The sequence below is a fragment of the Strix uralensis genome, chromosome 4 (genome assembly GCF_047716275.1).
Source record: "Strix uralensis isolate ZFMK-TIS-50842 chromosome 4, bStrUra1, whole genome shotgun sequence".
In the NCBI taxonomy this organism is placed as follows: Eukaryota; Metazoa; Chordata; class Aves; order Strigiformes; family Strigidae; genus Strix; species Strix uralensis.
The window spans coordinates 84,144,441-84,261,310 of NC_133975.1; the positions used below are offsets into that span (position 1 = coordinate 84,144,441).

The window sequence follows — 116,870 nt, forward strand, 5'->3', positions numbered from 1 at the left end:
ATTCTTTCCTGGCTCTGTCAGCAAGGTTGGTGTTGCTGCCACTTCACAGCATTTTAATGCAATTCCTTGGATTCCAAACAGTTTCATTTTAAAGCTGTTCCAGCACACACACACACACACACAAAAAAAATCAACAGGCAGCTACGTAATTCCTGCCATCTGATTTATCTGGTCTGCTGGGGTTGTCGTGTTCCATCCCTTCAAGCAAAAAGCCCATGCAAACACATACCTGCCATAAGTTTGCCACCAAAACGGTGACTCGATGTTTCAAGGAGCGCACACAACCTACGGTCGGCGCGTCCTGGCAGAGAGAAGACGACACATGTGAGCTGGGCTGTGACGAAGAACACGCACCCGTGGCTACGGCTGCCTGCCCGGCTTCTGAAGCGCCCCTGCTACCTGGCAGCGCCCCACAGGAGGATTTCTCTGATGCTTATTAAATTAGTGGTCCTGGAAATTAATACTCTAAGCAGGCAACTATGCAGCTATAGCTGTTCCTGCCTGGGAGTGGCAGCGAGGCTTGGCTCTGGTTACGTAGCCGACAAGAAACATTTTTGTGTCTTCATTTGCTTGGCGGGTAAGACTTAACTCAGGCCAAGAATCACAAGCCACTTATCTTCCCCTACATACATTTTCCGAGAAAGAAGAATAATAGGACAGTACAAGTCAGCCCACGGGCTGCTGGGAGAAAGTAACTACAAATCCACACGCTGTCCTGTCACAGTCCAAGCGAGATCTGGGCTGAACAGCCGCCCGCTGACACAAACAGCACGTTGCAGCTACCCGTGCTGTTGCGTTTCGATGTCACGTTGTCACCGCACACGACGCCACACGGCAACTTTCTCCTCCCGCTTCTCACTTTAGTTTTGTACAAGCGGCTGCCAGCTCCGCAGCCAAAAATCTTGGTCAATGCAGGACGGAAAGGACAGGAACAGAAGAGTGGAGCCAAACAGCCCTTTTTGCTTTCCGTCCTCAGTGGACACCTGAGCTGCTCTCGCCACTGCCGTCCAGTTCCCAAGGTCTTCCTTTTATCGCCAGGAGACCGCCATGCCTCCCTCTCTCTTCTTTCCTTCCCCAGCCCCTCTGCTTCCCCCCAGCTGGTTTCCTTGCTTTTGATGATTCCCTACCTGACACGGGCTGCTGGAGCACCCCTAGGTTAGCTCACCATAACCCATCTTACTTAACTGCCACCAAAGATCATCAAGTCCACGCTGCCCCGAGGGCTGGCTCCTCCACTCCACGCGCTCTTTTCCCACTCGCAACACCTGCACGCACAGCGGCTTTCACAGCATCACAGAATCATCCAGGTTGGAAAAGACCTTGAAGATCATCTAGTCCAACCATTAAAGGTTGGATCATTTCAGATGAAACCTGTTTCACCTTGGCACCGACACTGCTCGAATGCGTGTCAACAGAGCCTGGCAGAGGGAAAAAAAGGAAAGCCCAGCTCTGTAAAGACCACGGCCCCAGAAACACACAGCACAGCCCTGCCGAGGTCATTAGCCAGGCGCTGCCATCTCCAACCTCTTGGGTCAGGCCGAGATTCATCCCTCTGCATGTGCATGAGGCCGATTCACACCCGCTGATCGCTGGTTTTTAGCAGAAGGTTAGTTACTGCCCTAAATTAAAGTTTTCTTTGCTGAAAGAAGGTCAAAGCTGTCAGATGAAACAAATCAGTAAAACAGAAGACTAACTCTGTTGTCGTCTTCATGTTATCAACCAAAAAACAGAGGCAGCATTGTAATCATTAGGAGAGAGGAAAAAAGGAAATAAATACGTACCAGGTATTCAGAGCTCCTGAGGACACTTGGCCCAGTAAAACACGCCCCAGTCTCAGGCAAAATAAATGGGATTTGGAAACATGCTGGAATATTTTGCCGAGGTGGTACTTACCAATGAATCCCAGCGTCGCAGTCTCATTGGGATGGACACCTGAATTTCAAACTTGAAGGTTGAAAAACTTGAGACGCACCACTTTGATATCTTCCCTCAAAAGGTGGCAACAAGGTGAAGACAGAGGCAAGGTCGTGCTGTTGAATATTTCAAGAAATTCAACCACGTGCCAAGGAAGATGCGTGGCACAATCGCGCGTGGCGCAGCCACATCAATCCTCAGCTCCCAGCAAAGCTGCACCCAGGGGCTGTGCTTGTGCAACTGTGCGGGAGTGGAGCACAGGGGAGGGCGAGGCAACTCGGCTTCAGAGCAGCAAAATGAGAAATTCCCACTCCCAGGCATCTCGTTTTTCATTTCATCTTTACAATTTTGACCAATGTCTCTTTCATCTGAAGAACTTGAAGACAAGCGAGTCAAAATTCATATTTTAATTTTATATATATATATACACACACACACACGCGCGCAGCAATTCATCCTCAATACAGAAGACAAAGATCTGTGGCACAATTTCCTCGGAGCTTTTTTTTTTTTACTTTTTTATTTTTTTAAGCTGTATCACAGATCTGATTTTTGTCTTTTTCAAGGACTATAAAAGGCAGCTAGTTCCAATTCACAGAAGCCCCAGAGCGCGGCTTCAGTGCTGAAGTCAAACACATCAGTCTCCTCCCCTCACTTATTTGCACATCTTTTCCCACTGAAGACTCCATTTTGCAAGAGGTTTGGCATCCTCGTTTCTCCATGGGGCTCTAAGACATCGCGCCTCTCCCACGCCCAGGCCACTGCTGTGTCCCGGCATGCGAAGAGCTACTGTGAGGAGGACTGGTGCCTCACACTCCACGAGATGAGGACCGTTTCACAGACTTAAGACCAACGTTCCATGTTCAGGAAACCTGACAATTACTTTTTAAGGACGTTTTCACTGAGAATTGTGGATGTTATTTACTCTCTAAGATGATGAGTAAAGCAGCGTGAAAAAAAGAAAAAAAAACCCCAACCTGTATGATAAAAGTTGAAATAGAAATCTCAGAAATGACCCAGAAATGTGAGGACAGGGTGGTTGGCAGCTGAAAAGACGGGCAGTGGTTTGACCAGGGTGCCACAATTCACGTGCTGCCTGGAGACCTGACAGCACAGAGCCCTGCCGGCACCCACAGCACTACTGTACGCGTTCACGTGGCAACGCAAACGCCACCCACCAAAACTTCAGCTGCTGCCCTGCTTTGCAGATTGCATCTTGCTCAACTCCATTCCCCAGGGCCCTCTGGAAAAACGAGAGAAAGCAAAAGTCTGAGCCCAAATCCTAACTAGCTCTTCTCTGAACAGGGAGGAGAGCTCCCAAGCAAGTTCAGAGCCTGCCGCACCTCGTGTGGAACAAGCACAAAGTTGCACAGGTTGAAGCGACTTTCAGAAATACCTTTCAGCTGCCACAGACCACATCCGGGCCGATACATGCCTTCAAATATGGAAAGAGAACAGAAAAAAGTTATCACTTGGGATGCCGTTTCGCTGGCTCAATAGAAGTGGACAACATTACTGTATTGCTGCAATATGAAATGCTGGACCCAAAGAAAACCTTAACCTTGGCAATACTGAGTAGGAGAGGGGAAAAGCCCGGTGGAAATTCCAGGAACCCTGTACCTTGACAAAACACATCGCAAGCCAGCAGTGATCGCATGCTGCTGTTGTAACACGCACAAGTCCTCGTTTCAGGAGCACGAAGTTTACAGAAACACATTCAGAAATTCTGATAACAGCCCAGGAACACCATTGGTTTCAGGTAGTGACAGGAGTTACTAAAAGTGCAATTAATATAAAGAAAGCACAGGCTGCCAACAGGCTGTTTTAGTGTTTGGAGAGCAGCACAGAGCTGAGAAACTGCAATCAACTTCAACGCAGCTGTTTTGCCAAAAATAACATTTGTCTTTGAAAAGGGTAAGCCAAGCTGAAGAGAGAAAAGCAAGCTCATCTATAATGTATAACAAATCTCAAAATAAACACGGTTGCAAAATTAGGTTTGGTCAATAAAGGCTCAATAAATAAACAAAAAACAACAACAAAATATTATTGAAAAACCACCCCAAAATATTTTTGGCTGGTTTAGCCCAGGGGGGGTGCTGCCCTGGGCAGAAAGCCAAGCAGGGCGGTTGACTGCTGCATCCCCAGGGTCTCCTGCTCCCCATCCTCCCTCCCTGGCTTTTGGATGACCTCCCTGCTGGCACATCGCACCTCCTTCCCCTGCATCCCTCCCTCCGCTCCCTATCCCCATCCCACCTCCAAAACTAACCCTAATTCCAAGCAAGGAATGGGGGAAACACACCTTTTGGGGTGCAAGGGGGAAGGAAATGGTGGGAGAGAGGACCCGAGTGGCCCAGGAAAAGCAGCTCCACCCCAGCCAGCAGACAGGACAGGTCGTGTCCAACCATCCCTTGCACCCCGCCAACACCAGAACAAAATCCAGAGATGTTTAATCCACACGTGCATGGCCACAACCACAAGCTCTTCCCATGCTCTTCCCTTACCCTCCACATGTCTTGCAACCCACCCGGGGCCCACCTGCTTTCACACCATTTGAAACACTAACTGATGGCAGTGAACCGAGCCCCAGTCCTACCTCGCATGACCAAACGCACCACCAAGCTCCTCCTGCCTAGTCTGTAGCCCACCAGATGCTCATCTGGGGAAATTTCACATTTCATTTTTTTTTCACTAACTAGATATTTTTTCCTTTCATTCCTATGTCAATACCAATTTTGCCATTGGGATTTGAAGTGTGCAGTGAAAAAGTGCATTGACCCAAAAAGAAGCGTACATTTCTATATGCATCTGCAACAGAAATGTTACAGTATGTAGTGGGTATTAAAACAGATTTCAGTAACTTCTACAATTTACACAGTACATTAGAAAACCACATCTCTTATTAGCAAACATCTTAGGTGCAATGCCTGTTGCAGAAAGGACCTGAATTACACACACGAATTATATCACAATAGTGCATAAAAGCAAAAGTCATTCTTCCAAGGAACAGTTACATTGCCCGACATAAAACAAAAAGTGGGAAAAGCCCCAAACAAGAAGTGTAAGGCCACTGCAAAGAGATCACCTTGCACAACCGATGAGAAGCAGAGCTACCATGGGAAAGGAAATCCTGCGGGATTCCCTGAGGGAAATCCTCTTCGCAGCACTTCAGAAATGCAGCCATGAACTAGACCTGAGCAGACTCTCGTCCCAGAACCGAGCCCCGCGACACCTTTGTGGCAAATGCAGAGCAGGACGCGCCAACCGCCATCTCTGCGCCTTGCCTCCTTGTCATTTAACTTGTTCAGATGCAGGAAACCAACTCATGGGGGATTTTGCTGTCAGCAAGCACGCGAAGCCAGGCGCTGCTGGCCGGCAGCGCCTGACCCCAGCACAGCCTTCCCGGAATCCATTTCGGGAGGATAGGAGAGAAATGTCATGAGTTGTGACCCTCCTGTCACTCTGAGCATCTAGATTTGCACCCATTGTTGTTCCTAAAGGAAAGGATAAGTGGTTATAAACAGGGGAGCAACTGAAACAGACTTCTTGTACAGAAATTCATACTTAAACCTCATTCAGAAGGGAAACACTAAGACTATTCAGAGAGAAAAATTCCAATTTCTCTACATGAAGCTGAGTACACGAGGAGCCTCCCATCAACTCATAACAAATAGGCTACTTCATTTATTGTTTATTTCCCCCATATGAATGAACCAGCTATCTCAGAAACTCCATCACACACAAGGCAGAAAAAGTTATTTACAAGAGGGACATACGTCCCCAAAATAAGTTTAAGCTGTACAGATTTATAATGGGAACTAAAGAAAGAGGGGAGAGGACAAAACCAAAGGACATTGCAGTCAGACTTTGACTTCCAGTTACAGAAGAGATCTCTACCTCCATGTAAGTCGGGTTTTCAACTATTAAATAAACGGCATCGTAAAAATAGATCATTTGACAATTTCAACACTTTATTTCTTCTAAATAAATATTGCATGGAAATGATGCTGCTTTGCCACCAGAGATGCCTCCTCTCCTGAGACTCAACCATCACCTCTGTTTTTCCTTGGATTTGTGGTTTTGTTTCCTAATGGCAAATGCTATTTCCTCCACTATCATGTTTTGGTTTGAGGTTTTTTTGTTTTGGTTTGGTTTTTTTGTTTTGCTTTTTTGTTTTTTAAAGGCCTGAACAGGCCCAACTGAAAACAATGAGCATCTTTCCTAACTCTTTGCAGGTCTTTGAAGGTTGAAATACAATGGCTTTTTAAAAATTACCTATTATTAAACAGTCTTCTCCATGACCTGAAACAGAACACAGCTTCCTGCTATGTAGCTCGGTACCGACACTTCCACAGATCGCTTTCGAAATGAGAGCCCCCAAACAGACCCCCATATGCCCGTGCCACGAACTGCCCGTGATCTTGTTTTGAAGTCCGTGGGAGTTTACCCTGGGAGCGGGAGCAGCCCAACTGTAAAGCAGCAAACGCCAGTGGCTCATCTGCCTGCACTGGGTGTCTTCTTACCGACTTTGCTTGCCCAACACCCTTGCGTGAACTTTCCTAGGAAGAGGGCAACAGATGACCACAATCTGGGCAGCAAAGTGTCCAAAGGGCACCCGTGGGTGGCAGGGAGCTGGGCGCAGGCCAGGGGCAGCCGTGTGCCCTGTGCCTCGTGGGTTGTGGCAGGCGAAGGTCCCCCCGGAGTGGGCAAGCTGTGAGCAAGCAGCTCTCCAACAGGAACCCGGCCTGGCAGCAGGGAGGGAGATAGGTGTTCACAAAATTAAAGTACGGGGGGGACCCGTGTCCCTGATTCACCTTACGCTTACTCCTAACACTCTGCTGTGGTTCTTGCAGACTCCCGGCAAGAGTCTGCGGGTTTTGGGTTCACTAAAGCTTTCTTCCTTCCTGTTCCTCAGCCGGTGATCCTAAAAATAACTTTGTTTGAAGACAAAAGTCAGAAGGCAGCATCAACTCAGTAGTCTGGAACTGAGCTCCAAAGAACATGCCAAGCTTTCAGGCTGGCTGGCCATCCCCACACTTCCTGAGAACAAAACAGTTAATGCTGAGCCTTTCTCTGTCCCTGGCTTACTCAGAGCAGTCGCTCCTCCAGGGAGAAGAAGCACAAGTGAAGTCTAACAGGTAAAGAGGGGAGCAGGGGACACGGACCTTCCTTCCACTACTTAGGACAGCTTATCCCTGAAATGCACTAAGGCTTTTAATAAAGCGAGCGTAAAAGGACCATCCGTTGAAGATGCAGGATCCTGGCAGTCCTGCGCCGCCAGAGGAGGTGGGAGAAGAGCTCCTTTGTGCTCAGGACGAGGGCAGAGCCCGCAGCATGCTCCTGTCAGCTCCTCCCAGAGGCAAGAGGACTCTGGGCTTCTCTGCGGCTGGGGCCATTTCTACAGAAACAACTTTTGGAAATGCAGACCTTTTGCTGATATTTATTTACTGCCCATTTTTGTAAGCCTCAAAAACCACGAGTAGGTATTTTACAGAGGGGGTAGTGCTGCACGTGCGCAGACCTGTTCCTCCATCCTGAAATTATGTGGAAGAGCGAGCTAATTCTTTCCTGCAAGCACAATTATTTTGGGGTATGACCCTTCTCTTTGCCACTCCCATGGGTCTGTCAGAGATAGGGTGAGGGATTTGAGAGGAGACCAGAGGGCTAAGGCACACTATTAGATACGAGGACGGCAGGACGCCGCTGTCACACAACAGGAAATCTTTGGGTGGAGAAGGGTGTCATCTTACTGAACACATGAACGCCACAGATGCTGCCTTCACTGCTACTGTCACCTGCAAAATCACAGTTTCAAAAACGCAGCTTCTGACAAGGAAAAAAACGCTTGCAAACAGCTAATTATTCCCTTTCGAGATCCCTTGACAGATTTCTAAGTCGCTGGGCCCATCTTGTAGTTTGGTTGAGAAAGAGCACATGAATGACCTCCCACATGAAGAATGCCCTACTTTGGTACCAAATCCTGCTCTTAGATATTCACTGAGACCAGCAACGGGTGCAGGCAAATATCCAAACGCAAAATTTGGCTTATGTTCCACATTCAGCCACTTAGTCCCTCCTTAAACAGAAGCAATTCCTCCACAGGTATGCTCTCAGACTCAACAATGTCAATCACAGTGACACAGTACAGCCGCCCACCCCCACCCACCGAAACAACAAAAAGCAACCGGACAAGGAGTCCTCAGGGTGAGCGACATCCCTCCACCACGGAAGAGAGGCAGAGCTGTTCCCAACCACACCTGGTCATTTTGCCACTCCAACTGTGTTTGACTTACAAAGCTTAAGCCAACCAAGACCCTAATAACATAGTTCGAGCGCTAAGGGCACGTGTGTGCGTGAGTGTGTGGCAAGGAGGACTACCAAAGCAGCGATGACTTAAAAAGTGAACTTGCAGCACCAAAGGCAGTGGCTTCCCCCGATTCTCAGGACAGCAGCTGGCTGACAAATGCAAGACGGTGAGGTTGGAAAGCAGGCAAGGCAGACCACTTTGCTGTTTTTATTGTAACATAACGTTGTTCAGTGCTGATGAGGTTGCTACTTGCCATCTGAGAAACAAAGACACCAAAGATTGCATCTGTGCTGGCAAAAACACTTCTTTGACATGTCTTCTCGGCACACAACTGTTGCAGACGGGGGGGATGTTGCATAAGAACCTCTGGAGGCATATTTCCTTCTTGTCGGCACTTCTTCATGTGTGATTATTGTCCTGCTGGTTATTCATAATAGAAATGTTTATAGACCATCAATACATTGAGCCATTCAGACAATTCATTGCACTTTGTCGTTTTAAAGGAAGGTGCCATCAACACTGAGGCTTTCCTCCACCTCTTCTTTTTCAAGGCAGCAAAGCGCTACCTTAAAAACACAGTTCAAAGTTTTTTCCAGTGTAACCAGATTCCTTCCACCTCGATTTGTTTTCCCTTGCAGGTGTTTTTTATCCAATAATTCAACAAGTCAGACTGTTTCTGAGGCTTCAAAAGTGCAAATAAGTTCAAGGTACTTAACCACCTTGAGCACCAGTTAAGGCGTATTTATTTCCAGTCTCAGCCACTGCAAACCCTGTCTAGCGTAGTGTACCACTTCGGTCATGCTACTGTTCAGTGCCAGAGCGCACGTCGCTGTGCTGAGTTCAGCAAAAAACTCTGGAAAAAGGGGAGGCAGAGAGAAAACATTTGGTTGGTTTCATACAACAGGCACATCTGACAGGCGAGGGGCAGCGAGCAGCGGCAGCAGCAGCACCCTGTCAGTCGGCAGGTCCCGCTAAACACATCGTTAATGCAGAGAGCTCAGCAACAGTCAAAGGCCGGGCAGCGTCACAAGCACAGAGGGCAGGGCATGTGGGAGGAAAACGCACTCACACAGGCACACACACGCTGAACCGCCTCCCCGGGCTCTGGCTTTGAAAGGACACCGAGACGCCGCGGTAGGTGGGCAGGAGCTTGGGTGTTCACACCCCAGTCCCTACCGCGTGCCTCCCCCAGGCTTTAAACCAGCCAAATTTGGTGTCTTTCTGAGCGGTGCCTGGAAGCACACACCGCTGTCACCGGGCTGGTCCCTTTGCTTCACCCATCCTCAGACCTTGGAGACATCAGGATTTCTCAGCTGAACGGGTTTCAAAATCTGTCCAGCTGGCCAGGCGATACAGCTCTGACTGGGGTTGCTCACAGCTGGGCACGTCAGGCAGATTGGAGAGAGCCCTCCTCTCCTGCCACCAACGTCCTCCTGCCGGGCAGGAGATGGCTTTTGCAGTACATCTGGACCTGCCGGAAGGTGCCCACAGGCTGCACACCCTGCTCTGTGCTGGCATCCCCTCTGCAGGCGGCAGCCAGCTGTGGGAAATGCTCACACCTATTCCCTTCCGACTTTTCAAGACACTCCTGCCTGACCTGCCTTCCTGCGACACGGGCTCATCCCAGTCCCTCAGGGCCTCCAGCCTCCACGGTGTTGCCAGGTCCCTTGTCAGGAACTGGCCATCCTCAGCTCTCCTTTCTGACACACAAAGATTGAACCTGGAGGCTGGAAATTTCTGCTTGGCTGTGCAAGGAACTCTTCAGAAGCAGAGAGCACAACGCTTTCATTCTAATACTTTCCAGTTCAGAAACAGAGAACACATTTCCCCTCATTTTCCTGCTTTGGTTTGCAAAATGGGTATCGATTCCCTCCATGGGGAACAGAAGAGCTGTAAGCAGAGACAAGGAGTCCAGGAGTTGCCTGAGCAAACAGAAAATAATCTGATCTGTGACCACAGCACCATGTGAAAGGAGAGGGACTTCACACGCATGCATGCCAGCCACCTCAGCTTGTCCTCAATGTGGGAGCTGAGGCTGGAAAACAACCTGTCACAGCCTCGTGATCCATGGCACTGCTCTGAATGATGGCAAGGATGCTGTGCTGGAAGCACCCACCAGAAAGTGCTCCAGCTCTGCACAGGTGGCTCCAACATCAGTTACAACTAACTGCTTTCCACTAATTTTCATCTTCCCTGTTTAAGGGATATCTGAAGGCCACTGCTCTTTCCTCCTCCTCTTATTCCCTACGAATTGCAGAAAAGAATCAAGGATGTGGCCTTTTTTTATTTTTAGTTTGATGTACTTGCTCTCTGTACCTCTGAGCATCTGTACCTTACACTGAGTATCAACAAGCTCCAGGTCTGAAACTCCTTCACCATCCTGAACAGCAGCAACAACTGCCAAGCCCACAGGAGTATTTACTGTTGTCCTGCACAGATCCACTCCCCTGGGAGTACTTACTACCCCAGTCATCATTCCCCTCCATTAAAACAGCAACACAGAGCAGGTTTTGTCCTTCTCAGTGACAGTCTTTTACCAGCCTTTGGAGGATATAACCCAAAATACTACACACACATTGCTGCTGCGAGCAGAGATTTGCTCAGGGGGCACCCAGCAACTGAAGTTACTCCCTTCAAAAGGGACTTGCAAAGCCTTTTCAATATCAGCAGCTGCCTTGGTGTGAGGTGAAATTCAGCCAGGCTCATCGTGATTATTTTCTTGTGCCAGTTTGCCAGCAGACAGTAGCAATACACCCTGTCACCCACAGCAGCTCACAACACTTTGGGTTTTATGAGAAATGACACTGCAAACGCCACGTGGGATGGCAGGTTACAGACTGAACTGCACCCACTCTAGGGCTTTTGCTTATTCACCGCTGCTTGTACCACAGGAGAACACAACACTTTTAACAACAAAACTGTAAAATCAAAAAAGAAGCAGCAATTTTAGGAAATGCTACTGGCAATTACTGCTCATGTGCCCAGCAGGGACTCCAATGCAAGAGCTACTCAGCTTCCCTGTTAAGGAGAGAAGCCAGCTTCACCGTTTTCAAGGCCAAAATACCTGCAGGTTTGACAAACCAACTAAAACACAAGGCTACAGGCCAAACCCCTGTTTTTAAAGAAGGGGAACCAACTCAGAAAAGCTAAGCGCCCCCAGGGGAAAAACAAACCACAAAAACCCCCTTATGCTTCTCGTGTTACCATGCAGCAAGTTGGCTGGTTCCCTGCACTTGATACCCTCACCCCTTAGCTCTTAAGACCTCTGAGGATGCCAAGACAACCTGTTAATTGGAACACTCATCAATTTATCACCATCAGGTATCTCTGCCAATAACCTGCCAATGTGCCACAGCTGTCTGCTTCAACATACGTGATGCATTGATCATCCGGTATGGCGTTTGCTACACTGAGCGTTAGGATTGAAGCAAGTACATACACACAACCACCACACATGTGACCGAAAAGCCAGAGGGCAAAAACTTACCCGTGTTCTTCCTGGCCAGTGCATCGGCCTTTTCCCAAATATCATAGGCGTAGAGGATATAGGAAGTGATGTTGACGTAGGAAGAGGTGACATTTGGGATATTACAGGGGACGGTGACTGCAGAGACAATGCTGTTCCCACTGCAGTTGCTGGCATTCGATCCTGGCTGAGAACTTACAGAACCAGCAGGAGAGGGCATTGGAGAAAGAGGAGAAGGCATGCCTGTGCTTCTGCAGGAGAAAGAAACACCATCATGAACATTTAACTTCAGAGCTAAAAGTCTTGCCTCAAGACTATCTTATGCCAGGAGGTAATTGGTATCATCCAGGCCTGCAGGATGGAGTGTTGAAAACTGAGATGTGTTCAGCTATGTGATAAGTATTGTCCTTTGAGTGCAAGGCCAAGGTTTTTGAAGCAATGTGTGACTCAAAGGGCTTCTCTTGACAAAAGAAAATGGGGGACCAGACATCAGAAAGGGCCACCCATCCACCTCCCAACATCTACACCTACTTGTGGAAGCCTTCACCAGGTTATCTGAATGCTTTTTCCAAACAACTTCCATTTCAGACATGCTGAAGCTCCCCACCGATGGAGGCTGGAGCTTTCTGACAGCTGGTCAAAGCAGCCAGGTCAGCCTACACACACTTCTTTATAGCCCTAGGGCCAGTGAATGTGGCCAGCTGCCCGACACAGGCTGGCTTCATCACATCACTCCTTCACCCAACCCAGTTTTAGTCACTGATAGGACAGGGCTTCCACCGCTGCTCTGGGGAGACCCCTGACTTCCCAATAAACTGTACTGTGCGAGGTGGCAGAAAAATAACTGGAATTTCAGCATCACTCTTAAAAACCAACCAAGCCTCTCTCAACCACAGAGTTTAAAAGGGACGGGTGTGGAGCTGGGTAGCTCTCTGCCAAATGCAATCGCCACCGTGCACAGAAAAACTCTTTCTTACTCACTGTCACTCAAACACGGGCCCAGTCTGCTGGGCACCGGGTCAAACGCTGTTAGGTGACAGCTTCCCTTTGACTTTTGCTGCCGCATACACAGCACCACTGCTGCGGGTACACAGAAAGGACAAAATACTCAACAACTCAGAAATTAGAAAATTAGTTTCTTAACTGGTGACTGAGCCAAAGAGAAAACTATGAAAGTTATGCTACCACAGGGTGAAAGCATAATCCTACTGGGTAGTTGCTAGGGAGGTGGGGATGGGATCCCATTAAGTCTCAAGGGATCTCTAACAGATGATAACAACAACAGGGGCTCTGACACAGCAGTGACAATACCTTCCTTGGTCCCCTGACCTGCTTCTCTGGTGGAGAACTGCTCTGCTTAATATAACTCTGGACCTCGTAACAAAAAACCCCCTTTCCAAGGAGAAAACACAGGAAAGAGCAAGCAGAAATACTCCTGCCCCTAACGGTATGATTTCAGGGGGCAAGAAGGAGTGAGTGGTGAGGCACTCCCAAATGCAGGCAGCAACTCAAACACTCCAGCTCCTGTTTTCACTCACACCCTCATAGAAACATGACAACGTACGTATTTTTAAATCTTACCTTGCAACACATGGAGAAGGTGCTTGTGTAGATCTGGAGGAACTCTGCAGCAAGGAACAGAACTCTTGTTAGGTTTGGGCTATTCAGCCAACATCAGTAAGTCCCGCAGCCACCCAGCTGGCAGCTCAGTAACATGCGTGCCCTACCTTGAAGTGCTCATTCAGGATCCTGGAATACTTCAGGGCAGTGTCTTTTTTGTAATGGAACATTGCCATGTGCAGAAGGGACTGGCAGCGCATGCTGTGAACAGAAACACACCCAAGCATCAGTGCAGACGCTGGCTGCTGCCTGCTCAGCAGTCACCAGCCTTGTGGGACAGAGGCAGGCACACATCAGCTGCACTGCAGCGGCAAGAAAGCTCCGAATGTCTCCTCCTCCAGCTCAGCTTAAAAGAAGACTCTGTAAAAAAAATCCCAAGGGGAAAAAAGCAACTGAGGAAGGCCCATGCTTGGTCTTTTATATAAACAGGTGCCCAACCTCCCATAAGTGTCACAGGCTGAGTAAGCCCCTGTCCAGAAGAGCCTTCGCTATGTTCAGCTACAGTTTCAGTTACACAGCTCAAACATGGGCAGCCAAATCACATTCTTTCACCTTTGGAGAAAGCCCTTATGTGCTCTCAAGTTACCAGCAGACTGAATTTTAGAGTCTCTGCCTTCCACGTGTGGTCCCTTGTGATATCCCGACTCGCTTTAGAGACATTCCAGTTCATTCTGGCTTTTATATTGTGTTTTCTTTTTCCTTGCAGAACTCCAATTCCCATTTAACTCATTCCTTTGCCCCTGAAAGTAATGGGTCTTTCACTCTATCGAGTCTAAAAACAGAATATGAAGGCACAGAAAAACAGTTACATACCATAACACAGCAAAGATTTTGTCCTGTGAAGATGCTGTGGAGTCTGTAAAGGACTTCAGTGTCATGATGAATCTAAGGAAACAAAATGAACAGAATCTTGTCAGTCGTCAGTGCTCTGAAGTCCCACTGTTTATGAACAATCAGTGCATGCCGTTATCTCAAACACCAGTCCAAAAGTCAGGAAACCTGCCCCCAGTTCTTAGTGCTGGCACCGAGTGGTTTGTACGATCCTGAACAGAGGACTGTCTCTCCAAATGCCTTGTTTCCCAGGCAGCAGGAACAGACGTGGCCCCTTACGTGACTCACTCTGCTCTTACACTGATTAACAGGCAACATCCCTACAAGCAGAAGCCCTCCATGGGCCAGCTCTAGGCCTGGGGCCCAGAAGAGGTGCCTCCGCTACTGAAGGTGAAATATGAATTCAGGTGTTTCTGGACAAGACAGACATCTTAGTGGGAATGTTTCTTCTGGCAAAAAACAAGCAAGCCAATCTCCTTTTTGGAAAAAAAAGCAACAAGAGCATCTTGGAAATACAGTCCATTGAGACCAGAAAGTAAACAATGTAATTGAAAAAGTTTGAAATCTAATACCAAAAAAACCAAATCCTGAGAGACGTTTCAGCTCTAAGGCGAGAAGTCAAACCAGCTCTCAAAACCACTCACACAACCTGTATTTTCGAAAGGAATATACCAATACCCGTCTCTCTTTTATCCAATGCATAGTTCCTTGGGTTGCACTGCCTGGATGTGTCATACTACCTACATAGGTCTGCTATGGCTGTGAAATTAACTGGGGAAGGTGGCTAAAAGAAACCCCAATGAAGTGTACTGGTAGAAAGACACATGGGAGAAAGCAGTAAAATCTGCCTTCAATCACGCTGCAAGACTTCTGGGGCACAAACTGTTCCTCCACACATACAATACAGTTGCTTTGCTTTTCTTAAGTGAAATACTACTGAGCCGACATGCAAAAGCAACACCAGATCTGGATGAACTAAAAACTCCTTCATGCCCTTGACTCTTGTAACCAGTGTCCTCTGGTGTACCTCGGCTGCGTGGCTCAGGTGCCGAGTAGGACACGGTGCCTCCTTCTGATCAGCAGTGCTGAAACATGTCAAAGGATTTGTCTCTGGTGCCTCGCCAAGGGCTGTCTTGTGCTTGTGCAGCAACCCGGGCTCTGCTCCGTGGGGGGAATCCAGAGCTGCCAGTTGCAAACAACAACACAACTCCCCCTCCCGCTCCAAACACGCTGCCTGACCACCACGCTGTGAAAACCACTTACTTGAGGAGATCTATGGTGTCGCTGAATATGCTGTAAGCCGACTTTGGTGCTGAGGCATCCGATTCCAAGGCAATCCCGTATTCAAGGAAGGAAAGGGCAGCATCTAGGTACTGGAAGGCCTTTCCAGTCTTGTCGGTCTATTGGAAGAAAATTCTCATTTTTAGACTAAGACAAAAGCTACCTCTCTCAAGTGTAGCTGAATTCCTTTCTTCTGCCTAGTTAGGCAGGATGTGAAGAAAGTAAAATTGCAAGTCAGGTCTCTGGGTGATAGTTAAGGGGTTCTCAGCAGAACCCCTAATGTGGTCCCAGTCATCAGTTTTGTGTGCTCTGGCTATTTGTATCTCTCCCTCGATGGTTTCCTTGAGTAATTTATTACCTTCAGATGTTTTGGATATTACTGTCTGGTCTTGGAGGCCTGCCTCATGAGAGGCTGATGGTGCTTTCTCACTGCAGTATTCCCTCACTTCATTTTCACAGGTAAATGGCAAGTGGCAAATGCACATTATCTGAGTGAACCATCATTAGCAACAAAAGCTGTTTCTTCACGCACGCTGTTAAACTGCCCATAGCGCAGAAAGCCAGTGACATCTGCAACGGGCACTTCCAAGTCTTGTAACTAACTGCTGCACCTCTCTTCCAAGGACTTTGTGGTAGCTCTGCAAAGCCAACAGGCCTGCTGACCTCAGACAGTGCCAGCTCTGAATCCTGCTCTCTAGGTGTGTTCTCTAGATGCGTTTATAGCCAAGGGAAATGTCTGAACACTTAGCAGATAAAGACAGCCTCCCCACGGGCGACTCGAACATACTCCAAGGGTGGAAGTCATGTTAGCCAGTGAATCTTATCCCATGCAGGCAGGGATCGGCTCTGAATGCAAGAGCTGGTAAGCATTTCTAGCACAGGGCCAAGACTTACCATTGCATCAGCTTTGTGCTTCAGCCTCTTGGCCTCTTCGATGTAGTATTCCACCGGGCGCTGTCTGAATTGGGGACAGAGAGAGGAAAAACAGAGAAAAAGGGTAGGAGAATGATCAATTTTACCTTCATATCTAGAGGAGGCCGTGAGTCCAAACATCCTGTTTTGGTAAGACTTATCAAACACACCTTACAATGATGATAGTCACTAAATGAGTGTTGTCTGCAATGTTCAGAAATACACAGCAGCTGAATGCATAGATAAAATGAATTGTTTTCTTTAAAAATGTGTGTTAGAATAACATTTCAAAATAAAAAGCCACCAGAGGTTAGGCTACTGTGAGGCCAGGTTTACTTCTTTGGCCCCATGGAAAGATCGTAGTGATGTGATCTCCTATCATTCCTCAAGTACAATCCCACAGACACATTTTGATTGAAATATACAGTAAACTTTGCAGTGCCAGACACTCATCTCGGAACAAAAGAGCCTGCATTCAAGTTATCTGCTTACAAGAGAGATGGTCACCAAGGCTTCTCTTGTTGATTGGTCTCAATCAACACCTAGACAATGATAAAGTTCGACCACACACAGTTCTGTGCACTGGGATAATCTATTCACCGTGCAAATAGCACACAGCCGCCCGTGCACCAACAAAACGAGCAAGTAAAGACTCACGCCCTCCCTGAAAAAGCCAGTTGCCTGCCCAGCACCTTGTGACAGAGGAGTTTGCCACTTGTGAAGAATCAGACAAATCAAAACCCATCACTTGTAGACAGGCACCAGAGACATCTCCTCTCTGATTTAAAAAGGACCTAATTTCCAGAGTAGCTTCCCTCAAACCAAGAACTGTTGTCATGAGACCTTTGCTTGGAAGCAGAGGGGGTGGGGGTAAGTCCCAGACACGATACGGCAGTACAGGGCAGGTCTCAGACATCTCTCCCTCTCTCTTTCCTCCCAGAAGAAGTGCTTATTAAGAAGCAGGATCCAGGGTGGCTGTAGGACCAGCCTCACCTGGCGTCTTCAGAAAGTACAGATGAGGGTTGTAAAACAAAAACCTACTTTTCAAACTGGAGTTGAGGTCTCCTTGGCTTGGAAGTACCATTTGGCAAAGAAGGCACTGGGAAAGGATTTGTGACATCCCCTGCAGATCCCTGAAAACCACAGTGGAGATAAAGCTGGTTAGAGAGATACGCCTAAACCAATTCCAAAGCCTGGCTTTCCTAAATTTCAAGAGAAAAATGTTTATTTGTCCCAGGCGTAGTCTATTCTCCAGGCTCTCCCCTCTTCTTACCTTCCTCCCCAGCACTCCCTCCAATACTGGAAATGGAAACTTGGCTTTTTACCTGACTGCTAATAAGGTTTAATACCATCCAAACTTTTCCCAAGCATGGAGAAATTAACTAGCAGCTTTCCTTGCACAATGGCTAAGATAGCAGTAAGGCTGCAAGCAGCACATTTTTCATGGCCACCAGCCAAGGCAGGAACAGGTAATATCCATTCACACTTATTTCCAGCTTAACCACACAGAAATTGCTGATTCTCCATTACTAATTACATTATCAGGAAAAAGCAAGCAGTTTGAAGCCAGCTAATACAGCGTGCACAGTCTGGTTTAACACACACACATGACAACATCCTAGACCACAAACACCCTGCCGCCCATAAACAGCATTATAATTGAATTTTATAATCCAAAAATACAAAGATCCAGCTGCAAGGATCATTAACAATTTTCTAAGCAAGCTATAAACACTCAGACCCAGGTTGCAGTCAAAAACACAGGTTGCTTGTTTCTTATTTGTAAGCAACTGACTCCTCCTTTTTGTAAACATATTTATTTTTGCACCAAAACTGTACTTGTAGTTGCCTAGTCAGAAACTGTTACTACCAGAAACATGATTCTCTTGCCTTTGGTTTTGACGTGGTCACCCCTTTTCACTATGTTTCACTGGTGAAATGAAAACAGATCATAGAATCACAGAATTATTCAGGTTGGAAAAGACCCTTGGGATCATCGAGTCCAACCATCATCAGCCCTACTCTACAAAGTTCTCTCCTACACCATATCCCCCAATATCTCATCCAAACGACCCTTAAACACATCCAGGGATGGTGACTCCACCCCCTCCCTGGGCAGCCTATTCCACTGTCTGACCACTCTTTCTGGGAAACATTTTTTCCCTAATGTCCAGTCTGAACCTCCCCTGTTGCAGTTTAAAGCCATTCCCTCCTGTTCTGTCACTAATCACCTGTGAGAAGAGACCAGCACCAACCTCTCTACAATGTCCTTGCAGGTAGCTGTAGAGAGTGATGAGGTCTCCCCTCAGCCTTCTCCTCCTCACACTAAACAGTCCCAGCTCCCTCAATCTCTCCTCACAGGATTTGTTCTCCACGCCCTTCCCCACCTTCATTTCCCTCCTCTGCACTCGCTCCAGCACCTCGAGATCTCTCTTGTATTGAGGTGCCCAAAACTGGACACAATACTCCAGGTGTGGCCTCACCGGTGCAGAGCACAGGGGGACTATCACCTCCCTACTTCTGCTGGTCACGCTATTTCTGATACAAGCCAGGATGCCGTTGGCTTTCTTGGCCACCTTGGCACACTGCCGGCTCATGTTCAGCAGATGATGGAAAGTCAGCAGAGAAGTTACAATGCAGGCTTTCGGGCTAGCAACAGATGGTCACAGATAGCCATGAAAGGGGAAAAAATGCTTCAGAGAGCTTCCTCTGGTGGCTGGGTTTATCTTCCATCCTTGTTAATGTCCTCAGAACATGTTCCTAAAGAGAATCACACAGCACCCACACACCGCAGGAAACATCTCACCAGTTATAACAGATACCTACTTTGACGCCCTTCGACGGTTCAGCGTGATTTCTCTCCTCTTTCTTGTGCTTGGACAACAAAGGATCCTTGTGGCTGCTCTTGTTCCTGGCAGTGTTATCCATGGCCGGCAGCTCATCGCTCTCACTTCTGGGTCTCTTTTTGGCCGTCTTGGTTGACTTTGGTGCAGGACGTGCAGGAGACATGGGTGGCAGTGGCGGGGGTAGCAGGACATATTTCTTCTGGGTTTCAACTGAAGCTTTTGATGCTCTGGAGATGGGAGGCAAATTCATCAATTAGGATGAATATAGTGTACATATAACGTAGGGAATTTTTAACAACTTAGTTACATCAAGTACCAATTCTGTTTCAATTTCTCTGGAAGTGTGAGATGACTTATTAACATAAAGAATCTAACAAAAGCAAAATGAAACTTCAGGGACTTTGTTGTGCGTTAGACACCACATCTTCAGCTGCCAACAACATACAAGCCAGCTGCTTTTCTGGTAGGAATAAGCCTCAGGACTTGTCCTTGGAGTAAAGACTCGCAACCAGAATATCAGGATGTTGTAAAAAAGGCATCCCTCCAACCCAGCCCCTTTTCACTGAAAGAGGGAGAAAGGTGATTACAGTGACTAAAACCCCTGGGACAAATCACCCAACAAGCTAAATGAACTGCAGCACTGCCTCTCTCTCTCTCCATTATGGTAGAAAAGATCTTCTGCGGTCAGAGATACTCACCCTGACACTCGATCCTGCACATGCTTTGACAGAATTAAACTGAGTTGTTCCTTTAACACTTGCCAGCTCAACTAGACAACACTTACAAAAGTCGAGAGGATTCAGGTGAGAGAGACTTAAAATGCTGTGCTTTTAAATGGCAGAGACTATCCCAGGTAATAATACAGGGGCATACCAGATTTCTGATCATCTGAAGTTAGGATCACTGGGGAACTCCAGCAGCTCTAAGCAGCACTACATAGCTCTAAACCTTGTTTCACTACTGCTCAGTTACATCATTTTTATCCAGCTTGTCAGAGTTTCCAAGAAAACACTGAGCAGTGAATCCCAACTCACGGTCTGCAACATCAGAAGAGGAGGAAGTTAAGTTACACCCCGTGAGAAGACTGAAGTGAGACATTGCACATCTTGCTTAGTTCTGCTGTGCACGGGACAGTCCTCTCCCCTCCTCCACAACCTGCTTTTCCCCTGGTACAGTCCCTACTCACTGCACACATGCTCCCCAGCTTCACTACCCTGGTACAGCTGATGCTCCAGAGCTCCCCCTGACCTGAGCCAGAGCCCCCTCTCCCCAGAAATGCATCTTATCCTTCCCACTCTGAAAGCCAGAACGTGGCTGAAAGGGGTGCTCATTTTCACGAGAAAAAGGGAGGAATGAACTGCAGAATTAAAGCCCTTCCGTATTGCCACAGCTGAAATAGCCCTCCACCCAACAAAATGTTAGCCCCACCGTCTCAGTGCTTTAAGAGTACGTCAATGTTTTCTCTGCAGAGGAGCAGTTTACTCATATTGCCAGGGCACAAACCTCAATGTTACATATCAGTCCAAGTCAGTACCTCCAATCCAAGCCACAGGCAAGCAGGAATTGAATGCAGTAGCCCATGACTGAGGCATGAGCCTCCCCTCTTGAGAACACTGTCCATTTGGAGACATGCTCTTGGAAGCATTCACTCTAGCAAAGACCTAGCCAAAATGCTAGCAGTACACTGGTCTGCAGATGATGCGGTAAGTTCCAGCAGATCTATCAGAAGGACTGCAAATGCTGTGCTGGAATAAATGAGAAATTCCTGGCCATATAGGGCACCTGAAATTCCAGACAGTCACAGTTCAAAAGGCACGCTGGCTGTGTGTCCACTAGGTCACACACAAAAGAGACAAAGACAAGATGATGATTTTAGTGGAGAAGGGAAATGCTCCCTACCCACCCATACACACAAATCTCTTTTCTAGACTGGTCTTTGCACCTTTCACCCCTCTACAAATTTGGGCCAGTCACAGGGAAAAGCCTATTGGCCCTGAGGCATCTTGGTTTGGTTAGAGAAAGGGGGAGCTGCATATCCACATGCTTTGGGAGCCCCCCAGTTCAGCAGTCTCGCAGGGCAGCAAGGTGAGAAAACAGAGCTCTGCCATATCCATCACATCCCTCTCTGTGTTCTCAGCTGGGAGAAGACTGGTCCCACCCAGCACCGACCCCGTGGGCACCAGCAGCCAGTCAGCGAGTGCTATTCAAAGCCCATAACCAGTGACAGCAAAAGCAGTTGAGGGAGCAGGCAGGACGAGCATTAACACCTGACTTGCTGCTTTCATCACCACCTGTCCAGTTAAGAAACTGGCAGTGATCACCCAGTCAAAATTGATGGGCATACAGTTACACTTAGGACAATGGCCTTTCCCAAGAGGCTGCCAGAACTCTCTCTGCTGTGGACATGGTTGCTCAGTCACGGGAACAAGAGTCACGACTTCTGGGCCACACTTTCAGCTCTTTAACCTCTTTGCAGCGGGAGTCTGAGCAAGCAACTCAATTTGTCTGCAGTTTCTCCATGTGCAGAGAGTCTTCACATCATCTTCTCACTTTACAAAGACTAAGAGCTTTAAACGCATGTGAAGTGTCATGAACTGGATAAAGCTTTCTGCTGCTTCCCACACAGAGAGAGTACAAACTTCCCCCAAATAAAGATGACAGCAGAATCCAGAATGTGGAAGACATGGGCCTTAAAGAAACTCATTGACTCCTAGAATGGTTTAGGTTGGAAGGGACCTTTAATGATCGAGTCCAACTCCTTTTTTAAAAGCATTGCAAGACTAGTTCTATTTCTCATGAGAGCAGAAATAATTGATACTTGAACTTGTCTTACTCACCAAGCATCATAGAACAGTTGGGGTTGGAAGGGACCTTTAAAAGGTCCTGCAATGAGCAGGGACATCTTCAGCCAGAGGGCAATTTCTCTTGCCATCCCCTGATGCCCCTGAACTACCGTGCAGAACAAGCCCTTGCTACTCCCCACAGAGCTGCTGCCACCTCCCAGATCACTGCGGGCAATCATCTGCTGCAAGATCACCACCACTGCAGTCTGGAGAAGGGGAAACGACTCCTGCATCCCCGCAGGCAGGCAGTCTACCACACTGTTTGCAACGCAAACAACGTATCATTGTTTTGCACAAATTTGTTCCCTATACCTGGTCCGAAAGAGCAGTGCAAATCCTTGCCTATCGGCTTAGAAGGAAAAGCAGCACGGGCACAACTGGCAATTAAATTTCTTGCAGCATGAACAGATTTTTTGAGCTACGTGTAATACATGGAGCAGAGCATGCAGCAAGGTAAGCTGCAGGATGGACAAGTTGGTGTTTCAAACAGTGAAGTCTTCATCCCCATCTCAGCTGTTGGAAATCAGGACAAATGCCACAACATTCAAGGCTTTTGCAGCAGTGTAAAGCAAGTATGGGGGGATGACCAGCCACAGAAACATCAGTTTATGCTTGAATAAGAACCATAATCCTCAACATTAAGGACAGAGAGGAAAACAGGTGACACCCAAGTATCACTTCACATCTGCAACAAATACAAAGGCAAATCAATTACATTCCCACAGCCACATGGTTGGTTCCAGGATGTAAAGAGAAATCTGCAGCAGATGAAGTTTCAGAAGGCACATTAGGTTAGAAGCAAACTCACGAGTATGAGGACAGGCGATACAGTTCTTTGCCTCAACCTCTTAAAGAAAGACTCAGTTTTATGCACCTTTCTGCCATCCCACCACTGTATACTCACTTTGGTTTATTGGAGTCTTTGTTAGCTGAAGACTGCAATGACTTTGTTTCTTTTTCTGATTTAATTTTCTTCCTATCAATCTCCTTCTCCGCTTTCCTCTAACAGGAAGGAAAAAAAAAAGAAAATAGAAGTTCATGTAAAGTAGAGACCAACACAGCTAAGCTTGATCAATTCTGGTTAAAGAAAGAAAAGACATGATATTGGAATCAACAAAGGGGGAACCCAGAGCACAGTGGATCTAGATTTCAGGCTCACTGACAAGTATCCTCAAATGACATTTTATCTACTTTTGCTTAGATGGATTAATTATTTTGTAGTGAAGGGGATGCAACTGCTAAACCTCTTGTGGCTAATAGTAATCAAAATTAAGGCACTTCCATTGCTGAAAATAAGCATTTCATCTGTTCTGGATAAACTTTTCTCTCCTCCCTCAGTCTGAATCACATAGACATGTATTCAGATTCCTCCTGGGAAAGTCATGAACTGCAAGCAATTGTGTTTTGTGACACACCTTATCAAAGGGAAGGAAAAAACTGCGTTCACAGGGAAGTTAGATCTCTCAGATTGCCCCAGACATGCAGGGGGTTTTGGTTTTATTAACAAGAATCTGATATAGATGAAATTTTAAACAGTCAGTTAAAATCATTGCCAGTGTCCTCCTGAAGAACAAGAACCATTAAGGCACAGAGGTGATACATAATACATTTTAATTGCACTCCACAGATCTTAAAATACAAAGTGTGCAAATCATCAGCCCACCTGCATGAAAAACCTCAGAATAATTTCCTGCACACCAGGCAAATGTAAAAGAAACTGCACTGATCAGTCAGCGTCACCTGCTGTGTGCCTGGTGGTGGGCAGAAGCATTCCAGGCCTTGCTGTCTCCCTCCCGAGAGCACAGCCAGGTTTATGTCACCATGATGGAGCTCAGTGGGTTGTGCTGGGCACAGAGTCTCCCTCTGGCAGTGTCACAGAATCATCGAGGTTGGAAAGGACCTTGAAGATCATCTAGTCCAACCGTTGTGCTCAGGGCAAGGCTCCAGCACCTCGATCATGGCCTGGAACTGTTTGCCAGGTTGAGCTCCACACTGCCGCAAGAGATGTCTGACAGCTGGACCTGGCCTCGCTGGCCACCATGAAGCCTGAGCCTCCAAGGACACTGATGCACCATGACATAAGAGAGGCAGCAAGGCTCTGAGGTGAGTTTTCCTGCAATTAGACACTCAGACTGCAAGAGGAGACATGTCTAACATCAAACAGCTCCTCTCTGGGGTCTCTGACACAACAGGAGAAGTGACAGATTTACTGCCTTCTCTACCTTTCTCTGCAAGAGGGGGGCTGCCAGGGTCTCTCAAGATTCTTCACCATTTCCCTGCTCTTCTCAATTCTCCCCACAACTATGAGAAGCTCAGAAAATTACAAGACTAAGTGAAACCCATGCGGGAACCAAGGGTATTCACCCCTCCCTGCTAAGCCACCTGCTCTGTGAGGAGAACCAAAAAGGTGTGCAGGCCCTGGCATACCCCCAGGGAACACCCACTCACCATAGGCCTGCAGCCAACTCTTTGTGCACCTGAACCACCGGCTGGAGGGACATTCACAGTCCCCTTTGGGAGGGAGCTTCCCAAAAACCACTAGTGAGCAGCGGTCACCTCAGCTAAAGGACTGTCTTGTCATTCAGGGGAAAGCAACTCTTACAGCTGAAGGACTCTGCAGAGGGGTCTCTGGGAAGCCCCTCGCTGGACACATTAACATTGCGGCTGGCACCACAGTAGCTCCAGGGACAACCATTTGCTGCGTAGTTATCCAAGCGCTGAGATCCAAAGCAGGGTTCAGTGATGGGTGTTACTATCAATGACCCTGGCTCAGTTCACAGTCTGCATTGATGGACAAGCAAAAGGCAGGGGGCTGCTGCTCTCACCCCTAGGAGTAACACAGGTGACACCTACAGAATTCACAGAGTCATCCAGGTTGGAAAAGCCCTTGAAGCTCCTCCAGTCCAACCATGAACCTCACACTGACTGTTCTCAACTTCACCAGATCCCTCAGCGCTGGGTCACCCTGAGAATTCATGTAAGCAAGCAATCACGACTGCTTCGTGGAAAGAAATGACTTCACCCAGGAAAAGACTACACTGCTCAGGCTGAGGTTGCATGGTGAAAGGCAGCAGAAGGTGCCCACGTGGACAAAACCGAAAAGCACAGACGGGGGTGGCCTGGGTGGGTTCTCCCTCTGGACAACCCCACAAACTGCAGGCAAGGTGCTCTCCCACAACAGACATTAAATGAGTAGCACGGATGGCTGCAGGGTCTGGGAGGTGCTGCAGATACCGTGCTGCTTTGAAAGGGGTTGCAGGGGGAAGGGGCACCGCAGCCCTCCAAAGCTCTGCTTGGGTTGAAAGCCAGAGAAACCCACAAATGCTACCAGGGGGCTGGTCAGCCACACGCTGACACAGCCTGCTGCCAGAAGCTCCTCCAGCATAGGCGGGCTGGGGCTTTGGTATCTCAGAAAGCTAGTATTCCAACAAAAAACATCCAAAAATGTGTTAAAACACCAAAGCATTTGTTAGCTTACAGTGCTTTTCACTTGCTCAGCAGGGGATTTGTGACCAACAGGAAACACCTGTGGACAGTTTTGATGCACATTCCCTTTAGAAGTTGGGTAACATCTTGAGAGAAGGAGCGTAATAGATCCACTCCCAAGCTATGAAGCGGAAACGAACTCTACACGTGTGTTTTTCAACCACCACCTTAGTCCTTGTACAAACCCACCTCCAACTCCACCTCTCACCTTCCTCTTTTGAAGGGACTTGTCAGGAGTGTCTGTGGTTTTCCTTTCCAGGTCCTGCTTCCTTGCACCAGGGAGTTCCTTGGTCTCTGCTCTCTTATGGTGGCTGCCTTTCCCAGGGGGCTGGGGGACTCTTGACAGAAGAGGAAGATCTATTTTCACCATGAGGGACTGAGGGGTGGGGGAGTCCCTCATTGGCGAGAGCAACTTCTTCCCCCTGACAGACAAGGGAAGTTTGTCCTGGTGGAAGTCCTCTCTGGCCACCACGGCAGGCCTGTGGCCACTAGTCCTGGTGGGGGTTGTGCCCTGGCCTTGAGGAAGGGGACTGAGAGCAAGATGCTCTTGGGCACTGCCAGGCAAAACATCTCTCGTGAGCTTGGGGTCCAAGAAGGGTTTGGTGTTGGCCTGGTGGGAGCTCTTGTGCTTTCTGTTCTCAGTGGGCTCTTGCAGTGCCGGCTTTGAGTCTCTTCTGTCACTGGATTTTGGCTTCCCTTTCGTTTTGACTTTTGGCTTGTCTCTGGAAGACTGGTCTCTGCCCTCAAAGGGTCCAGGGTCACTCTCCACCTTCAGGCCTCCCTTGGGCCCCTCATGCACCGGGGCCTTGCTGGGCCTTTTGATACCCACAGTCTGCCTGGGTGAGGGCTCCTCGGCACGCACAGGAGACTTCTGGCAGTTGTCTTTGGTCGGAAGACAAGTGTCCTGAGGAGCCATGGCTGCTCGGCCAGAGCTCTTGTGCTGAGGCTCCTTTGGCTCAGTGCACCGGTGGGAGGAGTTGCTGCTGACGCCCTGCCCCTGCTCCTTGCTCTCCTCACATCCATCCCCAGGGGCAATTTCACCGAGACCCTCTGTTGGCACTACTGGTGGGTTCACCTTGGTTAGCCAGTTGTCAAGCTGCCATTTATTAGAAGTTGGTGGGTCGGGCTGCAGACAAAAAGAGAAAGGAAGGATGCAAGACTGAAGCCTTTATGGGCTATTTCCATCCTAGCACAGCTTACCAGAACCCAGTGAAATTTCCCCTTATTGTTAAAAGAGCTTGAAAGTGAAAGACCATGAGACAGTGGGGATACTCTAGTGTGTGTACATCAACGCTTACTTCAGAAACACAGGATCAATCAAATGTGTTGCACAGCACTCCTGGATCCCTGCGAGCCCTACCTGTCACTCAGTAAGAGACCAGTCTATGTGAAAGCTTCATCTTGGTTTGCCACTAACGAACCTCATTCCACAATCAAACATATAAAAAAAGCAGAAATTGTAAAAACGGATTAGGTGCTTCTTTGCAGTGCTTTTGAAGCGTTATTTGCACACAGCGCTGCTTTCAAAATGAACGAGGATGCCAGCTATCACATCTCATTGAAGTGTGACAGGTAGGCTGTCAGGCTCCTGTGTTTTAACCAAAAGATATTGTATGGCTGGCACATCAAGTCCAGCCTCTTCCGAGTCCTCTGCCTACAGAACTCAACACTCACTCCCCTCTGTCTCAAGCAAGGCATGAGCAACGGCTGAGGTCTGAAGGCCTCTGGAGTCACAGTCAGGTAACATAATGTGGTTGCTACAAGCCCTGCCTAATCTAACAGTAGTCTGGCAAGTTACAAGAGAAGCAAACCCAATTAATCCTAAACGAGACAACAGAAGCTGCAAATCAGGGGCATGACTCTCTGGGGTCCATTCTGAAAAGATCACATATATGTCAGCATCACTCCAACGTGTAGCTCACTACTTGGGCACCATCCGAGCACAGCTACACTCCCACCCTCACTGATTCTCCCCAGTCACAACTCTCACTTCTGAGAACCACCATAACTCTTCCCCCAAAAGAGAAAGCCTAGTATGTGAAAGTTTTCCCAAGACTAACGAATCCCTTCTGCCGTGATTTCTTCTCTATCGAGACTCAACTCACTGTAGAATACGTGGATAAACAAGACATGTCTTCAACTGTGTTTGAGTGAGTCAATCTAGAAACTCGGTTTAAGAAACAGAGTTTGGTTTTACCATGGGTTTGTAAGTAAAATTAAACCACAAATTCCATTATACTTTTCAGATAACATAGATCTGCGTTATTTTCATTAGAATTTTAACTTAGTAGCCATTGAAGCACTGAAGGGCATTTTTTTTTTTTTTGTCAAACACTATAAAAACATGGCCAAAAGACTTAGTAAACTTTGGTTTATAATGTAGGTAGCTATCAGATCCTCTGATATACTCTGATCCTTTTCTACTCCTTCTACCATCAGTTATCTTGTTTGTGATCTACAACAGGTTTTCCGAACACAAAGGATAGTAAGAGACTTTTTTTGTTTTTAAAAAAAAGGAACTATTGCCTATAGGTCTTAAAGTCTGTGCCTCTGCATGTTACAAAGTGACTATAAACAAATAGGCCATGTGCGCTAACCTACTCCTTGAGCACCATGGATGAACAGTTTGTTGAATGAAAAAGAATAAAATAATCAACGGCAAATAGCCAGGACTTCACTAGAGTGAGAACAAACTTACAGTCTAGTATTTTCAGGACAAACTAGGCAGGATTTGGTAAAAGAGGAGAAGCGTAACATCTGTTTCCTTCCAAAGACACCCACATTGCAGAGGGCAAAGTCTGTAACTGAACTGCTAGAGGGTGAAGTGTATTAGATGTGAGATGAAAAGATATGCCTTCTCAAAGCTTGTTTTCTGCACATGAAATTCTCCCCGTTGATGTGCTTCTAAGGTAAAAGGAAAGCTGGGTCTAGGGGAGGCAGGCAGAAATAAAGTACAAAGCTTCTGGGCTTTGTGAGAGAGTACGTCAAAACTGTCAGCAGACTGGTTTACGTCAGCTGTGGTCCACAGGATATAACCATGAGCTTCCCACTGGCCTGAGAATGTTTTGCAAGCTGGAGGAACTGTTTGAAACCACGGGCCATGAGCACTTCTGTAGCAGATTCTGTATGGTCTCAATTATGCAAGTTTAAGGCACCAAGTTCTGTTTGTCTGGTTTTTTTTCCCAATAAAAGCCTCAGAAATGCCAGTGCAGCACTATTCAAGCCAAATTCAGCAGAAGTAAGTCTAAGCACATTCCAGCCCTTCCTGCAGGTCTGATCACTTCAGCTGCAATCTGGGAAAAGCTGAATCTGCCACTTACACACAGGAGCTGCAGGGAGGCAGCAGCTCCTCTTCATCTATCAGGAAACTGATCTCACCCTGAAGTAGCCCATAGCCTCGGCTCCCAGAAAAGCTGCATGGGTGGAGGTGGGTCCCAAACACCCCAGACAAGCCGTGCATCTCATCTGCGCCTCGCTTGTGTCTCACCAGGAGTGCTAGACAATGATGCCCAAGGAGAAGGGGCAACACTTCCAGGTTAGTCATGTAAAAGTCTAACTATGCTGTTACTAAGGGTTATTTAAGTGACAAACTCTAGAAAGGAAGCAAAGGGTACCAAAAGTCTGATGATGCAGCAAAGATGTCAAGGGGACCCCTGAACAATGACAGTATTTCAGGTCTCCTGTCCTGATCACATTCAGACAGCAGAGAGGCTGAGGCAAGAGGCTGTATTAAGCAGCTTCTGCATTTGATTTGCATTCACCTCAGGTGCTGACGCTCTCGGAGGGTCTTTTGCTTCACTGTCACTGGAGTTGCTCTCCGTCTCCGAGTCTGAAGAGCTGTCTGAGTCACTGGTGCTCCCTGACTCTGGGCTGCTGGAATGTGCTGATGCCACACTCTTGGGCTGGGACTGTAGGGCACTGCAAGGCCACCATGAGCTAAAATTAGAAAGCAGCATGGGTGAAGGTTACTTACTTATTCTATTGACATGGCAGGATTCAAAAATAAAACTGAAACCCCATGTTTTGGCACTGAGAGGAGAGGGGAGAAGGGCAAAGGAATACATTGCCATACTCAAAAGATAAAACACCGGAATAAGAAAAACCTCTGGAAATAATAAAACCTTCAACTCCAATCCAGCCAGCCAAATACCTCAGCAGGGCATCACTGCTGCAATATGAAGCTGCATTTAGCCAACCAAAGTTTAAAAAAATAACTGAAACTGTCAAGTCCTTTTCTGAAAGCCCCAACTCTCAAAAGAAAAATTTCCAATAAAGGCTAACAAGACAGAAACATATATTCCAGGATGGTTTGTCTCTTTGTGTTCTCCCCCTTTTCGCTTCTTTGTCTGTGTTACTTGGTCAAGGTGCTGTAACTGTTTCGTTAATGGCCATGTCAAGCAGCAGCACTTTTTGCCACACCCTCCCCAACTCAAAAGTGTTTTCCTCCAGCACTGACAATGACTCCCATGGAACTGAGGGAGAGCCATGACTTTTATGCACAACTTCTTTTCACTTTGAAATGGGCTTACGAAATCAAAATGTTCATTTTTTTTACTTCGAAAACTGTTTCTGACGTCAGTATCAATACATTTGCATGATTTGGAGGCAGGCTCCTTGCTGATCCAGACTGATATCACAAGAACACTGTTTCAAAAGCTTGCAGGGATGCAGTTCTATGCCAAGAACTGTCGTGCCCTTCTGCAAGCCTGACTTTGTAGACCCTGTGCTTGAAGAATATAGGTATCAAAGCAAAAATGTAGGTCAGTGCTCTCCTATAGGAAATATTACAGGCTTCTTCACCTTTCTTCCTCTAATGCTGGCATGTGGCTGTTCAGTCTACCTTGAATACTGCTTCTGACTAGCAATACATGACAGGAACTGCTTACAATCAGCTGCCTTATCAGAAGGAGCTGAAATAGCCTCAGGGAGTCTACCTAACCTTTTGCTGTTCTTCACCCACTTGGCTGTTTTGCACTTTCTTCTGAACTAAAACTGGACTCACACTCACCCGTCACTACAACAACTGAAAATCCTATCAGCTCCAGTGTGATCTACACATACATTCGCGGAGGGGAAGAGCAGAAAAGAAGGGAACAGGTGGGGAAATACCATTCTGGTTCCTAGGCCAAACCCAGCATGCCTGGATTATTCATTTCTGACTGAAGCTTTCAGTAAAACCCCACACAACTAAAGCCAGTTTTCAACAGCAGCTTCAGGTATCTAACAAGAAAAACCAAGAACCCTTACCCATCTACCCCCTATACAAAAAGTAGTTTTGGTTTTCTTCCTTATTTGGTCTAGCTAGTAGTTTGGGAACAAACCTGTACCTTGGAGGAGCAAGTGAAGAAGGTGGCTTTTCAGCAACCTGTTTTGTTCACAAAAACAAAGAGGAGAGGGGGAGGAAAGGTTAGCTTAAGGAACTCAGAACAACGCCACAAGTCGTGATGATTTAAAGGGATGTCTGTGTGCCTAGTGTATAGAACATCTAAAACTGACTTGGTCGTCACCACTCTCTTCGCTATCACTGAGCTGCAGGTCGTCCTGGAGCATTCTGAAAGACAACCAGAAGATAAATATCAGCCAAGGCAGACACAGTTTCAAGCAGCAGACACTGAAAAAGACTTGGTTTGCGCTTGCCAAAATGAATCAACCTCCCACATCCTTTTTGAACATTCGGCATGCTCAGTCTCCTCAACCCTGTCCTTCCCTAAATGAGTGATAAAATGAGAACACCCAACCTGGACATTTCACTGCGCTTCCCAACTGATCTCAGGACGGTTTGCAATGGAGGTCAGTATTGCTGGCTGCCATCTACAGACAACAAAGTCCTGTGAGGGGACTGCTCCTCAGCACAGATTACCTAGCACACTCACAACACAGACAACAAAGGTTACCTAGCACACTAACACAGCAGGGTGGGCTGGAAGAAGTGTGACCCTTGTAGAGCAAGGGGCTAGGATGCTGTTTGCCCCCATAGGCTCCCCAAGGGGCAGACAGCATTGTCTCCGCACCAGAAGCTGGGCATGCTCATGCTCTCTGCTCTCAGGGGCGGCGAATATTTCTTTTGTCACAGGGGTTCTCTTTTTGCTGCCGAAGTCTCCTGTCACACATACATAAGTAAATGCCAAGGTCAAGCCTGTCTCCTATCTCTTCTCTACACAATGAACTTCATGCTCCTGCACATCTCAGCGGTAACCGTAACACTGAGCAGTTCTCAAAGCAGTTTATAAGCGCGGAGGCACAAACCCTCTTTTACTATTGCTAGAGAAGAGAGTAGGCTGCCTGCACAAGCTTCCCAAAGCATATTTTACTCCTCTGCCTGCAAGTGGTAACTACTGCTTGCAATTTCAATGCATTACCGAGGTCCTCAAAAGGCTGGAAGGGAAGGATTTGTGGGGAGGGACCCAAAGTTCTCCCAAATTGTCATCACCCCTCTTTGGCAATCAAGCCGGTATCCCAAAAGGAGCTGGAAAACAGACAAGCAAAACTCTTGCTGTTCAAAAGTATTGTGATTCAGATCTTGAAACTGGCTGGAGACAGACTCCTCAACCCAGAGAATTACACAAGTGTCATTCCAAAAACGGGATAGAAAGTTTGGGAACAGAGACAGGGATTTCAATCAATCAGGTTAAAACTCTTGCTTATTTCAACCTCCTTTCAAACTAAGGGCTCTCTGTGAGAAAAATTTCTCATGCCCAAATAAGCAAAATAAGCCTCCAAGCCCTCATGACAACACATCTTACAGCAAGAAAACAAATAGGAAAGATCCCCAGTGAACCACATCACCTGGGAAAAATAGGGAGTTCGTGTTCCTGATGCTTGTTAGGAAAAGAAAAACTACACAAACCTTCACACTCTTTCAAGCCGTCATGTCAAATCAGGAATAAAATGAAAAAAGATTTAGAGCTCTGCGGGTCACCTCTAATGAGCCTGAGCAGTTTGAGGAGTAAAAACCTTGAATAAAAAAAAAATTCCCTTATTTAAACACTATCCCCACTAAGTAGACAAGTTATTTTACACTCATACCAAAGCAGTAGACACGCATGGACATACTTGCGTTGAAATAGGACCATGCTTTCTGCCGAATCTGGCCACGGTTTCCCAGTGAACAACAATGCCACAAGCCAGAAATGACTAATCTGCTCTTGCCCACAGAGCAGGACAACATGAAGAAACCCTAAAGGTCTCCTGTGCCTACCAGTACAGAGCCAGCCCCTCCCACACGGGTGACACCTCCTGCAGAGGTACTGACCCCACAGTCCCTGAGTACCTCTCGATGATGGAGAAGAGGCTCTCAGTGCACAAGGCCTCTGTCTGATTACGCTCACAAAGACCTACGTGCTTGCTTTGTTTGGCCATTTTGACTTTGCCATTCCCCTGTGAATATTCTCCATCTCCCAGCCTCCATTCCCAAATTTCCTTCCACACCTTCTTGGTGGAAATCACCTCTTGCCTCTTCTTTTAGAGTAAACACTGAAGGGAAGTGGTATGAGAAACCACCTTGCAAAACTGGGCCCCTGAATTTCCTACAGAAGGCAAACGGCACGCAGTGTGCAGCCATCCTGCATGCCCCAACTCTACAGGTGGGCTAGAGCTGAAGGTCACGGCCAGTCCGCTGAGACACAGAAAGGAAAAAAGAAGAATAGCAACAATACAGCCACTCACCACACTTCTGGGCAGTTTGGCCAAATGTCTACTGGCATCTCAACAAATTAGGGTTTTTTCCAACCCGTTAGGGGAAGCAGTCCACCAAAGGTGATAATGAACACACTACCAGGGATGCTAAAAAGTTCTGAAAGTGTTTGGGTTTTTTGTTTTGTTTTGCTCTAAGAATTATGGCCTACAGATGTATTTGCTTTAGAGGTAAGAGGATACTGCAAGGAAACACTACCTAGATCTTCTTTTAAATCTGATTTAACTGTTTGTAATAACAAGGACTGCCTTTTTTGCCTGAGCTTGCTGGTAAATAAAATGCAGCACCACAAAAGAACATTGCAACTACTGAAGTTCTATTTAGGATCAAGGAAGAGCAGTAAAACTTTAAATGAGGCATATTTCTGTCAGGAGAGACAAAGCCAGTTTCCCCAAAACAGGGTTTCAACAAATTGTTAAATAGCCTAGTTAAAAGACAATAAATCTCCTTTAATAATTTTAATGCTTTAATTAGCTCAGGAGTTAATAGATGCCAAGTTTTCATTTACAGGTTATATACACATCCTCAATCTCCCTGTAAAGCTATTTAAAAAGAGCTCTTTTAGCAAGAGAAGGAGCACTAAAATTAATATCGCTTGCCAAACCACCCCAGTGAAGGAACAGGCTGGCCCCTCTGCCAGCCGGGTTAAGGATGCATCACCAAGAATGAGCTTGGCATGTCCCCTTTTAAAAGAAGGGCTACTTCCATTCCAGCACAGCCAGGTGCTAACTTTGGTGCTGTATTCAAGAATGAAAGCCATCTGGGAAACCCTTGCACGCTTTGTAAAGCTGAATGCTTAATTCGGGCACACAGATGCACTGGGATTTCAACTTCTAATTAACCAGCACAAACGCTGTTTGTTTTCAGCCAGCTACATTTTGTAATGCAAGCTTCTCTAGGCAGCTGAATTTTCAGTCAGTCACATGCACTTTCAACTGCAGAGAAAGCAAGCCCTGTTGTGAAAATAAAAGCAAAAACAAAAGAAAAAAAAAAAAAAGCAGCGATGCATCAGTTCAAGGGAAGGATGTAGAGGAAGTCCTTGGGCAAATCTTGCTTGATTCCATTTTAGACATAAACCTAAGCCACCCTGTTCCTCCTGCTTCAGCTGCCTTCGCCGACTATGGGTACACATGTCTCTTGGTAGATTGGACACAGCCCTCTGAAGTGCCCACAAGGACGTCGAGCAGAGAGGGGATGTTGGCTAAGGACAGAGCTACATACTGTGCCAAATTTACAATTCCGGACCTTCGGGCTAAGAAAGGAGTACTTTCAGATTCTTGTCAACAGTAAGAGTCTCTGCCACCTGGAAAACCGACTAAAGCGCTAGAGGGATTTTGACAAGCAGCTGAGAAGAGTTGAAATAAAGATGATGGCTGTAGGGGAGCTGAGGAAGAAGGTGGAGGCTGGAGCAGTTGAAACTAGCATTTTTAATAGCGCAATAAAGTTCTCCAGAAATCGTTCAGGAGGAGCAAGCGGGTGTGGAAGAAGGAGAGGTAAAATAAAGAATGGATTAAGGGAGTAGCTGACTGTTCAGCAAGACACTATCCCACACGCCCTGCCAGCGAGAGCTCCTCTGCATGATGCTGGAACAGCATGAAAAGGGTTGTTTTATAGGTCTTACAGACCTTGAACTCAAAATTCTACAGTCTCAACCAAGATGGAGAGATAGTCTTCCTCTTACTTGTAACTAGACCAGTTTTGGGTTTGTTTGGTTTTTTTTTTTTAAATTAAATTGTTGATGATAAGGAAAAGGAAAACAAGTGGAGTACACTTTGTAGTCTGTAGTTTGCAGCCTTCCATGAAACAACGTATCATGGGGTAAGATGAGATCTTTGTATTTCACATGAACAGACAGGCATTTAATGGTTCGGCAACTGCCTTGCACACGGCCTTCCAGACATGGAAAGATTTCTATTTGTTACTTGGGGCTCAGAACATATCAATGCTGCCATCTGGCCAGGTTAATCCTGAAAGACTCATGTCAGTCCCCACAAAACTACTTTCAAGCAATTTCTGTCATTAACCTCATTAATAGATAATCACTGTCACCTACAAGGACAGTATCAAGTTATTTTATCCACCAACTTAAAATTTTCTGTTGAAGCGATTCATTTATTAGTTGGCACTCCTTCCTAGCCTTGTAAAACTTTTGCAGTGATTGTACATCAACATCTTACACTGAGAGTCAAATTCTAAGAGGCTTTCTTCTGAGAGAAACCATAACATGACAGGAAAAGAAGAAATATATAAAGTAGAAATATATATACACACACTATTAAAAGAAGCTATAGAAATTTCATCTTCACCCCACTTTGCAACTAGATAATGTTATTAGAGTATAAATAGGGGTTTTTAGAAAGTCCACATGAAAAGTTCCCTTTTGTTTTTTAAAATAAAGAACAACACTTTTAAGAAAACTTTTCCTTGGGCAACTGCAGAAAGTTATACCATATGACTGCTTTAAAATCTCACCCCTAGTTTTCAGAGTTTTCGTAGCTGTAGCTTTACTAGTCCTCACAGGCTTCAAAACGATATGCAGAATAAATCAGATTCAGTTTGTATTCCTTAGAATTTACATCAGTTGAATGCATTATTAGTAGTTTGAATAGCACTATGTGTGACAAGATGTTAAGTAGCCACAGATTAAAAGAGAAAAAAGCCCCTTCAATCTGGTACATTAATAGTTGGGGGGTTTTTTCTACAGTTTTGTTTTGTTTTTAACACAGTTGCCATAATCACGAAATGTTTCTGGTGGTGCAAATTCCCTGCATCGAAACTTTCTGAGAAAAATCAGACCGATAAAACCTTAATCTTCAGAATCATCAAGTAAACCGAATTTTAATTCATTCCTGCTTCTTTTAAGTAACTGCACAGTAGAGATGGGAACTGAGTCTGGTTACTTACGATGTTCTTGGTTGAGAACTAGGCAATCTTTTTGAAGGTGCGTCATACTGTTCTGTAAATCAAAAATGAATCGGTTGGTTTTATTTCCCTTACTTATATCGTATTTTACCCTAGGTCTTTGAACATCAGATTAGAAAGTCACTTTCTTCCATTATGTAATTATTTGCCATTGAGATTATTCATCACTCCAAATGGGGTTTCCTAACGAAATACTGTTTGATCTCTGTTGAACTGCTGCCTTAATTTCTAGGTAACGACTGTATACAATCTCTTAAGCATTTTCTAAATCCATCACTGCTCAACAAAGCACAGGAAATTGTGCTCCTTAATCAATGTAAACACTTGATGTTCTCCTCAACATACAACACACAACACACAAAACTGTCTGTCCATACACACGTAAGAGTGTGTTTTCTTTGGATTTCTACTTACTCTGATTCTGTGCTACAGATCCAACAGGCTGTGATTCCTAAAAAGGAAGGACAAAGTACAAATTGAGAATAAAATAAATCAGCTCTCTCTTCAGAGCAGCATAGCAATGATTTGTTTTCCATGTGTTACTGTAATAAATACTTCGACTAACTTGTCAAAGCATGACTTTGAAGTGTCCAATAATCTAAGCTGTCCTGATGTAGCTTAGCATGGACAGAAATGGTGCATGCTACTGCCACCAAAAAGGTGTGGCCAGCACATTAGTGGTATGTGCATTTTTGAAGAACTATTTAAAAAAATTTTGTAAGAGCTGCCAAATTCTTGTTTAACACAGCAAATACTTTTGTTGACAAGCGTTGTTTGTGCTGCAACAGAGATGAGATGCTTAAAATGTTTCTGAAAAGCAGCCACATTTGAAGCCCACGATTATAACAAATATGTAAGTCACTGAAACGTTACACACACCCCCCCTCAGCTCAAGCATCTTACAACTGTAAAAATACAAAGCTTGCTTAAAAAATAAAAAAAAGAGAAAAGATAATTAGGCTACCATATAGCCCACTCAAAAATGATTACTCAGAAGCACAATCTGATCCAATTCTCAGTAAAACAATGCGTTGCAAACAGCCATTAATACAACTCGAGATCCACTGTGCTTTAATTTATCTGACTTTGTCCAAAGATAATCTTTCCTAACAGCCTTTATCTATGAAAGGGGGACAAAATTAGATGAAACCACATGCAAGAGCCGGAAAGCTCTCTTCTAGTTTATCAAAAGGCCTGGCAAAATGAGCGTGTTTTACCTCTGTTGGGAAAGGAAATTTGGAAGGCTCTGCTGTACTAGGCGTATGAATACCTGTCAGGGGAGGTGGCCATGAGCGGGTCATTTCCTGGAAAGAGATTGAGAGAAGCGGCTTACAGTATTTTTGCCGATACACGCAGGTGAAGTTTCACGCTTAAGAGATTCATATGGATCTACCAAAAAAGTCCTTGTCGACCCAGTTGTAAACCCAAGAGAGAGTACTGCAGCAAGAAGCCCTCCTTTGAGCACAGCAGCCAGACCATGGTGAGGACTTGCTCCTTCTCTGCAAGCATACTTCCACGGCCCCAGTAACAGCAATCTTAGTGAAGCTTGTAAAGAGTTAAGTACTTACTGTGTTTGCAGGATTAGGCCTCAGCCTTACAGCTATCACAGTTAAAGGGAAAAGTAAATAAAACCTGTATATGAGTAGTTCTGGGGTTTTGCAAAGCACAGGACTTTCCTGTTACAGAAGTTCTTATATCCCCTTACAGCAACAGGACTCCAAAAGGCTTTTTGTAACTCAAGGAGGCCAGCCAGAGAGCTCTGACTGCCAGCCACTCCCTGTGCCATTCTGCCCGGAACACCAGCTTTTGCTCTGACCGACCAAGACACCTTTGACGTAGAGCTCTGGGACGTAGTTTCAAACCAAAGAAACAGACCGCCCTATGAGTTATGGCTTTAGGAATCGTTCTGCCCTGTTCCTCTGCCCTTACTCTCACCCATCATCACTACCAGGTACCAGCTTCTTGGGCTCAGCCATGGTCCAGGTGAAAGCAGAGCATAAACCCCACGGCCACAGGACAGGGCTCAGCAGGCGAGATCAACCTCCAGCCTGCCTCCTCTGGCACTACAGCTGGGCCTAGACGAGTGTGCTAAAGCCTTGGCTTGCACAGAAAGCTGAGCATAGGCAAGGATCTTTGTCCTGAACATACGCTAAAATACTTTAAGGGGGGGTTAATCTACACGAGGCCTTTGGGGAAGTTTGGGCTCAGAAATTCAGAACCACCTTTCTGGAATTGCACAAGACAGACTTTTCTTGGCTCCTGATCCCCAAGTTTTAAAACCTGAAGAGCATAATATAGTTGCTCCAAGAAGTGAATTTGTACGGCCTGCCACACTCACCCAGGAACAATTATCTCAGGACTTCCCCCCCAGCCCAAGACCACCTCTGTACTCAAGGTGTGCACCCACCATCCCCATCCGGAGGGGCTGACATCACAACCGTTCCCTGCCAACTTCCCAAAGAAAGCAGCAGGCAGAGTAACACAATATCGGCACTTGGCACAGCTCAGAAAGTCGGGAATTATGTTCATGCTGAATGTATCTCATGACGAGCATGCACCACGCAGTTTGCTCGCGGGGCTTAAAAGAAATCAGTGAGGAACGTGTCTGTGCAAAGTACATTTTTGTACTTTTGGCACCAAATAGATTGAAGTGTGAAAATCTCTACTGTATCATAATTGACAAGTGCCATTTTTTCATCAAGGCACAAATATGAAAGTTCAGAAGTGTCCCTGGTTTCTGTATCTATTAGGAATAACATGAAACGCAAAGATTTACAGGGAACGGAACCACATGGTTACCTTTGGCTCTAGAAGCAGGGATGTGAGCAATCCACGGGGGTTTCTGTGCAAGAACTAGAAGCAGCCTACAACTAACCTGGGTAACTATCGGATCACATTGTTACCACCCTTGCCTTCTCCTTTCTCCCCTCCCACTGCTCAGTTCATTGCTCACTTCACTCACTAGCTGTGCAATCTTTCAGTAGATGATAAACTCCTCCATACACTGCACTCCACCTCTTCGTGTATTTGTACATGCTTCCCCGTGGCTACTACGAAAATAGTATTATGCATTACTGACAGGCAAGGAAACAGGGTATCTCGTGAAACACAGAAGGATGCAGTACTGCAACATAACCAGCACACGAGAGCTACTGAGCACCTGTGTACAACTACCTGTCAGCTAAAACGCTGCCCCAACAACAGCTTCTTGAGAGCAACAAAGGCATCAGGATTTTTCAACCTGAAGCAACTGTGAGGGAAGTGAATCACAGAAACCACACACACCTCCGTCAGGACTTCATCGTCTCAGAATAGTATTTGACATTAAGGAACTATCTTCTCAGTATCAGCATGACCGGCTTGGAGATCACAGTGCGTTCTCACACCATGCACAGTGAATGGGTGACACGCACGCAGACCCAGCTACTGGGAGCCTGTGCGCTGCTCACAGAGCCAGCTCTAACACAAGGTTACAGAGACAGTTTTGCATCAGAGCTGGCTCAGCTCTGCACGAATGGATTAGAATGACAGCGAAGGAGGAGCAGTCCAGCAGCAGCACTGTGCGTAGGCGGGTGGGAAGGGTGCAGGTGCCTGCTCCTGTTCAGGGCCACACTGCTGGGGCTGGCAGCATAGACACGAGGCAGCACGTCCACCGCCTTTGGGAGAAGCGTACTCAGTAATGGCAACTCCCTAACTTGATGAAGGAGCAGCTCTGGCTGTTTTGGATGACATATGAATCTTGCTCTCGGACCACACCAGACTATATTACACTTACATACTAATAGAAAGACTGGTCTTACAACTCCAGCTGTACCCGAGGCTAACTTTTAACTTTACTTCTCCATAGCATATCCCAATAAACCCTTTCAGTGACTGGAACGTCTGCTGACAGACCAGAAGCAGAGTGATATTTTTTCCCCACACACTACTTTAATGCATGCAAAATATAAGCAAACACAGAGCTCTATTGCTTAAGAGCACCTACCTTCAAAATTTCTTCAATGGAGTGGACGTCACTGGGGAAGGTTTGCTGCAACAAAAAAAGGGGAAGCACCATCAGTTTGTTTTGTTTTTACCAACCGACATGAGACAAACAGATGCACTCATCAAATATTTGCTGACCAACAGTTCTATAAATTTCATGAAGTCCCTTAATAAGAAAATGCTAGTAAGAATTAAAAGCCCCATCAGAAGGGCAGTTAATAATGCACATCTACAAAGCCTGTTGTTTTCAAGTCTTTAGTAGAAGATATATTCTAAGAAAGATGAGAAAGAAGGAAAGTGAAACAGAGGTCATTAAACAACGGTGCTCATTGAGTGGCAGGATTCCCCTTGTTTCATGACCAGTGTTATTCTATGCAGCCATATGCACTCAGCAGAAAAAGAAGCTTGGAGAAGACAAAGCAAAGGTGGTTTTAAGTGGAGGGATCATGCACCAGGCCCTTGAATGCCAGCTCTCAGACTCAGGGGAACATCAACTGCCATTAAAAAAATAGAAAAGCAATACAATTGTAACTTGTGCAGTTCAGAATAAAACCTTGAACATACCCCCGGGTAGCAGCTACACGGCGACTTCTGGAAAAGCCTGCAGATGATCTGGATCAAGAGACTACCCCTGTACCTCCCCAACCTGCTTCACCAGAGCCCAGGCAGCGACCACCCCATGCCCACCGGGCCTGGGCCAGGGCTGCCCCCAAGGCAAGGGCGGTGAGGACTCTGAAGGGAGGCCAGCTCCCCGGCAGCACCCTGGCACTCCACCAATGGCACCCAAAGAGGCCCAGGAAATAGCCGCAGCAGCGCCTGCAGCTGCCTTAGCCAGCCTCACGAGCCCAGGCCCAACCAAGCTCTGGGGAAGAGTACAAAGCAAAAGCAATACTAATATTTGCCAGTTATATAACAAACAGCAGACTTTGCAGCTTGGGCGAACACATAAATCTGCTTTTAATGTAGCAGCAAAACCCCACTTTAGCGACTCCTGGCAGGACACCCCCCTGCACACAACACCAAGCATCAGCAGCATAGGTACTGCTGGGCAAGGAAATAGCACAGCAAATGCCTCCTGTTCCCCAGGCACGTGGGGGTGAGGGTAACCACACAGCCAGGGCAAGTGGCAATGCCCCCGACAGAGCCGCCCCGCCCAGGCTGTGGGTGGCGGGAGAGGATGCGGCAGCAGTTCCCTCCTTCCAGCACCACCGGCAGCAGGAGTGCCAGGGATGCTGCGCAGCAGGACCTGAGCTGCTTCTGGCCACAGGCAACACCACTCCACTTCGGCACGTCTGCTTCTCATCTACTAGCAAGGTATGTGTTTTGAAAGTACCTGTCATTTACACATCCGTTCCTAACTGGTATCATTAAAGGAAACTGAAATTAAAAACAGCCAAAGAGCTGAGTAGTTACAATGAGCAAAGTGCATCCAAGAGCAGCTTCTTGCCTATAAACAAGAGATTCAATGGAACCGTCCGGCTATCGGTGTAATTGCTGAAAGGGAAAGGCCAGGAAGACGTTCCTTGTATGAAAGGAAGAGGGCAGTGAGCTACAGTGCCGGATCAGAAGGATCTTCCCTAGAACAAAGTAAACGGCAAAGCAAGCAAACACCTTAATAAAGTCAAAAAGCATTGTCCTTCGCACTCTCACAGAAAGGTCACTCATCTGTTTCCCATATGCTGCACTATTTACAATGGAGGGAGTACAGGACATGAAGAATCTCTTCCCTGCAACCCCGTTTGTCTGTGTCTACATAAAGTTCTCATTGAGGCAGTACTCATCTGACAAAGATACTACTTTTCTTCAGAAAATCATGCATGGATAGCTGCTCCTGATCTTACTCACCCCAAGACAAAGGGAAACTGAGGCATGACCAGATGAATCACATGAATGAAAGCAAGGGGCTGGGATCTAGCCAGACTTGCAGAAGCACCCCACAGCAGGCAGGAGGAGGGAGAGGGAGAGCAAACAGCAGTGAAATTCTACCACGTGGCAAGAGATCAGGAGGCTTCATAACTCAGGGTGCCAAAAAGGGATCCCTCTTTTCCTCTTTTTCCTCCCAGCAGGCTTAACCTGCTAGCTCAACCACCTAATTTACTTAATTTAGTAAGTGGTGAACAGCAGACACAGAAACTTGCATCTTGCTGTACAGAAATGGAGTGTTTAACTAGAAGATTGCTTCAGAAAGCTGCTGAGAAATCCCATGAGAACACCACAGTAAAAACCCTTCCCACAAACCAGATAAGGAATCAAGATCCCACCTGGACAGAGTACTCAAAATCTCCCTCTACAATGGATCAATTGCAACAAATCAAAATCAGTTTGTTTCTCCCATTCCAGACACTTAAGTTTTATGAGGAGATAAATGATAACAAAAGTGGAATTCAATTAACCTGAGAATCAGAGAGTATCTGCAACAGCTAGTTTGGACCTCACTTACCCTTGTCAAACTCATACCCCCTTCCTGAAGGTCTTTCAGATAAGCCTGAAGAGGCTTTGAAATTGATGCAGGTTTCCATACAATGAGTATTTATAGTGCAATAGTCAGGAGGATTTATTGTAACCCTGTTAGGGTACTAACATAATAACAGGGCACTGTTCAGTGACTGTGCTGTTCTTCACAGGTCTGGTGGCTTAGTAAAAACCACTTTCATCTTCGTGGTACAAAATTTAAAGGAAAGCAAACACATGACACTGAACAAGTACTGCAGAAGTCTGCATCAGCAGCACAAGGACCTCCATTTGTCTGTCTTTTTGAGACACAACGTTTAAGTGCATGGTCCCAAGACATGTGAAGCTCTGGAGATACAGAACATAAGGTATTGGGGATGCTCAGGATTGCTTTCATCTTTGGCTAGCAGTTTACTCCCAGGGCCACTAAGTTAGGACATGCTAGGAAGCCCATGCCCCTGCTGGAGACCCTCCCTGAAGAGCATGGGTTTTGAGGCATCTTTAATCTCTGCTCTGCTATCCTGCTGTGCCCTAAGACTGAAAAACCGAATGACACTTTCACCAGCAGTAAAACGTGCAATGAGGAAACAAAACCGCTGCCCACAAATGGATTTGCAACACCCTTATCAAATACATGGTGAAACATTTGCTCTAGAGATTAAAATCACAGACTCCTCAGGACACGAACAGAAAAATTGCTTTCAGTGCCAGAACCACAACAAAACCAGTCAGAGCCATTTGACTGCACTGGGGAACCCAGCAGGACTTGGGTAGGATTGCGACTCATTTCTTCCGCAAGTCTGCAGCCAGTTGCAGTCCCTGTGCCCCAAATCCACTGGCCCCAGCGAGGGCAGGCACACACCCTTTCACTCCATCCCAGCTGCATCGTCCAGGGACTCCTCGTTTTTACAGAACTATGCACCCAGCGCCTGAATGAGCTGGGCTTTTCTGCACGCTGAGTAGTTTTTTTGCCCCCTTTTTTTTTTCCTTCAAGTCACATCTCAGCCTGTAAACTACTATTAAACCACAATTATCGCCCAGCAGCTAGGGCTGTCCTTGCCAGTTTTAAGAGAAGAGTTCAGGGAAAAGGAGAAACACAATGTTGCTTGAAGAAGAATTAAAAAGCCAAAGAAATCACTGAAATGAGATCAGCTTCACTGAGGACTGTGGGTGTGAAAGATCAAATATTACATGTTGCTGTCTATCCCACTTAGCAGTTTTACACCCTTTACAGGGAACACTAACGTCCTCCCCACAGCAAACTTGATTTAAGTCCTGTGTATATTTGCTGGCTGACACTGACATCTGCACAATCTCCAGCTAGGATCTCCTCACACCACATTCATACTCACTGTCAGTTTGGGAATGATGCAGATGCCTCCGAGTGCCACTCACAAAACGTTTTGATGGCTGAGGTCAAGTGCAATCATGGGACATCCAGAACCATAGGGTCACTGGGTTTCTGTTTTGGTTTTGCTTTTTAAAGCCAACATTCCCATCCAAACTGATGCTGCACAACAAAAACAGCTACCCCCCTCTGCAATAATACTAATCTATGTTTCAAAAAGTCTGGTTTTGCTCAAGCGAAGGCTCAACTCCCAGTGATCTTGCAGACTCCAAAAAAGTCTGAGGGGCAGCATGCTTCTCCATTTACCAGCTCCCCCAGCAGAAGACACCAGCAGAGACAGAGGTGCACATCCAGCCCCAACAGGTACCCACATCTGACCCACAACTCCATCCCAGTTCCACAGACTCTAGAGAGGTTAAATAAATGGATGTAACTTGGAAAGACATCTTGTTCAGAAAGACAGAAAACTACTTTAAGAGAGCAGACAGAAGAAATTGCCCCCTTTGTAATCTGTCATGCTTACCCACAAAAATCCCAGGGAACAGCTAGACACAGACTGTGCGACATGGTTCATGCCAGTTATATGTGACCAATAATTTCAGGAACAAATTTAAAATTATACTCATCATTTGTGATGGGAACAGAATCTGGACTGATACACTTCCGTAAGTGCAAGGCTAATTTAATAGATGACTTCTTTACTTGCAAGCTTAAAAAGCAAAGAGGAAGGTTTAAAAAGGTTATCAAGACAAAATCAAGTATCTCTTTGATGAGTATTAACACACTTAATAGGCAAAACAGACATTTCACAATGTCAATGATAAGTTTGATTTTAAGGTTTTTGGAACAAAAAGATGGATAAACATAAAGCCATTAAGTAAATTTTGACTACAGAAAAATGCAGACTACCATTAATACGACTTTTAAGCCTCAGTTACTGAAGAACAAGCAACATGCTATTAAAATGGTGAGACACTGCCACACTCTCTCCTTTTTATAATTTTTGCAGTATATACATTTTTCCAATTCACCAACCTGCACAACTGGCTGATGAAGGCCAAGTAATATCTTGCAAAGACATATCATCTCAAGGTTAACAAAAGACAGTGCTACAAGGTGATATGCCTGAAGTATTATTAAGTACAGCTGAAGTTGTCTGAAAAGGACTTCACTCAAACCTCTGCATTCAACATAATAGCTCAGACCAGCACAACCACATCCACTCTCTCCTCTTGGTAGCTGCACAAAATCACCCACTTCCTTTTTCCTCACTACTAGTGACCTCACTCAAGAAGAAATATCTATGCAGATACCTGTGAAAGTTTAAATAAAATAAGAAGTACCATATATTTTCAGGATGTTTTGGAGCGTTTAGGTTTTTTGAGAAAGAAGTTGTGCACTTCCCATTTAGCATCTGCCATAGGTAAAACACTTTGGAAACCTCCAACACATGCAAGTGTACTGCCCAGACAACAATGTGGGGAAGGACATGCTATTCAGAGCCATTTCAGACAGTACTGCTATACTTGTTTTCCTTCCGGGAAAATGCAGTTGAGGAAGTTACTTCAGAGAGATTAATTGATGAATTCCTACAGATACCAGCAACTCCCTTTCTGCTCACTTACATGCACACAGCACAACATAATAATGTATTCAGAAAGCCAATGTATGGTTCCAGAACACAAAAATCTATATAAATACTTGGGTGATAAATTTTAATGCAGATTCTTTACCAGAGCAATAAATACATTAATGCTTTCACTTTATCAGAGCATAAACTACTCAAAGGCTAGAGACCTGCAGGAATCACTGTCTACATGATAACCTATTGCAGCTGACCAGATACAGAGTATTTTGCTTTGCTCTATAGCATCATGCTTCCCCCAAAGAAGTTAAATGTTTGTCTCCTGTACCATAATGCATGCAATTACATGAGAAGTAGCTTTCCTTATGCTAAAGGTGGTGAACAGAATTGGAAGCATCTATTAGAAATTTGACTATGAAAGATTGTGTGATCCCCTCCCCATTTGTACTAGGGTAGCACACAATCTGCTGATTTGACTATAGGGTGGGATTGTCCATTAAAAGTAAAAAAAAAAAAAACCAACCCACAAACAGTCACTGAAGGATTCAGTACTATGATCCTGAGCTGAAAAGGACTTAAGGATTAGGGCCAACATAATTTCAAGCACTTGCACAAACATAAGAAACCCTAGAAGTTATATGAGGAACTAGGCTGCCTTTATGCTACAACGGGCTTGCAAAAATGCACAGGTGCACATACCCTCAAAAGAAGAGAACGAGCTCTTAATTTAGAAAACAATTCGAAATCTGCACAGGCACTCAATTCAAGCTGCATAGCAACTGTGTGACAAAACTCTCAAATACCTCCAAGTCCTCTCTTCAAGTGCAATTCCAAAAAAACCACGCACTTTCACGAGCACAAAGCCCTGCTCGTGCCCCGAGCCTTGCACAGCTCTGTTAGACGCTCTAAAGAGAGATGAACAAGGAAATGCGGATAATGACAGTCACCTAAAACCAGACTAAACTGCTTGAGGAACCACCTGGTACACAAATGCCCCACTGGCCATGATAATATGTGGGCCAGACACCCAACCAGAGGTGGTGCAGTGCCCCAACCAGGGAGCAACACAAGAAAGGGCCAGCATCAACCCTCCTGGCCCTGCACTCTTTTCCTGCTGACAGAGTTGCACCCACCAGACCGTTGCAGCAGGAGGGACCAGCAGCCTGCTCCTCTCTCAGCACGACGGCTAGAAGGGGAAGGGGAAAGTGAGGGAGACTTTGAAAGGATCCTTGGCAAAAGCCTGGCTTTCTCCTCTCTAGCACAATGCAGTCAACACTGGCTAAACTGAGAAGCCAGAAGACTGGGCATCTTTTTAAAAATAAAGCTTTGTCACAGATACTACAAAGAATAAGCAGCGCGGTTTTGGTAATGAAGACAGGGTTCAAGAGCTTCTAAAATTGCTTCTTTTTTAAAATTAAAAATTACAGCACACATTTTTATCCCATTCTGCCACATGTGCCAAATGGAGCTGAAGGACCGTACGGCAGTCTTGCGTGCAAGCTTTCTCCCTGGTTTCTAAATAGCTTGCCTCGTCAGGAGGTTGTGGCAGAATAGTTTCAAGCAGGCTGTCAAAAAAATTGTCTCCAAGAGAGTTGGCCACGCATTATTTCAGATGTCACAGAGTGGCACCACTGAGATGTATGGGCTCAAACAAGGCCAGTAGCGGTAACAGCATATAGATTGCACAAAGATGAGGACAGGAGGTCTGGAAGCAGATATTAACCGGAATGGATATGAACTGCCTTTCAGGCAAGCATTAAGGTGTTGCAGACCTTTCTGTTCCTTCTCATGTCAGTAATTTCCACCCGACTGCTTATTTCTGCTTATTTGCATGCCTCTGCTGTCACAGCCATTTAGAGCTGCCCCTCTGACATCCTGCACACAAATAAGTCCCTTGCTTCTCTGTTTCCTTCATCTCAGGTGAAACTGGTGCCTGGAGACAGCCAAGTGGTTTAGGTGAAGAACAGGTACGGCCCACGTGCATTTCATATGCTTCCTGGTATTTCCTCCTAATCAAAATGGATTTGCCGTGTGTGTAGCTCAAGTTTGCCAGCTATTGCTCTTTGCCTGATTTCAGACTAAATTATTAGCACGAGAAAACCCAAGGGAGCAGTGCAGCAAGGGTGAGAAAAGCCAAGTATGAGTTCCATGTCCTTCATTGTGTTGTCAGTTTTGTTTCCTAATGAGCTGCAACTATCAGCAGAGGCCACCTGTTCATGCTAAAAAACGTTCATATTTACAGCTGCTTCCCATTTAATACTATATTTGAACATAAATATTTAGCCTTAAATTTATTTTTTCATGTCAACTGCACAGGCTTTTGCCACATGAATGCAACGAAGTTCACAAAACTGCATATGCACGAAGGGTTAGTCTGAAAACACCACGCAGAGCAAAGTCAGACCAAAACCTCCCATCCTGTCCTCACTTTGCCCATAACGTGCTTAACCAGCTCAGAGCAGGAGATCTGGCATATTAGATGGACTCTCCTACTCACACACAGGTCACACTAGGGATAGCACACTAGCATACTCCTCAAAGCAACCTTCCACCTGCATTTTTGTGTAGTTAAAAACCCACCCTCTCCATAATATAGATAGATGCGAGATGAACACACACACACACACAGAGCTCGTTTCCAAATGACCCAGCCAACAAAAGCAAGAATACGTATTTTAACCAAGCCTCTACTAACCTTGATTATGAATGCAATAACATTCTGCCGTGCATTGAAAAAGGCTGACAAAATTTGAAACTCGAATTACCTTGTTGATCAAAACAAACACTTAAACACAAATTTATGAAGGTTTTCACACACTATCTTGAGGAACCCCAAACACCAAGCAGATTCTCTGCCAAGGATGTTTAAATTTCCATATAACAAAACAGATTAAAATACATCTATGACACAAAGAGAGGTCCAATGATCTGAAACCTGGCTTACTCCATCCACCTTTTTTTAGAGGATATGGTGGCAAGGCTGGTTTCGGGGAAAGCAGAAGCAACAATTCGTACTTATCTATTCAGGAGAGCATTTATCAGAACAAATATGAACACTGTGTGAATACATTTGTGATTAAAATAATTTCTAGTCAGACAGGCAGCATCCTGTGAGCAAACTATCAGCATGGGTGGTCATTAAGCGTGTTTTTAAAAGATGTTTACATTTTGCTGCAGACACAGTGCACTTGTTCAACAGATCTCTTTCTTTCACACACTTACTGATTCCCAAGTGTCTGATATGTGGGGAACCCTTTCTTAACATGGCAAACAAAATGTTTTTCCAAGTCAACCAGCTAAAGGCTTATTTTGCAGATAGACAGGTTCTCTAATAATCCTTCAAACAATATCCGCTCAATTCAACAAAATTCTCTTACCATGAATAACAATTGTTAAGATACGCTAAAAAAAATAAAAAATAAGTGGGGGCAGAGGGAGAACAGGAATGCAAACCAAAACTAACTAAATAGCAATGCCAATGACCTCATGCCTGTGAGCTTTACATTTTGATTCATCTTGTATGATCTCAGCCAGCATTAAATACGAACCTTACAGCAAACAGTATTTGTTTTAACAGAAATGCATCTCAGATAGAAAACACAAAAGGAAGTTCTATGAAGTAATCCCACCTAAAACAGTAGCCTTCAGGCAAAATAATCAGCCCCGCAAGTCTTTTGGGCAGGTGAGCCACCAGCAGAGTCAACAAAAGCAGCACTCAACTCTGCTTTTGAGCTTTCTTCCTCGACTGGGAGCCAAGGAGGAGAAAGGAAGATGAAGCAAAAATACTTTTGGTGCAGAAACAGCTCTGAGGCTCAAGGGTGAGGTCTGATGGCAGAGGGGAGACAATGCAGCCCATGGTAGCTGCCAAGGACTGCGTGGTCCTTCATCACACGCACACCCCTGTCGCCCTGCCCTGCCCTTAGCCTGCATTTGGATAGTCCAGGACTTAACCTGGCAGACATCCATTCCCCTTCCGTTCATTCAGCTCCTTCGGTCACCTGGCCACAGCACCAGATGAATACCAGAAGTGGTGCAGCTGAGGGGGAACGCATTCCCACAAACACTCAGCGCACCTGCAGGGAGCAAAGGTCTTAATTTTACACAGCTTCCAGTGTTTGGTAAACCTTTTGGGGATCCAGAGCCAGTCACCTACAGTCAAAATTCTCTCTGAAAGCACACAGCTTAACCCTGCTCCTACAGTGGTAAACCTCCCATGAACTGCAGTGGAAAAAGTGTTACAATTCTTCGCATTTTACAAACCTGAAGTGCCTCTTACATCGCACCTGTTACTTGCATAACTTGAAAATAATAATTTTAAAAACTTTATGAACTATTTTCGATTTTCAAAAAGACACAAAGAAAACCTCCCCTGCAATCAATGTATGTTTTGCTACTAGCAGATTTCCTTTTCCCTAGAAAGCACGCAAACGGGTTAAGATTGTGTCATGATGCTGCATTTTCTTGCATGCACCAACCTAGTCCAAGGCACTGTTTTTGCCTCAGTACTCTGAACTACGGATCAGGGTTTTTTTAATTGCTTGTAGCTAAACAGACTGGAAATGAAAGTGATGACTTGGTTTTGAAGTGCAGAACATGCTGGTGAAACTTATTAACCTCAACAGCACTCTGGGGCATAAAACCACATTTTCGTTTCCGACCCGCAGGTTTTATCAGCATCCACCCCTTCTACTATAGTGCAGCTTGTTCAGATCTGGCACCAGCAATCCCTGAGGTGAACCTGATTTCACCTACCGAGGGAGAAACCAAACAATGATTGTCTGCTACCATGCCAACTTTGCCTGCCCGCAGGTGGGTTCCTCGGCTTGTGAGAGCAACCCGAAGTCAAAAGCCAATCTTTGCACCAATGTCACTGGGGAAGGATGGAGATCAGTAAAGAGCCCCCACACAAGGAGCAGGGTTTTTGAAGCCAGCTGGCTCCTCTTCACAGCACCGTGGGGCTGCAGAGCCCACAGCGCTGGGAGCGGCACAGAACAAGCCTCGGGTGCTCCCCAGGCCTTTGCTAACGGCAGCTCAGCACAGCGGCATCCCGGCGGCACAGCCAGCGCTTGGGGTAGCCGAGGAGTTTCTCCACCAGATTCCTGTGCCATCCGCAACGCTGCGGGGATTCAAAGAGCACGCGGTTAACCCAAAACACACACGTAAAAGTCGGAATGATTCAGACATCACCTGCATCTATAACTGTGTGTGGTTTTGCAAGGGACCACATGGTTAGCCCAAAACACACACGTAAAAGTCGGAATGATTCAGGCATCACCTGCCTCTATAACCGTGTGTGGTTTCGCAAGAATATACACATACACATCGCTATCACAGCTGCTGCAGGAAAAAAGACCCCTAACAAACCATAGGAGAACTGACTACACAGGGGAAACAGCAACACTGATGAAGAGCAAACACAAGCAGCAAAATTGCATCAAGTAAGAGAGGTGCAGGCAGGCAGTTAATAGAAGATTTTCTTCCAATTTCTTTCAGGTTCAGGAACTGTAGGTGTTGGGTTTTTTGTTTGTTTGTTTCTTTTAAAAAGTTCATACAAAAAAGTATTAGCATTTTCAAAAGGAAAAACATGGAATTTGCATTAACACTTACTGAGATGAGCCTTTGCACTGCTGCCTGTGAGCTTTGGATTAAGTCAATAACAAATCAGATAAAAGAGTGTGCAAAGACTTCGAAACAAGCTGTATTTTAAGGATGAGACCATCCCTCCCTGTCTTCAGTGTAGAAATACCTGTGTACATTTAGGTTTTCCTTGGTGCTATTTTAAGCACCAAAAGCTCAAAAACGTTTATTTTAGAAGCTTGCAATAAAAAGGGACTTTTATTGTCTAGTCATGAAATCTTTGTTGATATAAGTTGTTTAAAATCTGAAATTGTACAGAACTAAATACATCTTTAACAACTGGCTTCATAAATTACAGCTACTGATTTTAAAGGCCATTTTGTTATGTGGAATATTGCCTGAGGTTTCATTCCTACTGTAAAATAATGTACAGATACTATTTGGCAGCAGAGTCCCTGTATCAGCAGCTTGAGCTGTTCTAGGAAATTCAGGAAGCTGCTGTCAGAGAACAACAAACCCGTGAGAAGGGAATGCCATTTTCTCAGCAGGTTGCCTAAGACTAGGATTAATTTTCACAGGAGGTTAAAAATAACCGCAAGACACATCATTTTTAGAACAGAAGAAAGCTCACCTCATTTCAACAAAAACACGACAACCACAACAAAAAAGACACAAGACGGTAGAAGAGAGGGGGACAACAAGAGGAAATGAAACACAAAGAAAACTGAAATAGAAAACCAATTTTACAAAAACTTTGTTATCAGACTATCTTTGTGGAAAGAGAAGAAACTTGGTTCCAGTGCAGTACTAATAAGGCACTGCACACCGCAGCAGCTGTAAAAAAAGCATGTTTGGGGATGCTCTTATTTGAGTTTTGTTGTAGCTTCAGGTAGCCAGCTGGGTGGGTTTAGCAAGGAGGGACAAGCATAAACAAGCAACACATATCCTATGTTTCCCCTCTCAGTGACTTAGCTCTTGCATGTAATGGAGTGAGACTGGAATAATTCCAGCAAATCAAAGCAAAGCTAAAGTAGATCTGTATGCCATTGCTTAGAGCATTAAGTTTCACTTCTGTACGTCATGAAAAACAAAAACCGTGTTATGCTTTTTGCTTTATGCACACTAAAACAATGCTGAGGCACCACAGAAATGTACAAAAAGGCTCTGCCTCATCCAGTGAGACATCTTCAAAATTACACTATAAATCCATGTTTTCATGTTTGTGTTTATGCTGCTTGCTTCTTTTTGACAAACAAGAGTTCATTGAGGACTACAAATCCAATCTACCAGTCTCAAAGTCCATGGGAGCCTTCTAAAATAATTTCTCTGTGTGCTATTTCAGGTCCTCTGTGGGCACCAGTGTTTAACCAGCAGTGTGCATTTAGTCAAGTCCCCTGTGGACGGTTTCACAAGTGCATTTAACCCATTTAAGTCCACTCCTCTCCTTTCCAAGGCAACGCCAAAGCTATTCCACTGAAACAATGTCACACCACCAGGCACTCCTCTGCCTCTGTCCCAACATCAACCCAGCAGCCCAGCTCACAAGAGAAGGCATCAGCTCCGGCATGCCACTGCCCTCATCGCAGGTTTGAAAACAAATCAAACCATTTCCATGAACTTCTACTCTTGCTTTCTTCAGCTGACACTGAATGATCCTGGCAATTTAAGCATTTTACATCAAAGTGCTCAGTAAACAATGGTTGTACTGTCGTGTTCCTGCGTGGGCGCCTGGAGGAAATAAAACATTCTTTAAAGATTTTACACGCTATTCTAACTCTGAGATGGATTATTTTGCTCAATCTAAAAATAAATGCATGGGCCTCCTTCTTGTGTTCAAACAGCATAAGAAAAAAAAAATTGCTGTTTTGTCTTCCTTTGTCTGAAGGAGCAAAGGGTTTTGTGTTCTGGGGGAACAGACTGCTGATATGTCTTAATAAAGGATTCTTCAAAAATCTTGAGCTGCTGAAAGCAATTTGTGCATCCCTTGTTAGCCTTCATCTAATAATAATATAATTGAAATCCAAACAAACTAAACATGAAAATTAAGTGCAGCGTCACCTGTATATAGCCACATGGACCAGAACTCCAGTCAAGGCTGATTATTTCACTAGTAAATTGCTCTATATAAAGAACCTCTGCACAAAAGCTCCTCCCCATCGTAACTACCATCTGTATAGTACCTCTCAATAATCTGATTTTGACCCCTTGATTCTGCAAAACTTTCTTACGCTTAGAGTGTCTCCAGTAAATAATTTTTAATCATGCTTGTCATGAATCTATAAGTATTGTGTCCGTAACAGCCTGAGTCTGTGTCCTCTTCTTCCCTCCAGAACAAACACAAGGTGTCTTTCAATCTAAGTGTTGAAGGTATGAAAAATATTTGAGTAAGAGCAGCAAGCCATGATTTCAGGTATTCTCTCATTTACAATACCACCTCCTCAAAATTTATGCTATTAGAGATACTTTTTACAGTATCTTGAAAAAAGCTGCTCACTGCAGCTGATACAGATAAAGCTGTAAAAGTCCTGTGACTCATGTCAGAGGAGATTTTTGTTGATAATATCTGTCCAATGAATAAATCAATCTGCACTCTGCTGACATAACTAAATTTACATATGAATTTCTGCTAATATAAAATAGTCACAGGAAAGGAGCAAAGCAGAAGGAGAAATCACAGCTTTGATATTATTATTCTGCGGGCCAGAGGGGAAAACAGCTCAGACCTGGTTGAAAGATAATGATTTTTAACATTTTTCTAAGGAAAAATAGCACGAAATCATGCATTATATGGTGTTATCTGCAAAATTTAATACATGATCGTTAGAAGGAATGTTGTATCAAGGCTAATTACATATATAAGTGTAAGTGATATATCAACTATAGCAAAGCTGTTTGAAAGCCACAAAGTGCCATAATTAAATAAATATGCAGCACAAGTTCAGAAATTCGAATGATGGGGTATATATTTAAAAGGTTTCAAAAGTTTCTCAGAAGCTCTAACTTTACTTCCTAAAGTGATTTGATCATTTAAGGGTCCACGTTTTGCTGGAGGTCAGCAGGAATTAGGCTCTTAAAAGCAAACAGCATTTTGCAAATAAATTCTATTCACTTAGATCCGAGCATAGCTATTTTTTGGTCTAGTTGGATTTTTAAAAAAAATCTTTGCATTAAGATACTTGTTAACATGTGAGTACAAAGGATGCACTTTGGTTCTCAATTCAACCTCTTTAACCAAAAAAATCTAGCAACACTTGAAAGCCTACACATGCTTCTCAAACTTCCACTCTTTCCCATCCCATTCTTGACCACTACTGTATCTCTTATGGACGCTCAATGCCAGTATCATAAACCCCTGGGTATTTATACTGGAAATAACTTCGAACCACACAGGAACTACAGTCTTCAAAGCAGGCTGAATTCTGATGTCAACCATAACTTTGGCACTAGTATGGTTTCCCTTCCATGGAAACAGTACTGTAGTAGGCATTATTTTATTACAGCTAGTGGACTTCATTTCCAAATCCCCTAGCGTGAGCTTGAAAAATCATTTGATGGTAAATCCTGACCTTCATTCGAGTTAAACAAAAAGGTAAGAAAACAGTAACTACATCTGTTAAGACCATCAAGGAAATTGGGGGTTTTAGTGGTGAAAGGTGTTCTGTGATTCTGGGGATCACCTCAGATAACTGCTGCCATCTCAGAAGTTTTCTCCCTTTCCAAACACCACTTTCCCCTTGGAAAATGAGCTGAGTTAGATTTATGATGGCAGTGGTGACACTTGGTGTACTTCCCCTCGATGACTCAGTAAACAAGACTCAGAGATGCAGGCTCTTGTACTGTTTTAATACTTAACAGGACTGCTGCTTTTCTAAACCAAGACCTTTTATTTGTCCATTTTGAAGAGCAGTACCCCACACCACCTCTCTGCATTGCCACCGCTGCAAATAAAAAAATTGAAAAACAAAGGAATTGAAGAGGCAGGCTGAAGCCTGGGCAGCATCACCAGTCCCAGGGCCAGCACCAGGCACAGCCCTGTGCTGCTACCTGGGACAGACCACACAACTTCGAGGGGAGCTAGAAGGCATCAGCCATCAGCACATCAACAGAGAAGGCAAGTGGGATGCTTGTTAGTCAGTCCAAATATAGTATTCCCAAAGGGAAAAAAAAAGAAGAAAACGCATCTGTTGAGAACACAGGAGTTTTCTCTCTCTCTCCTTAAGAAAGCAAAGTTTGTAACTGAGAGGGAGCCTAGGTGCTATCTTTAAACTTTAACAGAAATTTAAGAAATATTTTTAAATGCTTCCAAACCAAGGAACTTAACCTGTGGGAAAAAAATAGCAAGCCTTAATTTGCCATTATTTTAAAACTGACCTAAATGCAAACAGAATATTTCTAGATTTGATGTTTTGGGGTTGGGACAGCAAAATGCCTTCTTATGCTTATTCTTCTTATTCTTATGTCATCGTGTATACACACATGAAAGCTATCCTCCCTGCGATGACTACCGGACAAGTCTCTCAGCTCCCCTATCTTGCCGTAGAAGACTGGAAGCCACAGCAAGTCCTGTGCACCAGTTACCTGATCACCCTTTCCAGTATACAAAACTACCTGTTGAAGTAGCTGTAAAACTTTCAGCTGTAAAAGCAGTGTCCAAGGCTGAGATGGCCTGCTCCTAGGAGGTGATTATTATTCCTCAACTCAACACTCACGCAGACGCTTTCATCCTCTCCTCAGCAACCAGCTTTGCACGCTCGGTGTAAAGCCCACAGCACGCTCAGCTGGTTTGCCAGGTGGGTACAGAGGCCAGGGCTGGACGCAGCCTTCTAGGACCTGCTTTGCTATGCTGTGTCGAGGAGAACCAGTCTACAATTAATATTTAAAATCCATATGTAGAAGATACTTACCTCTGTTATGATTCAAAACATAAGCTTCCTTAAAAGACATTTTTTATCAGCCCCTAAACTCTGCATTAAAGACTGCAAACAGTGTTTCCTAAGTCCCAGAAATTCTTTATGGCCTGGCTTATGCACTGCAGAGCTGTCACATACAATTTTTATTGGCAGCTAAGTGAAGCGGGAGGTGCTGAGCTTACGTACCTGGCTGTCATTTGGGAAGTGATCCCTCTAAGTCAGGTGTATTAGGAACGCTACGGGCCATCAGCCTCCCAGGCTCACATAGCTGTCAGAAAACAAAGTGATGCTGAGAGGACAGCAGACGGTCAGTTCACTGTTTCTTTCCTTGTCTAATCTGGAGGGAAGAAGCGTCTTTTTTGTTTATTTAACATACTGTCTGAATAGTTTATAATTAAAATGCAACCAAGGGCAGATGTTTACAAGGATTACCAAGACAGCAGCCAACCTCTGTCTAAGAAAAAGCTTTCTGCATCTTTCCCTGAAGCAGCTTTTGGGGACAGCAAACTGGAGAAGATTTAATTACTTGTGGCTCTCATCCGCTACGCTGATTTCCAGATTTTCTGCATTACTGTTTCACTGCCTGTACTTTCCTTCATACATAATTGCTCATATAATGGCAATATTTGTGTGAAAATTTCCCATGAACCAGTGGCAAAATAATCAAACCATTTGAAATACTTCGGGGATGTGAGCCGGCAGGGTAATAATTTGTAGTCGTATGATGGATTGGGCTCAACACCTTTGAGACATAAAAAACTGCAATTTGTTCTTTACGTCCTCTCAGGCAAAGTCTCTACATTGGGATAGTTTCACATGCAATTCCCAATCAACCTCCTGCACGCTGGACAACAAGCATCTCCCTACACGCGCACTGCAGAAGGCTGTGGGCTACAGGACTCTGAGAAAACGTCTAAGGAAAGGGTAGGATGTACCCAAGGGGTTACTGATACCATAGCATACAGAAAAATAAATACCACACTGCTTCTCTTCTTGCTTTCATTATGGAAACACGGGTAGTATTACTGTGGTAACATGAACGCTGTACTAGCAGAGAGGAGAAGGAACAGAGCTGACCCTGCTCTGCACTGCAGCAAATCAAGGAGGCAAAGGAGGTCAGCCCATCCTCTGCATTGGTAGAGTGATGCTATTCTTTCAGCACGTCCAGCCAAGGATTAACAAGGCAAAACTGCAAACAGACAAGCAACATGACAGCCAAGAGCACCTTTAGGAAAATGTTTGCCTCAAGCGAAAACATTCAGGCTGAAAATACTGCACCTTTCACCTTTAGCAAACAGATGGTGTCCAACCAAGTCTGAATTACAACTCGGTCTGAACAGCAATGAGCTGCCAGGCTGAGGAAAGAAACCAAAATATTCCTTGTATAAGGAAGAGTAGGTTGTCAGGACCCAAATCTGATAGGACTTTGTCTCCTGTTACATTAATTCACCCTCCAACTTCCAAAACCTATAGCATTCTTCATAAGCCACTACTATTCAAAATGCAACATGCAGAAGGCATATTTAAAAACTGGCGTTCTTATGGTACGTTAAAAAATACCATAAGCTTTGAAAGAAATATATACCACAGCGTTAATAAGGAATCGTTCTACACATTGTTTATTTTACAATAGACTTTTAAAATGTGCAGTCACCCTGCCAGTGTGTTCATTCCAAATACATACAGCAGTTAGCCTTAAAAATCATGGGGAAGTGCTCACTCAAAATTTTCTGCATTTCTGTGGGTTTCATCTCAAAACTTCAGGAATTTCTCCCCTTGGGGGTGTTTTGTTTATTGAATTCAGTAGTGCATTAAAACAAATATTTGAATTTAGGCTCTGATTCAAGAGGATTAAGTTCTCTCAAGATTCTGCTAATACAGAAACAATTTTTGCAACATCTCTCAAGAAAAAAGTATTGCTATGCTGTCACTATTCTTTCTAAATTCAAGCAGTGAAAGAGGAAGAGAGATCTGAAAACTTTTAATGAACACATTTTTCTTTTGACTTAACGGAGCTTAATAAGCCAGCCAAGATAATATTTCTGACTGTGGTATAATCTAAGACGTACAGCAGTGTACTGAATAGCAATAGTTACTATTTATCTTGAAAGGAAAGTGCACATCCGGGTAAGTCACCCAAACTGAAGTTTCTGTAAGCAATGGGAGTTTAAGTGAAGTTTCATATTTTTTTTACTAATATTGAAGCTGACTGGTTAAAAATTAGTCCATGAGTCCAGTACTATGGAGCTCTATTTCCTTCACAGCCAAGGCAAACATCACACTTGTTCCTTCCTCCTTTGATTGAAGAAAAGCTCTATCTTAAGAATAGGCAGAAAGGCCAAAGTGATTAAATTGAGCATCCGAAAGAAGCAGAACTCACAGAAAGCAGTAATGCCTTTTATTAGATGAAGATAGCTGTGGGGAAGGGAGATGGCAGAGGACACTTTCAGCATCAAGCCCTTGCTGGGCCTGAAACAAACACTAAGTCATGTCCACGGGCAGCTGCAGTTTGTTTTCCGTGTGGTTGGGCATGTGCAAAGGCAGCTGGGCTGACAGCAGAGCCTCTCTGGGAAATGCACCCGGACCTTTCACTCGAAGCAGGATAGACTTTCATGATCACGTCTTGCACTATTTGCTACACCTGACTGCATGCAAAAAGAGCACCTCAATATCTAATGACATCTATGAACTGTTTCACCAACTGAACCATTTGGCAAGAAAATGTAACACTGCTAATGCAGTTTAGAAAGAGAAATCACTGTGCTGGAAAGCAGGAGATCAAAAACGTAGGAATAACACCTTTTCCAACTGGGAATTAAAATATTCTGCTTCTTAAAACAATTAAGCACTAATTTACTGTTTAAGTAATAAATGCTCATTGTTATGATGATGAAAACTGGCAACTAAAGTTTGGGAGGGAAGGGGATATTAAAGATAATTCAGACAGCAACATTGTTGGACGTCAGTGAAAATGAAAAATGAGACCTGAAACTTCAAAGCACAGCAAGGAAATGAATAAAAGGCAAAACTGATAGAAAACAGACTCTGCCGAGTGGCATGCCAGGGTAAGAATACCACTCCTTTCTGAATGTAATTTCAAAAATTAACATATTGGTATAGTCAAGCTTTGGAAATGGCACAGCACGTCAGCCAGAGATGTTGAAATTCGGGATGGGTGTACCACTGGTTTAGCCCCAGCCATCAGCTTCAGAAGCAGCCAGTGCTAGAGACTGCAGAGGGCAGGTCCCCACAACACAGGGCTGCTCGCAGAGAGCCGGCCCCCTGCTCTGAGCCCATCCCTGCCGAGGATGCCAGAGCTGTGCTCTAGCCAACATCACTGCCTTCAAGGTGAGCTCCGGCAACCTCATACCCTACCAGGTAACATCAGGAATCACTTCTGTGATTTCAGCTGCCCTCTCAAGTTACTCATCAACAACACATCAGAAAAACCTTTCTCCCCTTAATACTCATGCTCACTGAAAACCAGAGAGCTAACCAAGACTTTGGTGTAGCAGCTTCTTGCTGCAGCAACGGTCTGGGGGCAAGAGCACTGCAATCACAACAGAGCTCAAGAAGCAAGAGCAGCACCACCAGACTCGTCGTAACATGCACCACTGTGCTGATGCAGATGATGCCTGCGGAGCATCCTTAAGCTGCAAAATGCCACTTTCACTGCGGTTCACTGGTGACCAGTAAAAATAAAGAAAGAAATAAAACACAAAGCATGTGCTAACCATTGCCCTTCACTCAAGCAATGCAAAGAATCAAAGACCAGAAGATGCTTAAAATAGCATTAGGAGAGTATTAATGCGATGCCCCAATGTAGGAAGATGCATCTGTGTTTTATTCCTGAAAATGCATCTCTTGAACAAGACACCAGGGATGTCTTTATTGCCAAAATAATTCAGAAGCTTGAAACAGGCAAACTCACTCTCTGAGAAAACATCTCCAGTGGCATTCAAGACCATCAGAAGAATGACCTCCAGACTGGCACTTAGCTACAAAGCGCTGCTTGGCCGGGGAGGAGCGCAACTGTACACAGGTGTTTCAATACTTGCCTTGTTTATAAGCTCCTTCATCCTTCAATAACTAGAGAAGTTAACTCGATTTACATGAGGCGGCTTGCAATTACAAGACTCGCTGAAAACAGCCCCCTCTCCCTGCCAGCCCATCCTTCAGCGACCCGCTCCCAGCCAGATGCGAAAGCCGGATCCAGGCACGGCCCCGCTGGACTTCACGGGGCTCAGCCGCCTGCCTGGGTTTCACCTCCTCCCCCTGAAGCCAACGCCTGACATCGCTCAGTGCCGAGCCACGTCTGTGTGGTGCACTTACCTCCGTGAACATGTCTTACTGCCTTCCTACATGGCAGGGGAGATTTCCTGTTTTCATACATTCCCTTGTCAGCCCTAATCAGTGTCAATAGGTTATGGTGTCTTTTGTGCTGGCGGCATCAGGCCTGACAGGAAAGAACTTTTAATCTCTTCCCTCGCACAGAGCCATGAGAAGCTGCAAGCGCTCCCAGGCATAAGTCCCTTGGCTCCTCTCTGAAAAACGCTCTCTCAAGCACACGGTTGCTTAGCAATATTTGCCTTCCCCCTGTACGGTTCAAATTGGCAACATCTGTCCCTTTGGCGCTTCCCACTTCTTCGAGAAACAGTGCAGAGAGTTTCAAAAATCTACAACAGGTTGGTGGAGGGTGTTTCACGAGAGCTATTAGAGCTGCTTTGGCATTTTATTGCTGGTTTATTTCCAGCCTGGATAAAATGTGTGACTTCTTCCAAAGGAGTGGCACACAAGGGAAAAAAAGTCTTTCGCATCCAGTGGGACTTGCCTATTGAATCAAATATAAGAAGTAGCTTTTCCTGTTTACATAGTTACACCTGCATGCTATGGCTTGGTTTAGAAAAAAACCCCAAACAACCACCAAAACACAGCACTGCCATATAATTCTCCCCTGTTCCACTGGGATTGACTTTGATTTCTCCTAAGATGCTGCATGCACATCAAGTGAGACAAAACAAGAGAAGCCAAAACTCTGTTTATGTATTTAAAAACCCCAAAACTATGCAATGCTGAACTCAAAACCAGTAGTGCTCTGTCAAACCCCCAAACTGTCTGTGTCTATGAAACCATCCCAAGGAACAGTGATCAGGGTCAGTGCCTCTGGATGTACCTGCAATACAGCCGTTACAGCAAACAAGGGGAAAAAGAAATTAAATTAGCATAAGAGCATAAAAGGTACCAACTGTTTTTGCTTCTGCGAGTCAAAGGGGCCATGGAAAAGACTCAAGCAAAAGAATATATCTGGCACATATATGTGTATATATATACATATATAACTGTAGTTAACCCTTCTCTGGCTGCAATTCATTTCAGCTGACACCACAATGCCTAAGGATTACAAGAAGGGCCTTGGACCACCCTGCCTTGGATATTTACGTGTAAGTTATTCAGGATGTTTACTGGGAACCATGTAACTCAGTTTCAAGCCCTTATAGTGAAGCTGAGGTTTTCTCTCTTTTTTTTCCTCTCTTTTTTTCCTTGTAAAAAACAGAGTCAGAAAAATAAAATGGAGTTGATCAAACTAAGTGCTACTACAAGCCTGAGCATTAAAGTATCATTATATACACACACATGAAGAAAGTATAAAAATAAATGGTTTTGTCAAGTGATTTTAAAAAAAAGTAATTAAAACCCCCAGTCCTCCTAGAAACACATATAAGCCATCCTCTTACAAAGATGGGTATGAACATCCCTAATGTCTTCCTGGGGTGTCAACCACTATGCCCAGTAAGAGGATAGTGGTGGAATCAAAGTTCAGTTTCTTCTAAACAAATGACTTGTGTCATGTTTAAGAGCGAGTCCCAATCCAGATCTAGGCATTTTATGCCACAATATAAACCCCAGTGACAAACTCCATCCTGGTTGTTAAGAGATGCTTTTAATGGGAAGATTGATGAATGGCTAACCATGTATTGTGAAAGGCTGATGTATATTTTAACCTACAGAAAAATAACTTCAGGAGCTGCCACCATGTTGAAGCCCCCTCATCTTGCACACTGCAGCCTTCCCACTTGGCTTGGCACAGCAGGAAAAGGGGTAGGAAAGAAAACACTGGGAAAACCCAATGCAACATAAATGCAGGAGGAGAAGAGGGAAAGAAGGGAAGGAATTGTGTTTTGCGATCTCCAACAAGCTGTTTATCCCTTTTTTTTTGCCTGTTTCATTTTTACTTTAACAGAGAGTAAGCTTTGGGGCTCCACTGAAGTGTGCAGTTTTCAGTAAAGGTTTTCAAAATATGCCCCAACCAATGCGGTCTGGGTTGGAGGGGACTGATGGATTAAGAGAGCCATGCCCAGGACAGAAAAATTTTGTACTTCAAACTCCAAAGGAATTCTTAAATAAATCATAAATAATTTTTTTTAAAAACCTTAGACATATCACACATTTAAACAGATATCAGGTTAGAAATAAAGCTACTCCTCAGCTTTTCATTTCAACAAGCTTATCGCCCCAGGCTAAAAGAAAATTGTCGGTGCTGCTTAACATCTTCAAAAGACCATGGATTTGAGTTTTTATTTCCAGAATTATATCTAAAATTTTTTAAAAAGCCCAAAACTTTTTATACTTCTTACAATCAAAGACCTTACAACTGCAGGATGATAGAGTCTGGAGACCAGGCAGAGGAACAGTTGAGGCCACTACGGTCACCTCTTCCTCTGAGATAAAGGTCTGGCTTGACTTTTGCAAGGGGCAGCGATCAGCTGTCAGCGACTGTGTTTTGTTTTGAGCTCATTAACATGCATGTTGCCTGCCACCTCTCCCTGCCGTCAGTGCTTGCTTTGAAGTTGCCTTGTTGGAAGGGTTGGCTGTCATCTGCTCTTAGCCTTCTCCTGAGGCTTTCCAGATCACTTTCCTTGTTTATTAGTCATAATATTGGGCAGTGACAATCATTATATTAGCAACACGAAATGCCTCTTGTAACATTTCTGCTGCTAATCACAACCTCCTTGGATTTTGTTCATGATGTGCATCCACGAGCAAGGAACCCAAGTTCTATTTTTACTTGCTGTTTCTTCCTCACAACTTCCCTCTTTGAGATGCCACTACATGAATACATATGAGTCTGTTCAGACAACAGTTTTCCATACCAGCAGTCACCACTGGAGACCCAAATGAACCAAAGATAAGGTTGACAAAAAGTCTTCTTGTTTCCACACAGTTTTTTAGCAGGACTGTCAAGCAATTACTACAAACTATTACCATCCACACAAGGTTTGAAAACAACCACTTCAGCTTAACAACACAGTTAAAACCAACCAACCAAGCCCTCCCTGACACACCACCCCAGCAGCTGGTAGTTTGTTTTGTCCCTTGCAAGCTTACTAGCTGCTTTGCAAACCAGTAATGCTGATGCAACCGCAGTGCCCACCTGACAGTTGGGGAACACTTTTTTTTAAAAAAAAAAATAAAATTTCTGTAGCCTGCTCCCTTCATTGAATTTTGCTTTTCTTAAATTGTTATCAAAGCAGCTAAGCTTTGTCTGCAAAAGCACAGGCATTTAAAGGATTTGTGCAGAACACTTCACTAGTTTAAAACAAAAAAGTTAGAAATAATAGTTCCCAATTCTTCTAAGCCAGTTCTAGAGAAGCAGTAACATTTGTCATTCACCCAACTAAAATCAGACTCCTTGCTGTTCAGAAGTAAATAAAGCTGGCTATAATACAACCACCTGCAAGGTGCAGTTTGATGCTTGGCTTCAAATTCAGAATACTCTTCAGGGTTAGCTAATTCATGCTGGTCTCCAGGCTGGGTCCTTCTGCTGAAATTTAACTTTTGCTAAGCACCTCTGGTAAAGGACTTTACCATCATCGCTGGGGGGGTGGGGACAGCACAGGTTTAAGTAATGACAACAATGGTTAAGCCTTCAAGGTAGAAGATGGGACTCTTCCAGAGACACAAAGAAAAGAAAAAAATCTTTCAGAGGAAGAAAGGTACCCATCACACAATTCACAGCATTATGGTTTTAGTCCTCTTCTGAGTTTTGTCAGTGTAACTGTTACAATCAGTGAAACTGAAGCAGTGATATTTCTCAAGACACAATTTCAGGTTCTGAGAAAGAGCTACTACTACTTATCAGACAAAGCGCTTTAGCAGAAAAAACAAGTCAGGCCTGCAGGTGCACAAGCTTTTCTGCACAACTAAAATAGACACCACAAACTTCAAACTAAGCACAGCTTGTGAACAAGCTCTGCGAGTTTGATTTGATTTTGTTTAGCAATTATAGCACAATGAAAGCATCCTCATAATGAAACTCCTGCAAGATAGAGCAGACTTTTAAACAAATTGTTTTCAGCCGCCTTCAAATGATGCTTGCTTCGCCATGAGCAGCACCACAGCCCCCAAAGCTGTCCCTCAAACCACAGCTGTTGCAGCCACGTTACATCCCCCTTGCTGTCTCTAGCGTGTACAAACTCACACAGCCGGCACTAGACAATCATGGCTTCAAAGAGAATTAGGAAACGTGAAGGATCCAGCAAAACCGTCCCAGTGACATTTTCCATACTTGCTCACGCGCCAGCCACTCATTCCTGCAGCCCTGCATTTCAAGACCATGAACCTGACAATGTCGAGTGCTCAGGAGAAACCTGAGAATTTGTGTCATACAGATGTTTTGCCATTTGCTGTGTTAGACAGAGGGAGCTTTGCAGAGCAGCTTATAGCACTTTCTGGTTCTGCCCTCCCTTCCAAAGTATTGCTTCTTGCTTGGCTTACCAGAGCCCACTACTAACACCATGCTTTGAAGACAGGGTTATCAATTTCATTTTGATACCTTCTCAGCATTACTACCTCTGAATGCTTCTATGCATGTTTATTCACATACCTTCATAAAACTTGTGTGTGTTAGTTCCTATTGTACAGATGAAGGTTTGGAAAATTAACTCATACCCACAATTGTAGGATATTCATTTTACTCATTAACGTACAGCCATTGACACAAAATGGGTTATTACAGGAAAAAAAGTAGCTGTTTACATACACAACATTTAACAAGCACCGATTTTGTTCTGCACAGCCACCATAACTAACAGAAGTGCTCTCAAGTTCTCCTTAAACTCATCTTCTTGGCTCCTGACTTTGCAAACTGCAGAGGACCACAGGTTTTCTTTCTTTTTCTTTTTTTCTCTCCTTTTTTAAACACAACTCTCTTTACAGTTGCAATGAGCAAGGTAATGGTCTAAATGCTGTGCTGGAATCGTAACTGAGTCCAGTAAGGATGGCTGATCACAAGCCCTTCATAGGAAGAAGTGATTAATATGCTATGGCAGCTCATTTAAGCCCAAGTTTCTCACAGCAGCCTGGACAAGACACTGACTTTTGAGTTATCTGGAAAGATGCAAGGCAGTTTATGGAAATTCTTGCCTGACCTCATCTATCCTGCTCTTGCTCTCTGCAAGATTCACAAATCCCCATCTAACTACTCTTTCTCAGTCTCCCATTGCTTTACAAAGAAGATGCATTTCGCAACCAAATTCGGATGAATATTCTGCAGTGGTGCCCAGAAACATTCTATGGAGAGAAGTCAGGTTTGGTGTACGCCAAAGAGCTAAGTCCATCCATACCTGATGGGAGAAGCTGGCAAGGACTCGACTACTCTCTCAGAAATACTGTTTCTGGGCACCTTGCCTCTTCCCCTCCTCACCACACACTCCAGGCAGATGCAGGATTCCCTGCTCCTTCCTTCACACTAATACTCCCGAGTTGGGCTTCCAAGCAGCAAGAACAAACACTACCTGTTTCTGGTGGTCTGATGGCTGAATGCAGCACTATGCATTTTATTTATTTATTTGTTAGACAATTCCACTATTATTTGGTATTTTGCATAAGAGCCAAGCTCAGACCTTGGAGCCAAGCGAACAAACAAGGATCTAAAACTTGAAAAGCCTTACAGCTGGACCTGAGTGTACCTCCTCCAAGCATCAAAGAGGAAAATGAACAAGACTGCTTCTAATTTACAACTTCTGCAGTCTGACATACGAACTTTGAACACCAGAGTCTGGTTAAACTGAAGTAACAATACGAGATGTCCTTTCAGCTTTTGAGCCAACCACCTGCTCCTTGCCCCACGTGCCCTCACCCTCCAGCTCTTCCAGAGCACTCTTTGTTCCCGAGACAGTAAGCAAACATTAAAAATCTAGTAGCAAAAATTGTCATTCGTGTTTGACCTGCTTCTTTAACAGTCAACACACCAACAAAAAGACAAATTTACACAATGCTTGTGGTGAAGCAAGTAAATCCTTCTCCAATCACATAAGGCACTTTTGACTGTAAAGAGTAGCACAGGAGACTGAAGTAACACCTTCTTACCTCTCTTGGTGCAAATCAAGGAAAAAAAAAAATTAAAAAAAGGAATACAACAGGGAGAGGTCTATTCAGTATAAAGTTGGTAGAAAGGCAACAGTAGTAGCTTCATGCTAAATACTCTGTATTCTTCATTAGGTAAGACCAAATGATAGTGCTGTATGTATTTTTAAAGATTTTCATTTTCAAAAGATGCAGGATTAAAACAATATATTTTCTAGTTTACAGGGTTCACCTGTCTGACCACACCTGACAGTAGCAAAGCTCAAAAGCCATGGAGAGAAGTCAGTGAAAAATTATTTACCTAGAATGAACTTTTTTTTTTTGTCATCCAGACTTCTTTCTAGGTATTTAGTCATTACCATGTACTATGCAACAATCATGTTTGAACTGGTGACCATTCATAAATGTTTACTGAGGTGAACAGAGCTCAGTGACAGCAATCCCACTTTGAACACAGGTATTTGGGTATACCCTATGCTTCAAGGATAACAGTGTTACAAAAAGACTTAACACATCTGGACTCCATTGTTGTTGGTTTTTGTTTTTTTTAAATTGGTTGCTTGCCTATTTGCTTCCCAGTTTGTAGGTGAAAGAGGAGAGTCCGATGAGGTCTCATTACATGAGACAAAAGGAGCTACTCCCCGATATTTATGAAACTGCCAGGAAAACAAAGCCAAATCTTCAGTGAGCCTCAAGTGCTACACATTCCACCAGACACTATGCCCTTAATAATGCTTGAGGATTTATAAACACTCTCTCAAACCAGCCTCACTGCTTCTCCACCCTGCCATCAAGCCAATTCCCTTTAAGACATCCCAGTTTTTGTCAATGGAGGTAATACAAGGGTCTCTGTTGGTGCTGGGGCTCTCCTTAAGATATGAAAAGAGAGAATGGCTTTAAAAGCATCTTTTTTTAGGTGCTGGGGGAAGAGGTAAGACCTGGCACAATTAAGAGACAGGATACATCTAAGCTTCATGTATGTTATATTTTTAAGTATTCTCACAATAAATTTGGAAAGATGCCTTAATGAGATGGGGATGACGTTTGAAAGTGAAGGTTTTTAATTTGGGGAAGGGGGGAAAGAGCTGTTCAGTTTCTTTATGCGAATGCAATGTGAGTCACTTCACAGTTATCCTCTGTGGATTAATTCACTCTGCAGTGAATCTGCTTGTCTATTCAGACTGGAAGGCTTAGCTTGTCAGTGTTGCCATGAACAGAAGCTGTCAATAATGAATTCGCAGCTGCAGGTGACACATGCCTTAGAAATTCAATTAGCCAAAAAACATGTGGTACAAGAAATGGCTTTCCTAAATGATGTCAAGGGAGATCACAGGAAAAACTGTATTTGGCATATGGCTGTTCAGTATAACTGGGGCTGAACAGTTTAAATAGAATTTGTAAAACCACGCTCCCAGTTGCTGGGAGGAAGAGCAGAGTTTCTGCTAGTCTAGACCTATTCACTGTCAGGGTCACGGGAGGGCAGTAGCGCCCCCCCCCCCCCGCAGCTCCTGTTTCACCAAAAACAAAAGGGAGGGCCAACCTTTCAGCTGAAGGACCCTCTGATTAGCCTTCCCAAGATCCTTTCTTTGGATGAATCTTTCACCTGCATGCACATCACCAGCACAGCCCAGCTCTGTTCCCCAATCATCCCTCTCACACCGTACATCCAGCACACAAAGAATATATCCAGGTGTGCAACCACACTGGTTCTTCGTTTTCACTCTCCAGGCTTTAGCACTGAAAGACTGTATTATCAAATATATGTTAATCATTGAAAACAAACAGAAGTAAATATGATAACGACAAGCCTGAAACACACAGAAAATGAAGTAGTGGATTTTTCACCTGAGTTTACAAAGCCATTATCCAAAACACCTATGCATAGAAAACAGTCAGAGGTCACAGCCTAAAGATAACTAACTACCTCAGATGAGGATCATTCAGCATATTCACAAAAAGTTTCATCTATCAGCTTTGAAATGGAGTAAGCAAATAATTCAAACCACGGTTCTGGTTTGTACAAAACCATTTCTTTCATTATCTTCAATTCCCTTTTTATTATGTTCTTACTCTGCTACAGATCTAATAGCACTCCTGCACGAGTGTGGGTAATGCCAATGAGGTATGATGTGCAATGCCAGATTTTTGCTACTTTGTGAAGCAAATAAAGTCTCTCAGCATTAAAATATTTTCACAACTTCTCAATGTCATTTTGCCAGTTTCCTCTCATTTTCCATGAGAAATTGCCTACAACCATTTGAAGCTGATCAAAACCCTTTTCCACGAAAAGCAGACCGCACCCACACTCTCCCTTTTATTCCAAAGGCAAAATACAATTTGAAAACTATCTCTGCAGCTCTCCTCGCCCAGCTGCCTTCAGTCGGCACTGTGGGAACCTACAACCCATAGGACATAGCACTATTCTCAGTACTGGAGGATGAGGATGGTAAAACCGCCAAAGGTACCTGGGAACCAAGTGCCTTTGAGCTTGTGGGAGGCTGAGCCACAAGGCAGGCAGAATCAGTGGGCTGGTCCCTTAGCAAAGCTGAAACAACGGGCTTCAAAGGGCATAACAAAAAAAAAGCATGCATTTGCTGAACAACACACGTCCAACAACGCTGTTCCCCCTCTCCCACTGCTTTGCCAGCGTGAGCTTCAAGCCGCTTGAACCTACAGCACATGTCTGAGAAATCCAAGGCTTCTGCCTCCATCACACATGGCAAGTCAGACAGGTATTCTTGGGGTCAGCAAAAACAGATGGAGTACAACAAGGAATCTTGCTGTATCAAAATAATTATAAAGGGAAGAACCACTTCTCAAACACCTGGTTAAGAAGCAATTGTAATTCCAGCCATCCCCTTCCCTTAAAGTTTCCTAACAGTGTCCTTAACAACACACCTGCTCCTTGAAAAGCCACTGGACTTCACAGCAGGGCCCAAATGTAGGTGAGAGATGCTTTCTGAAATCTTCAGAAAAGCCTTCCCAACCACTCTAGCCACTGCCCTTTCCTTTTTCTCTCAGGTGAAAGCTACAAGAGACTAATCTAGCCTGGCTCAACTGCACCAGTCTCTACCATACGCTGCATATGATCTCTAACCAACTCAAGATGAAGGGAGGACTATACCAAAAAAACCCATATTCTGAAAAGTTATCTTCCCTCTGGCGAGAGAGACACTTAAGTAGTACAAGAGCAACCCCGTTATGTTCTGATCTGCAATACCCTGCACTCAAGCTTGCTGCAACCAATTGAAATGTCATTGAAACGTCTGGAAAAGAGCAATCCATGAAAATGATCAAAAGAGCAGAATGAAAGATGGAAGAGCACCTGAAGACAGAACTCTTAACTGCAGACTGAAACTGCAGATTCTAACTGCAGATTGAATCTAAGCCTCAAAACATTATTCATTTTTATATGAGGGGGCAAATGAAGAAGCTAGTGTTTTGTTCTCAAGAAAATAATTAGGACGAAGCTGCTCTCAGATGAGCACGAATAACCAAAGGTTTACATGCAACACATTTTGGTCTTTGGCCCAACTGCCACGTCTTCACTGCAACAACTGCAGCTTCCCATCCCATGTCTTTTGCAACATCCCTCTCAATCCTTGGCAGAGAAAGGATGAGTGTTGTGACCAGAATAAAGGTATGCTTGAGCTTGCTGCCCAGACTGCCTTCTGCTGGTAAGAAGAAACATGTAAGCAGAATTCTGATCGTTTTGCTCATAGCTGGGAGAAAGAGGGTATCTTCTTGGCTTGAATGCAGAATTTTACAGAACTTTTAGGATCTTGCTTATCATTGAGAATTCCACTTCAGCACCAAATTTACTTAAACTTTCAGAACTTGCTCAAAAGTCATTTGACAAAGCGGAAGACAGAATAGTGTCATGCTTCCCAAGGAAGCTAGGCTAAATCCATCTCGCAGAAATCTACAAGAAGTTTTCTGTTCACATTAATACTTTCCCAAGGGTCTACAGTGAGATCTTACAAACTTACCTCAGAGAACCCTGTGGTGTTTGCAGTCACTTACCACAAAGCCCCAAAACTTTCAACCAGTTCCAGCTGACCACAGAACTCACTGCACAGTCAGCTGTCCCAATATTCAGTGCAGATTCGGGGTTGCTGACCACCGGCACTCAGACTAACACTCTGCATGTACTAACTGCAGGTGCATCACCACTTGACCTTCTCAGCATATCATTTCCCCCCTTCTCCTTTTCAACAGTCTTTACAGGCAAAACAAAAATCATAGCAACAGCAGCAGTCTCTCTAACCGTAAAACCTGCTGCAGTCTCACTGAGAAAACCACAGAACCATGGCAAGCGTCGCATTTTCACCATTCAGACAGCCACCTCACCCATGTGAGCAAAAGCTAACCTCAAAATGCACCTTCTAAACACAATAATGCATGCCCAGACATCATTGCTTCTGGTAGTCTCTGGTCTTTGATCACCTGTTCTCCCACAGCTGAACTTACCCTGTCACCAACAGAGCCCCCCACCAATTGCACTCACCTCTAGGGGCTCAGAAGGGATTTCCAATTTAGATAGTTTGGCTTTGGCGTTCGCCTTCAAATCTGAGATTTTTTCATAGGGTTCTCCATGGTATTCCTCCAGGAGAGGTTTGAGCTCTGGTGATTCAACTGGTGTCTGATCTTGGCCATCCATTGGTCTGACATAGGCAGTTGGTTTCTGCTGCATTGCACTGGTTTTTGATGGCAAAGGTGGGGGAAAAGTCTGAGAGGAAGGCTGAGTGGTGCTGGTCAGGTTAACGGCTGAGCTGTCCTGACTTTCCTTCTCCTGTGATCCTGTCACTACGTCCTGAGATGGTTTTGTCTGACTGTAGGTCGGCCTATGACTTTTGCTGCTGTTCTGTGACCTGGAATTGATAGGCTGGCTGGAATGTAGAGGTGACAGGGGTGCCAATGGAGAAGGCAAAGATGACATCAACGGAGAAAGAGCCAAAATGGAGGTCTGCAGTTCATTAACACGACCTTCACCAACCGCATGCCTGTCATTTCTCTTGTGGTGAAAACCTGCGTGACTTTCCTGGCCACCACGATTGTGTTCTTGACCTTGGCTCTGACCGTTGGATAAGCCGTGACCCTTGGCGTGCAAACCTGAAGTCGGTTCTGTTCTCGATTGTGTCTTTTGGTAGTGAATGGATTGGCTTGGCGGGGGAGGAGCTACAACCGTAGGTCCCATGGGTGGATGGCAGGTTGTGCGGTGGAATGAAGATGGTAATGTATGGCTGGTCTTTTCAGGGAAGTATGGGCGATGAGGCTTTCCTTGTGGGATCAGAGGAGCAACACTTTTTGGAATCCCTATGAGCTTCCGATGGGATTTGTTGCTCATGAGCTCCTTGACCTCCTCATAGTTGCCCAGCATGTTCTGAATTCGGCTTGACAACTCATCTTCTTTATTAGTCTGCAACAGAAGAACAGAGAGGCGGAAATTTAAAAAGCATGCACCCCCCACCCCAAGAGATCCAGCTCAAGAAAAGACATTCTTCAGGATCTTATTTTAATCACCACGCATCACCAAAAGTGAAGTTATGTAAGCTCATCTTGGTCCTGAATGCAGTCTCCCCAAAGCAAGTGGGACTGCTCTCGTCAGCATTAGTTCTTTTGAGCCAAGATCACAGGTGTGCCTGCAGTCCTCAGGAACACTAACATCAGACCAGTTTGCTTCAACCACAGCTGCAGACAAACAGGCAGCCAAGCTACTCTCCAGCACTCTCCCTCAAACTCCCAGACTACAGGAGGCCCCCAAATAAATCTGCCCAACCCAAAGTCCGTACTGCGCTTGCACCATGTGCAGAGCTTTAAGCACATACTCTGATGAATTTAAGTTAAGCAGATGGGAAGATGTTGTGTTTGCATGTATCATGCTCAAGTATCTGCTATACTGTACGCAGAGGCCACAGCTCTCCTCTTCCACCCCAACCCTCTTTGCTACTCTCCCTCCACCACATGCTCCCCCACTATTACCTTGTAGGGTTCTGCAAAGAGGGGAGTCTTCTCAGGGAACCTGTCTTTCTCCTGCAGAGCCTCCTGATTCCGCCTCTCTCTCTCTCGAATACGCAGCAAGTTTCTGTCTTCGTTGTACAAGCTTTAGGAAAGAACGAAAGAAAGGATGGTTAACACTTTACACCAGTGTTACCAACAAGTATCTACTTTGTGCAGAAACCATGGTTTTCAGACAACAGTATACATCCAGCATCAAAATATTTTTTAAATCCACAGGGTGGTTACAACTGACAAATCAGTTATGTCAAGTATTTGCCATACCACAAAGTAATGTAACATAAAAGGTACAGCATGCATCCTTCTCAGTGATTTCTACCCCTGATACCATACATCAAGAAGGGTGGGAAGGGAAAAACTATCCATCCATTTAGTTGTGAAACACAATTTGAGAAGTCAACATAGGTGGTAAGCGCATGAGCTGGCAAATCCAGTTGCAATGATCAATGTTAAAACTACCATTCTTGTTCTCCTCCAGGCTTCTGCCCCAACTCTTCACTTGAAAGTAAAAAAAAAATCCACTGTTTTGAAGGTGGTGTCACTTTCACAGGTTGAACTTTTCTTACTTTATAAACAGGCCTGAAAACTCGCTCTCTACTTTCAATGGACATTTGAAAGCTGCTTACTTGGCAAACCATGTAGTTGCATTTAAAATCATCACATAAATGTATTTAAAAAGAAGGTCTCACAAATTTAGTAAACATAAAGTTGAATCCCCCTGTTCCTCCTCAACCACATACGTATGCACTCAATTCCACCAGCCCCACAGCAAAACAGCAATAAAGCAGTGTCACATGCACAGCAGGGTGACTTCGTGGAAAACCAGATTCTTTAGACTACACCTCCTCTGTGAAATACTACTGCAAAATAAGGGAATCTGTTGCTCTGACATTTATGGACATTTGGGAAGAAAAAGAATGCAGACATAGTATGTGGATGCAGAGATTTCCTCTCCTATTTCTACTCTACTGCTGTCTACTGCATACATACAATTCCTATATGCTTCTTAGTAGACTCAACTTCGAGTGTCCCAGTTTGGAAGGGACCCAGCCTTTGTCCCAGCCTTGTCATCTCCACCAGTGCCATTTTCTCAAATACCACACCAGTAATCACCTGCTGAAGGTTTAATCATCCCTAAAGGAGAGGTAGAGGACCGGCTTTGCTGTAACAGTTAACCGAGAGGTCTGACTGCTGCAGAGGCGGTTTCCTGACTCAATGTGAGCTCTGGAAAAGGATGCTGTCTGATGGCAAATTTCCATATATGGAACTGCAGCAAGGATGTATTTGTGCCACTTAAACAGAAAAACATATTCAGGGGTTAGACTGTGCACATTTAAAATAGTTTCCAACTTTGTTAGTGCTGAACTGTTTCCAAACATAGCACACCAGAAATTTCCAGTAAGCTTTCTGTACCCCACTTCTGCAAACAATTTTAAAAATCATTAAAAAAAAAAAATCACAGATCACCGATTCAGTAAACACACACAATCCTTCTGTTACAAACAACATATAATAGAAGCATTTCCTCTGTGCATCTGATGTCATTTTGCATGTCAGCAATTTCGTATCTATAATCAGTTAGTTGGCCAGTTGCCCTGTGTGTGCCAGGAAAGCTTTGTGCAGCCACGTATGAAAGACACCAACTGCAGAACACAAAAAAATTAGGAGGAAGCGTAAGGTAAACTAGAAGCAATCTTGGCTACACCTACTACTTGAAATTGTATGCATGCAAATGATTTTTTTAAGCGAATGCATTTCAAGTTGACAGCATTTTTTTAAACATATCTGTTCAAATTATCTGGAAAATTTTTACTGAATGAAACACCATTTTCCAAACATTCCGGGAAGTAAAGAATGATTCTGTAACTATCCTTCATATAAACTTCAAAAAAAAATCCCTTGACAACAAGCATGAAAAAACCACAAAAGATGGTTTAAGAGCTAAGTCGCTGGCTTTTAGCATGAAAGAGATCTCTCAAACCTCCTCTTCACCCATCTGTGACACCACTGGCCCAGCATCAGGAACACCGACACCAACTGTAGAACAGTTTTCTAATTTTTTTTTTTTTTTTCCTGATAGGCACGATTTAACCTGGATCAATCAGCTCCTCTTCCCCCACCCCAGTCCTCAGTCCATTTTTCCTGTGGCTGCACAGGCACTGAAGCCAACACAGTGGGGAGGGCAAAGGAACAAAACCACTGCCCTTGGTGGCAGTCCTCGATTCTTACCATTTCCCAGTCTCTTTGCCCTGCAGTCAGCATCTTCCCTTAAATTATACAACTCTCTTGCAAGGAGCTCTTCTGATGCGTTCAGACTAATCAAGACTCTTACTGCAACCAGGTGCTCAGCCCCAGCTCTCCCTCACACACATTGACTTTCTCCTTTTGAACCTACCAAACATGTTTTTGAGACTAACAATAGTATTCAGCGTAATGCTGAAGGTACGAAAGGACAATTTTAAGTTAATTTTAACTCCTCCTCCTCAAGCATCACCTGTTTTCCCAGTCATGTTTTTCTGTGCCAGTTCTTCATACATGATTTTAATTGCTCAATAGACAGAGGGACATACAGGAAATTAAAAGATACAAAGGGGATCTACTTTTTACAAGCATGACAACTGTGTTAAAGCTCCTTCTCCCATTTCCTGTCTTTTGATATACATACACATTTTGGTCTGTACAATGTTGCTGACATCTCAGCCCACCCTGTTACTATTCCTGTCTTGTTCTACACCATGAATGCCAAGCACTCAGACCTACACAGTACTTTTTAATACAACTGCAACATTATATATACATACTTGGGTTTGTTTGTTTTCTCCCTAGTACTCATTAAATTAATCATGGTGTTGGCTGGAGTACACAGTATGCACAGATATTGTGCTAAGCTTTCCCCAAAATAGATTTTGCTACTGCAATTTGCAGATTGTTGCATCACACTTCAGATCCAGGCTTCCCAAAGACAAGCTGCTGAGCTGGCATACCTCTCTGCTGAAGCCCTAGATGATAAGAAATGAAAGCAGTTTAAAATGCTCATCTAAACCATACATAAGGACAAAGCCACAGTCAATCCCTCTCTTTTTAAAACAGATTGTTTTAAAATGAGCCACTCTCATTTTATCTTCCCAGGTAAGAGATTGTTTGCCTCTTTCAGAGGGGATGGAGAAAGATATAAAAGCCACAAGGTTCAGTACAAGTCTCTTGGGGAACACTGTCAAGACTAAAAGAGTAACTTCTCTTCTAACAGACCCAGTCCCAACCTCCCTAACAACCTGTTACCTTTCAAAAACTCTAACGTCACTACTAGAGCACACCACATGACTTTATAATCTGCATTATTATTTAGTAAGGCACATGCAATAGCATTCAAATATTTGAGATCTTCCACGGTGCACTACTGTAGTAGTGGCCATTACTATAAAGCACTGAGGACTTTGAGTATTGGCCTCTGCATGCTACTATAGTCAAACATCCTATCTTGTAATGACTTCACTATGCCCTGCCTGTCCAGCTGTCAACAGCAACCCAAAATTTGCTCCCCTGATCAGGTTCTTCACGTAAGATTTATTATCACGGAGATAATGTAGATGAGCCTTCTTAAACAAAAAACACACGCAATACTTTAGATAGATCCAGTTATCAAGCTGGGTATCATTTGCACATGCCAGATGGCTGACATGGGGAGTCAGTGGGGATCCACATGTTCACCCATGTTCTCCCTTTGTATGATAAACCTACACAGAACATGACTTGGTATTAAGGGGTTTTTTTTCTATGGTTCCTGGGTAAATAGGACAGGAGTCATAAAACTATTCAGATTACTATTCTTGCAGGAAAATACAAAACAGCATGCCACTATCAGCAGTAAACCAAGATTGAAAAGCATCAGTGATGATCCACAGATATCAGCACGTGTGTATCTTCCTGGCTGGTAGAGATCTAAGAGGTTGACTCACTCCACAGTGAGACTCTGCTGCAAAACAAACAAGTGGAAATTCTGACGGAGAGGTTTTATGTTTTGTTCGGTTGTTTCAACTTGCAGAGCAGAAGGGTGAACCAAAGCCCACCAAACTAGACAAAAAAAATTCTTATCGGTTTCAACGGACTTTGTGTTGGGCAATGAGAATGCATTCTTCAGTCATGCAAAACAGGCCTGACCTTGGGCACACATGAACAAACATCTGACAAAATGAAGGGAAGTCATTATTTGGACACTATACCTCAGCTTACAAGGTTCAGCTTCTGCACCTTTCAAAAAAAAAAAAACCCACCACCACCAAAACAAAACAAACACCCCCCCCCAGTAGCCCTCAATTATTCAAAGTTTGAGTTTATAAATGTTAATCATAAACCAAAACATTAGCACAGTATTACTACTCATATATTTCATCCTCTTTACCACAAACTCTCTTGACAATAACATCAAGTCTTAATTATTACGACAAAGCAGAACATGTGTGTGCACATACACGCACGAGCAAAAATTTACTGCAAAGGAAGTAGCAGAACATCAGCCTGACATGTTAGAAGAACTGGGGAAAACCTCATGGCTATTTTTATTTGTTCTTCCAGAATAAAGTCTGCTGTCAGCACTGGCCAACCAGGGTTCTTGTTTTACATTACGCCTTCCTGTAAACGTCTCACTAGATCTCAACTTCGAGCAACAGAAGCTCATAACTTGAAAGCAGTTTAAAAACTAACAGTAGCAATAAAAATATTTTCAAAACCCAAACAAAACACCAAAACAAAACCAAAAACCCAAGCCACATATTATGACCCTGCAAATAGTTTTGTAGTAAAACACTGTGCTACATCCATGTGGATCACGGATATCCTTCTATTTCTAGGCTGGCAAGCGTCCAAATTCAGAGCAATCAAGCTGTTTTGCTCTGAGGTTCTGATTACATTCAAACAAAAGGAAAACCCTAAACAACTGTAACTTGTGTCTCTTGCAGCAGTAATATTTACGATGAGAAGTAGCTACCTTTCCTATCTGTATCCCAACACAGTGTAAAACATCTTACACGCCGGTTGCTGCGAAAACAGCAGCTGTAATACCTCTAAAGGCCTTTTCTTTCCCTGAACCTTTCTTGACCCCAAGCTCTCTTCCCAGCAATAAATTCTTTGTAAAGAGTGTGTGAAGAAAAAGAGAGGAGGGATGGAGGGGAGGGGAAGGGCCACCGCCTTTTTGCCATAATGCCAGTTCCTGCAGGTTTAAAAGACGATGAACGTGCCTGCTACGGGACAGCTGGGTGGCCACGAGTGCTCTCACACATAGAGGACTACCGGGCGCTGCTCAGTGAGGTTAGTCATGCGTCATTACTGCTGCAGACCTCTTCGTGCTCTCGCGGTGACTAGTGGTCCAGGCTGCTGGCCACGCACAGCTGACAACCCATTCAACCAGGCGAGGGGTCATTCCCCTTTGATCTGCTGTTCAGGATCGCTGTCCACCCTCCGCCTCCCTTTCTGAAATGGATGGATTTTCATTCAGAGTTTTACTCTGACCTCAGTGCTCAGAAGGAAGTACAGTTTTAAAAGTAAAAGCACAAGGGAATAAACACTGAGTAGCTATTTACTCGGTCATGTAGTTGAAAACACCAGCCCTCCTTTTGCTAAGTTACAGACAAGCCCTTAAACTACCTGAAGACAACAGCTAAAACTCAATTTAACTCGTGTATCTTATCATGTATGTGTCAAGTTTCTGCGCACGCTGCCTCATCTCATACTGAGGGGCTTTTATTTAAAAACAAGATGGCATTCCTAATTCAGAGCAGAAGCATCTGCTGTCTGTTGAAATGTTCACTTTTCTAATATAAGCCTGTAGTTATCCTAGTCCCAAAATCTGTGGAGACACTGTTTCTGTCCACCATTAACCTGTCCAGTTAGGGAATTTGTCAATATGCTCTTTAGCGCTTTTGAAAACCTGGGCTTTGCTGTAACTTAAAACACTACACTGTTTCCCCAAAGTCAGTGAACATACCCCTTATGTTCAACCAGGCAGATGAGGCCGAATGTCTGCCCTGAAACATTAGTTCAGTCTTGATGATCTTCAAACATGCTCCACAAGAAGTAAACACGTGCCCAAATCCCCCCTGTCCCACACCCCAAAAAAAAACAAATCGTGCTTTGGTACACACTGAAGAGTAAAAATACTCCTAGGCTCAAAGCAGCCCATGCTGGCTCCAGTAATAAGAGATTTGGTTCAAAAAGTTCAGCAAAGCATATACCCTGACCCACGACATCATCCAGGCATGGGTCTGTAACAGAAACTATGAAAATACCAATGTGCTCTGAAGCCACTCTCAGTGACATGACAATCCTTACTACAGAGTTTCAAATGCTGTTACATGACAACCCAGCCCATGACAACATTTTCAAAAAATACACTGGTGCAGGAAGAAATTCTGCCTCTCCTCCTGCCCCGTGTGTTCTCTGAATGAGAATGAAATTAAAATAAATACCTGCTTTAGTTTTAATTGTAGAAAGATCTGGTGCTGGCTCCCAAAAGGAATTATTCCAGCAGCAGGGAAAGGGGTGGAGAAAGGCTAAAAAGCAAACACACCAACAACGCTCACTTCCTTCTGAACGCGCAGAACCTCTTCCTCAGAAATATTAAGAGAGGACATTTCCTTTTAGTACAACTGCAGGAAATCACAAATTTATTGAAGCTGTTTTGTCATTAAAACGGACCCTTTTTTTATCATTAGAAGCTGCTGATCAACATTTCTCAAGACTGAGAGACATATTCTTGTTTAATTTCAAGGCAAGACACATTGCCCCTGAAAAAGTTTAAACAGAATTCACATGGATGCACTGGAACAACCTCACTGCAGTGCCCCAGCTCTTGCTGCTCTGAAAGTCTCCACAGAAGAATCATCACCAATTTATACAGCCGGGATCACATCCACAAAGATTAAATATGCAGTTTCATTCATCAGGCCATTAGCTTGAAAAGAAACGTGGATAAATGCATGGCACAGAGAGTTACCAAGCACCACAGATGCACTCAGCTCTCACACTGTATCACCTAAGCAGGTTGCCTGACAGTGACTGTAAGACAAGCAGATGAAAGGATGACATTAAAGTTAATATCAAACAGCATCAAAAATGCCTCATCCCAACCTTTGCTTCCCTTCCTTCATGGAAACATCGACAAGTTGTGACTTACTGTGTATTTTTAAGTTCTGTTTCACATCAAACACAATTTCACAGAACATACACAGTTTGAACAGAAACAAGTGATACGAGGAAAACATATGGCAAAAGCGCAACAGATGGTACAGTTAGTTAATTCTTTTCTGCATCAGCATCAACCAGCTTTGGTACATGCTTTCCAAAAATACGTATCTTCTCACTGGAGAAATATGAGTTGGAATTTGGTTTTGAAGTTTTTGCTTCTTCTGGCTCCTTCAACTCCTCAAGTCTATCCAGCCCTGTTTACTGACTGTACGATAGCAGCATCAGACCGCTGAGCAAGAGATCAAGGCCTCACAGCCCATCCACACTTCCACAATGACTGTAAGAAACCTCCCGGCAAGTATTTTTGAACAAAAATAATGTTCCAAGAAAATCCCATACTGCTGCAAGCTTTCCTTCAAACCATATGGAAAAATGATGCTGAATACACCTCTTTCTATGTTTTAAATACACAGCCCTCTAGGTTACACCACAAAATTGAAGTGGAGAACGGCTGGGATGTTACAACAGGCAGAAGGGAACTGCCAGTTTGCTTAAGTAGAAGCTAGGTTGGCTTTTGCAAGAAAAAAATCAGTTCTACCTGTGTAACATTAAGCATCTTCTCACTCTGCCTCTTCTACAGTAATCTTTGGGTTCAAATTCTTATTTATTCGTTTCCTATTGCTGTTGCCAAGTTTAAAAATATGTTCATTACTCAGCCATTAAAAGGTTTTTGCTTCCTTCCGGCATCAATAGGCCTTTCTTTGTCAAGCAGTTCCCAGGAGTAAGCCTGAGCATTTCCTGAGAAGAGCTGAGCCCCTGCAGTGCCCAATGACTTTGGCAGGAATTGGGAACTCTCAGATGTTCTTCAAACACGACAAACCCATCACAGAATTGAGCCTAAAACCCCCAAATGCTCAATTGGCCATGCACTTAAAAAACACCCCAGGATTCAGAGCAGTATTTCTCAGCCTATGGTCTACAAACTGCTGAAGATTCAAAAAAAGGAAAAAGATTTGTGAAAAGGTGCAAATAATTGATGGTAACAACTTCTTCTCTGCCTTCTCAAAAAAGGCAAACAAATGAAAGGTTTATGACTTGGATTTTCCCTCATCCACTCAAATGTTTAAAATCTAAATTTTATTTATGAAAGCCATATAGCAATATTGCACTAGACAGGCCTTGAAAGAAGATATGGTACTCTCCAGCTGAAAATGCTTGCAGTTGGAGTGCTCCGAGCTGCAGTGCTCCCCTAAGCAACAGGGCATCCTATTCCTCCCCCCCTCCACTGTGACGGGAGCTCTCATACCAGTTGACTGTTCCTCAGTCTCCACAGGCTGTTCCTACGAGCAGGAAGCTTTTGACTGCAAGAGGCAAGAAAGCCTCCTGATGAATATATAACAAACAAATGACCCCCTCCCAAAGTGGTGAACCCCCAAGAGGCCAGAATACAGCATGCAAACGCAGCCTGTTAGCAAAAAGATGCTCCCAACAAAAAGCAGGAGCTCATGCTGAGGGCCAGCCTCGCTTAACAGCCGCACACAGCAGCAACTTTCTATTTGGAAAAATGTAACAATTACTCCAATTTATATAATCTTCACTTAATCGTCTTTAATAACAGCATTTAACTATGTTGCTGCAGCCAAAGCACCTGAACAAACCAAGAGGTAGTCTCTCCACTTAAGATGCTGCAGAAAGGAAGTCTCTAAAGAAACCCAGGCTTTCAACCTCACCCTGTGTACACCAATGTTAATAGAATGCTGTCAGAAAGGTGTTAATTATAAGTTACACGGGGAACAAGAAAGTTGTCATTCTCCATCTAAAAGCAAATATGCTAGGAGGGCTTCTAAGAAGGTGTGGATGTGTGAAGTCTAATTACAAGGAGAGCAGACAAGGCATTAGAACAATGATGAATTTAAGGCTTTGTTTGATCTGGATGTGGCAGGCAAAGGAGGAAATGTGAAAAATTTAAATCATTAGGTACATGCAATGAAAAATCCTAACCACTTCGCCTCTTAGAGACAAGGTGTTCTGTATATAGCAGCCTAATTTGTAAGGCACCCATCTCAGGATTTCCTCAAGCCAAGTAAGTGGTCTGACTGCCCTTCAGCCCTGAAGGAACCTGTGTCTTTTTGGGTAGATGAATAAAGATCTGCAACTCGAGTGCTGTTTCAGTAATTGGGTATGCACAGAAAGATTTAAAGCTGCTGGTGCCTTGGCTGCAGCGCCGATGGAGCAGCTCTAGATGTGCAGCCTAGGACGGGACCTAAGTGTAGGACTACTCCCCAGGCTCTGAGAGCCCCCTCACAGCTGCACACCAAGCGGACTTGGTTGTGGTGACCCAACAGTGACAAGACCCAGCTTGCAGGCGAGCAGCTTTTGCAGGCAAGCGGAGCCCATCCATGTCTCTTCTCACTTCATCAGCAAGGATCAAAAAATTAGCCTGGTCAGGATGCAGACAGACACATGCCCAAAGGACCAGGGTTACTTTGCAGAAGCAACAGTGAAGAATGAGTTATTCTAAACTTCACTCTTTGTATCAAAACAGGAGACTTCAAGTCTGCCACTAGTACAGTTATGCTCCTCTGTTGCACAGCTGAGCAAACATTTTCACACAGACCCAAGTGCCTCCAGAGGTGCTCCCACAGCGTGCTCTCAGACCCAAGACCAATCTGGTAAAGCTCAGCTGGTACTTTGAGAAATGCACACCCCAGATTCCTCTGACAGCACGTTACAACCCCGTTTTGTCTGAGAATCAGTCTGTTTGGAGAAACGGCATTCCCTGCTGAGCAGATCCTGCTCTAACAGGGAATGGACACTGAGTCACCCCCGATCACCCCAAGACCTGTCTGCAAAAAGGCCCAAGGAAACGATCGCACAAACAGAAAAGACATTTACCCTTCAAAGGTACTTACATCATGCCTTCCTAGATCAAAGGCTGCTGGAAGTAAATACAAGGCCTTGGCACTATCAACAAACATATAGGGTGTAGCCTTTCTACCAGAATGTAAACTTTGGGTCTGCTTGGAAGCTTAGCTCAGAGAGAAAACATCTACCATCAAAGCACAGGAAAACCAGATTTCAAAGGCCAGCCACTCTGTTCCTCTTACTGCCCCCACAGCAGTCATGCAGCTAATTCACATTCTCATCCCACTCCGTTCTACTTGTCTTCTTTCAAGTGGTCCCACACTCACACCATTTCTAAGCACTTCCTGCCTGCCCCCCGTCCCCCCAAACCTGCTTCAGCGTGCAAGTTCATAAGCTATTTAGAAAGGACTTCTTAGAAGACTCCTAGCATAGCCTTTATTAAGCACCATCCATCACCACAGTGACTGCAGAATCACATTTGAGTTTTCATCTATCATTCTTCTTTCTTCTGGATTTGTCTCGGCATCATCTTGCATTAGCTCAGGCCCCATTCTGACAAGCCTTGGATGTTATCTTCCTGACAGTTTGTCTGTGCTGAGGCAAAATCCTTCCATGTTAACTTATTTTCCGGTGAGAACAGCCATGCTGCATAACACAGCATAAGAGCATCTGCATTCATACCACCACCTCAACTGCCTCTACATGACCCAGCAAGAATCAGCAACATTACATCTTTCTTCTAAGCTCCAGCAGGTTCACCAAACAACCTGAATCAAGCTAAGGACAGCTGAGTTTAACCAATTAAGAAACATTGTTTGTTCAAGGCCACAAAATGCTTTTCACATAAGCAAAACAGAACTTTTCACTGATGTACCTGATGGCTGAATTGCAAATTGCTAGGCACAGACTTACTGCAGTAATTCACCACTCTTTGCATATACTGTGTTGCTCAGAAATTCATCTGGATTGCCAAACAGCCAGCCAGAAACAGGTAGATTCTGACATTAAGTGGACAAGCAGGTAAAAGACATCACTAAATAGGTTTGTTTAGTTTAGAGAGGAATGTATACACTCAGTGGATGGCTTTATATCCTTCCACTCTCCTCCCTTCCCTTCTTCTATCCCGAAAGTTTCCTGACTTGACATTGTCTTTTTTTTTTTAAAGAGACTCTAACATGTGCTCATTATTCTATGATAACACAAAACAATTTTTTTTTCCAGTAGAGCACAGCATGATCATCAACACAAGAATTCCATTTACTTTTTTTTTCCCTTCAAAAGAGTTCTATAAAAAAAATGAGTGCAGAAAAAGGACTTTTATACAGAAGGTGCAGTCAATTTTGCATTTAAAATACTGTCCATAGAGGGTCATTTCTGATCAAACACTTCATACATACATTCATGCACCTCCGTAGCAAGCTTTCCCCAGTTATGAACAACATATTATCAACAACTACAAAAAATTATCCCTAAAAACCTGTAAGTTACCTTTACCACAAAAACCAGCAATTTTTTTTTGGTGTTTTTACCTACCAAGTGCCACGCACTCTAGGACAGCAACCTTACTAGCACTTACACCCATGAAGATGAACATATTTTTACCTGCCTTCCTAAAGCCAGCAGAGCTCCCCACATAAGAACTGTGACACATTTCTAGATCAAAGCCCAGACTTCTACCAAATATTACACATGAAAAAAACCTGTCATAAAGCCCTTGCTGAGTGTCACACACGCCTCTATAGAATTAATGCAGAAGTGATGGGAGAAAATAATAAGGAAACAAGAGAGGAAAAAGACAGGGAGAAGTCACAGATTTTTCTCCAGGGTTTCTTCTTCCAGAAGAATGCCAACCATTGAGAAACCCCCCCAAAAAAAAGTGTCAATGGGCAAGGGAGAAATTAGCTTTAATGATAATTAGAGAAAATCTCTTATTGTGATTTCCTAAGAAGGAGGAAGACAGAGACAGTTGAAAAACACACTCAAGCAAGGCGCAGTCACTTTCCAGGGCTGATAAGGGCTGATCTAGCTCCACCCAGTCTAAACATTACAATACAACATAAATGCAAAGTAACTTTAAAAGAAAATGACCCAGGATCAAATCTCACTAGGGAAAGCGTGTGTTTGAGTAACCACAGACATACCCCAGTAATCCAGGGTTGCAAAAGAACTGTTGTCATATTACACATCCTTCTGAAAAAGTAACCAGTCTTCTACTTAATGTGCTACCTACAGCCTGAGTTTGTTAAAATCTTACTGCAGATAAAACTTCCTGTAGCCAGAGTTCAGTTAAAACCAACTGTTTCACACGCAAACCCATCCTGGACACAAGATCAAGATGTACTACTTCTCAGAAATGACCTTTTCCCATTTTTATGGATTTAAGCAAGTCAAAGGCAGTCATACAGTCTCCCATCAACTAAAAGCAACCTTGTATTATTCTGAACTTGCCAGAGGGCAAGCACAGGCATGCTGGCAGCATGGGAACAAGCCACTGTGCCTCAGCTGCTGGTTGAATAACTGTTTTAGTGGTATTTACCCTGCCTCTGCAGCACCTGGAGCTTGCTGCAAGGTGGGTTGTTGGTTTTTTTTTTTTTTCCCCTTGATGAGAAGAGGCACTTTGCAACTGCCATGAATTAAGAACATATAAATGAACTCAAACACAGCCACATTAGAGCAGCACAGTGGCGGTTTGTTTGGATAAGGCAGTGTTCAGACAGTACGACAGAAATAAGAAAAATTAAGGCAAGCACACCCAGCTCAACACCTTCTGCTCTCCACCAGGATTACAGCACCTGGAACGACTCTCAGCACTGAGGAACAGACTGCCCTGCAGCATTATCCCTTTGCACAATGTTTCTCCCTCCTGATTATCTACAGGTCACTCATAATAAAAGCAATTATGCACTTCTCCCAGTTAAGTCAGCCTGCGACACGTAAATAAATCTAACTCAAGTGTTAGCTTACAAACCCCAGCTCAGGAAAATGATGCGACTGAAGTAGAATCAGTGGAAGAGTGCCAAAACTCAAGTTTTGTTAAGCCTGGCTGGATCTTTCAGCACACCACTTGAGCTATTAACTTTATGCCAAATCTTTCTGTTACGGCTCTTTAAGTCAGTTGTATGAGCACAGGAACAGGGTAACTACTATGTGGTAAGCATACCTGTTCATTTGTGTTTGCCTTGAAATATCTTTTTTGCTGTTATTGTTGTTCAGCACAATCAATTTATTGGTAATAGGTTTAAAGGCAGCAAGGGAACCATGCATTTGCAGTAGCAATTACAAAGAATGAAATATAAAAATGAAATCAGGTTTCTATTTCTTTAAAATAGGCTCCAAATGAATTTGGCAAATATTAGAGAGCTGAGAGATTAGGTAAAAAGGCTGTTGCAAACTAGTACTGGTTGAGAAAGCCAAATAATCAAGGGATCAAGAAAACCAGGTTTTTTTCTTTAATATTAATTTCCCAGACCTATTTTAATTCATTTTTTCACACAATTATAAGATTCTGATTCACACACATAATTCCATCTTACTGATTGTAGGAAATGAAACCATGATTGCATAGACCTACTGTTTCTTCACACCAACTGTGCAAACATTTTATTCCTGACCGAGCACAGAAATACTCAGTAAAGCAAAGCTCAATGGTCCCCCCAATCCAGTTACTATTTCCCCAGGGTCTTCATAAAAGTGATAAGCATTTCAAAGAACGATCTCAGTTATAAGGTCTTAAGAAAAATGTAGGTTACAGCAAAGTAAAAAAAAAAAAAAAAAGAAAAAATCTAGATGACATCGGCTATTACATTTCAGAAAAAAAAACCCAGTGTTTAATTTTCCATGTGAAATCCCTTTGCAAATTAAATCAAGGATTACAATCTATTTTTCTACCTCAGTTCTTCAAGTATACATACATGCTTAGCGCCGGTGCAAGAAGTCCAATGCAATAAATTTTCTACTTTAAGACTACGTTAAAATTATTCAAGTGGATGCACGTTTTGTTCACAGATTTTATAGAACTGCCTTCCTAAATGCTATTAAAAGACCCCCATTATTGTTCTGCACTACACCAAAGAAGAAATTTAACAAGATATATAGTTAAATAAAAAAGAAACTGCAATGTTTAGTGAGCAGCTGCTTCATGTGTCTGCATCTTAAATCTCTTCTTACACAATGCTCCTCCTCACATACCTAACATCCCTCACGTTACCATAAATTCAGTCTCAAAAGAACCCCCTAAGACTTAGTTTGAAGTTTTAGAAGGCAGGCATTCTTTATTGCAGCGCTGGATGCTAGCAGGTGTCCCCTATACATCCAGTCGAGTGAAGAGTCACTGGTTTTCTGTAGGAGCCAGCTATCGGCTGACCTTGTCCCCGTTGTGCCAAGCAGCTCAGAAGCCCACTGCCATGCAGTCCACAGGTGCCACATCACATATCTATTGCCACGCAGCACGTCACATCCTCATTTCACCCGCAGCTCAACTGCAGCACCGTTTCTCCCCAAAGAGCCCCTGCATGCTCCCTACACCGTGCCCTACGGGTGGAGCACCAATTCCAGCATTGCTTTGCCTTGCTTTGCATGACACACAAATACACACACTACATCACAACTTCTCTTTTGTCAATTCTCCTCTTGAGGCAACAGGACCATCCGTACCATTGTAAAGCATGCAAGCCTGTTCCCTCAAATGCTTCCAAAACACCCCGATGTTTTTCAAAGACCCGGTATCACCCAGCCTTTCCTAAATGCTGTCAGACAGTTTGCGGGGCTGGCAGGGAGACTGCTGCACAGCCTAACAGCCTTTCACCTCGCATTTCCTGCACAGTCGGAAGGGTCCACCTTTCTACTCTCTGCTACCATCTCAGCTGTGGGCCAACGTGGAACTCCTGAAGCCCTACAGCTTAACACAAATAAAGCCCAACATAAAAAGGAATGTAACATCAGCTTTCGCATTTGTTCCTTTTGTGACTACAAACCTGAAGTTGTTTAAAAGAATAAACTACACATCAAATGCTACCAGGTTTAACTTGCTATGAAGCATAACAAAAGCAAAACCTACAAATACGAGCATTTGAAATCGTCTCAAATATCGATATGTTCAATTCTCCCTCCTGAATCTTTAACCCCTGCAACCTATTAAACACATGAGCAAATCCATATTTTTTGTGAACATATTCTCTGTGTAAAATCTTTCCCAAACAACTAGCTAAATCAGACCTAACATGCTATGAACAGGAAGAGGACAGTACTGTAACTAACTTGAGATTAGGACAAAATTAAAGGATATTGAAGACCTAAATGCTTTCAGACTTTCAGAGGAATTAGCAGCAAACAAATCACACCCAAATGAAAAGGTTTCCTATTCTTTTCAGCTTTCCACTTACTAACACCATGTACCCAGTAACAGGTTGGACAAGTCTTATCTGCACAGCAAGGACTTAGTAGGAATAGAAAGAGATTAGCAACGTTTGTAGAAAAGATCTGTTTATATGCTGAAAAGCCTATTTAAAAATCTTTCCTGTAGTCTCTGCCAGACTGTAATTATTCCAGAAGTATTTCCTAATTTTTCCATCTACACACACAAGCGCCTGCTATTTTTCCTATGGTTTGTAGTTGTTCAATTTTATTAAGAGGCACACATGCTCCATACCCGAGCACCTCTCTATGCTGGAGTTTCAAACTGCATTCGAATCATTAGCTTGATGTCTATATAACAAAGCATCTCATTGTCATTCAAAAAGACTTGGAAAGTGTTCAAACTATGCAAGAGCAATAATCCATGACAGGGTGCATTAGGCAGGTACCGATGCATGCCTAATGCACATTGCAAAGCACATGCCGCTCCAAAATACACTCTGAAGTATTTTATCTTTCCTTTTTCCTGCTTTTTAAAAATATTTGCATGCAGTTCATTTTACATGAGCTATTACTTTTAGCAACTACAAAAAGCTACCCCTTTAAGAGAATAATAATTAAAAAAAAGAGACAAATACTTTTCCCCTTCAATTCTGAACGCATTTATGCAACATCTTTCTCATTTTCCAATCTAAAAAAGATAATTTCCTCACATCACCTGAACCTCTATTTGAAAAGTTTCTATCTTTCCCTCGGCATCAGAAGCCGGATGAGAAACAGCAGACTGCTGGACTTTACCATCATTAGCAACACTTGCATGCAGGCAGTGGGAACATAGCACACCGGCTCGAATCAAAAGCAACAGCTAGCTCCAATTCCCACGGGACAGCAGCATGGGTTTGGCAGTGACGAGGCCCACTGCAAACACTGGAAATCTCTCCGACTTGCTTGGCACGGGCATGGCGCTCGGTCCGCATCTGCGTGTCCCAGAGAGACTCCAACAGGCACACGGGATGGCCCCACCGGGCAAAGAAAGGCCTGAGCGACAAAGGGGCTGCTGCAAGCAGGTGAAGTCAGGTGTCCTTGTTTGGGCAGCACGGGGAAACCATGCAGTAAACTCTGGGAAAGGAGAGCACTGGTGGGAACCAGCAAGGCCGCTTCCAAAACACTTACCTGGCCTCCCTGAGCAGCACGTGCTCTTGGAGCACGTATTCCCTGATAACCATGCTGTGTTCTGGAGAGCACACAGCTGTACACCAAACCAACTGCCAGCTCAATACCAAGCTGATCTTTCTTTACCTGCTGCTGCCTAATCTAGGTGAGATCTCTGAAAGACGTACACGGCTTCTGTAAGGACTAATGTGTCTTGAAAGGCAATACCAAAAAATTATAATGTCAATGTGCCTTTGAACACATCTCCTTTGCTGCTTAAAAACATGAGGTATTTTTTGTGAACCACATAACACAGCGAAAGCCATGATTTTTACAGGGAGGCAGAGGGACAATGCATTTTCTAGCTGAAATGGCAAACTACTACATACCAGGAGTTATCTGCCAATAATTGGGCAATGTGCTGATTAATACTTTTTCTGGGTTGCCTAAGGACAGTGCATGCATGAGTATCTCGCCACTATTAATTAATCGCTCTTTGTGCATTTATCCTGGTAGAATTTACATGTCCCACACAGTGAATACCCTGAATGAGGCAATTTCTACCTCCAAAAGCACTTACTATTGTCAGTTTATTTGCCCTGCTTAGCCTGATGCTCAGACCGGCAATAAATCATCGTTCTTAGCAGCTGAAGTGTTTAGTGTCTTTCATTCAATACTCTTTCCTCCCCACTGTCCCCCCTGCAAGTATAGTAATCATGTGCTGAATAGTCATTTACAGCACTGCAATTAAGAGCCTTATTCCATTAGGCTTTGTATTTCTATCCGGTTTTACGTTTCCATTAAAAGCACTTTGTTAAACAATTGAGCAACAAATGTAATGCAACCACAGGAGTCCCACCAGTAGATGCCTGTCAGGCAGAGCCCCTGTAAAGCAGCCCAGGAAGGGCAGGCAGCACTCATGGGTCGACAGAGACAGCACCCTCCCGTGTGGGGTCCCAAAACCAGGGATAAAACAGGTTGCACAACCACAGATGGGCCAACGCGGAGTAAGCAACAGAGGCGCTGATGGCCTGCCAGGAGTTTGGGTGAAACTGGGGAAGGGTCACTGGCTAGACACCTATGTGAGGGATGAGTTCCTCCGTAAACACAGCATCACTGCTCAGGCCTCTCAGAGCAGAGTTAAGAAACGTCAAGGCAGTTTTACTTCCGTAAAAAGTGACCGCTCCTGTCCCTTACATTTCAGTACGCATGTGGGGCTTGGGAATTCAAGAATTTTAGACGTCTCCAGCATTCGTGCAGCCTCAGTCAACACATCTACAACCAAGAAAACCGGACAATGAAATCTGTTTGCCGTTTCTGTGGGTGGTTCCCCTCATCCCCCACCTTACAGTTTGTTGTTCGGTTTCAGGTGTTCCCCCCCCCCCCCCCCCCTTGCTTCTTTTTCTGCAGCATAGCTCTGCTGCTCTTTCCCAAGTTCTTGCCTTCTGCCTGATCCATTTTAAGCCCGCAAGAAGTGGAGGTTACTGATGAAAGCCCCCTGCTTCATCAGGAGCGTGAAGTTGCAGCCCTTGAAAACAGTAATACCAGTGAAGCCCTTGCAAAGTAAAAAGGCTGTGACAAATGAGGAAGATGCTCTTCCTCAGACCTTGGCAGGAAGCACATGGAGTGAACAGACACTAGATGCAACTCCTGCAAATGAAAGTTAGAGAGGAAGCTCAACTTTAATCATATTAAAAATATGCCTGTCTCGGCTATGAGAACATACAGTCACATCATAACAACTTTTCTTTCCTTCTTCAAGGAGCAAAACCTGACAGCCAACTGGTAAAAGGCATCTATCTAGTCAAAGTAGTTGTTAATTATATTATAGCTCTTCTACTTCATTGGCTTCCAGACTCTGTATCATTTTGTTTCCAGTTTTAACCTTCTAAGGGATTGGTATTTTTCCAAGACTGTTCTCAACCGGCTGTCGTTTTGTCTGGGGAAACTACCACTCTTGAAGTCATGTCTGCCCAGACAATAATGGTGGTGATTTCATGCCAAGCTTGTGACCGAGGCTGGAAAATTACCCCAAAGTGCTGCAGAAATACACAGGAGAAGTTTCACCAGGCATATACAGCATTTTGTCCACTCAGCGGTGACTCAGGACATCTTCCAGGGATACGTCACCTTCTATGATAAAACCCGTCAGATCCTCTGCCCTTATGAGTGTTTTCATGGTAACAACCAAAAGCCTCTTCAAGTCCTTGTCCTCAATGCCATGGTGGCAACAGACAGTTTGGAAAGAGAATGAATCAGTACCACCTCTTCCTGGGGTTTTTCATCCCCTGCTCTCCCACACATGTTTCCCAATGACACTTATTCATCACCCTGAGCACGAGGCAGGAGTTCTGCACTTCGCTCTCCGAGGGACCAAGCAGATGTCCTACAGTAACCATTGCGTCAAACTTCTGAAGAAGATTTTAAATTCTCCCATGTCAGCTGCTGCATCTTCCCTCACCCCCGACTCTGTCGGTCTAGAGCTACATCCAGCGTCAAGTGTGTCGGTCTAGAGCTACATCCAGCGTCAAGTGTGTCGGTCTAGAGCTACATCCAGCGTCAAGTGTGTCGGTCTAGAGCTACATCCAGCGTCAAGTGTGTCGGTCTAGAGCTACATCCAGCGTCAAGTGTGGTAAACCTCTTGAACAACCTGCTTCCTGCGTCACCACAGGGACACGCTTCCTCTGGATTGCTTCATCTCTTTGTAGTCTCTCGCTGTCCCACAGATTCATTAATGAAGCATTCACAAACATGATGAATAACAACTCCAACACCAGCTAACACCCCAAATAACCCAAGTAACATCCAGCCAAGTCATCTGTAGAAAGCTAGGTATTTTCAAGAAAATGCAAGCTGATCACAGGGCTTCGGAATAACTTTTGTTTTTTTAAACCACAGGATAACTAAATATCCCTAAAAATCTCAGCACACGCTTTCTAATACATTCTGTATCTTTTCCATCTTACTCAGTTGTTTAGTTGTCACAGTTACTAAACAGGCAGCCACAAATGAGTAGATGTTCTGCACAACAATCTTGTTATGCATAAGTATTTCTGAAAGCCACTTGAAAAATGGGAGGAAGGAAAGAACATAGTCACTATTTGTGCATTCTCCTATTCCACCTGAAACTTTCCTTTTATCCATCCTCAAGACAACTCTTAGAATCCTTCCTGGCCAGCATACTGTGCCTTAGCCCCACATGTTTTCTCTTAACACAGCCATGCTTAGAAATATGACGCTTGTAGCAATACACACAACAGAGAAGGAAAAAGGAAATGATAAGATTAAAATCCCTCCCCTCTCCCACATCTCTTTCTCTGTCATGCACACATGTAGAAATCATTCCTCAGTTTCAAGCTGTGAATCAGGAACCTATTTTCAGCACCTGCTTATAAACAAGCACATGCAAAAACCATCCTCTGTGTAAAAGCTCCAGGTCAAGAATTCATTCTGAGCACAAGCTTTAGCATGGCTCTAACAGGAACGCTTTCTTAAATTGGACTTGAAAGCTTAAAACCAAAGGAAACTAGGAAACCCGATACCAGTCTAAATTCCTCCTTTCACCAAAGTAGTTCATGGCCTTATAATACACAGTTTAAGCCTCTCAAAAGATGTGGAGGGAATAGATCAGCTGGAACCAAGCATACATGCTGAAGGCTACGATTTGGCCCCAAATGAGACTGACGTCGAAAAACCCAGAGGAATCCATGAAATACAGAGCAACAGCTGTAACAACACCTTGCACGTACACCCTGCTGAGCCCTGGCACGTCACCTCTCACTGCTGCCTCAGCTTCCAGCACACCCTTGGCAGGCTGAACTCACACAAACCATTTCAACCCTCCTCTGGTTTCCAACTTTCCATCGAGACTCCGCTGCGTGTCAGCAGGATCCAAGATCTGTATCTAGTCACTGCCTGCACCTCACTTGCACTCCATCTTATTTGCACTTACCAAAGGGAAAGAGAAGAGGAAACGGTGGAAGAACAGTTCAAGGACTTTCTAAGAAAACTGCATGACTTAATTAAAGACTTTTTAAACACATCTTATTAACCCCAGTGACTGCTACTGGTTTTTCAGCCCTCACACTGATTCCTGTGTATTCAGGGACTTCTCTAGGGGAAAGAAAGAAATACCGGACAAACAAAAACAAATCATTATTTGCTTGGCAGATTACTGTACATAAACAGTCTTTAAAGTTGTTACACTCAAGTAAACATAGCTTATATCAATATCATCTGTACATTTCCGTCATTAGGCTGAGAGGGAGGAGGATGGCCCATTTTCAAGGAAGCAATTTTTAAAAAAGGAAACCATTAACTTGATATTTAATCAATGTACAAAGGAACAGGGAAGTAAATTAGTAATTTTCCCAGTATTTCCCCTGTCCATAAGTTGCATGCTTTTTCACCTGCCCCATGGCACAACACCCCTCACCCACCAAATCAACAGCTAGAAAGCAATGGACTGTAGGAAAAAAATGAAAGGACAGCTAATACAAATCCAACAAAAGAAAGACAAAGGACAGGTTGGGACACAGAAAGAAAATCGGTTTTTTTTCACAATACCTCCTTTTATACAGCATTTCTATCAGACTTTGTCAAGGGGTGGAGTATTTTTAAACACGACTTCTGAGTTTTTGTTTTACTGTAGCTGAAAAAAGGACTTTTCCTCTCACTCTCCACTGTTTTGGCTAGTACAAATGACACAGGAGTAGATACAAAAGCTACAGGAATAAGCACTCTTAAAGGAGCTGAGTGGAAATGGTACTGAATGGAAGACCCTTGACAGACACCACACGCTCCATACAGGCATCTCTGTAATTAAGTACAGCACAGATATCGAGTCGGTCCTTAAGGTAAGGACAAAAACAACGCAAAAACAACACAAGGTTCAGCCCAAAGGACGGAATGTCAACTAAATGTTTGTTAGATTTAAAAATTAACCAAGATCACACCTGGCTTTATAAGCATTACAGGATAGGAGGGATTTTTGCGAGTGTGGTTTTCCTTTGTTTTGAGGTGTTTTGCTTTTAAATAGCACAGTTCCTAAGTTTTCATGATAAATTCTCTCACAAGTTGTTCAAATAGTGAAACAACATCAACACACACCAATACAGTTGCCAAAACAGAGCCTGAGAAGCTTTTGGTTGCAATTATCAGATTATGTTATAATTACAAACTGCTTTCATTTATTTAAGAATTACAGAAAGAAGGTACTGGCTGCGAAATGCAGTGCTAGACTACATCAGCTGTCTGCATTGTAAGAGAAAGGAACAGCAATAGGCTCCCTGCACATAAATTCAGTCTGTCCCTCCAAAGATGTATGAAAAAGGGATGTGTAATGAGAAAAACCTATCTACTGTAGGTCAGTTCGTTCAGTTTACTTAACTGACTTGCAAAGAAAACACACTTTCCAAATCATTAGGAACCAGACTGATGCATGTATTTAAGTAATGGAAGAACCAGCTTGGTTGGGAGCCAAGTTTTAATGTTATCATTTCTTCAGACTGACCATTTCATCTATCCACTGCTGTGGTCCTACTTGTGCAGAGTTGCACCATCTGTGCACCGCCACACAAAGCAACAGCACTACACTATGCCCAGTGACATGCTAAGCTAGGTACAGAAATCCCAGTTTGGGCTTGTCTCATTTTGGCTCACTTGGAACCGATGTTGTGGCAGTCCCACTTACTCACCAAGAGTTTGAAGCTGATCTGGAAGGAGGAAGGAACGACACCAACAAAAAGTTAAGGGCATTTACAGAGGAAAATCTAGGCTTTGCTGAAGAAAAGCTGTTAACATTTTTTCTTCTCCTTTCCCAATTTAAATTCTTCATCCCAAACTGGCTAGGCTGCCTTGTAGGCACAGTTCCATATATCTACATAGAAAGCCTTTGATAAAAAATGAGTTTCCAGCGTGGTTTATTCTTACACAAAAGGCTGCAGTCTGTAGATAAAGTGTATAGCTATTCATAACCCAACCTTAAGCACACCTTTGTACCCAGAGATACTCATTTTTGTGAGAGATTAATTTAAGCTAGTAACTTTCAGCTGTTGTTATTAATGTTTTTCTAGTCAGCTACAAAACTGCTCAATACAAACACTGCTATCCTGCTAAGAAAGTCTAGAAAGTAAAGCTTTTTTTTTCCCCCCAAATGAAACTTGCTGAATGATATGCTAAAAATATGGGTTTTTTCCATAGGTAGCTTATTGAAAAAACACTCTAACATCTGTTACAGCTACATGGCACATCCTTACAGCATTATTAGTGTCATCTGTGTTCTCTTTGTTTTCTTGCTTGCTATTTCTTGATTACATTGTACCATCTAACTTACAAACTCTGGGTTTTCCCAGCAGGAAAGAACTCCCAGCTCCTTCATCTATCACATCATTTTTATCCCGACAGCGTGAGGACATTAAAAATTCTCTGTACCTAGAAGAACAAAAGCCATACAGGTATTCCTTTATCAGCATATGCTTTTAACAGAAAAGGCTGTGAATACATTTCTGTTACAGAGAGAGAACTGCAAGAGAAGGCTTTGTGGCACTTAATTCACTAAATGACTAAAAGTCTTTTTTCCAAAGGTGAAACACTGAGTTACTGAATTTTTCCAAGTTAGCCAATTTAGGAAGTTTTTTTTGGTCTATTATTTTTAATGCCTCAGTGTATGAGTCAACTGCTTTTCACACAGAATGCAATGAAGAAAATCCCCCATGTCTCCAAATATCACATTTCATTATTATGGTGTTTCTAAAAGCAAATTAGACTTTCTCAAAGAAGGGAACACAATTCTACCTATTTTTCTGTCTCCAATTTGAGCAGTTACACAGAATTTTCTTAAGCTCTACTAGTAGTTTTTTTAACTCCTGTAGTCCATTACACAGAACCAGGCATTTCCTCTTAGGAGGGTCACAAACACTAGCTAAGCAAAGAAAGCCTATTATTAGTTTGCTGAAGCCAGACCATGTAAAGTGAAGAGGGGTTTGCAAACAGATAAAGATCGTTAACAGTGTTCCAAAACCTCGGCGAAGTGATCACATTCCCTTTACATATTAAGAGACTAATTCATCTTGTATCCAGAATGAAAGTTATAGAATATCATGTGTTAAATCAGAAACCCAAAATGAAACTCAAAACCTCATATATTTAAAAATTTCTTAGGCAAAGAGCATCTAAACAAGTTGAAAATCATCTTTCAAAAATGAACGTGCATAAAACATACTCACAGACACAGGAAAAGGAAAAAACCAACATATAAACTCCACATGCTTCTGAACTGACATTCTTAGAGCTTTAAAACTAGGTAACTACTTTTGAAGGGAGAAGCACTGCTTCGAGTATTGCCATAAGTTTCCTACGAGCCTGCACAAGAGACAACCATGGGGAAAGCATCCTATAGCAAAGCTCCCTCTCCAGACTGGGATGTACCTCAAATCTGGATGTCCATCAGCCAAGATTGCCCGGCAGCACAGACTGAGAATTAATTGCAAGCCAGGCGAGTTTACAAGTGGGCTTGGCTTTCTGGTAGCAAATACTAAAGAGAGGCACAAGTGAGAAAATTGCAAACAGACCAGGTATCGCGCTGGGGAAGGCAGGCCCCAAAACAGCCTTCTCTGAAAAGGGCTATGAGTTTTGTTTCTCATGTTCTCATGTTCTAATTCAGGCAGTAATCAGTTTAGCACAAGAATCACAAGATACAATGTGATACAAATCTCAAGTATCATGTTATTTCTAGTGACTGCTTTCCATTCTCCCCATTTCCCCCCCAAAATCAGAACCAAATGCAGATGCAACGCAATGGTTGTAAAAAAAAAAAAAAGGGAAGGCAGAGTAGCTATACAAATTACTTTTGCCAAAGGACACCCAGCAGGAACAGAGAAGTAACTGCATTCCTCATGTCAGACTACACTGCGCTAGTAATGGAAAACACTAGTTTCTCCAAGAGGCACATACTATGTACCCAGTGATTTATGCGTGAGGCATCTTCATTTTTCTATCTATATAAACCACAGCAGGTTTAGTGCTTTTTTATATTTATATAGTAAGACAATTCTAGAAGTAACTAAAAACAACATTAAAAGGCGGGTATAACATTTCAGTAAAACTGAAGAGAACTTTCGTCAGGCTGGACTACAGGAAATATCATGGTCCCACTGGACAGATGGGTGTTTTCTTTCAGCAATTAAGAGTTAACTGCTGGCCAAAGCAGACTATCCTGCTAGGAGGGGTCTGCAAGGTCCCAGCAAAGGGAGATATGGTGGTCCGTAAGAGCTCTTTAGCCAGTCCCATCCACCATGCCGTACCCATCCTCGCAGAAGCCGTATGCCAGAAACCACAGCCTTATTCACCAGTATCGTGGAGTTCACACTGAGCTTTGGCCAACATGGTTATCTCACCTCTGCAGTATATTCGTTGCCTGGACTTTCAGCTATGCCAGCAAAACTTTCCACAGTAAACAAGACCTCAAAGCTGCAGTGACAGACAGGCATGGTAGCCATCAGGATGGGGACCTCTAGGTAATGGCAACACTAAGGGAGTCTTTAAAAAAAACAACCAACCTGCTCCACAGCACAGCTAGCCCACGTTACACATGTTATTTCAGCAAAAGGTATGAAGAAATAGGTCCCTAGACCGGCAGCCTGTTCTCAGTAGAGCCGCAGGCTTACTGGCACCAGGAAAACAACTTTTACTAGAACAGCTTGTTCTGCAGAGGGCTGTGGGGACAGGGAAAAGAGAGAAGCATTTCACCAAAGCACTTCCAAAGTGCCAGCATATTCCCTGTCTTCAAATTAGGATGATTTTTCCAAAACAGCCTGCTGGGGGGAGAGGATTCTTGAGAAATAGCTGCAGACCAGTTGCAAGGGAGAGTTTCTAAACTGTGCTTGCAAAGATGAATTATCTTGATAATACCTTTTTTAACACAATCTAACAAACTGCAGAAGCAGAAGAATACCGAAAGCAATTTCTTACCATATGTCTACAACTCTCCAAAGATGTAAATATCCCTTTACTGCTACACATTTTAATAATTCCTTTCAATTTCAGAGGCTAGCAGATGCCCAGATTTCAAACTGTAATGCCCATAAATCAGCTCAGGGAAGAAGTGCATGCACTCACATATCTCACATACACACACCAGCTGCTAAACACTACCGTGTCACGAAGGAGCTGTTCATAACATCAATGAATACATCATTTGCTGCTTATAGACTACGCAGTATATGGTATTCTAAGCAAAAGAAATGTATAGAATAAAAATACTACCACATGCTTGCGAGTCAGCTCTTTTGTTTCTTTTTAAAAAGGGCTTCTGCTCTACTCTTCTTGCTTAGGTTTTGGTGAATTGGGGGTAGGGGCATTTTTGTTGTTTGTTATTCTTTGTGGCTTTTTTGTTGTGGTTTTTTGTTGCTTTTGGGTTTGGGGTTTTTTTTTTTTTTTACAAGTACAAAAATAAAACCCACTTTTTTTACAGTTCTGAGAATGAGTTTTACTGTCATGTCTGAAGTTAAACATTAACAATGTGCTTGTTGAACTTTCTTTAAAAATTAAAGCGGGGACATTATTTTTCTCTTAACCTGACAGATAGCATTGCAAAAACAACACTAAAGGAAAACTTTAGGTCACTGGTACAAAAACACTCAGTACAACTAAAAATGACAACTCTACACACTAAACAATATCTAAGCCTAAACTAATCCAGAAGACAAACACCTGCATGAAGCATATGGCACCTGTGTTGAAGGTTGCCTATTCAAACCTGCCTATACACCTCAGCTTGACAATGCTGAAAACTGTATTAACATTAGTAGAGCACCTTCTCATATGCATTTTGTGCCCACCCACATGCTCTTTCTCCCTGCCTGCCACCTCTCCCTGCCCCAACAAAAATAAGGCAGCAAAAGAAATGAGCTTTTTAAAACCTGTGCAGTAAAATAAGGTGATCAACAATTTGCACCTCCGCAGTGCATAAGAGAGGGGGGAGCTAGCTCTGCACAAAGCAGCCATCACAGCCAAGAGGAACGATGGCTGGGAAGGATTCTGCCTGTCACTGCTTTCCACAGCAGCTTGATTCTGTACAGATCTAGAATGCAACTTCTCTTCCCCCAATTGTCTGTGAACACGCAACTGTGGGAAATCTGCTCATAGCACATGCAGCAGCTCTTGCCTGTTCCCCGTAAAAGCATTCAGCTGGAGCAGTGCAGCTCTCTCTTAATCCACCTACGATAACGCTGCGTTATGGAGCAATATCTGCCCCAGCCAGTTGCTCCACCCCAGCCAGTGCTATGCGTGTCTTCTCATTTTTATCATGGACACAGATGAACTGCAGCAGCCAAAATTGCAAAACATAACATAGCCAGTACTTTTTTCACTATAACATACCACAGGGGGAAAAAATCTCCATGCTGTGTTCAAGCCTGAACAGGATGAGTACTTTCCCATTTCTTTTTGAGGTTCAGGCATCTCTACATTCAAGTAACCCTTCCGTCATGCTGCTCACGAGCTAGGCAGTAAACCAGACTCTGCGCCCCCGACCACCCTGCCTGAGCCAGGCCCCAGGTGCGCTCGGTGCAGAACTCTTCATGCTTCACTGGAGTCCACCTCATGAAGAACGTCTTCGTAGCGTTCCTACATACTTTACTGAGACAGCTTTTCTGTTATATTTTAAAGACATTTAAAAGCTTCGTGCTGTCATTCACTATGACTACTCAGAAGGAAAGCGCTGAGAAGAATTTATGCAGTTCATTAAAAGCTTGTTTCCTGCTATTTGTGCTGCATCTTGCAGTTGAACTAGCAAATGATTTCCTCACAAAATGTAGGGAGATGCCGCCTCTTGCTTCAATACAGATTCAGACCCAGGAAAATTTTGTGATCTAAGGAAACATTCCCTTCTTCATCAACTCAGGTATACCATGACAACCATACCTAAAAGTTTTCAAGGGCCTGTTACAACTTTGAACATCCATTGGAAAGGAAAACAAACAAACACACACAAATATACCCACAAAACCAAAACCCAGCAAACCCACTTGAAAAATCCACTGGCCTGTGAGCATCTCTTCTCTGTGGGGGAGCTTCAGCTGCAGGCCTGCCACAAAGCAACAGCCTCCAGGTTCAGGAAGTCCAGACAACAAGGAAATGTGAACTGAAAATCCCCAGCACCCTGCGAAAATGCTGTGGATCAGCTAGGCATTTTGTTCTGGAGAAAACAGGGTTGTATTTCTACAGACAGGGCTAGTACCAGTGTATGAGCAAAACCAAGAGGGGTTCACAGGATGTTTTTGGCTTTCGGTAGACAGGAAAACTCCAGCAAGACATTGGTTCAGCCTTTCTTTACCTACATCAGCTGACCGGAATGCAGCATCGCCAATACTGGCATTTGCCTGTATCAACAGGACCCACGAAACAAACAAGTTATGAAATACATCTTTAGGTCTGGCCTGGAAACCTGTGAAACGACATGAAACTAAATCAAGCTGCATCATTCAACATCACTTCTCCTCAAGGAAAAGCCTCCAGGTTATTCACCTTAGAAGAAACTGTTTTGCTGCATTTACCATGTTTCAAATGCAGATATGACCACATTTTATTTCTGCACAGCATCACCTTCTTTTTTCTACCAAAATGAGTGGTACAGACTCGTTTCAAGACTCTTCTGGGTTTAGCTGGTAGGGCTTGGCTTTAGCAGGTGGGCACAGAAGGCTTTGCAGACTGCTCTCTGTCATGACCCATCCTTGCAGGGCTGGCTCGGGAGAAGGAGCAAGGTGAGCCCAGCAGGGATGACAGCACACCACTCGCATTTCGTGTTGCTGACTGTGCTACTCTATTCACCTACGTACAAAGATTAGGAAATTGCATACCTGTAATCATACTAATCGTAACCACTTTGAAAGGCAAGCTGTATGACTATTGGAAATTCTTAGCATCCATAACAACGATGTATTTATTTATCCACAGATTTTAAAGTGTAACCGACAGGGTCTACAGATAATTTAAAATGATCCCAGCCAGCCTGAATCTTCAAAAAAGCAGCTATTCGTCTAAAGATCCTCAGCTTGTGGCTGCTGCAGTAGAGGACACATTTTAATGAAGAAGGAAGCAGAAGAGAGATGGGCTCCACCACTCAGTTAAGGAGCCATACCCTCATGTCTCACTGACTGCTGGTAGTGAGTGCAGGTACCAGTCTGTCCCACACACCTCTTAGGGGTCCTGCCATATCTCAGAGCAGCTGAACAGCACATGATGAGTATCACACCACACTGAACAAGAAAACAAACTCGTCCTCGTTCACATTGATTCTTCTTCTGCTCACACGTTCCTGACCATACCATAAAAACCTGACACGAGCCCTGCTGCCCAGGGACACCACAGGCATCAGATCATCTGCATGTTCCAGAAACGAGCGCATAGAAAGCTACAGCTGCAAACCTACGGCTCAGCTAGCAACTTAAAAAAACCCCAAACATTATACACAACACAACACTAACTGGAGGATAGTTTCTCCACCTAATGGCTCTAGATACAAGCTATTTAGAGCAGCTATTGGTATAAGCTGATCATTCCCAAAGCAATGAAACCAGAGCATACCCAACTCACCATGTAACCATTTCTTAAGACTTACTATGTTAAAAAAATGTTACGGCATCCATTAGCACATCAGTTTCTCCAGCATCACTATCACAGTTTTTAAAATGCTGAAGAGCAGCAACAGGCATGTTTTATCACCTTGTTTTCCTTACCCTCCCAACCCTTCAAAACAGTGAAACCCAAATGCTAGGTGAGCTGCTCAGGATCACAGCGCTGAAGCTGAAGAAAGGATGAAGGATTTTCTTGTTACCAAACAAGCACCATCCCCAATGTCACATCCCTTTCACAAGCTGAAACATACAGCATGTGAGAAACAGCAAACCCAAGCAGATGGAAGAGTGCCCGAAGGCCTCATACAGAGTGATACCCAAAACGCTACAGTGCTCTGTATCATACCACCTCATCAGTAATTTACTGAGCTTGCAGAAATTGTTTGTATTTTTTTACAAAGGAGAAACGAACACAAAAAGCTCGCCCACATCTTTAGTCAGCTACCTAGCAGAGTATACCCTCTGAAATGTTTTGGCAAGTGAATTCTGGAGACATGTGGCCTCTCAGTCCCACGCAGTATAACTCCAAGTATTTATTGTGAATATGCATTCATCCTTCACTGCTGAATAAAAGCTTCTATGCACCCACAAAGCACAAATCTCTCTGACTGGGATGGATACCCCTGCTAACCTGTGTCACCAAAACAGAAATACCACAAGCACCAAGCTTTCTGGCAAATGTAACTTCTCTCTCGCAAGAGATTCATTTCTGCTGCTCTTATTCACTCCTACTCTCTTTTAAATATCTTAACATGAGCAATAATCAGAGACCAACACTGATGTTCAATCCCACAGAGGTTACCTTCTTACTATGTCGAAATGCTCTGACGCAGTTTTACAGCTTGGGTGCCTCACAACATCCTGACAAAAGCCAATGCACCCGATGGAAGAGAAGGGAGGGTGCAGAACAGCAGATGCCCACCTTGTCCCCATGCCCGTCTCAGACGGTCCTTTCACCCACTCGACAGCACTCAGCCCTATGGACCTAGTCCTGGGTCCATTTTTCTCACTTCCAGTTTGAGCCACTCAATGTATAAAACTTTATTCTCCGTGCTGACCACTTCACAGGTTAGGGATGTGGTTCACTGACCCCACTGCCAGCCTTGCCCTTTCTCAGCCCGTTTGCTGAGGTTGAGAGCTACTGCTGGGACCCAGCTCCCTGCCACCCAAGAAAATGGCTGTGCGACCTCTGAGACATCAAGCACGTCCCTGGCTTTGGAGCCAAGCCAAGCTTCAGGGCCAGCCACGGGCACTAAGATTTATGCTGTATCCTCTCTTAGCATGCAGGCCTACTAAAGCAATGCGCTGATAATGCGGGCCAGTAAATCATGCAAATAAGTGATCATACAAAGGAAAGAAAGGTGCTGAAAAATTAAACCTTTGCCTCTTTGTTAAGTACTCTCAGTCTCCCCACAAGCAGAGCAGCCAGAGCTAGAGAGGAGTTCAGCTGTTAACGAAGCAATCAATCTTCCCGTCCTTCCTCCCCAAACCTCAGGGCTCTGTCATTTTGCAGTTTGTAATTTAAAGCCAGCTCTTGGCTTCAAACCTGTAGAAAAGCACCACTGTGAAAACAGACTGCGAGTGCCAAACTTCTGTGTAGGATATGCCACCATTTTTAATTCCGCCCCCCCCCCCCCCCCCCCCCCCCCCCGCCTGGAGGAAAGGAGAACAGGGTGGGTGGCTCTTTGGTATGGGACTCAAGAGCAAAATGAGGAGTTTCTTCGGCATTTCTGAAATGCCTATTAAAGCATCGTAAAAGCTAAAAGGCATTTAACAGGTACCTTAAATAGCACGGCTTCATCAAGTACTATGACTTAAGAAAAGCTGCCTCCCCCATGCTGAGTGTGAAATTTACTTTAGACAGGATGCCCCCCCCTCCGAGAGCATGCAAGAAGTTATTTCTTTAAAAACACCATTAGCTGGAAAGTATTTAACCAAGATTGGTATATTTGCTTGAATTTTGCTCCCTGACAGCAGCCACAGTGGATCATCCCTTTTCATACTCTTCTCTACAACCATTTTCTACCCTCCCACCTCTCCAGCAGATTTGCACATAAGCAGACACAACCTGCTTCCATTTTATACAGCCAGCTCTCCAATCCAACCCAGTATAAACCAGTTACCTTTGAAAATACTGCTGGAAGCAATCACAGAAACCTGTTTACACTAGGCTGGTTATAGGGGGGAAAAAACAAGCAAAGAGTAGACAAGTCCGCAAGGGAGAAGAAAACCAGTTTCAGCGAGCTATTAACTTGTTGGGCTGGAAGAGATTTGACAGGGAGCAATTAAGACTTTGTTTTTCCCGTTAAAGAAAGTTTATGCTGAGAGGAGGCAGCGGACAAAATAAATGAATAAAATCATCCAGGACGTATCTCCACACACATTTCTGTGAAACTGTAGAAATCAGCAGCGAACTGCGCCTGAAAGGGAGCGAGGGCATCATTAGCGCCCCGGCCCGGGCGAAGCCCTCCAGGAAACCCCCCGACAGCCACAAAAGTTATTCGGTGCCGTACCTCGACTGGGCAGCCATCGCGAAGTTCATAGTGCCAAGCGTCCTCTGGCCATGAGCTCCTCTCCCTCTGCCCAGGCTCTACCCCCCTGCCAAAGTCTTCTCTTCCATGTGCCGGCCGCCCGCCCGCCCGTGCCCGTCCCAATGTCACGGAGCCGCGGCTGCCGAGCCCCGGCCGCCCGAGCCCGGGCTCCCCGCGCGGGGTTAGCTGACACTCATTTTGATCGACATCCGGGCACCGGGGCCCTCCCCCGCCTCGCTGCATGCCCGGCCCGCGGGGAGGGGAAAGCGGCCCTCGCACTTCCAGCCGGGCCGGGGAGGGGGGGGGGGGGGGGGGGGGGGTGTGTGTGTGACACGGACACCCCACTCCTCCCCGCTGAAAAGCTAAGGGCCGGCTCGCCGCTTGCGGTCGCCCCTCGCCTCTCCCCTCGTCCTTTGATTCCTCCGCTGCTTTTTGGCGAGCGGAGCTGGCAGCGGCTCGCCCGCCCCGGGGGCGCCTCCCCCCCCTTTTTCACCGAGTTCTCATGGTACGACCCGACCTCCTTAAATGGGCATGGTGCGCTGTCAGGGCAGGAGCGACGCGGGATTGGACCAGAAGCGCACGGGCGCTGCCGCCGCACCCTATCGCCGACGCGGCGCCGCGGGGGGGGGGAGGGCGTTCCCTGGCCTCGGCCACGCCCACCGCCGGTCCCTGAGGCGGCGGCGGCGCGCGGGCGGGGCGGGAGGAGGAGGGCCCAGAGGAAGGAGAGGCGGGGGGGCCGCGGGTGGGACCCCCAGCACCGGCTCCCCGCCCTTTGACACAGCCTCAGGGGCTGCGGGGAGCTGTTCTTGTTTTTATAGAGAAACAGAAGAAAACGGCTCACAGTTTTCGAACTTTTCGAAAGAAATACAGAACCTCGATGTAAACGTGAGTCCCATCTGGCCACACAGCTGTAGCAAACGAAAACCTGAGTAGACTACCAAACTTGCAGGTGCCCAAATTGAAATAGCAGGCTAAGAAACTTTACCAAAAAAAAAAAAAAAAAGTTGTTATGCTCTGTCTTCTGAGCTCTAGTCCTGCCTGCGGTTTGTAGACTCACTCAGAAAGCAGCAATACCTGTCCTTTGCTCTGGGTGTTCCTTGGCACAATTATAAAAACAAACTACTCCTGCAACTCCTTTCAACCAGTAATTAACCAAGCATTCAGCAGGCAAAAACATTTGCCCAAGATCCCGTCAACTTTCCTCAGCTGGCTCTATCTAGCCGAGATTTCTACCAACGCTGCAACATTACATTCCTCCTAATTTTCTGTTTCAAGCCAGAACTTGTGTCAAAGTACTCAGCAGATACCAGGAGAAGAGTTTATACTCCATTCATGGCAGATAATAAATTATCATTTTAAAACATCATTTTATATAAAGCTTCTACAAGCATATAATTTTAAGTACATAGTTTAAATATATAAAAGCAATCAGAAAGTGTTTGGTTTTTTCCCCATTCCTTATCTTTGCCCAGAAAGAAAAGATTGTAAATAGAGAACCACAAAGGAACAAGTGGCTCTGATTATTAAGTAAGCAGATAATATCATTGCTAGATAATCACGGATTCAGCTGCTCATATGTGACTGGGGATTTGAGGTGTCACCTTGATAATGGACAATGTCTATTATGAGCTCCAAAAAAGCCCCCTCAAAATCCAACCCAAGGAAAAACACACTAATAAAAACAAAACCCACACCCAGCATTTGGTGAAATTTATTGAAGTCCCAAAAGTGCCAGTAAAACCACCATCACCTCTGAAGACAAGATGTCAATTTTGCAGCAATAAACAAATAAGAAAACCCACAAGGGCTGGACAAAATAGGGAAAGGAGTTATCCAAGCAGCAGACACCCATCACTGCAAACAGCAATACCAAACCCCTGTCTTCCAGCAAAGCCCACATTTCACACTTACACAAACTTGCACACGTATTTTTAACTTTAAACTGACAGAAGTAAATCTTTAGTGCAAATATCATATGTAAATGAGATAGTGCAGAAGTCAGCAAGAGATTATTACCGTGTATGTCCTGTGGTGTGGAGGTAACGAGATTAACAGGAAATCCTCATACAACACTTTTTAGGAAGTGCATCTCCAAAGACACCAGTATCAACCTCATCAGGTTATGAACTGCTTATGGAAGATGGGTGCCGTGACTCGCCCAGCATCACCCCGGCGGCCACAGCAAAGCTGAGAGGGGAAGACAAGCATCCCAGATTACAGGGGGGGTCTTGGATTACCAGTATTAGAGTTGCTAATGTATTATTGTTATTTCGCAGCATTTTATAAATTCAAAGCACTGTAGAAACATTGGACCTCCATCAAGAAGGAAGCAAAGATCTCCCTTTTCTCTAGAAGACTAATTCAGGCTCTTAGCTCTGCTAACTTGATATTGGTGACCACAAGACCTTTCAGCCACGTTTGTAATATGTAGCTTACCCCACATGGTAAAAATTATAGTTTTTGTCTTTTTTTCTCCTTGGTTTTATTTGAAGAATGGCTCCCATCAACTCAGCTCCAGGTCTGGAGTTTGCCATTCTGCCATTCACTGTATTGTATGAATTAAAACCCTTCTGCGAGGTGCTACAGAAAAACAAGCTGGAAAATTCCTGCCTACATCCTCTTGCTGTTGCCTTCAACTGTGTCATAACCTGGAGGGGGCTTTTTGCTTCTTTCAGTGTTTTTATTTTGTTGAAGCTGAACTCATTGATTTTCTAATCAGGGGATTTTTATCATTTTCAGATAAGAGACAACCCCGAGGAAACACTCCCTACCCTCAAGCCCTTTTTCTGCCAGGAAAGGGCCAAATGAACAAAGAAAGCAATAACAAGGCAGGAATGCTATGCAGATACACGTTGTGCAGGTCTTTGTCATTAGGAGAGCAGCTTAAAGGGAATGTTTTCAGCACTTTACAGTCAGAAAAAAAAAACCAACAAAACCAACCCCACCACTGTGACTACTGGTGCTGGAACTGGATTCACAAATGGCTAACTCTTCTCAGGTGAAATATCTTCCCTCTCCCTAACCTTAAAAAAAAAAAGTTTCAGATCCCAGATGAGTACTCCAGTCCTTCAACCATTTCTGGTCTCTCCTAATTGGCTGTCATATTTTGACAAGTTGTTAAATAACCATGAGGGAATGAAGAGAGACTGATGATAGCCAGGATGTCACCCGGGGGCACAAGAAACTGAAGCTTCTTAAAGAAATATTTCAAAAGGTTTTATTTAAACAAAATATGAATTGACAACAGGTCTTTAAAAGTTTGGGGTTGTTTGGGGTGCTCTTTATCTTTTTTTTTTTTTTTTTTTTTTTTTATTTTGCAGGACAATCACAGAATAGTTTAGGTGTCTGAGATATCCAGACATCAGTTAATGCAACTTCTGCCCTCAAAGCACAACCAGCTTAGATCAAGTTGTACTGAGGCTGGAGATCCTACCACCTCTCTGGGCCCCTGCTCTCATTAGCTAATTGTAATTTTCCATGTTGCAAAATGCACCCGTAGCCTCCCATCCTTTCACTGTTCGAACCGGAGAGGAGCCTGCACCTGCCTGCTCTCACCCCCAGCAGGTAGCAACAGACAGGAATAATTCCCCCCCCCCCTCCTTGTCCTCTTGCCCAGGAAAACAAACCCAGCTCTCAGTCTCTCCTGCACTTTGGGCGCTCCTGCCCCGTTATCCTGGTAGCTCTGCATTGCATTTCCTGTAGCATCTCAGATCTCTTTCCTCTAGTAGGGAGCAGGTCTCCCCAGCATCGGTCAGAGGGGAGGAATCCCTTCCCTTGTCCTGCCACCCCCCCTCCTGCTAGCGCAGCCCAGGCAATGGTTTGCGACAAGGGCACACTTGTTCACCAGGACACTCAGCCTGCCTTACATAGCAAAGCCTGGGATTCAGTGTTGTTACCAAAAAGAAAAGTAGAATAACTGCAGCTTTCAAAATGTGTGCTTCTTTTCTTTTTATGGCTTAACGATGGCATTTTAAATCATGACTTTAAAAAAAAAAACAAACTCACATCCTCTCTCAAGCTCATGCGTCACTCCGAGGAACTTGATTCTTCTCCCTATGGAAAGCTGTGGAAAATAATGATGCTGAGAGTCTGACAGCTTCAGAGAAGAGAATATAATTTAACTGCTGCTAGAAAGTTCTTAGTAAGTATAACCAAAAGCACTGATAATTAAACATACTAATACTAGCACCAAAATTGCATATGCAGCCAACATTTTGGAGGGGTTTTCCAAACAAAAGCAAAGATCCTATTTGCCCTGTAGAGTTATATATATATATATATAAAATTATCTTCTGCAATTTTAGGTGAAAAGATTAGAAAACTTGGGATAAGGAAAGAGAGGCATTTAATTATTTAAGACTATCTACTTATTTTTAAGTAATTAAGAATTCATTTAGTCTTCTTCATGTATATCTTTCATGCAAGCAATAACAAAACTCTCCTCTTTGAAAGGATAGTGTGCAAAGAAAGGAAACAAATTGAAATCTATACCTCTATTTCAAAGTTTCATGATCAAATTGGTTTGTTTTTTTTTCCTATATCTCTCTAGACCATTACAGTACTTTCAAAGATTTGTAAGCTGTTGAAGCAAGCTCTACTGAGTTAGCAAATTTAAGGTTCCTCCAACATGACATTCTGCTGCTTAAGCAAAGAAACAAAAATGCACTGCTGTAGTAAGTTGAACACTGTGCACATCCAGTCCTGCAAATGCAGAATACCAACGTGGGGAATGACACTTTTGGCTACCCCACAGTTCCCACATCTTGACAAGACCTGTGGAATCCACACCTCCCTGAGAACCTGCTAACTGGTGTTTTCCACAGCTACTTAAAACACACAGACTGTAACTATTTTCTATATGTTACAAGAGATTTTGCAGTTGAGTCAAAGCTGCTACAAAATATTGCTAAACATAGCAAAACATTCCCATTGTATAGATGGGCAAGTGTATGCACAAAGCAGGCAAGCAAACTACTTCATGTCTCCCCTTGCAAAAATCCTGCGACAGAGGTGGTATTCTGGAATTCTCTCTCCAAAACCTACACTTCAACTAATTCCACCCCAGCTCCCCAGATGAAGGGAATGATAAGTACTCCAGGCTCCCAATATGACACTGAATGCAATTAAATTTTTATTTGATAGTTTCAGGATCAATAAGCAGTAAGAGATCACTGCTACCTCTTCCCTAGGATGGGAGAAGGGGAAAACGTAGTAAAAACAATCAAGAACCCCCTAACATATGTGGATATACTTATGCAACATATATAGGTTTTATTCTGTTGTAGGAATGCTTAAACTGGAAAGGAGGAGCTGATTCTCTAGGTCATATAAACACTTTCACTGTTGTACAGAATTTGCAAGGTAGAAACAAAGGTAAGAAAATATCAGAAACCACCACCCACTTCCCTTCTTTATGTCCTCCCATCTCTTCCACAATTCTACGGGGGATTTTTCACCACAAAATGCATTCCCCCCCCCCCCCCCCCCCCCCCCCCTTAAAGCATTAATGTAACCTATCACTTGCTGAATTTCTGTTATTTATTATAGTACAGTAGTGCCTAAGATGACACCAGCTACAAGTATAGCTCCACTTGCCTCTATATGTACTAACACATGGACATCATTCCTGTCCAGTGGCAAAAAAGGCCAAGGGAAAGGGATAAACAAATAACAGGCAGAGCTGCTTCCTGTTTTAAAACCCTCTCCAGCTGATCATACAAGTTTTCTTAATCCAGATAGCTCAGACTGGATATTTCCATACAGGTTATCTCCCTGAAGATTAAATAAAATTCATCTCAGCTCTTTCAGGCAGAACAATAGATAATGGAAAAAAAAAAAATCCCACATAGACTTGCCACAACAGCTAAGCTTTCTCCAGGAAAAAAAAATGTCAAGAACAACGTGCTATGTTTGCATCAAAGGTTTCTAGCAGTTTTCCACCCCCCTCGTCCTTGAAAAGCACTTGTTCAAGTGCTTCTTGATTCCAGTATCATGAAAAGGGATTGATGTTTAACAGGATGTTGGCTTTACGGCAAGGCCTTCTGCATTGATCCAAGGTACACAAGGCTATGCCAAGGTGAGCAGAGCCTCTGAAAGCACAGAGGCTTTCCAAGAGAACAAGGACTGTGAGGAAACGGGGCAGAAGGAGACAAACCTCCATGTCATTATTCAGCTTCTGTATTTCAGTGGTCATCTCACAAATGCCTACAAAACCCTCCAAGACAGTAAAAGAAAATCTAAGCCCGCTTCACCATGCCAGGTGAGGACTGCCTATCATCGATTTCTTCTGAGCACACAGTAGAGGTCTCTGCTGAGGCTCTGAGGAGATTGCAAACCTGCAGGCAAATCAAAAGGATGGCCAAATAAAACTGTGGCACAGAAATAGCTGCTGGCTTTTTATTTGTGTGGGTTTTGTGGTTTTTTTGGTTTGTTTTGTTCTTTTTTTACATACCCCTTTTTTACCTACCCCTTAGACACAGATACACTCTGATGAAAAGGATACTGTTATTTTTGCAAAGGCAAGCACTCAAAAAAGAAGTATTAAGATCACTGACACCCAGGCAATGATGATACAGTCTTGAAAGATATGACCATGAACCACCTAGAAACTGCTATTAGTCCTCAGGACAAACCTACCCTGGGAGTAAAACACCTGCTTACAGAAGAAAGGTTGATAATGTTCATAACAAGCTCTTTGGACCTTGTTCTGAAGCCTCTAACTCATTCCTCTCAGTCCACAGCTCAGCTGGACTTCTCGTAGCAGTAGCGCTGCTGTCCCGAGCGGGTCCCAGACACAGCCCTCCCAGCGCGTCAGCGCTGTGAAAAGCACAGGCCTGGTCCGAAAGGCCCCAGCAGCTGTGATGCTGTGCTACAGGCCTTGACATCTGGGGCTGTACCTGGCAGAAAGGCTATTTTATTAGGTAGTATCCAGGCAACAAATGCAGCAGAAGTCATCATTACCTCTACTCATCTCCTAATGTCTGTGCCTCATTGCTTGGAGACTCCTGACTTCTAGGGCCCCTGCTGTACTTACAGAACAGCATTTAGTGGTGAAGCTGGTAGAGAAACCAAGGGATGGGTAAAGGCAAGCACCCTGGGAAATCCTGCCTTTTTCACTAAATTGTTACCTGAACCTTACTTAAATCATCTAAGTCTCGATATATGGTATTCTTTACCTAATGGTCTCCTTCCTTCCCCCAGTTTGTGTCATGCTGAGTTTAGTTTAACAGGGAATTCAAATAAAAAGCGGATTAATATCAACTGTTAAAAAAGATGAACAAAGGCACCATAAAGTCGTGCTACACATACCCCCTGGAAAGAGCTTGGAAGCAAAATCAATACTCAAATCATCTGAAACCTCAGCACAACAACAACAACAACAAAAAAAAAAAATCACACAGCACAGGTGGGGAATATCAAGATCCTGCCAACTACTGGAAGAGAGGAAAAACAGTATCAGGAATCAAAGCAGGAAAGGACTGGGACACTAGGACTAGAGTACCCCTAGTGCTACTCACAGTGATATAACAACATACTACTGCTGAACTGCAGGTCTTTTTTTGTTCTCCTCTCCTAGGAGGCTATCTCCAGGGCAAAGAACACTGGAAGTGTCATGTGTGGAAAACAGCATCTCAAGTTTTCTGAAGTTATAAAAGGAATTTTAAAGTAAAATAAAATCGAGCATTCTCTCTGTCAAAACTTTAACAAGGAAGATAATGAACAACATTGTATTACTTTCAGATTTTCCAAAACATCCCAATGATCCTGCTTACTGGGGTTTTCCAAAGAACCAAGGCAGGCAGGTGCCTGCTTTCTTCTAACAGGGCTAAGCAATAATTCTTGAGCTGTGCTGGCAGCCACTTCCCATCTTTAAGGAAGGAGAGGACAGGCAGAGCACTGAATGTCCCACCCAGAATAAAGCCTCAGAAATCCTATACCACAAATGTTTAATGTGAAGCAAATGCCATTCTGAAGCTTTTTTAAAAGTTTCAGACACACAACCAAGGCAATGGCCGAGAGGCCTCGCATTTCCTGCCTCTAGTTTCTGGCTTACCAACTATCCTGAGAACAAAGTTATGCCGTTTTTGTTGGAACATTTGATGAAAACTGGTAAGTTCCTGTGGAGCATTTCGAGCCTGACAAACCAGTTTCCCGAAGAAAACTTTCTGTCAGAATATATCCTGTCAGCTCTAGACCTCTCCCTTACATCTGTTTTCAAGATTAGCAGACTGCAGCTTTTCCCACCTGTTTTTTTTTTTTTTTTTTTATTCACCAATCAGGGACACAAGTTTCCTCTTTTTCAGGTCCTTGTCTCTGAAGGTTGTATTAAAAATGAAGGAAACTCTCTCCATTAAGTAAAATGCAAACAAAAAAAATCAGTAAAATAACCTTTTTGTACTCTTCAGCTCTTTATAAACTCAGAAACGCACTCCTGAGGTGAAGAGGATTACTGAAGTAATACTTCTTAAAAACCTAACAGGAAAAGCTTCCTACAGGTGATCATAATTTCATACATATTTAAACTATTTATAAGCATTTTAATTTTAGAAGATCCATTCTTATCTACCTATGCACTGAACGAGAATGGAGTTGTCCAGAGATGAAGCTTGTGATTTAAACACTGCATAGACATGCAAATCCAACCAAAAAAACCAAAGGAAGGCATGCAGGCAACCTGGATGCTACTGTTTCTTAATTTTGAATTCCTGAAAAGGAATTTTTCAAAATCAGACTACTGACCTCAGGCACCAGTGGTAAAGCAGAGGATGTGGGTACATTATGTGCATTTTACGTACAGAGTGCCATCTCACTTGGCCGTATATCTACCCGTGTCTGGACATGTTGACCAAGAGGAAGCTGAGATTTAGAAGGGAAAAAAAAAAAAGACTTGGAAGTTTCAAGCATACAGCAACAACATTTTCAGAAAAGGTGCAGGTGCTGATACATTGCCAAAACCAGTACCTTCAGCATCTACAACATGGCCTGGCACTCCTACGGAAGCAAGATCGGTATCTCTTTGCTCACCACTAACAATGCCTGCCATACCCCAGGAGTGTTGGTTCAGTGCTACTGAGTTCACACACCCATGAATTTTCAAAATAATCACACGGTATTTTATCTCCAGCCTTGTTCATCTATTCGACTTAATCTTCCTGAAGCTTCTCAAAGTTTTCCACATCTCCACAGAGCTGGAGAAAGCCATTCTTTAAGTTAGTCATCTGTCACCTGCTATGACATTTAGTCGCTCCTGGGCCTTTTCTGTTATAATGTTATTTAGGGGGTTGGGGGGGCATGCATGGGCGTGGTATTATTAAAGAAATCTTTGCACAACTTTGTTTTCAAGAAGTGTTAAATAAAACAACAAAAAAAGAAAAAAACAGTTGACAACAGCAATCAGTACCTGGCTTTTGTTGCAAGATTCCAACAAATCTGAATCAGTAACTGTTCAAAGGGGAACACAGCATCCCTTAACTCAGGAAAAAATGCAATATGAGATTATACTAATAAATGTATGATAATCCATTAAGTTTGTGGGACAAATCCCAGAAGCTTACAGTATTGTGAAACAATCAAGCATAGAGTACCAGTGAAGAAGGAATAGACACCAAGCTATATTAAAATCATGAGATTAAATACGTGGCCAGTAGGCTTTCCTGAAATGTATTTGCTGTAAATGAAAACATGTATTTGTTTATATCCAGAAACAGGTCAAATTCATGCCCTTACCAAGCTTTTCAAAACATCTCATTGCGCTGTACCGCATCAGGTTTTTCAAACAGACACACCCCCTTACTTTCAGTCTTCAAGAGTCACTGCTGTCCTTTAATTAAGATGTGTTCTCCCAGCTCTGTTGACAAGAAATCCATACTACCACCACCATTTATTGCCACTGATGAGTCCTTCGCATTTGGAGGTGAAAAGGGTCAAATGCATATTGTGATTCCTGGCCTGAAGCAGCCGCGGGTGGCCTTTCATTTGCAAAAGGGACTTCTGCACCAGGTCAGAAGGCAAAGACCGAGTTCCATAAAGGCTCTGCTGCCCCCGACCAGCAGGACAATTCCTAACCTCTCAGCCCCATGAGCCACCCTGACCATCAGCACCCTTCTGCCTTACACCTCCTCACTACCTCTACAGAAAACCAGAGGCCACGTGCCTGCAGAGAGGATAATCCTTAAAGAGTTGCTTATATTCTGGCAATCCCAAACCTTACACAAACCTGTCAATAGCTTGATACTCTTGTGTCTTTCTCTACCAGTAGTCAAGGAAGTAGCCGTGCAATAAATACGTACACTGCTACTGTAAAGCGCAGGCTACAACCATAAAACATAGAATTTCAAGGGCTCCTCATGTTTTGAGGGAAGGAGATAGATTAATCTTATCCCCAGACTCCTGCTTCCAAAGTACTGTTGGAAAGCAAGCAAAATTCAGAAGCCCATACACGCAAGCATCCACAAAAACCAGTTTAACGAGGTAAATGAAGCTGTGCACTGTAAGCAATGGCAAGTCTGAAGAAGGCTGAGGCAGCAAAACTCTCTGTTGACCCTGATTCAGCAAAGCACTCTCTGCAGGCCTGCTTTATAGCACCTTCTTAAATTTAGCACTTGCCAGAACCAGAGCTGACTGCCAGCAGCACACCCTTGCTGGGCACATCATGAAAAGCACTTAGATTTCACTGGGTCCGACCCACACAGCACAGCTACGGTGAGGCTAGAGGAGCAGCAGGGCAAAGGAAAGAAACTCAGCTGAGTACTACACTGGAAAAAAAAAAAAAAAGGGCAGTGAAGAATATAACCAAAAGGATATTTCGACTTTAATAACAGAGACTAAGTTGGATGCAGCCTGCTACGAAAGAAATTGCTCTACAGATGTTAAGAATCAAACATTTCTGAGAAAAGAGAGGAAAACAACCCTTCATCCTTCAACATTTAAATTGAAGGAAACAGGTTTAAAAAAGAAACCACCTTCTCCCAGGAACCAGACTGCACTACAGGCTGCACCCTACTAGCTTTCGGCAGCCATCAGGAACAATTTCCATCATCTTCCTTGGCATTACTCATTTATCAGCCTGAATGACTTAAAATGTTCCATAACCAGTATAAACTTTCACAAACAGTTAAAAACAACAGAAAGAAGTTTATAGTCCTTGTTGGCTTTGGCACTGGAGCTGTCAGAAGCAACACAGTGAAGAGTGTTAAATATCCTGATTTATATTCCAATTGAATCAAGATAACGTCTATGTACAGAACACAATGTACCCTTCAGATTCACTACAGCTGTCTGATTCATTTTGTGGTGATATCCAATCCCTAGATGAGACAGAGAGGTATGTAGGACACTGAGCAAATAAATAGCCATGATTTTGGTTAGTTTTTGATCAGGCTGCTATACACAATATTCTGACTAGAAGCTATCCAGAAAACATATATATATTTTTTTAAGGTCCATTCCTTGCCAAAAAAAAAAAAAAAATATGAAGTTAGATGTACTTTGGAGAGTGACAGCAGAGGAGATGCAGTAGAGAGTTTGGACGTCTTTGCAATATCTCTGTCCACCCACACCTCTCGCCTTAATGGGATTGTGCAGTGATCACTGTCCTTTCATGCGTCAGGAGGGCGCGTATAATAGGGAAAAAAAACCACTGACCTGTGGTATGAGGATAAAGCATACTGGCAGTTGTAAAGATCTAAATGAGAAAGAAATGGGAAATGCAGAAAAATGACCCCCTTGGGGCAGGTGAGGGGGCAATCAGTTTTGCAAGTTAGGTGTCTAAGTGTAGAACCCTCATTGCCCAAACTTCCAGAGATATGTACCTGCAAGACTCAGAGCCCTGAGTCAGGTCAGGATTGCCTTTCTCAATTCAAAGGCATTAAGAGTGCAGAAATGGTTGTTTTAAGGGCTGGGTTGCCTCATACAGATCACTGGGGTGGCAACATTGTCCCCTGCTACACTGAGGGTGTGAACAGGACAGGATAGGAAGCAACAGGGGTGGTGCACCAGAGATCAAGGCATGATGTGCTGTACGCAAACACGCCTCAATTCCATGTGATGAGTAGAGTTTCCTCAGGACAAGGGAACACTCTCCCCAGTGAGAATCACAGAATACCTTAGGTGGGAAGAAACCCTTAAGATCATTGAGTCCAACCATTAACCTAACAACTACCAAGTCCACCACTAAGCCACGTCCCTAAGCACTATGTCTATGTGAGAGTCCCATTGAGACCCAGTGCCAAACACTGTTCGTTTCATAACAGACTCAAGTTACAAAAGGCATCAATTCTTTGGTAAAAGACAGCATGTTAGATTTGAAACTCCTCCTCTCCCACTCAGTCATTATGATTCTTGCGTTGAGGGGAGGGATTATTTTTTTTAAACCACCCCAAAATTTGTCACAGCACCTGGGAAGTGAGGACTACATCAAATTAATTCCTACCCGCTGTTGCTGCTCTGGTTGTCTGTAGGTTCCATTATGATGTTTCCATTTGAGTCAGCTCATCTGGAAGAGAAAAAACAGATATTCAACATCTCTTTTGTAAAAGAACAGCACATTGTACTCAGTAGATGCCATCCAAGCTTTACTTCAACTGTCACAAAGACCAACACAGGAACATCCTTCCTCAGAGTCAGCAGAGGGGGGAAAAAAGGGAGTCAAGTAAGCAAACATGAAAAAATCTTCAGTTTCCAAAGTAGCAAGCCATTACAGTATAGTGTTGTCTAGAAACAAAAAATTAAATCTAAATGTTTATTTCCTTTGTCTATGTGCATCTGTGCATGCACTCTGCATTTAGGTTTGTACGTGTGTT

At 44.0% G+C, this 116,870-nt stretch overlaps 1 protein-coding gene across 3 annotated transcripts; it reads right to left on the reverse strand.

Annotated features, from left to right (window-relative positions):
• Positions 1 to 2,306: 2,306 nt before the first annotated feature.
• Positions 2,307 to 116,550, reverse strand: AFF1 (ALF transcription elongation factor 1). 3 transcript variants are annotated; one of them, XM_074867529.1, is made up of 21 exons: positions 116,501 to 116,550; positions 72,321 to 72,441; positions 70,846 to 71,757; positions 40,104 to 40,148; positions 37,336 to 37,422; positions 36,533 to 36,569; positions 36,101 to 36,152; positions 31,000 to 31,054; positions 30,831 to 30,868; positions 29,265 to 29,421; positions 25,712 to 26,629; positions 22,922 to 23,019; positions 19,155 to 19,401; positions 17,370 to 17,461; positions 16,311 to 16,374; positions 15,399 to 15,535; positions 14,118 to 14,189; positions 13,412 to 13,505; positions 13,266 to 13,309; positions 11,706 to 11,935; positions 2,307 to 9,071 (listed from the first exon to the last, which is right to left on the reverse strand). In XM_074867529.1, the coding sequence occupies exons 1-21, from the start codon at positions 116,533 to 116,535 to the stop codon at positions 8,950 to 8,952; spliced, it is 3,657 nt and encodes a 1,218-aa protein (XP_074723630.1). In that variant the 5' UTR covers positions 116,536 to 116,550; the 3' UTR covers positions 2,307 to 8,949. The 3 variants fall into 3 exon arrangements, with proteins under 3 accessions (XP_074723630.1, XP_074723628.1, XP_074723629.1); XM_074867527.1 differs by having other exon boundaries at positions 29,265 to 29,439; XM_074867528.1 differs by lacking the exon at positions 116,501 to 116,550 and adding an exon at positions 104,053 to 104,276 and having other exon boundaries at positions 29,265 to 29,439.
• Positions 116,551 to 116,870: the final 320 nt, after the last annotated feature.

Bases quoted from the DNA above. Each gene is read 5' to 3' on its own strand.
- AFF1 (XM_074867527.1), bottom strand. From the start codon at position 116,535: ATGGAACCTACAGACAACCAGAGCAGCAACAGCGG. The intron at 40,149-70,845 runs GTGAGTGCAATT...TTTTTGTTGCAG, and splicing joins TCCCTTCTGAGCCCCTAGAG to CAAACCTTCCCCAGTGACGT. The intron at 37,423-40,103 runs GTAGGTGCTCTT...ATCTCTTTCCAG, and splicing joins CCATTGAAGAAATTTTGAAG to GAAATGACCCGCTCATGGCC.